This window comes from Hemicordylus capensis, chromosome 4 (genome assembly GCF_027244095.1).
Source record: "Hemicordylus capensis ecotype Gifberg chromosome 4, rHemCap1.1.pri, whole genome shotgun sequence".
Classification (NCBI taxonomy): Eukaryota; Metazoa; Chordata; class Lepidosauria; order Squamata; family Cordylidae; genus Hemicordylus; species Hemicordylus capensis.
Window position 1 is genome coordinate 21,610,285 of NC_069660.1, and position 144,179 is coordinate 21,754,463.

The following is a 144,179-nucleotide window of genomic DNA, read 5'->3' on the forward strand; positions in this document are numbered from 1 at the left end:
GGCAGGATTCCTCCCTGTCTTAAGGAGGTAATCATTAGACAGTTTTTGAAGAAGCCTGCCTTGGATCCCTCAGAGTTAAGCAACTACAGGCCTGTCTCCAACCTTCCAAGGCTGGGCAAGGTGATTGAGAAGGTGGTGGCGTCCCTGCTCCAAGAGGTCTTGAAGGAAACTGATCATCTAGACCCATTTCAAACTGGCTTTCAGGCAGGTTATGGGGTGGAGACTGCCTCGGTCAGCCTGATGGATCTCAGCCAACTGGGAATTGACAGAGGGAGTGTGACTGTGTTGGTCCTTTTGAATCTCTCGGTAGCCTCCGATACTATTGACCATAGTATCCTTCTGGAACATCTGAGGGGATTGGGGGTGGGAGGCACTGCCTGCAGTGGTTCTGCTCCTACCTCATGGGCAGATTCCAGATGGTGTCTCTTAGAGACTGTTGTTCTTCAAAATCTGAACTTTCCTATGGTGTCCCTCAGAGCTCCATATTGTCTCCAACATTGTTTAACATCTACATGAAACCGCTGAGAGAGATCATCAGATTTGGTGCAGGGAGTTATCAATATGCTGATGACACCCAAACTTATTTCTCCATGTCAACATCACTGGGAGAAGGCATAACCTCCCTAAATGCCTGCCTGGAGGCAGTAATGGGCTGGATAAGGATAACAAACTGAGGCTGAATCCAGATAAGACAGAGGTACTCATTGTGTGGGGTCAGAACTTGGGAGACGATTTTAATTTGCCATTTCTGGATGGGGTCACGCTCCCCCAGAAGCAACAGGTATGCAGTCTGGGGGTGCTTCTGGATATGAACCTCTCCCTGGTGTCAGGTCGAGGCGGTGGCCAGAGGTGCTTTCTATCAGCTTCGGCTGATACGCCAGCTGCGTCTATTTCTGGAGATGAACGATCTTAGAACATATGCTGGTAACCTCCAGTACATATGCTGGTAACCTCCAGGCTAGACTACTGCAATGTGCTCTATGTGGGGCTGCCCTTGTACTTAGTCCAGAAACTGCAGTTGGTACAGAATGTGGTGGACAGATTGGTCTCTGGGTCATCTAGGAGAAACCATATTACTCCTGTGTTGAAAGAGCTACACTAGCTGCCAATAAGTTTCTGGGCAAAATACAAGGTGCTGGTTATTACCTACAAAGTCCTAAACAGCTTGGGCCCTGGGTATTTAAGAGAACATCTTATTCACCATGAGCCGCATCACTGCTAAGATCGTCTGGAGAGGTTCGTCTGCAGTTGCCACCAACTCGTCTGGTGGCTACTCAGGGAAAGGCCTTCTCTGATGCTGCCCCAAGGTTTTGGAATGCACTCCCTTTTGAAATAAGAACCTCGCCATCTCTGGCAACTTTTAAAAAGGCACCCAGGCTTTTAATTAGATTTATAGTTTTAATATGCTGAAGGTTGGGCTTTAACTGATTTTAATGTTTAAATGATTTTAATTGTAAACCACCCAGAGACGCCAATTTTGGGTGGTGCAGAAATAGGTTAAATAAATAAATAAACAAATAAATAAATAATCTACAGAATTCTCTCCCACGGGACGTGGTCATTGCCATTAGCTTGGATTACTTTAAAAGGGGCTTGGACAAATTCATAGAGGACAGGTCTATCAATGGCTACTGGTCTATAGGCCACTTCCAGCCTCGGATGGGCCACTGTTTGAAACAGGAAGATGGATTAGGTAGGCCTTGGGCCTGATCCAGCAGGGCTGTTCTTATGTGGGATCTTATCAGGTGGTCACACCCCCAATGCCCATGTGCCCAATGGCCACACCCCAAATATCCATGTGTGGATATTCCCTTCACATTTGTGAAGGGAATATGCCTGAATGGCTGTGTACATATAAGGATCCTCCATGCAGTTGGAAACCCTGATCATCCCACCTTTTCTAGCTGCACCGAGGAGCCCTACTCCCATACAGGAGTGTGTATGTGGAGCCCCTCCACACTGTGATTAAATGTATGGACAGTGGGAAGTGTGGTCAGAAGCTATGGTGACCTCGTGCTGGAACTGAAATTTCTCCAGAGTGGAATTCAAAAATTTGAAGACTATTTCAGGGTCTCCCCCAAGCAAAAATATTTTGCACAATTTCTCAGATGGCTTCTTCACATCCCATAATCCTGCTTCCCATGACACACTCCCTGTACGCACACTCAGTCATAAATCCTATTAATATTGGACACGAAGGATCTTGCATATAAAAGCTCATTTTATTACTTTAGAGTTTAACATGAACTTCCTAACATCACAGAGTCATAATCTATACAAAATTAAAGGCACACAGAAAATATTCCTTAGCAAACAGGCACTGCAACAACCGTGGCCAGCTGCAGGCTTCATCTTTCCAAACAAGTTCTTTTTTAAAAGTTCTAAACACATCCTTACAGCTAACTACTTTCTTTGCTGCTTCTTTAAGTGTTGCTGTGTGGGTTCTCCTACAATGACCTGGCTCACTGGTCTTTAATGGAGATATATGAAAACAAACATCTGCAAATCTCACTCCGAGACTGTACATGTAGATAAAGCACAGTTGGTGTGACTTATACAGATGCACACTGCTCAAAGTTGCATGCATGCTGTAATGGAACATGCATGCAGTTGCTCAGGTGCACTCCTGCATGGATGCAAAAATGGTGTAAAGATACTTCCACAATGCAGGTGGCCCTTGTTATTCATGGCAGTTCCGTTCTTGTCTATAGGTGCGAATACAGAAACTGTGAATAACAAAACCTTGAGTCAATGGGAATTGTGGTGGAGGGCTAGGTTCCTAAGCAAGGGGGGCTGAAATAATCGGAGGACAATATCTTATTCTCCAGCAATGCTCCCCCTCCACCCGCAAAAATGGTCAAATATTCACTTTTTTTTTTAAAGCCACAAAATTATGCTCTGCAGGAAAATAGCGGCTGGAAATGACACTGGAAGTCATTCCCAGCCATTCAAAACTGTGGACTGGTGGATTTGCCTCTTTTTCTACTCATGGATAATGAAACTGGGTCTCTAAGACCCAGTCTGCAGATAATAACGGCCACCTGTAGTATGGCTGTTATTTCCAATGGCCGCACTGCCGCGCAACTCAGCTGGCGAAATTTTTGTGCTTGTGCCAGAACGCCCTTGCGCAACTGTATCCATGTTACATTACAACGCGTGCAGAACTTTGCGCAGTATCTCAGCCAATGACCAACAGCACAGGGCCAAACTACGTATTACACCCAAATGTGTACACACAGCTGTGAAAGCCATACAGAGAGATGTATGAAAAGGTGCTTTAGAGGATGGTAAACTAGAAGTGGTGGTGAGTGGTTCTTTATCCATCCCTTGATTGCCAGCAGCTGTGCAGTAGCCCTGCTTGCTGCATCAGCAGTTAATGGGAATGAATGAATGAAGGAAGGGAGGGAGAGTGATACACTCACACCTCCAAGAATATTAGCAAGATTACATGAGGACTGTAGCTATTCGGAGACAGCTTTTCTTGTGACTGTAGTACTTATCAGTGGCAGCAAGCTTATCAAGTAATAAGCCTGATTGGCTTGATAACCTCTGCTTCAATAGCTTATCAAGCAATGTCTGAGCAGTGTAAGTATTACTGTGTCAGCTGGCCTTCAGAAGTGATCGCTCCGGCCATAACTCTCTGCCTGCTATTTTTGTGCTTCCAGACAGGGGAACTAGTAGAGAGAGTGCTTCTTTCATGTTTTGTCAAGGCGTGGAGTTATGTAACAGTTTGATCAGTTATAGCTGCTTTATTCTCTGCTCCAGTGCAAGAACTTCCCTTTCCATTTCATAGGGGAGGTCAGCATTCACTTGCTCTTCAAAATACTTCTTGATTTCTTCCACCTCCTTCTCCCAGAAATCTTTGCAAACATCACACAGTTCCTGCATGCTGATGCCTTCCAAGCCTTTCAAGTCCAAGCCCGTGTCATCTGGGACGTAGCCAATGGCAGTGAGCCGTGCACAGCCCGCTCCCTGGATCCGGTTGAACATCCATTCCAACACGCGGGAGTTCTCGCCATAGCCAGGCCATAAGAATCTTCCTTGCTTGTCCTTCCGGAACCAGTTGACATGAAAGATCTTGGGCAGCTTTGCTGCAGGTCGATGTGCCATGCTAAGCCAGTGGGAGAGATACTGGCCAAAGTTGTAGCCAAAGAAAGGCCTCATAGCAAAGGGGTCGTGCATAATGATTTTGCCTGTACAAAGAACATGCACATAGCATCAGTGAGTCACTGAACTCGGGTAAGTGGGTAGCAAATCTTTTCTACCCTCTGGATCATACAGCCTTTTCACTGACCCTACTTACTGGAACACAGGAAACTGTCTTATTCTGAGTCAGACCACTGGTCCATCTCGCTCAGAACGGTCTACACCAGGGTTTCTTAACCTTGGGCCCCCAGATGTTGTTGGACTACAACTCCCATCATCCTCAGCCACAAAGGCCATGTCTGGGGTTGATGGGAGTTGTAGTCCAACAACGTCTGGGGGCCCAAGGTTAAGAAACCCTGGTCTATACTGACAGGCAACAGCTCTCCAAGGCAGGAGTCTTTCCCAGTGCACCTGGGACCTTCTGCATGCAAAAAGATGCTCAGCCACGGAGCTGCAGCCCCACGGCAAGGGGGATACCTCACAGCAGACAGCCTTCATATCTATGTAAGTCGCCCAGCCAAATGCAAATCAGACCAGACTCTGCATAGCAAAGGGAATGATTCATGCTCAGCACGGCAGTTTTCCTTCCCCAAAGACCAGCTCTGTTTCCCAAAGTCCACATAGGAAGCTTCCTAGTTGACTTCCTCCGTGCCTTATACAGAGTCAGGCCATTGGTCCATGTAGCTCAGTACTGTCTACACCAGGGATTCTCAACGTTGGGTCCCCGGATGTTATTGGACTTCAACTCCCATAATCCTCAGCCCCAGTGGCCTTTGGTTGGGGATTATGGGAGGAAGTCCAATAACATCTGGAGACCCAATGTTGAGAATCCCTGGTCTACATTGACTTGTCAGCCTTTCCTGGAGATGCTGCCAGGGACTGAATCTGGGATTCTCTACCACTTAGCTATGGCCCCATCCTGAAAGCAACAGGTAGTGGTGACACCACCATAAATATATTTATACTATGAAAGGGGGGGAAATAATGCCAGCAATTTAGTGTCCGCAAGTTGCAGGTGAGAATAATAAGATGTGAGACTTGCATGTGGAGGCATCCTTGTATTTAGACTTACCTTTGTGTTCAGCAGCAGCTGTTGCTTCTGATCGCATCGTTGCACCTATGAACACCCCATGCTGCCAGTTAAGGGCTTCGTAGACCAGAGGGACACCTGGAGAGAACAGGACAGCTGCATTATTTAAAGGGGGATGGTGCTGGGTACATAGGAAGCTGCCATATACGGAGTCAGACCACTGGTCCATCTAGCTCAATAAATGTCTACCCAGACTGGCAGCGGTTTCTCCAAGGTAGCAGGCAGGAATCTCTCTCAGCCCTATCTTGGAGATGCCAGGGAGGGAACTTGGAACCTAGACGCTCTTCCCAGAGTGGCTCCATCCCCTGAAGGGAATATCTTACAGTGCTCACACATCAAGTTTCCCATTCATATGCAACCAGGGCAGACCCTGCTTAGCTAAGGGGACAAGTCATGCTTGCTACCACAAGACCAGCTCTCCTCAATGCTTTTAAAGGGTCTGCTGCTTTAAAAAAAAACACCATAGCACACATACAGCCAGCACTGGCAAGTCTAGGATTTTAAGCACATCCCTTATTTCCTGCAGTTTATCTAATCTATTCAGGCTGTACACAGTTCAATAAAGAGGCTACTCTATTTTCATGGGCAAGGAGTAAAGGGAGGAGATTTACATTAGGAAAGGTTCATGTTTAGTGCTGCAGCTGGGAGGAACGTTTTCAACCTTTTAAAAACACGCTTGCTTTAAAAAGAAAGATTCCAAATAAACATTTATTTGGATAAGCATGCCAAGTACCTGGACTTAAAAACACCAACACCAACAAAAACAAAGCATGGTAGGAGGAGCAAAATTAGTGCTAGATTCAGAACCAGGTAGGGGTGTTACTAGAGGAGGAAAGGGGTATTTCCAGACTGTATTATTTTCTTGTCACTTAGGGTGCAATTTCACACTCTTGCCACATTCACAGCAGGGTCCTAGTGCGATTTTCTCAACGCAACGTGCTGACCAGCAATTGCATTCCACAAAGAACCACTATTTGCCAGAAAACGTATTACTCAGTTCTTTATGGAATACAAGAGCTGGTCAGCAGGTGGAGCTGAGAAAATTGTGCTAGGACTCTGCTGTGTATGTGGCTAGAATGTGAAATGGCACTTTAATTATGAAAGAATATGGAAGTGTATAGAAAGAGAGTAAAACTGTGCTTGGAACAGAGCTTGCTTCTTATTTTAGTCCGAAATGTGCGGGAGTAGAGGCAGAGCTCATCCCACAGCAGGAAAAACCCCACACTTTAGGGCTACTGTTTCATTGGGCTTGTTGTTAAATGTCCCTACAATAAAGGTAAAGGTAAATTGTGCCGTTTAGTCAGTGTCGACTCCTGGCAACCACAGAGGCCTGTGGTTGTCTTTGGTAGAATACAGGAGAGGTTTACCATTGCCTTCTCCCGTGCAGTATAAGATTATGCCTTTCAGCATCTTCCTATATCACTGCTGCCCAATATAGGTGTTTCCCATAGTTTGGGAAACATACCAGCAGGGATTCAAACCGGCAACCTCCGACTTGCTAGTGAAGCCATTTCCCTGCTGCGCCATTATGGGCTTTAAAATCTTTCATCCATCTGGCTGTGGCCCCGTGTGAAAGTTTGGCTGTTTCATCCTACCTAACAAGGGGCAGAAATAAAATTCTAATTTTATTTCCAAGCTGATTCCCAACATATTTCGAATGTAATAGCTCATCTCCTGGAGAAAAAATTAAAAATGTAATGTCCATTGGCTTTAGGTTCCATCAAAGCAGGTAAACTTGTTTTAGTAAAAGGAACACGTGAGAAGAGAATTCTAATTTGAACTGCTATGCAAAGTGGCTACCTCGAAACTTGGCTGATGCACCCCATCTGCTCCTGTTGATTTCTGTCCCTTGTATGGACATATAAAGCTTCTTTATACTGAGTCAAACCACTGGTACACCTAGTCTAGTCTCATCGACTCTGACTCACAGCAGCTCCCCAGGGTCTCAGTCAGAAATGGGCTTTCCCACCCCTGCTGCCTGACACATGGATCTGAAAATGCTAAGGATTGAACTTGGGACTTTCTTTATGCAAAATGTATGTTCAACTAATAAACTATGGCCTCTCCTCATCTTTCTGCTGTGTGATGCAGCTCACCATTGTTTTGCAATCATCCTTATTTGCACAAGATAAATTGACCTGGGGTTCCTCCAGAGAGCAATAAGATGGACTACGTGAGAAGCTTGTGTGCAAGATCTAAGCACACGTTTACACGCCCTCCAGACACTAGTGCTAAATTAGTTATCAGTTCTTCTTGGAAAGCAAGAGCTGGCCAGCAGGTGGCGCTGCAAAAATCATGCAAGCACCCTGCTCTGCATCTGAGCACAGAATCAATTCGAGACAGGAAGGAAGACAGAAACCAGCACTAGCATATGAAGGGTGAATAAACTCATGCTTAGATCGTGCACTCAGGATTCTCACACAGCACACCTTTGCCATCTGGAAGGACCCTTGGTGCTTTCCCTGCCTTTTAAGTCAAAGAAATCATGTGAACACGATTCCATTTTCAACCATCTCAAAGTTATATCGAACACACGCTCTGCTTTGGATCGGTAGATGAATCCCTTTTGAAACTCTTACCTTCAGGTCTTCGGCCTCCAAATATGATACCCTCAATTGGCACGCCTTTTGGACTCTCCCAAGCAGGATCAATAATTGGGCATTGGTTGGCAGGGGTGCAGAATCGGGAATTGGGGTGAGCACAAGGCTCCTCTGTACAAATACAACATTGATAAGTATTTCACAATTGGGTCTGTATCCTAAAATACAATTAAAATAAAGGGAAGAGGGAGAGAAGCCTTCACAGCGATCATTCGTACCATTCTTAGCAGTCCATTCCTTGTTTTTCCATGAAGTGAGTGTGATGCCTGGTGCAAGCTGTTTATCAATGCCTTCCCAGTATATGCCCCCATCACTGGTTTCTCCTACGTTGGTGAAGATGGTGTTCTTCTGTATGGTCTTCATAGCATTGGGATTTGTCTTCACGGATGTTCCAGGAGCAACTCCGAAGAAGCCATTCTCTGGGTTGATAGCTCTTAAGTTACCTATGGGATTGTACATGTCATGAGTGTTTCCGATATCCAGTGTTTGATAGCTGGGATTCTGCAAGTGAGAAGGGCCCCCGCTGTCCCACACCCAACACAATATCACCCCTTTGCATGCAGTCCTTCCCCATGCTTGCTCCATTGCTCCATGCACCTGCATAGATTACTGAACACCAACAATTACCTGGAGATGCTGGCAGTTCCTACTTACTGCCAAAATCACACAAGCATTTTAAAGAGCTTTAAATATCAATATTCTCCCACTTCAGATAATGTACATTGCCACTGCCCACAAGACATGCTTTCCCCACTTTAAAAGTTATCACACCCCCACCAGTGAGTGCAGGAGAAGATGCATCTCCCATCTTCCTGTTCCAGATGCAATCCCATGAGTATCCTCCTAGCCTGCCCTTCTGCCATTTCCTTCACTCCCCCACCCTCCAGAAAAACTAACAAAGTTGGAGAAAAGCTTTATCTTGCATTCATGCCTTGTCATTTGCTTTTTCTGAAAATAAAACATTAAAGCATCATTGTGCTTATGTATTATGCACACATGGCACACATGGAAGCCCACTTAACAATGAAACGGAAGGTCTGCCATAGTGAAATCAGATTAATTTCAACAACAAGGACCTACCCAGTACTGGAAGGCACCAGGAAACTGCCCCGATTATCTAGTATTTAGCACTGGCCATAAATTACTACCAGATGGATCCAAGAACCATTAAAATCAGTGTAGTGTAGTGGTTAGAGAGTTGGGCTAGCAGCAGAGAGACCTGGGTTCAATGCCCACTTAGCCATTAAGCTTGCTGAGTCAACTTGGTCCAGTTATCTCTCATAGGGTAATTGTGAAGCTAAAGAGTGTGTGTGTGTGTCGGGGGGGCGACCTGGTGGGATAGACTTGTAACTCCTAATAATAAAGCCAGACAGCTCTGAGATGCTGCATCTCCAATTGCACTCTAAAGTGGTTACCTTGTTCATCAAATTTCATCCAAGCAATATCATCCCCAACGCACTCAATTTTCCATCCTGGCAGAGTTGGATTCATCATGGCCAAATTCGTTTTCCCACATGCACTGGGGAAAGCGGCAGCAAAGTATTTCTTTACACCTTCTGGATTTGTGATACCCAAGATCTGTAGGGAGGAAACACCAAACATTTCCCCCCCGCATTGTTAAAGAATGCCATCCTGCAAACAGTATCAACACTGAGAGATCTGAAGTGCTAATAATTACATAGCAATCAACTTAGGTCTCACTGGTACTCTTCCAAAATGAGAAATGCAGCTACCATTGCAATTATATAATTGCAATTATTACTTAATTATAAATTGCAACATAATTGCAATTATGTAATAGCATGAGGAAATAGAAACTTGAAATCTAGAATGCATCAAAACTGAGTATAGATTTTACTCTCTGCAGATTATGATTCTGCCAAACTAATCAATTAGCCACCTTCATTGCATTTTTAGCCTAGCCTTCCTCTAAAAAACTTGAGGTGGAACACATGGTCCCCCGATATGATCCTCAAGCAACCCTGGCAGTTAGGTTATGCTGAAAGAGTGACTGGCCCAAGATCACCTAATGCCAAGATCACTCAAATCCCAGGTCTAAGGCGGAGATGAGATTTGAACCCAGGTCTGCCCGATCGTAGTCCAGTAGCATAGCCACTACAGGGCACTTCACTGGCTTTCTGCTTCTGAATAAGATATAATAATCACGACATTAAACGGGCCTTCTCTATAGTCGCTCCTAGGCTGGGGAACGCACTCCCCATAGACATTCGTGGTTTAACATCTTTACCAGCCTTTAAAAGATCCCTTAAGACACTTTTTTTTAGCCTGGCTTTTAGTCATCTTTGAATGTTTTAAATTTTTGTTTTAACAGTTGGTCTAATTTTGCCTTTATTGTATTTATTTTTGTGAACCGCCTAGAGCCAGGAGGAATATATATTAAAGTAAAATAAATAAATAAAATAAATTGATACATAGGCCCCAATCTCTTCCCAATGGGTGCAGGACCCCCATACAGAGGATTATAATAAGATTCAATAGAGCCGAGCCAACCGCCCCCCCCCCCCCCCGCCCAAGTTCAGCATGCTCTGGCACATGAGCTGGTTGGTGGGGGGCAGGGGCAGTCCCGGGAAAAACCTGGACTCTGCTGAGCCCTACGGGGATTCTCTGTGTGTGGACACTGCAACTATCCTGGAACTGAATTAGTGCCTTAGTTCTATGGCACTTTCATAGTGCTTTAGTTCTATGGCACTTTCATAAAGGGTCCTTATAGGACACAATGGACTACATACATTCTTGCAACAACCCTTTAAGGTTGGCCACTATGAGTACTGCCAAATGACAGGCAGAGGGGCGAAGAATGAGCAAGAAGAGCATAAGATGGCCAAATGAATGACTTCATCGTTGAACTAGCACTTTTGACTTGGGAATTTTCAACTCAGTGGCTTACCCACTATGCTAACCTTGATTTTTTTAAAGAGCATTTTGTTTAGGTTCCTACTTTATAGAGAAAAGGATGCTCCTGCTGTTTCTTAAACTGCAAGATTTAATAAAGTTGATAGCCAAGATCCAAAGAACTCTGTGGCTAATTCTGTGAGCCCAAGAGGGCTTTGTATGTATAATCCTAGAACTTCAGCTAAGGGTTAAACACCCCCTTCCCTCTGCTGCTTCTCCATTTCATACTGTCCATTCCCAAATCTGCTTCTTATGCAGAAAAAGAGGCCATTTGAATGTTTGCTGCATGCATTTCTTTATAACATCTACCCAACCCTTTGCGAAAGTACAAGAAACCATTTTGGAGCACTGCAGTTTGAACCACTATACGGCTACAGTGTGAGCATCCCCTAGGAGTTCACCTTGAGCGTACTGGGATTTAAATAATGTATTTGTTCACACTTTTCCTACCAGCATGTGCTCAGCAAGCCAGCCCTCTTCCTTGGCAATCCTGCTGGCAATCCTGAGAGCAAAGCACTTCTTTCCCAGTAGGGAATTTCCTCCATAACCGCTGCCAAAGGAAATGATCTCTCTGTGATCAGGGATGTGAGCAATCAGAGTCAAATCTGGGTTACACGGCCAGTTATTTACCAGAGGCTCTACAAAATACAAAGCACAACTCCAGTTATATGGTTTTTTTAAAAACCCTGTGATTGTTTTCCTGGATGAAGGTGCAATCTTTACATGCATCCTTTCTAGACTGGAACATATGCATGTTTATTTTCCTTTTGATAAGAATAGGAAAATAAGTTGTAATGCTTGATTTCTGTCTCTAGGGGTCAATGTAGTGCTGTTTGCACAGTTAACTCCAATATAGCAGTTCCTAGTGGTCAACTTCCTTTGAAAATAACTAGTTGGTTATGCATTCTCTATTATAGGGAGGCAAAGAAGAGAGGAAAAGTTCTTTGAGTTCAGACTGTACTTAATTTGCATAAGCAAAAACATATCAAATGTATGAGAGGATCTAAGTTTGTTTTTAAAAAAAGGATTGCTCCAAAGCATTTTTATTGGAGGCATCTTTTGGAATTACTTTCAGGTCCCATGTCTTTCATTGCTGAGCAACACAAACCTAACATTTCTTATTCAAATGAATGCCTAGCAACCCTGGGGGGGAAAGCACCCAGAGTGCAGTGCAGTGTCAACAACATAATCAAGACCATAGACTATGGCATGAGAGTTAGCTGAAGAGAGGGTGCTTACTTTTTAATGGCAGAGGGCACCCAACCGAATGGAGGCATTTTACAAATTCCCCATTGCCAAGGGCTTCAAGGACAGATGTTCCCATCCGAGTCATGATTCTCATGCTGACCACCACATAAGGAGAATCTGTCAGCTCAATCCCAAACTTGGCTAAAGGAGAACCAATGGGCCCCATGCTGAAAGGGATGACATACATGATGCGCCCTGCAAAAGAGGAGCAGAGGAGGGATTTAAAGCAAGCACGCAAACACTGTAAAGTTATGCTGAAAATTTTTGGTAGCAGCAAAAAATTGTGGTAGCATTCTTTATGGAATGCCATCCTGCTTCCTTTGTGAACCTTTAGTGAGGTTTGTATCTGCAGATCTGCTGAGGATGCTTATATTGTTTGTCTTACAAACAAAAGGAGCCCCTGGTGGCACAGTGGTAAAACTGCCGCCATGTAACCAGAAAGTTACAAGTTCGATCCTGACCAGGGGCTCAAGGTTGACTCAGCCCTCCATCCCTCTGAGGTCGGTAAAATGAGTACCCAGAATGTTGGGGGCAATATGCTAAATCATTGTAAACCACTTAGAGAGCTCCAGCTATAGAGCGGTATATAAATGTAAGTGCTATTGCTATTGCTATTGCTATTACATCCATAAAACAGCAATATAACTGACAAAGCACCTCAAAAAGGCATGGCTGTTCCTTTATTCTAAGTCTGTAACTTCTGGTAACTGGGCAAAGAGGCTCTTTCTGTAGTGATGGCTGGCTCTCTTATTTAGCAGGGGGAAAGCAACTGGCCCTATTCAACCCCAGCATCACATCTGCTCCAGTGGCTGTGGTGTCTCTCTTGTGTTTTCCTTCTAGAATGTGAGTCCCTCTGGGATTGGGAATCATTTTCTTTTCCAATGTAAACTGCTTTGATAACTTATTTTTGTTGAAAAGTGGAATATAAACATTCTCAATAACAATAAATAGTGGCCAACATGATGCACAGCCGAGTACCAGCCTTTCCCTTCTGCTGGAGTGCCAGAGCATGTAAAATCTAGCTCCAGCAGCACTGCACAAGAGTGCAGATGTGCAATGTCTTGAAAATTTGTGCCCGCACTTACTTACTTACTTACCTATTTATTTATTTATTTGCCATAGTTCTATACCGCCTGATATATACATCTCTTTGCAGTATACATAATCCAAATTACAATATAAAAACAAAAACAATCAAACACTTTCACAGAATAAAAACAAAAACAATTCACAAAGTGAAACAATGGAGCACAACAGAGCTTCCATTCTTTTTAATGGAAGCTCTGTTGTGCAACTGTAGATGTGCATTTTCAAGCTGCACAACTGTGGAGCTAGATTTTACATGCGCAATAACCCCAGCAGAAAGAAAATGCCAGCATTAGGCCCTGCATTATGCCAGCCAATCTGTCCCCTCCCCCCCCTTTTGCAACTCGCTACAGTTATTTATCCATTTATTTATTTTTACATTTACATCCTGATCTTCTTCCAAAAAGCCCAGAGCACTGTACTAGTTATGGTTATCCTCATAATGACCCTGGGAGGGAGGCTACACTGACAGTTAAGTGACTGGCCGAAAGCCACCCAGTAAGTTTCATGGCTGAGTGGGGATTTGAACTCAGGTCTCCTTGGCCCTAGTCCAACACTCTAATCACTACCCCATGCTGGCAAGTAAATGGACCTTGAATATCTAAGAAGCATAGTAGATCCCATAAACTCAGTCTGTCCATCCCTGCCATAGAGGAAGAAATGATTCTGTTATCTTCTGAAAGTGAAGCTGTGTTTTAATGCTAACAGTGAATACTCTTTCTGGTGTCTTTACCTTTCATGCACCCAGGGAATCTGACGCTGAAAGCTTTCTCAAAATCTTCTTCTGACATCCAGCGCCCCAGCTGGCTTACACCACTTTGGGGGACTGGAATAGTATCTCTCTGCTCCTGCGTGACAATCACAGTTTTGCTCTCAATTCTTGCCACGTCCCTTGGATCTGTGCAAGCCAACCAGCTGTAGAGAAAAGCAGGAAGTTTACACTTTGGATATGAGGGTACAATTCCATCTTACATCAAGGCTGTCTAGCACAGTGTGGCCTTTTACAATGGGAAGAATAACAGTAATTCTGCCAATAAACCATCTACTCCTAACAAAGACTTGCTCATTGAAACAAGATTTCTGCTGGGTAAGGAGTGGAGCCAATTCCTAGGTTCTCAGCAGATCTCTTTTTAGATACTGGCTGACATTCTGACTAATGGTGTGCTTACACAACAAACAACGTAGCACTAGTGCTCAACTTAGGCCCCCCAGCTGTTTTTGGACTACAACTCCCATAATCCCCAGCCACAGTGGCAATAGCCAGGGATTATGGAGTTGTAGGCAGAAGGGCCAATGTTGAGCAGCCCTGCACTAGTGCAATAAGATTATGTAGCAGTGCTAAATCATGGGGTGGGTGGGGGGTTATTGCACAATTGCACAAAAGTTCCCTTTAAAAATATTTGTACCACATGTTGCACCCCTGGTATACAAACACAAACATGTTTGTGCAAGTACAACACTAAGCTGCAACACAAGCTCCAGATTTAGCACAACTAGCTAGCGCAACAGCAACATATTTGCACAAGCACATTGTCAGGATGATTGGCAATAGCTCCCCCCCCCCCCACCAAATGTAATCTACTTTACTGATGAAGTATGCTGGAAATACAGACCAATGTATTGCATGTTCTTTTAATACTTGACAAAAGATAAACAACATGCTCATCTCTGCCTGCTAATTCTCCTTTGTGGCAATGAACCGCCATAGGATGATGCACACACTCTCCTCTGCTTCCTCCCTTCTGTGCTGCTGAGCTGCTAATGAGAAGGAATAAGTAGAAGAGGAAATGAGGAAGGGGCATTAGAGTGCATTTTCCTCTTCCCTCCCCCTTGTCATTAACAGCCCAGCAGCCAGCAAGGGAGGAGGCAGAGGCAGCAAAGAGGAGGAAGTCATAAGAACGTAAGAACAGCCCTGCTGGATCAGGCCCATGGCCCATCTATTCCAGCATCCTGTTTCACACAGTGGCCCACCAGATGCCGCTGGGGAGCCCACAGGCAGGAGGTATGTGCATGCCCTCTCTCCTGCTGTTACTCTCCTGCAACTGGTACTCAGAGGCATCCTGCCTGGAGGTGGCCTATAGCCCTCTGACTAGAAGCCACTGATAGACCTCTCCTCCATGAAGTTATCCAAACCCCTCCCAAAGCCATCCAGGCTGTTGGCAGTCACGTCTTGTGGCAGAGAATTCCATAAGTGGATTATATGTGATTTTTATGGAATTTTATTGTATTTTAACTTTTGTAAACCACCTTGGGGTGCTTTATGAAGGACGGTATAAAAATTGAACAAATTTCCCCACTTTCACCTCACATTATTTTGATTTTAACTGTTAAATTGATTTTAATTGTTTTTATTCGTTGTAAACCGCCTTGAGCCATTTTGGAGGGGTGGTATATAAATCAAATAAGTAAGCAAGCAAGCAAGCAAGCAAGCAAATAAATAAATAAATAAATAAAATTGGTGTTTGGCAGTGGGGCAGGTCATTGGACGATGGGATACATGATATGCATCATGTTCAACTAGCAGCAGCAACAGCTCCACATCTCTTGTAGCATCTAGAGATACATGTTGCAGCAACGTGTGAGCATTTTACAGTTCCTGCACACTCTGGCTCACACAATTTGCATTCTCATGTATTCCACAACTGGAAATACAACATAGCAATCATCGAGTAGTCTGTATGATCACAGTAACTTACTCTGTGAAGGTATGCTCACTTACTAGGGAGCACTTCACATTGCAAACAGTGGGATTTATTTCTGAGTAAACAGGCTTAGAAGGAGTATCACACACATATTTGCTTTTTCAAGTTTTAAAGAACCAGAAATCCAGAATTCCATGGTGTATACAGACATAACATTAATAGTAGTCACCATGGATTTTTCTTTCAGTGGGTGAGCTTAGTTTCCTCTGATCTTCCCACTTCAGATAAACTGTTATTCCCTTCAAAGTACTGTACGGATGCTTATTTATTTAAATGTTCATTTCTTATTTTTCTTTTTTTAAAAAAATAAAAGCACAATCAATGTTTTTGAAGTTGCAAAACCCCATGATTGGAGTAGAAATGGAAAAGTGAGTTTGTGACACCACAAGTGAATGCCAATCAGTACTGTACAGAGCTGTCTTCTGTTGAAAATGTACAGAACCTCCCTTTCACCCCTTGAATTATTTTTATAATTATTGTTTGAAGAAGAAGAAGTTGTTTGGGCAGAATGTAGTGAATGTGATTTGCACATTCTCAACTAACACACCCCCAGATTAATTTTATTTCCATATTTTAATTCCATCCTTTCCATAGATCCAAGGCAGCTTACAAAGTACAAATCTCAAACATTGAGAATATAAATGATAAACAATGCAGTTCTATGTGTGTCTGCTCAGAAGTAAATCTTATTGAGTTCAACAGGACTTACTCCCAGATAAATCTATACAGAATTGCAGCCTGGGGATGAAGAGAATATACATTAGTAAGCACTGGCTGATGACCTAACTAAATTACTCCAGAGTAGTCCTATTGAAACTAAATAGAATGTCAACTATTGAGCAGTTACTCTAGTTACTCTCCTCAGTACTGCTGAGTAATACAGTCTGGATATTGCCACAATACATAAAACCAGAAAAAGATTTACAATTTTTTTTTTAAGAGAAAGGTTTTATACACTCAACAACTACATTGTAGGCAAAAATAATTAGGTGATTTCCCCCCAAAAAATACAGATGCAATGGGAAAACCTTTGGCTGCTAGGTAAAGGCACAGAGCCTCTGTCTATAAAAAGAGTGATACCTGAAATAGCAATGACATGGAAAAGAGAAAAGGAAACTCGCCCCCCCCCACCCCCCCGCCAGAAAGTAGCAAGCAGGAGCATTAAACTGGTGATGCAAACGCATGCCAGGCTTAAGACAGACCAAACATCAGGATTCAGTGGACTGTGAGCCAGGCTTCAGCCATTCACACTACACACCCACTTCCACACCACATACCAGTTCTCATATTTGCCCAGCTTCCGAATCATGCCTTGTTCTACCATGAGCTCCAAGATGTTCCTGTTCTCGTCTTCTGATCCATCACAGATATGGATGGCCTCTGGCTGGCACAGCCTGGCATTGCTTTCTATGAAGTCCCTCACACCTGGCACCAGACTCTTCAGATCCCCTTGGATGATCTTTGGGGTGTTGTTCAGCTGTGTCTGCAGTTCTGGTGGCATCGCTTATTCTTTGTAGGGGATGATGAGGGCCTGGATGAACGGCCGGTGATATGGATTACAAACTGGAAAAGATGATCGCATGCAAAAAATCCCAGATTTTTTTTTTTACCCCAGCCATAAATTGGGCTAAGCATCAATTCAGAAGGAATAACCCAAATTGTCTGTGAAGTGTTCTCAAAGATCTCGCATGGACTTTGACAAAAATCAGGTCGATGTACAAAAACACACACTGCCTTCCAGTGGAGATTAGAGGTAAAAGCCCCTGGAGGTGCCAGGGATTGAAACTGGGACCTTCTACATGCAAAGCAGATGCTCTATCATTGAGCTATGGTCCCATCTCCAATGTTGAAAATTATGAACAGTGTTGAACAATTTTCAATCCCCATGTTGAAAACTAGATATCAGTTGAAATATTGGCTGCCAATGGGGCCAAGAGGCACCTTTTCAAATGATGCTTCCCTTATATTTAGCAGGGAGAGAGCAACTGTCCCTATCCAACCCCAGCATAGCAGTCTATGAATATTAACAACAAACAGCAAAATAATAACAGTCACAACAACAATAATAAAAGCTGTTCAGCTCAGCATAGCATCTCTCTGGTAGCTGTTGCTGGTATCTCCCCCTCTCCACCCCAAGACGGCGAGCCCTTTTGGGACAGGAACTGACATTCAGATTCATGAGTAGTTCTATTGAAATTAAGTAGATGTTTAGAATAGCTCCTGAGCAGTACTATTGAATAATGTAGCCTGGATGTCAACTACGGAACTCTTTTCTCATACATTTTTGCTATATAAACCTCTTTGAGAACTTTTTTGTTGTTGTTAGCCGTATTATAATGTTTTATAGTAATAGTAGCAGTAGTGGTAGTAGTAAAACAACAGCAACACTTGCTCAAAATAATCTTAGTGATTAAAAAGATACATATAAGATGGAGGAACAATAAGACATTGCATTGAGATGAATTTGTTTCTATTAAAAACATTTAAGATGCACTCATATTATATTTACTGTTTTGGTGGTGTCCCCAGATTCAGGGCTGGCCTGGATTTTGCTGGTCCTTTTAGGCAGCACGGTGTTGATCTCTTCCAGGGTCCTCTGGTTTCCAAGGAAGCATCTTCTTTGCTTAAATACTCTTCCTCTCTTATAGCCCATCCCATCAGCCAGAGGAAAAGAGGCTTGTCCCTTATGTCACACCATGAAAACATGTCCCTTGGATCCTTGCCAATAATGGATGTCCTCAGGAACAACTAGCAGTCCCCAAAAGATTACCATATAACTGCCTCGATTAATGAATGTCTGACATAGAGGCTTGTCATCATCGCAATTCCAGTGTTTTCAAATCAGTTACGAAACCTCTTGGCTAGGCCAACCTTTGGCCTAATTCTGTCCTGATGAAACACCACCACCCCTCCCCAACCTTCTGGTTACTTCTCAATACACAAGCGAACGGCTGAGAACCACACTGGATTATTGCAACAGCTGGGACTCTGAGGGCACTTGTACGCAACAGACAGAAAAGCGGGTTTCGTAGTCACAGCAACTGTTTGTTGGCTATGAACTGGAGGCTCGCCCGAGGTGTGTTTACTGGCCTTGGAAATATCCCTTGGCAGGAGGGGAAAGGGCAGGTTTGAATAGCAGTCCAAGGGAGAGCAAGGGAACAACATTTGCATGCAGTACACACATTACGTATGAATGGGAAAGTTTAAATTTGGATGCAGGAAGCCTTGAAAGTTCATTGTTGGGATGTTTCTGTCCTCCAAATACTTGCTTCCACTTTTACTAATACTTTCTCTCCTTTTTTGAAACAGGAGTATAATAGAGGAATGGAAATTGGTCCCTTGTCTTAGGTGGATTCCAGATCGCAGACACTGGCTTACAGCCAGCGTGGCACGCAGCCCATGGAAAAGTGGAGGCCCGTGCTAAGTCCATGTGAGTCCAAACAGCATCCTTGCTTCTACCAAGCTTGCAGAGGCTCTTTCACTACGAAGAATTGTGTCACTGCTCCCTTGGTTGTCAATAGTGGGAGCCTCATCTCTGCAGCGGTGATGCAATCATTAGTAGCGATGGGGGCTCTGCAAGCTTGGTAGAAGTGAGGAGGTGGTTTGAACATGGAGTCAGTGGGTGCACCCCATTCTTCCATGGATGGCATGCTATGTTGTACATAAGTGGCTGATTCAACTCCACTCCTCTATTCCAAGGGTGGCTATGGCTATCCATTTCCATCCCCCTCAATGTTCCCTCTAACAGGGATTCCAAGATGTTGTCAACTACAACTCCCACAACCCCCAAGCAAAAGCCACTGGAGCTGGGGATTCTGGGAATTGTAGTCAACAACATCGGGGAATCCCTTTTAGAGGGAACACTGCTCCCCCTCCCCATCTTTCTATCAGTTTCCAACTACTGTGAAGCTGAATCCCTGTGGAACTGGAACACTGACCACACATGCCGTCTCTGCTCCTGATCTTGATGTGTTCAGCTAAACCTGTGCTTAGATCCTACAGGCTTTCCTACTGAATGGAAAGAGTCCTACTTTAGTACAAGAAACGTGCTTCTGCTCTCTGAAGTATGCAACATACCAAGACATTTGCAACTGTCACTCCTTTTTCAAATTTTATTTGAACAAGGCTAGTGCAGACATAGAGGCTCTACACACGAGCGGTGTGTAGATCCTGGGAGGGTCTGGTGGGGAGAGTGGTCTTACCCCTCTCTCCCCGCAGACGATCACTCGCGGAGCCCTGGGTGGCCGGATAAGCTGCCCACATGACTACCAGCTCCATCACAGAGCCGGTAGGGGCTGTGGGGATTGGGGGCCACCCAGCCCCCAGAAGTCCCAGGATGCTCTGCGAGACTGGGAGGCTTGTTTTAGCCTCCTTGCGGGGGTCTCCTCATGAGTCGCCACACCATGGCGACTCACAAACGCCAAAATGGGGTTCGTGGAGCACTCGCTCCGCTAATCTCATTTAAGGGGAGGGCTACTTTGGCTGGCTAGCCACCAGAGAACCACCACGCTTGCCCACGAGCCCAGTGGTTCTCACGATGGGGGGAAACCAGGCTGGGCTCCCCGTTTCCCCCCCATCGTGAGAATAGCCTCACCATGTGGTACCACAGTTTAGTGCGATGTCCCTGTGTCTCAGGAACGTTTACTCCCTCCTCCCCTGCCTGCACAAGAATTCTACTTTAATTGAGATTAAAAACAAACCAAGATTTGTCACAATCTTGTCTATGTGGGGCTGCCTTTGTACGTAGTCCGGAAACTTCAGTTGGTTCAGAACGCGGCAGCCAGGTCGGTCTCTGGGTCATCTCAGAGAGTCCATGTTACTCCTTTACTGATGGAGTTACACTAGCTGCCAATAGGTTTCCAGACAAAATACAAAGCGCTAGTTATAACTTATAAAGCCCTAAACGGCTTAGGCTCTGGGTATTTAAGAGAGCGTCTTCTTCATTACAAGCCCATTACAAATTTGATAGATAAATAAATAAATAAATAAATAAAGTCTGAACTGACCAATCTTAGTTTATTCTAACCATCTTCCTTGAAATAAACTGAAGTGGGTCTCAGATCTCAATTTATATCAAGAAAGTTGGTTAGAATAAACCACTGTCAGTTGGTTCAGACATTCTGACCAAACTTGGTGTGTTTTTAACTTCAACTGGAAGTGGAATTCTTTTTAAGTGGCCTGGGGAGTGAAAACAGTGTGGTCACAAGGCTCAGAGATGTGGCACAAAACCAAGATTTAACTTTGGTTCTGTGTGACTTCTGTACTGCCAGTCATTGTAATGAAAAACACAATATTAGCATAAAATATTGGATATGGACTATGGGTGTGCATAGACTGCAGTCCGAGCTACAGTTCAAATTTGGACCAGTCTGTGGTCTGGTGAACTGGTCTGGTCCAGCTTGGCTGAACCAAGGGCCCATCAGGAGGTTTGAGGCAGTGCCGATGTGGTGGTGGTGGTGAGAGTTACTCACCTAGCCTCCACGGGCTGCTGGGGGAGTGCTGTCACATCAGGAAGCTGCCTGGAGTGGCAGTCATGTTGGTAAGGACCTGCACCTTTATTTATAAAGGTGCTGCTTGCTGCCACCTCTTCCCGTGCCACCTCGAACCACTGGACTAGTCCATGGTTCAGTCAAACCGGACCTAACTGGCTCACCGGACCAGTCTGAATTTGAACTGCAGCTCAGACCATGGTACGTGCACACCCCTAATATGGACAGCAATGCCCCATTCAGGACCCTTTCTCACAAAATTCCTGCAAACCCTGCTCCAGCACTGATTTGCAAAGAAGCCTCACTCCCCGGCTGAACACACTTACATGCTGAACATGCTTTTAAACCAACAACTTAATTCCTTATTAATCTCCATTGGTCCAGTTGCACAAAACTTAGTTTCCACTACACTTATTTATTTTTCGCACTGAACAAAGTGTGTCCAGCTGCACATTAGAATAAGCCTTAGCTTTCTTGTATTTGTATTTAAAATAACGGTGCATTGCACAACTCGGTTCATGGAGCCCTCACCACTGAGCACTGCTATCCTGTGGCACAGCTCCACTGCAGCTGTTTACATGCATGCTGGGTCACTGCCAGTGGTCCAGTTGCCTGTACCCACAACGTACCCCCTTGCTCAGTATGTAAGCCAGTGTCCTTCCCTGTGGCCGTTGCTGGTGTGTTTTCTTTTTAAGATTGTGAGCCCCTTTGAGAAGGCTATTCTCTCATTCCTTTTATTTATTTATTATTTATTTATTATTAAAACTTTTATACCGCCCTTCCAAAAGGCTCAGGGCGGTTTACATTAAAACACCATTAAAATCAGTTAATAATTAAAACAAAAATTACAAAGCATAAAACAATGATTAACAATTAATCATTGTTAATTGATTAACAACGATTAACAATTTTGCTATGTAAAAGTTTTTAGAACTTTTTTTTTTTTGGAAGATGAACAGTGGTTGATAAATATTCTAGATCAGTGATTCCCAACCTGTGGTTCTCAGACCACTAGTGGGCCACAAGAGTACTGCAGGTGGTCAATGAGGTGGGGAAAAATAATGATAATGTAATAATAATATAATCCCACATACTTCTTATGTATCATTTTTGATTTCATATCAATAATAATAATAATAATAATAATAATAATAATAATATAAAAATATTATGGGACTTCCGACTACAAACAGACAAATATCTGCCACACAATACACCAGATATAACTGTAGTCGAGAAGAAAGAAAAACAAGTTAAAATAATCGACACAGCAATACCAAAACCGCCTTGGGATTGTTTTAATGAAAGGCAGTATATAAATTTAACAATAAATAAAAATAAATAAAAAATACCAGGGGATAGCAGAATAGAATAAAAAGAAATAGAAAAAATCACCAAATACAAAGATCTACAAATTGAAATTGAAAGGCTGTGGCAGAAAAAGACCCAAATAATCCCAGTGGGAATTGGCGCCCTGGGTGCAGTTCCAAAAGACCTTGAAGAGCACCTCAACACCATAGGGGCCACAGAAATCACCATCAGCCAATCACAAAAAGCAGCTTTACTGGGAACAGCCTATATTCTGCGACAATATCTATAACAGCAACAAAATTGACAATAAAATCCAGCCATCCCAGGCCCTTGGGAAGGACTCGATGTCTGGATAAAACGAACCAGTCAATAACACCTGTCTGACTGTGTAAATAAATAATAATAATAATTCAATTTCTATACCCTCCCCTTCCAAAAATGGTTCAGGGCAGTTTACACAGAGAAATAATAAATAAATAAGATGGATCCCTGTCCCCAAAGGTCTCACAATCTAAAAAGAAACACAAGATAGACACCAGCAACAGTCACTGGAGGTCCTGTGCTGGGGGTGGAGAGGGCCAGTTACTCTCCCCCTGCTAAATAAAGAGAATCACCACACTAAAAGGTGCCTTTTTGCCAAGTTAGCAGTTCACAATTTGCCAAGCTAGCAGTTAACAATGTAATCCACTATGTTTGTGAGTGAGCATAATATATTAGAAATAGCTGCATTTTTAAAATACTCCTTGATATACAAGTTTGACTCCCATCGGCCATGGGCTATGTTAAAAATGATTAAAATGGCTTGCTTACGTGATGGTCTGCTTCAGTTTTTGATGACGATGCAGTGGTCTGCATAAAGGGAAAGGTTGGGAACTGCTGTTCTAGATACAATAACCATCTCTGGGAAGCACACTGTGCTGGGATGAATAGGGGCAGTTGCTCTCCCCCTGTAAAATAAGAGAGACCCACCACTTTAAAAGGAGCTTGTTTACCCAGTAAGCAGGGGTAATACAGAAGCAAGAGACTCCCTTCTAAACAGACCTTATAGAACAATCCTTATGATACTGCTTGGCTTTGTTAATGAGAACATCACCCAGGGAACACATGCCGGGTGAGTGATCAGGCAGTGCCTGCATCTATTTAACAGAAGCACACCAATCTGGATCAATCTGTCACCTCCATCCACCCAACTGGCATGTGCTTTCTGCTTGGCTTGCACATCATGGCACGTTTCCTGGGTGACAGGGACGTCCAGTAATTCAAGAGCAGGTGGACATCCTGGTGTGGGCCCCCTCCCCAGCGCTCCATTTTTTTTAATGGAACTGAGAGCTAAGAATATAAGAAGGCTGTTCTCATGATCAGCCGCCTAATCTAGGCTAGGGCAGCCCAGCCTGGGTTAGGCTGCTCGCATGGAACAGCGGGATCCATGTGGTTCCCAGCACTCCTGCCCAGCCTAACCCTCCTCTGAAGCTCAGCTCTTAGACGAGGTTATGGGTGTGATGCGTCTCCGCAGGCTGCACGCAGAGCACAGCGCCTAGAGCAGCCCTCTTGATGGGGGAATACTTCTGTATCACATTCCTCGCGTGGTGCATTGTGGGATTCCTCGGGAAAGCCCCGCAGCTTTCCTGGAGCGCCGAACCAGTTCGATCAGCCAGGATTCAAACCAGTTCGAAGGGTGGGGGGGATGCTTTAAGGGACAGGGAAGCTGCTGCCTATCTGTCAGCCCCCCCCCCCCCCCGCTGGCTCTTGCCGAAACAGTGGGCATGCTGGGCTGCAGTGTCCCTGCTTGCACCCTGATCAGCACTGCCACACTCATGGCCGATGCATGTGCATGTGTGTGCTGTGCATGTGCATGTCGGCCATGAGCGGAGCGGTGCAATGCTGATCAGGGCACAAGCAGGAATGCTGCAGCCCAGCACACCCACTGTTTTGGAGGGGGGAAAGCGGCGGCGGGGGGAAGGCGGGGCAGGTGCTGCAGGTAGGCAGCGCCTTCCCTGTCCGTTAAAGCACCCCCCCCCGGCAGTGCATCAACCCCCCCCCCCGCTCCCTACCACTCATGTATGTGGCCAAGCCATGGGACAAGGACGCAGCAGGGAGGGAATGGATATCATCTACGGGGAAGGTAAGTTCAGCCTTCCCCCACCCGCCCAGCCTTCCAGTCGTTTGAATATAGGCTCAAGGTCTCATTTCCCAAGGGGTGGAGATGAGTTTACATTAATGGCATTGCAGCACTTTCCTCAATAGATAGTGCTATAACATTGCTATGTATATATACCACATAAATTCATGCATTAAAAACCATTTAAAGTGCTTGACTTCGAGCCATCTTCCCCGAGACAGACCAAAGTACATCGTATTTAAAGCATGGTAGTTGTAGTGTGTACCGGAGGATAATTGACTGAATGCTTGATCATAACAGCATACTGAACTGCCATAAAAGGTCAATGTTCCAGATTGGGCTGGAACACCGTGCAGGAAGGAATGCGATCACTCCACTCAGCACTGGTGAAGATCAGCAGGGGCGACTCCCACATGGGGCAAGGTGAGATAGTGGCCTCGGGTGGCGAGTGTGCCCTGGGGCAGCAAACTGGGGCACCCTGCTCTTGGTGTCACCCCATCTGCCTGCTGCCCCGCCTCACCTCTACTGACACCTCCCAATCCCTTGCTTTTTTACCACCAGCACCTCTACCCCCTTGCTGCCCCCCCTTTCCTCACTGGCCCCATCCTCCACCGGACTGGCCCCAGTGCCACGCCTCTTCCCCCTTGCTGGGCCATGGGTGTGTCCAGCAAGGGGGGACAGGAGTGCCCACCAGCCCTTCCAGGGGATGCCACAGTTGGTGCTTGATGTTGTAGGTCAGTGACAAGGTAGTGTGCACAGAGCTAGCACAGTAGCCATGATGAGGAAAGGTAAGGAGAGACTGCTTCACTACCGGCCGACACCACCAAGCAGCTGCGGTGCTCGGTCTAGAAGGTGACGCCAGCCTGGTCACAGGAACAGCGGCAGCACCAGGGGATGAGGCAGAATGGAGCCAGCAAGGGGGCAGGGCAGCATCAGGGGCAGACCAGCAAGACGGGACAGGTACAGTAAGGGGGTAGAGGTGAGGGGCGTGTTGCCTTTAGCATCAAACAGCAAAAGGCAACAACTGAAGATCAGACTGCATCCATTCTGCAAGTCTATCCAAACAAGAATGCATAATTTGTAGAAGTTACTGAATACAACAGTGCTCGTTGAATATTTTGTTTTACTTTGGTGCAGAATTTTGATTGGTTTTTTTTAAAGCTCAATGTAGATAGAGCCCTAGGTAAGCCCTCATTAAGAGGACGGCATTTAGTTTTCAGCACCATATTTTAATGATCAAGAAACTGGAAAGTATTCAGAGGGCAGATTTCTATCAAGGAAACATATTTCAGTATGTTCTTATTTGACAGCAGCTCTGTATAAGACGTCCTGAGATATCCAACACCTTGCAAGACTAAATAGAATCTTTAGAATAGATGTTTATTAGTATTGCAAATGTTAACACTCAGTCTGCAGATTTCGGTCACGGTTTTTTGAAGCTATCTGCTGGTTCAAAAATATCAGAATCAAATGGTTAACCCTACATCACATGTTAGGGGTAAAGCTGGACTTGGATATGCTAACAATTAATTTTAAATTATTCTGATAGTGATGCTTAGGGATCTATTAAGGGATTGCCACATAATTTGTTGGTGGCAGCAAGACATTGTTTGAGCAAGATAATGGAAATCTGCTTCATATCCTATGGTCTTAAGAAAAGCCCTGCTGGACCACCCCAAAGGTCCATCTTGCCCAGTTTCCCCCTACCACAGTGACCAATCAGATGCCTCCAGGAAGCCCACAGAAAGGCAAAAAGGAAGTAGCCTCTCCCAGTGTTTGCCTCATAGGAACACAGGAAGCTATCTTATATTGAGTCAAACCATTAGTCCATCTAGCTCAGTATTGTCCAGACTGACTAGCAGCGGCTTTTCCAAGGTTAAGAACGTAAGAACAGCCCTGCTGGATTAGGCCCAAGGCCCATCTAGTCCAGCATCCTGTTTCACACAGTGCCCCACAAGATGCCGCTGGAAGCCTACAGGCAGGAGTGGAGGGCATGCCCTCTCTCTTGCTGCTACTCCCTTGCAACTGGTATTCAGGTACTCAGAGGCATCCTGCCTGGAGCTGGCCTATAGCCCTCCGACTAGTAGCTGTTGATAGACCTCTCCTCCATGAGGTTATCCAAACCCCTCTTAAAGCCATCCAGGTTGTTGGCTGTCACCACATCTTGTGGCAGAGAATTCCACAAATTGATTGTGCATTATGTGAAAAAGTACTTCCATTGGTTGGCCCTAAATTTCCTGGCAATCAATTCTATGGGATGTCTAGTGTTATGGTTCGTTATGGTCCTGGTTCTAGTGTTATGTGAGAGGGAGAAGAATTTCTCTCTATCCACTTTCTCCACACCATGCATGATTTTATAGACTTCCATCATGTCTCCCTGCAGTCGTCTTGTTTCTACAGGCAGTAGTCTCTCTCAGCCCTACCTGGAGATGCCTCACAGTGAACCTGAGACCTTCTGCATGCGAAGACCCCTGCTAACTTGGCAAAGACGCACCTTTTAGCATGGTGATTCTCTTTATTTAGCAGGGGGAGAGTAACTGGCCCTATCCATCCCCAGCACAGTACCTCCAGTGACTGTTGCTGGTGTGTCTCTCATGTTTCTTTTTAAATTGTGAGCCCTTTGGGGACAGGGATCCATCTTATTTATTTATTATTTCTCTGTGTAAACCACCCTGAGACATTTTTGGTATAGAAATTGAATTATTATTATTAATTTATTATTATTATTATTAACAATAATAATAATAAAGCAGATGCTCTACTACTGAGCTATGGCCTCATCCCCTAAGGAGGATTATCTTACAGTTTTCACATGTGGTTACCCATCTAAATGTAAACCAAGGTGGACCCTACTTAGTAAAGGGGACACGCTCGCTACCACAAAATCAGGTCTCCTCCTCCAGCAACTAGTATTTAGAGGTATACTGCCTCTGAAGCTGGAGGTTCGATATAGCTGAGTATTCCTTTCCAAAGCTATCTAAGATATTGGACTCTATTTTGTGACAGGGAATTCCATACATCAGTTATGTGTTGTGTAAATAGGCACTTTCTTTTGACTGTCCTGAATCAACTGCCAAACAATTTCATTGGAGAACCACAAGCTCTAGTATTAACCTCTGCTAACTGGGCAGAGTTGCCTATTTAAGGTGGTAGCTTTCGTATTTAGCAGGGGAGAGCAACTGGCCCTACTCTAGCCAGCACAGCATCCCTCCCAGTAAGTGTTGCTGATGTCTCCCATGTGTTTCTTTCTAGATTGTGTGCCCTTTTAAGACAGAAAACCATTGTATCATTCCTTTCCCCTAATCTATTTTGCTATATTAACTGGTGTGTGAATTTCTTTGCTGAAAAGTGGCATACAACTAGTCATAGTTTTACTAGAAGAGAAGGAGGAAAACTTTGGCCTAGTTCACACAATCATTTGAATCTAGGTTCAATGTGGGTTACTTACATTAATGTGATGTTTAATTTCTATACTGCCTTTCATTAAAACAATCTCAAAGTGGTTCACACAAAAGGTAAAAAAAAACCCCACTAATTTTTATTATTATTATTATTTCTTGTTTACACAGTCAGACAGGTGTTATTGACTGGTTTGTTTTATCCAGACATCGAGTCCTTCCCAAGGACCTGGGATGGCTGAAGTTTATCATCAATACTGTTGGTTATTATAGATATCGTAGCAAAATATAGGTTGTTCCCAGTAAAGCTGCTTTTTGTAATTGGCTGATGGTGATTTCTGTGGCCCCTATGGTGTTGAGGTGCTCTTCAAGGTCTTTTGGAACTGCACCCAGGGCACCAATTACCACTGGGATTATTTTGGTCTTTTTCTGCCACAGCCTTTCCATTTCAATTTGTAGATCTTTGTATTTGGTGATTTTTTCTATTTCTTTGTCTTCTATTCTGCTATTCCCTGGTATTGCTATGTTGATTATTTTCACTTGTTTTTCTTTTTTCTCGACTACAGTTATATGTGGTGTATTGTGTGGCAGATGTTTGTCTGTTTGTAGTCGGAAGTCCTATAATATTTTTACATCTTCATTTTCTACAACTTTTTCAATTTTATGGTCCCACCAATTTTTGGCTACAGGTAGCTTGTATTTTTTGCAGATGTTCCAGTGTATCATCCCTGCTACCTTGTCATGCCTTTGTTTGTAGTCAGTCTGTGTGATCTTTTTACAACAGCTGATTAGGTGGTCCACGGTTTCATCTGCTTCTTTACAAAGGCGGCACTTGCTGTTTGTTGTGGATTTTTTGACTTTTGCTCTTATTGCATTTGTTCTTAGTGCCTGTTCTTGCGCAGCCAGTATTAGCAACCATTCTTAAGCCATTGCCAGGTCTTGGTGATGTCTGATTTTCCACTTATATTGTGCAAATATTGACCATGCAGGGGCTTATTTTTCCATTTTTCTGCTCGGTTCTTGACTTGTTCTTTCTTGTAGGCCTGCTTTCTTTCATTGGTGTTGAATAGTTTTGCGTTATTGACCATTTGAAGTGCATCTTCTTCACTGTCCTTGATATATTCTTCAAGGCCTCTTTTCTCCTCCTCTACTGTTTGATGGACTTGCAGCATTCCTCTTCCACCTGAGCTGCGAGGGAGGTATAGCCTATCGACATCACTGCGGGGGTGCAGAGCATGATTGATGGTCATGATTTTCCTGGTCTTACGATCTAGCGTCTCTAGCTCTGCCTGGGTCCAGTTTATTATTCCTGCAGTGTATCTGATAACAGGTATAGCCCAGGTGTTTGTGGCTTGTATGGTGTTCCCGCCATTGAGTTTGGACTTGAGGATTTTTCTAACTCTCCTGATGTATTCACTTCCCATTTTTCTTTTCACTTCAGTGTGTGCGATCTTATCAGCCTGGAGAATGCCCAAGTATTTGTAAGGTTCTTTCTCTTCCAGGTTCTTGATCTTGCTTCCATTGGGCAGTTCTATTCCTTCTGTTTTTCTTAATTTCCCTCTGTTCATTATTAATGCAGCACACTTGTCTAGTCCAAACTCCATTGCTATATCGCTACTGAATATACGGACAGTGTTTAGCAGTGATTGGATTTCTGACTGGGACTTTCCATACAACTTCAGATTGTCCATGTACAGCAGATGGTTGATTTGACTTGATGTTTTAGATGTTTGGTATCCAAGGCCTGTTTTGTTTAGTATTTGTGAAAGTGGGGTCATGGCGATTACAAACAACAGAGGGGATAGTGAGTCCCCTTGGAAAATGCCTCTTCTAATGCTAACCTGTCCAAGTTTCTCGCCATTGATTGTTAACTGTGCACTCCACATGCTCATTGCTTTTTTTATAAATATCTGAATGTTTTTGCTGACACCAGTTGTTTCTAAACATTTTAGTATCCATGTGTGAGGCAACGAATCAAAGGCTTTCTTGTAGTCAATCCATGCAACACTTAGATTGGTTTTTCTTCTCTTGCAGTTTTCTAAAATCATTTTGTCAATCAGCAGCTGGTCTTTTGTGCCTCTGGTGTTCGGACAATTTCCTTTCTGTTCAACTGGAAGCTGTTTGTTAGTTAATAAGTGTTGCATCACTTCATCTGCTATTATTCCAGTTAATCATTTCAACATGGTTGGCAGGCAGGTGATCGGTCTATAATTACTTGGAACTGCACCTTTTGCTGGGTCCTTCATGATGAGATGAGTTTTCCCAGTTGTTAGCCGTTGTTCAACATCACCGCCTTGCAAAATGTGATTGAACTGTTTTGATAGTTGTTTATGAAGGCTTGTTAGGTGTTTAAGCCAAAAGCCATGCAGTTCATCGTCGCCTGGAGCAGTCCAATTTTTAATTTTCTTTGCTCTTTCACTTATTAATTCTGGTGTTATTATTAGATCTTGCATTTGTTGGTTACATTTTTTGACCTCTTTCATCCAGCCTGCTTTTTTATTATAATCTATTGGATTGTCCCATAATTTCCCCCAGAATTGCACTGTTTCTTCTTTATTTGGTGTTTCTACGTTTCTTGCAGTTTCTCCTTCTATACTTTGGTAGAAACATCTCTGATTTGACTGGAATTGGAGATTCTGTCTGTGTTGTGTAATTCTGGCTTCATACCTGCTAATCTTCTTTGACACAGCTGTTATTTGCTGCTTTATTATTTCCAGGACTTCTCTAATTTTCCTTGAATCTAGGTGGTATTATTATTATTATTAATTCGATTTCTATACCACCCTTCCAAAAATGGCTCAGGGCGGTTAATACAGAGAAATAATAAATAAATAAGATGGACCCTTGTCCCCAAAGGGCACACAATCTAAAAGATACATAAGATAGACACCTGCAACAGTCACTGGAGGTACTGTGCTGGGGGTGGATAGGGGGTGGACGTTAACCCACATTAAACCTAGATTTTATCAGTTGTGTGAACCAGACATCTGTCCATCCACTTTCTTCACACCCTATGTAATTTTAAAAAAACTTTTGTCATCCTTTTTCTATACTGGAAAGCCCTAAACCCCCTCAACTTCTCTCAAAGGGCAGATATGCTCCCAATTCCCAACTTTTTCAGTTGGCAATGGTTATTAAAAGTTCCCCAGATGGCCAAAATAGATAAATTCAATGAACAAAATCTGCCAAAAAAATATTGTTTTGTCTGTGTGATTTATTGCATGCTAGAATGTGTGTTGCAGTATTACAAGGCTTGATAGATATATTGCATCTAATATTGTTGAAAAATAGGGATGTGCAATTCAATTCGCCCATGAATAAATTTGGGCCAAATTGGGAATGATTCAATTATTCTACCACAAATCAAATTACCCTGAAAACAAAGGGCCAGATTCAGGGTAGAAGAGAATCACCCCCGATTCAATCTGAATTGATTTGGGCATTTTGAGGCCCCTTTTGCTGGAACAGGTCAAAGTGGGGGTGATTTGTTGAAGCAGCTGGCCAAGCCAGTTGCTTTCAACAAATCAATTCAGGGGTCTGCAATTTGATTCGAGGTTGAATCAAATCAAATCGCAGATTCTGATTCATATACACCCCTACTGAAAATCAAAGTCATCGAAAAATGCAGACCTTAACTCTTCAGTGTACTGTTTTGTGAGCAAGAATTCCAGCTGCTGCACGAGCTTCCAAATATCCCAGGAGCAGAGCTTTTTGTTGCTTTTAACCAAAGATTAGTGACTTCCTAATCTCAGAAGTGTGTTTTTGCCTTCTTTTTAAAGTCTTTCATTATATTTTCAAAAGTTAAGGATGAAAACAGTCAAGCAATTTGGAACGTCCTTGATGACACCGAGGCCAAGCAGTGCTTGATAAAACGCAAACCGCATGAAGCATGAAGGCTAGAAGAAATTGCAGGTTGCTCAAAGAGATTATTTGCACTCAAAAAAGGTCACAGCAAAGGCAACGGAGTGCCAGGCTTCCCACACTTTGGACCTACATGCATAACACAGCAGAATGCAAAACAAAACCTCTGTTTGCACTATTGGAGAGATGTCCTAACCATTTTGGAGAACTCCTTTCCTGTCTTGTAGACTTAAAGATTAACAGGATTTTCTTTGAGAAAACAGAGTTAAATAGTTCTCCTCAAAAAGCTGTCTACAAAACAATTTGCAAAAAGTAATTGGATTTAATGGCTGGCTCTGTCTAGCCAATATGGCCAATGGTTGATAGTCCTTATAAGAAGTTGCTTTGCAGCAAGTCAGGCCATTGGACCACCTACCTCAGTATTGCCTGCAGTGACCGACTCTGGCTCTTCCCCCCACCCCTAAATAACTTTTTATTCAATTTTTCACAACATAAGATCCACACACGCACACACACTCTTCAGGCTTCAGAGAGGAGTATTTCCCAGACCTAACTTAAGCTGCCAGGGATTGAATCTGGGACCTGCACACAAAGCAAATGTTATTCCATTGAGTTCTAGTCCTTCCCCGAAGGACCTTATTTGCCATAATCTTGTCAAATCCCCTTCTAAAGCCATCTAAGCCAATGGCCGCCACCACATTCTGGCAGGAAATTTCATAAACATAAATTGTGTGAAGAACTACTTTCTTCTTTCCCTGGTAGCTTTAGGTAGGGCTGAGAAAGACTCCTGTCTAAAGCCCTGAAGAGCCGCTGCTGGTCACTGCAGACAATACTGAACTAAATGGTCTGACTTTCTTTTGACTCTCCTGAATCTGTTGCCAGTTTCATCTGATGACCTACTGAGTATTGTGAAAGGGAAAGAAAAATGTTTCTATCCACTTTCTCTGCATGATCTTCAATATGTGGGGCAGCCTATGTATGTGGTTCGGAAACTTCTGTTGGTCCAAAATACGGCGGCTAGACTGGTCAGGAATTATTTCTCAGAGAGATCATATTATGCCTGTTTTAAAGCAATTGTATTGGTTACCAAAAGGTTTCAGGGGGAAACACAAGGTGCTGGTAATTACCTTTAAAGCCCTAAATGGCTTAGGACCGAGTTACCTGGGTAGAGCGCCTTCTTCTGCATGATCCCCACCACACACTGAGGTCACACAGAGAGGTTTTTCTCTGGATGCCGCCACGAAAAGACTGTTTCAAAGGTGACTATTGCTGGGAAGGGGCCTTCCGTGGTTGATAAAGTGACCACTTGGCAGTTCTCTATAGTTTGCTAGCCGGTGAAGCATATGACATGGAGTGCGCTGTGCTCCTCACCTTCTGAACCTTCTGGAGCGTATCATCAGTCTGCTCTGAGAAGAGGCTAGAGGCCTCAAAGGGCAGGTCCTTGACCCTTGCCTGGGCCTCATAATGCAGTCCCGATGAACACAGCCAAGTATGTCATCTGAGCACCACTGATGTAGCCATCACCTTAGCCACACACATTCCACTGAATGTCAGGCCAAATAAAGTTCCTGTTTTGCCACCTTAATGGTCTCATGGAAAAATGCTTTTGCTGGATCCCTCTTGTCCTGTGGGAGGAGATGCAGAAAGGGACCCACCTTTTCCCACAAAAAGTGGTTACATCAGGCATTATAAGCCTGATAATTGGCTACCCTTAAGTGGAGGGCCGAGGCTGAATAGCCTCCTCCCGAAGGAGTCCAATTTCCTGCCTTCTTTGTCACTCGGTGCCGACTGGCTGTGACCTCTAGTCCTCTGCAAGGACATCTCCACGACAACAGAATTCAGTGTGGGGTGATTTTTCAAAAAGGTCGTATCATCCTGTAGTTGCACCCGGAAGAAATATTCCAAATGCCTGCTTGGTTGAGAAAGCGCCGCCAGCTTCTTCCAGTGAGCCCACATAACCTTTAACAACGCTGAGTTCAGGGGCAAGGTGGCCGGTACCTTGGTCTCAAAATTGATAAGGCTGAACAACGGGTCCAGGTCTCCCTTCTGCTGGTTACCGAGGCTCATGCCCAAGGCTGAAGCCATCTGGGCTACATAAGCAGAATATAGCTTGAGGTCCTCTGATGGGGAGACAGGTTTTGAGTCAGATTGTATGTCGAGTGGGGATGAGCCCAAGGAAATGACTTCAGAATCCTGGGAGCTAGCATTGCTCTCATATTTGGGCTCCTGGGAAGCCAAAGGGTCTTGAGCCACGGGTGCTGAACCCAAAGGGGAGCCTGGTTTGCTGCCCGGATTGTCCAATATTGAAGTGGAAAGTTCTTGGACAGGCACGGTTGCCTGATGCACCACTGGAACCAAAGGGGGTGTTCACGACACTTGTTTCAATCCCCAGAGGAGCATTGCGATGAGCGGGAATGCGGCCTCCCTTCAGAGTGTGAGGGGTTCACGCCAACTCATCATCATTACTGGTTTTCCATACATGGGACCTTCTGAAAAACGGGACCCATAGCGGGGTTGAACATAGTCCAAATAGTCAGACTGATAGCCAATTGGTATCAATTGCACGATCCAGACTCCCAGCGCCATGCGCCATAAGAAGGCTCACTGTCAACCAAGAGAGAGTGATATTCTGGTGCCCGGTATCGATCTGGATACGATTGATCAGGATGGTCCCAGGAACGATCCTGCCTGTAAGTCTAGGAGCATTCTTCTGAGCCCCAGTGGGCGCCATGGTCTCTAAGAGGGACACTCTTGGTGTTTTCGAAGGGGCAACCGGCGCCTAGGCAGCCACGATGCATCTTCTGCGGGCTTGGAGAATAGGCCTCTTCTTCTGATGAAGCATAACCTGGTTCATCCAACGCCACCGAACGTTCCCTACTCAATCTAGCCTGATTGTGGGCCAAGTCCAATGACTCAGCAGCCACAGGCGAGCTAGGCCTTGTTGACACTGATGACTTCTGCCCAGGATGATCCGAGGCCACTTTAGTATTCTTGGCCACAGGGGCCTCCGACATGGGAACCTCCACTGTTCTCTTTTTCTTGGGTATAGGAGGAAGGAGTCGACCTGCCAGCAAGTCACCCTGCAACTTCACCTTCTTCTTCATCTTCAGTACTGATCCCGAGGAATTCGGGGAGGACTTCGGTACCACAGGTGCTTGATGTTGAGGGAGGTCTTCCGAGCACACCGGCTCACTCGACGCCGTCAAATGCCAAGCGGTAGAGGACACCAATACTGGTACCAGAGTCGGGTTTTCAGCCTCCACAGGAGCAGACACCACATGCTCCGATTGTACCAATGAAGCAATTTTTACGGACTGCTCCAATGATAAGGCTTCCGAGGAATGGAGAGCCAGATCCCACAGGGCTGTGCGAAGGTGAGAAGTCCTATTTTTGCGAGCCTGCTTCGTGAACTTCTGGTAGTGGACAGGTCTCAACAATGTGGGATTCCCCCAAGCACAAGAGACACTCGGTATGAGTATCGAGGAAAGGGATCTTAGATCCGTATCAAGTACATTTTTTAAAGTTCATCGTGCCCGGCATAAACGCCGAAGGCCAGCCGACCACTATACTCCGTCCCGGCTGGAATCAGAACTCCAAGGAAGGGAAAAACCCGCAATAACCAAAACGCCAAGGGAAAAATGCTACTACGTGAAAGAATAAAGAAAGAAAGGAAGGAAGAAACAAAATTTTGTAAAGAAGCAGGGAGAAAAACAACAAGGGGACAGCAAGATCCTGCTCATTGCTGAGCTGCAAACTCCACGATGTTCACTGAAGTGCGGACAAAGAAAGATTGAGGGGATGAGGAGTGGCGCAGCCGCATATAGCAAGAAAATTGAGCTTGTTAGATTCCGATGAGGTCTCTGCACAAGTGCATAGCCCATTTGTGTAGAAGTCAAAGACCACATCGAAGAAAGCTAATTCCATGCTAGGAATCATGAGGAGGGAGTTTGATAATAAAACTGCTAATATTTTAATGCCCTTATTCAAATCTATGGTGAGGCCACATCTGGAGTACTGCGTACAGCTTTGGTTACTGTTATCTTAAGAAGGATATTGTTGCAGAACTGGGAAAGGTGCAGAAGAGAGTAACCAAAATGATCAAGGGCCTGGAGCACCTTCCTTATGAGGCTAGGCTACAACATGTGGGGCTCTTTACCTTGGAAAAGAGGCAACTAAGGGGAGACATGATCCAAGTGTATAAAATTATGCATGGAGTGGAGAGGGTAGACAGAGAGAAATTTTTGTCTCACAACACTAGAACCAGGGGTCACCCCATAAAACTGAAGGTTGGGAAATTTAGGACCGACAAGCAGAAGTACTTTTTCACACAGTGCATAATTAATCTAGGGAATTCCTTGCCATGGGATATGGTGATGGCCACCAGCTTGGATTGCTTTAAAAAGGGTTTAGACAGATTCTTGGAGGGCAGGTCTATCAGTGGCTACTAGTCTGATGGCTGTGGGCCATCTTCAGCCTCAGAGGCAGAATGCCTCTGAGTACCACTTGCAGTGGAGCAACAGCAGGAGAGAGGGCATGCACATACCTCTTGCCTGTGGGCCTCCCAGAGTCATCTGCCTGGCCACCTTAGAAAACAGGATGCTGGACTAGATAGGCCTTGGGCCTGATACAGCAGAGCTCCTGCTATGTTCTAAACTAAATATTGCACAGTCACCATAAGCCTCCCATGATCTTTCCTCCAAGGGAAGCCAGAAACTGAGTAGCTCTGTACCCCTGGAACTTCTCATTGCTTGGAAAAGGACATGTAGCAATATTTCAAGTGAGCTATCCACCTCAAGCCACAGCTAGTTTAGGCTCCATCAATAGCCTGATTCAGATTTTATGAAAATGCCCCGCTGTAGCCATGTACAATGGGAGGAAGGGAGAGGAAGTCCAACCCCTACCGCATCATGAGCCCCACTGCTCACACTTACAGTGGGATCCGTCTGAAGAAGGCAGAGCCTACCTGTGATGGTACAAGGGTGGATTGTTCCAGTCTTGCAGGCACAGGAGCACCCACCATCATGGGTAGGGCTGTGCCCTCTTCAGACAAGCCTCACTGTAAGCGTGAGTGGAGGAGCATGAGGGCAACTGACTGTGACGGGGGTGGGACTTCCTCTCCATTTGTCTTGTACATAGCTACAGCAGGACATTTTTATAACCTCTGAAGGGCTCAAGTAGATGTGAAATTAGGATTTTTTTTTGTCCCAACAATCATCACTTTGCACTTACACTAAATCTCACTCACCGTTTTCTTGCCCATTCAATTTGGAAAGATCTCTTGGAACCTCTTCACAGTTTGCTTGACATACCTGACATTATTTTCAATAATGTCAGGCAGTGCCATCTAGAGGACCAAGAAAACTCTGCCATGTGGAGGCTCAAAGACAGCCTTCCTGTTGAAACGTACACCAACACCATATTTGATTTGCTAGTGGACTGAAGAGCTCCTTGATATAACCCAAAGCAATGCTGCAGATCTATCACCTCATCTAAGTTTATGACTATCAACATTTGGTTTAGGAAGCGTATTTGCATTGCTTTCGCCTATAGTCTGATGCTTGGCTTGCTTCCTTATCCTTATCCAAACACATGCACTTCTCAGAACATGTAGTCTGAAACCCAAGATGAAATGTGGAGTGGAGAACTTCAGGAGCATCGAAGCTTTGGTTGTCCAGAGCTTAGATATTGCTAAAGTTCTGCATTCTTGACAAGCATCAGCAATCAAGTTTGTCCTTTGGCATGCCAACGCAATTCAGTGTCAACAGCCCTTCCTGTTATCTGCACCTGATTACCCAGCTGGCTTGCGTCCCCAGGGATGAGGAACTAATCTGATCCCTTTGATGATATTGTGTACTACTTCCAGCTGATTAAAAAAACTAGAAAGTAGTAAACAGATCAAAAGGGAGCTCTGACCCTTTGGGCCAAGAGGAAAACACCATGTTTGCTAAGTGCAAAGAAACAGAAGTCCAAAGAAAAGGGTTTGTGCAATTGTATCTTGTTTACTTGAAGAGCAAAGAGCATCTGCGTACTTTCCAAATTAAACCCTACAAGAGTGTCACTAAAGATCTGCTAAGTGTGCTTCCGTACTTAGGGTGTTGTTGTGACACCACAGTCCCTACGCTAACAGCAAGGAGCCAGTCACATTTCCAGTGCCTTCTTTTGGAATTTATCTTTACATTACAGTGCTACAACGTTGCAAGTCAATTGAAGAAAAATAGCTGTATTTTCCCATTGTAGGAGTTTGACATTCTGGGGGTTGTTTTCAATATGATTCTGCCAAGCCGATGCATTTTACCCGTTGTAGTGTGTAATCTGGAAAGCGCCTAGGTCATGTTTGATCAGGGAGCATTAAGTGTAGGGGTGTGCAATTTGGGTTTTCGGTGATTTGGTTCGGGACCCGAACCAAATCACCCCCGTTCTGTTCTGTGCCAGAATCTGGGCTACCCGAATCACCCCTGATTCGGTTCGGATTCGGATTAAATCCGAATCTGAATCGATTTGGGTATGAAAAACGGGTCCCAGGGGCAAAATAGTGGGGTGTGGTGGTAGTGCCCAATGGTTGGAGGCTACCACCCAAATTTCAGGGGGATGGGGCAAAGGGCTGATTTTTGGGGAATTTTTGAAGTTTTAGTGTCTTTGGGGCAGATCGGGGGCATAGCGTGGGATCTGGGCAAAAAGAGTGGGGTGGGGTGGTAGTGCCTAATGGGTGGAGGCTACCACCCCAATTTCAGAGTGATTGGGTAGAGGGCTGATTTTTGGGGAATTGTTGGAGTTTACGCGTCTTTAAGGTTTTTCCCCATAGAGAAGCATTGAGGTGTCAGCAAATGTATAGCTTCACGCGGGGAGCAAAGGGGTGGCCTAGAGCAGTGTGGGGTTGGTGGTAGTGCCAGGTAGGGGCAAGGAAGCTACCTGAATTTTTTCAAAGGATTTGGGCAGAGGGCTGATTTTTTGGGAATTGTTAAAGTTTACGCGTCTTTAAGGTTTTTCCTCATAGGGTATGCATGGAGCTTTCAGCAGCCCCATAAGTGCACTTGGGGGGTGCTGGGGTGGCCCAGAGCGAGTGGTAGTGTAGTGCACATAGGGTGCCAACCACCCCCATGGGTTTCTAACCCATGGGGTACAGGGTTCTGTTGTTTCAGAGGTATTCTGAGTGTGGATTCTATGATAGCTAATGATATTTTCAATGAAACACCATGAATCCACTCTAATTTGCTGCATATTAGCTCCTTTTTTATTTAATTTCTATGTGAATGACTTAATCCAGCGACTACAAGTTACGGATATACATGCTCCCAAATTGGCTGATAAATATCTATCGATTCTTATGTACGCCGATGATGCAGTGATCCTGTCCCAAACCAGAATAGGTTTAAAGAAAGCTTTGGGAGTGTTGGCCGATTACTGTAAAGTACAGATAGCAATAAATTACACCAAAACAAAGATTCTTCGTTTCAGCACAAGAAATCGTAGCTTCAACTGGTCAATTGATGGCCGTAGGATAGACCAGGTAAAGCAATTCAAATATCTAGGGGTAGTTTTCCAGTTTAATGGCCATAAAACTGCCCATATGAGATCTGCTGTAGATAAGGCCAAACGAAGTATCACAGCTATACTAAGATTTTATCGGTCTCAAGGGGGTCATTACATTCCAGCTGCTATCAAACTTTACATGGCTAAAGTAGTCCCCCAACTTCTTTATGGAACACAATTGGGGTAATATTCCAATTTTGACGAACTCGAGAAAATCCAAACAGGCTTTCTGAGAACGCTATTTGGCGTACCCAATTGTGTGCCCAACGTGGCAGTTCGCCGGGAGGCGGGTCTACTCAAATTGGAATCCAGGGCATGGCTAGTAAGAATATTTTATTGGATTAAACTCCACCTTTATCCAATGGGACTAATCCCTAAATTCTTATCAGCTGAGGTACAATCATCCTGGAGTAGGGACATAACAGATAAACTTAGTCAAAGCGGACTATCTCCCGTCCTGTTGCTGGAGGCCGGTGAAAATACAGCCCGCAGACTGGTGAGACAGAGACTGATAGATATAGAAATACAAACTGAGAAGGCCAATTTACCGTTTTTCTACAAATCAATTTATGCTAAGGCGGACCTTACTCCTGCAATATATTTATTCAAAATCACCTTAAGAAAATTTAGATGGGCCTTCTCTAGGGCCAGGTTTAATGTTTTCCCATCGGCTTTACTCTATGGGAAATATGCAAAACTACCTTATGAAGAAAGGAAATGTCCTTGTGATCAAGCGGTTGAAACATTGGCTCATATTTTATTGAAATGCCCTATATATCAGGACATAAGGCACCAACTAATTGGCCCATTACTAAAAGACCTGAATGGAAAAGATGATGACCAGACGGTAACGTTTCTACTAAATGACAAGGATACAGCAACCTCAGCCGCAGTAGCTAAGTTTTGCTATGTGGCCTTAAGATTACGGCCCTTAAAGAAATAGAGTTTTTGAGGCTTTGGAGAAGCTATAATATATATATATAAGTACTCCATTAGAAATGATTAATTGGTTTTATATTTTAATGTTTTATATTTGCTGAAAGTGTGTTTTAGTTTTTCATGTAAATGTATTGTACTATTTGGTCAAAAACCGTAAATAAATAAATTCAATTCATATATGCAGCCTAAGTCTGCAGCAGCTCTTTTTTCAAGGGAAACCAGAATCCAAGGCGTGCTGCAAATTGCAACTCCTAGAACTTCTCACCATTTGGGGAAGCAGATCAACCAAAGCAGTGTAACAATATCAAGCTGTTTTACTGAGGCAGATCACAAGTTCATCCAGCCCTGAACAGTCCAGTGTGCCTTGAAAGAGAACTGTATGTATGAATGCCCAGAGATCACACAAGACGCGATTCACATGGTTCACTTAATCCTGACATACAGTTGTCAGGTTTGTTTGTTTGTTTGTTTGTTTGTTTGATTTCTATAACGCCCTTCTCAAAAATGGATCAGGGCGGTTTACACAGATAAATAACAAATAAATAAGATGGATCCCTGTTCCTAAAGGGCTCACAATCTAAAAAGGAACATAAGCTAGACATTAGCCACAGTCACTGGAGGTACTGTGCTGGGGGTGGAGAGGGCCAGTTACTCTCCCGCTGCTAAATAAAGAGAATCACCACATTAAAAGGTGCCTCTTTGCCAAGTTAGCAGGGGTTCAAAAAGTTACTGTAGACACAAATGTCTGAAGCAAGGCTATGACAGTCCAGACCAGGATGTGCCACAAGCCAAAACACGGAGTGAAGACGATGCAGGTTTCCAAGATACCGAGCACAAAATTATGGATGGTTCAAGCTACTAAGCCAAGCTACATGTTACAGGAGGAGATTTCTGAGCTCTACAGCCTTCCTCCTCTAATGAGGAACACCTCCTGCTGAGCACTGATCAAGCAGAAATTATTTGATCCCTCTAGTTAGCTTCAAGTGCAGGAGTTCTTGCTTGAACAATTCACTAGAGACAGTGGGCAACATCCAGATTAGTTAGTTATGACTAAGCACCACGGACACCAATGAGACAAGGCAGTCATGACTAACAACCATCATGACTAGCTTAATTTAGATGTTGCCCAGTATGCTGCAGTAGTTAGAAGATTGGATTAATACTGGCAAGACCCAAATTCAGAGCCTCACTCAGCCATGAAGCTCACTGGCAATGTTCCCTGTGGCAGGGATTTTGAGACATTGTTGACTATAATTCCCAGAATCCTCAGCCAAAGGCCATTGCAGCTGGAAATTCTGGGAGCTGTAGTCAACATCTGGAAATCCCTGTTAGAGGGAACACTGCTCAATGATGACCTTGGCTCAGTCACTCTCTTTCAGCCTCACACAGTTTTGAAGATAAAAGGAGGAGAACTATGTGCTCCGAGGAGGAAGGGCAGAATATAAATGTAATAAATAATAAACATCCACTAATTAGGGGGTAACTGCACTAGGTTGCAACTATCCCAGTATAAATTTTGCAAACCATAAATGTCCTGACTGAGCATGGGAGATATGCTTGCCAACTGTGCCAACTCACACAGCAGGGTGTGCATTATCATTTGCAGAACAATGCCCAACTAGATTAAGAATGTAGGAACAGGCTTGCTGTATGCCCAAGGCCTACCTAGTCCAGCATCCTGTCTCCCAGTGGCCCACCAGATGCCTCTGGGAAGCCCAAAGGCAAGAAATGAAAGCGTGCCCTTTCTCCTGCTGTTGATCTCTTGAAAATGGTATTCAGAGGCATCCTGTCTCTGAGACTGGAAGTAGCCATTAAACTGGAGGCAGCCATTAAATTGGGCAGATCCTGATTCCACTAAACTATCTGGATATGTCTTTTTATGCAGGTGGGGGAATATGTATTTCCACTTAGGACAATGCTTTGCATATAACTAGAACTGAATTATCCACCCACCTTAAGTGGCACAGCAGGGAAATGCTCGACTAACAAGCAGGAGGTTGCCGGTTCAAATCCCCGCTGGTACTATATTGGGCAGTAGCAATATAGGAAGATGCTGAAAGGTATCATCTCATACTGTGTGGGAGGAGGCAATGGTAAACCCCTCCTGTATTCTACCAAAGAAAACTACAGGGCTCTCTGGGTGCCGGGAGTCGAAATCGACTCATAAGAACATAAGAACAGCCCTGCTGGATCAGGCCCAAGTCCAGCACCCTGTTTCGCACAGTGGCCCACCAGATGCTGCTGGAAGCCACAGGCAGGAGTTGAGGGCATGCCCTCTCTCCTGCTGTTACTCCCCTGCAACTGGTACTCAGATGTACACACTTTACCACAGAACTGAATTGATTGGATATTTTCTGAAGCTCCCAAGAGCCAAATATGAATTCTTATTCTAAGCCACTCTATGGAAACCTCTGGCCTATTTTTGTTGGGGAGGTCACTGTTTGGAGTGGGGTGCCACAGTGAAGCTGTTTGGGGGTCAGTGGCCCTGAGTGCACGGATCCTTCAGTCGTGTTTAAGAATTGAGCCCTTTAGACTATGGCAGAGTTCCAAAGTAAACTTCCTCTTTTGTTTCCCTTCCTATGCAGTTTTGGCTAAAGAGAAGACTGAATTCCAGGGATTTATTCTGACAGACAACATCACTCTTAATAGGAAGAAAAAGAGAACCCAGAGAGTTTTCAAATTTAAATGCATTTTTGCTGCAAATTTATTCCCAGTTCTAAACTTTCTGGAGTATTAATGGGATTATAATGCATTACATTTAGCAGGCTGAATGCAAATCCCAATTTGGTGTGTGCAGGGGGGCTCATCTTCTCCATCTTTCTTTCTGACACTTGAATGCGGTGCTCATCAGGTGTCGTCTTGGAAGCTGTCAAATTATTTAAATGAGTGTGAATTTGACTTTTTTTTTTTTTTAGAAGCGAGTGTTCAATAAGCACCTTAAAAGGCATGTTTTCAAGGCTCCTGCTTTGATGGACACTATTCAAGTTTTCCAAAATAAAGGTTTTGAGTGCTTCAATTTAGAAGTTGATTTGCCTCAACTCAATACAGGAGGGGAGAAAATGTAGATGTGCTTTCGTTAAATGAGAAAGGGGGAAGAAAAGGCAAGGAGAAACTGTCAGAAAAAAAGAACTTCTAGACTTCATTACCACAGGAATGAGAACAACAAAGCATCTCATGACATCTGAAAGCCGCTGATGGTCGATGATGACTTATTTCTCACACACTGTTCTTCATTGTTCTCTGTGGTTCTAAATATCCCAGGCATAGTCATTTAAGAAAAGGAATGAGTTATGTGACACCACTTCTTTTGTTTTAAGAGGAAAGGTGGCCTTAAAACTATTTTTATTTTCTAGATGGGGCTACTAGCTACATAACATTTTTCTCCACAAACTTTTGTTGTTACCAATCATGATGGCAGTTGGTGGCCCATGAATTTGACAGGCCCACAGATCTAGGCACTGTATAAACAAATGAGGAAATATCATTCCTGCTCCCTATATGTGTTCAGTGTGAGTGGGCATACACATTATGATTGCCACGCAATCAGTATGTTACAAACTGAACCAGTAAAGCAATAGCCCTGTATGATGAATGTGCGAGAGAAGACTGGGGTTGCGCAGGCTGGACTAACAAGACTAACCCCCAGTGTTGACATGCCCATGGGTCATGCCTCTCACGTCCACAAGTCCCTTTGTGAGGAGTAGGGCAGGTGTGGGCAGACTTAAGGCACTTTTTTTGGTCAGAACCCTTCTCCCTCTGCATTAAATAGTGGCTTGGAAAGGCGAAGCTAGTCACAAAATGGCGGTGTGTACAAAAATGTACATTGACACAATAAGGAATTTTAACAACAAAACTGCTGAATTGCAGCAAGATTTTGCTGCAGGGGAGGAGGGGAGTAAGATAGGCTGCTTTGTGTGTGTGGTGGGGGGGGAACTGGGAGAATTAATGGGAGATAAAGTAAAAACAACCCTGAGCACTCAGAGAGAGAAAGATTAAAAATGGCAAGGCTATGGTCCCACTCAGCCAGCCAATCACATTTGCAGTATAGGCAGGAAGGGGTGGGAGGAAGAAGAAAGCCCAAAGACCTGGAAAGCTAACTTCAGGTATGTCTGGAAGCTACCAGCAGCCCTCGAGGTACCTAATGAAGATATTCACAGGATCGCTCAAAAGCGAGCTGGGCTCCCTTAGCCAAGTTCCGAGCAATCGTGAGAACTAGGGGTGTGCATGGAACTGCCAACTGCGGCACTGGGGTGGGGGTACCTTTAAGAGCAGCAGGAGGGTTTACTTACCCCTCCCGCCGCTTTCCCGCTTGGCGCCGTAAACATAAGAGTAATTGGGGCGGCAGGATACCTCCCTGCCGCCCCTTCCCTGACGTGCACGCGTGCAATGCACTCCTGGGAGGTTTTGCAAGTAACGGCGCCAAGTGGGAAAGCGGCAGGAGGGGTAAGTAAACCCTCCCGCCGCTCTTAAAGGTACCCCCCACCCCAAACCGAACCACCCAGGTCCAGACCGGTCCGGAGGCCATTTCAATGGCCTCCGGACCAGTCCGGGCCCATCCCTAGTAAGAACCACCGGGCACGCAGGTAAACCCGGTGGTTCTCTGGCAGCTAGCCCACCTAACTGCCCCTCACCCTAAACGGGGTTAATGGAGCAAGCACTCTGTTAACCTTATTTGTTGGATTGTGTGTCAGCCGAGGCTGCTTGCAACAGCGGCTAACACACTGGGGTGCAGGGGAGAGGGGACCCCAGGAAGGCACCGCGCACTTGCACGGTGCCTTCAAGCGGTTCACGGCGCCAGGGCACTGCGCGACAGCACTCCCCCTTCCCCTGAAGCTCGTAACGGAGCTGTGGCCAGGCACAGGAGAGCCCGAGCAGAGCAGCCGCTTCTCTGGGCGGCCGATCCGGCTGCCCAGCAACAAGCGGCTGCTTGTGTGTGGGGAGAGTGGGCTAAGCCCGCTCTCCCTACACAGACCCCGTCCGGCGCTTCACACCAATCATGTGAAGTGCCTCATTGACTACCTTAGCTCTCTACCATCTCATTTTGTTGCATGCATAGCCCAGCCTTCTATGTGCCATTTTCATTTTTGGTTGGTTGGTTTTAATGGACTCCAGCACAATTTTGACTTTTTGCCATCACTGCTGTCATGCTAAAGTTCTCATTTTCCTCAGTGGTAGCTCGGTGAACACCAACTACATAGGAACATAGGTAGCTGCCTTATACCGAATCAGACAATTGGTCCATGTAGCTCAGTATTGTCTTCACAGATTGGCAGCGGCTTCTCCAAGGTTGCAGGCAGGAATCTCTCTCAGCCCTGTCTTGGAGATGCTGCCAGGGAGGGAACTTGGAACCTTCTGCATGCAATCATACAACAGATGCTCTTCCCAGAGTAGCCCCATCCCCTAAGGGGAATATTTTACTGTGCTCACACATGTAGTCTCCCATTCAAATACAAACCAGGGCAGACCCTGCTTAGCAAAGAGGGCAATTCATGCTTGTTATCACAAGACCAGATCTCCTCCAATCGCCATAGCTGCCATAGTTTTTGAATTATTCATTAGACCTATACATACATTATGTTGGAGCTACATTCAGACAGTATGTTGTCCCGAGTGTACAGGTGTGTGTACACAGGCACATGTGTGTGTCTGAATGACTGTACCTGTGTTCATTTTAAAAGTGAACCTGGGTACAGGCCCCTCAAATGCATGGTACAGAAGGAAATGTACTGCTGGACAGATATCCCACAATGCACCACGTGACGAGCACAGTGCATTGGGGGAATCCCCCAAGATATAAAGGCAAACAGCCCGAGCACACACATGACCCTGGCAGTCAGGTTAAGGGAGTGCACATGCCCTTAACCTGAGCTACAGGCTGGGCTACAAAGTGGGGTCAGGCTGGGTGGGAGCGCCAGGATCAGGAGTGATCCTAGCACTCCATACGATAGACAGTACTCATGCTGGTCTGCCCTAGCCTGGGTTAGGCTGCTCGGGAGAACAGCCTTTATGTGTGGATAGGGTTTATGCTGTACTTACATACAGATCTCTACATGTGCACATGTTGTTGTGTGAATGACAGTATATGGGGCTGGTTCAAACAATATTAGCCTCAGCACATATGAAGAAGGAGGGGCTGAGTGGAGAATGTGTCCACTGACATGTCCTCCACAGATGTCCTGACACCCTCCCAGTGTCCCTTAATCACATGTGTTCATCCAAATGGTGCCTAAACATGAGCTCCAAATACTTGTTTAAATAAGTATTCAGACTATTTGTTTAGGGGCCAACTGGATGAACACTCCCAGCCATGATCAAGAGCTGCGCCAGGAAGGCTTTCTAGATGTCTGGGGAAGACAAGCTGATGGGCACATTCTTGGCGTCGCGACCCCTGCTTCTTCACATGTGCTGGGGCTGGTATTATTTGAACCAGTCCCATATGTGTTCACTTCAAAAGAAAACCTGAGTACAGACCCCTTCAAATTTATTTATTTGTTCAGTTTTTGTACCGCCTTTCATAAGACATCCCAAGGTGGTTTACAAAAGTTAAAATACAGTAAAACTCCCTAAAAATCACATTTAAAACCTTAAAATCAGTTAAACAATAAAAACCATAAAAACCGAAAAACAACCACCATAAAAAAAAGAAAACAGAAGCAGGGGAGCCCCTAAGGGGTAAAAGCCTGAACGAATTAAAAAAAATTAGTTGTTTTTTAAAAGCAGCCAAAGAGCGGACATTCACTGGGAGAGCATTCCAGAGCCTGGGGGCAACAAAGAAGAAGGCCCTGTCATGCATGCACAACAATTTAGCTTCTCTCTCTGAGCAAATACCCCTCTGACAACCCTGTTGGGCAGGCAGAATCCCAAGTACAGATAGGAGGTGTATTATTGCACATGCATTGATTGTAATGTGTGAATAGTTTTATATGCATACAGGTATACAACAGAGTTGCATGTGCATACAGTATATGTACGTGCATATACTGTGTGCAGTTTGTACATACATGCATTGAACATAATGTGTGAATAGGACTTTTATTTTTACTTCCAAGAAGCTGTAGAGAGTTGCTAATTTGATAAGGTAATGGGTATGGGTGTGTGTGTGTGTGTGTGTGTGAATACCTTCCCTGCACAGTTTCACAGATCAAAATTGCCTTCCTAAGGGGATAGCTCTACTGGGCAAACAGATAAGTGCACAATGGGTACAATATAATTACCTCCACATTTTAAAAATAATAATCTTGCATATAGACAGCAAGCATGTCAGGCCTAAGGCTGGGCTAGCTTTTAAATGTACGTAGGATTTAACGGTCATGTGAAAACTAGTACTGTACCTCCTAAAACGGGCACTAAGATACCTCGATCCCAAATGTGACCGTTCCTGATGCTCCTCCAGAGAAAGTGGGTGACAAAAAATTCAGTTCATATGTGGGTAACCTTTTGTAATGTCCTGATTTGGGTCAAACCTGTCCTGGAGAGCTGAACCCGGCCAAGCTAAACCGGATAGAGGGTATCTGATCTTCATTAGATTAGTGTAGCATAAAAGTTCTTGGGTTTACTGGAAACATGAGTCATATTTTTAGTTCTTTCAAAGTTTAACCTTTTCTTTCAAAATAAAAAGCTTTTTTTCAAAACATTTTAATGTTCTTGGGTTTGTTAAGCAAGTTGCTCATCAATGTCAAAGAGCAGAGGGAGAAAGAGCTGCGTGTTGAAAACATAAAAATGCCAATGGGCAGTTTCGACAAGCAAGGCAGAAGCGACTTCAAATGGAACCACTTACAAAACAGAGGCAAAGGTTAAAAAAAATTGTGACATGTTCTTGCCGAAACATTGACTAATGGAGAATGATTCAAGGCTTTCACAAATAAAAGGGAAAAGGCTAGAAAGCTCATCTATTGTGAATATCATGAACATATAAAATAGAACAAGAAAAGGGGTCCTTACAGTGAGTAAGTTGCACACTGGGTGGAATGATGTAACAGGAAAGCACAGGTTGCGCCGCACACGGCCCTCTGACTTTGCAGGTGATCAGCTAACGGCATGTGGGTGGATGCCTCCCCCATCAGCATTGGTGGTCTTTCATGGCCGCACCAAATTATTAAAAGTTTGTCCACCATTTCACTTGTAATGAAAGGAACAATGCAATTCAAGCTGTGACAGAGGATATGCTACCCTATTTATTATTAACTTATTATTATTAATATTATTAATTACTTTTGAAAAATGAAGCTGCTTTTACAAATTTCTCAAGAACGTTTTACATTAGCAAAAGAAGAGAGACGGTGGTTTCTTGTCCCAAAAGAAGTTCCAATGGAAAAAGAAACACAAGAGAGACACCAGCAGTAGCCAGTGGGAAGGATGCTGGAACAATTGCTATCCACCTGGTAAATATAAAAGAGGCAGGGCTTTAAAAAGTGCCGCTTTGCCCAGTTATTGTGAGTTCAATATTTCCCCTCTGTTTTGTATCTTGCATGTCTAATAAGTAATAATAACATAATAATATTATTATTATATATACTGTACTGCTTTTCAGCAAAAAAGAATCTCAATGAGGTTTACATAGAAAAATATTTACATGGGTGTAATACATAAAAATGTATGTAAAGATATGCCTGCGTGTATAGGCTGCACAAGACATAAGCCCTTAGTGCAAATAGCTACCAACTTAACTTTTTAAAAATTACATTTATATCCCACTTTTCTTCCATGGTGGAATTGAAGCCAGAATACATCAAGTTTCCAGGCAGACTCCCATTCAGGAACTGACCAGACTCAGGTGAAGCTTCGACAGAATGCCTGCACCGTGTGTCCTCAGGCCATACCCATTTTATGAAGACTGGTCTGGATGATGGGTTCAGTTCATGCAGCAAAATGCACCTCTGGTTCCCAGATTCCCATCTAGTGAACAGAGTTGTTATCCACTCCTGTCTTAAGCATTCTTGAACTGCAATTTTTAAGTAACAAGCACATGCACATGTGCAGCAGCCATTTGAGTAGTCAACTATGCACGGAAGCCATGTACATGCTGGTGTCATTCAGGGAAGCTGGGGGAAAGCACCACTGGCATGTGAAGACAGCTGGGGGGAGGGGGAGCGCCACCAGTACCGGAATTGTATTGGTGCTCTCCTTTGGCGAGCAGCAGAGGAGCAAGTATGTAGCTGCTCTCCTCCGTTTTAAAGGTACCAGGGATGTGCTGTGAATCACTCTTCGAATCGCAATTCGTGCACAGCCCTAGTGAGAAGGCCAATTCCATGCTTGGAATCATTAGGGGACTGAAAATAAAACTGCTAATATCATAATGCTCTTATACAAATATAAGGTGCGGCCACATTTGGAGTAAGTACTGTGTACAATTCTAGTCACCATAACTCAGAAAGTACATTATAGAACTGGAAAATGTGCAGAAGAGGGCAACCAAGATGATCAGGGGTCTAGAGCACCCTCCTTATGAGGCAAGGCTACAACACCTGGAGCTTTTTAGTTTAGAAAAAAGATGACTGAGGGGTGACATTATAGCGGCCTATAAAATTATGCATGGTGTGGAGAGTGGATAGGGAGAAAATTTTCTCCCCCTCGTATAACTCTAGAACCAGGGGTCATCCCATGAAACTGATTGCCAAGAAAGGACCAACAAAAGGAAGTACTTTTTCACACAATGCATAATTAACCAATGGAATTCTCTGTAGTGTAGTGACAGCCATCAGCCTTGATGACATTAAGAAGAGCTTAGACAAATTCACAGAGGTCTATCAATGGCTGCTTGTCTGGTGGCTATAGGCTACCTCCAGCCTCAGAGGCAAGATGCCTCTAAATACCAGTTGCAGGGGAGCAACAGCAGGAGAGAGGGCATGCACATACCTCTTGCCTGTGGGCTTCCTAGAGGCATCTGGTGGGCCACTGTGTGGAAGAGGATGCTGGGCTAGGCCTTGGGCCTGATCCAGCAGGGCTGTTCTTATGTTCTTTACACAATGTAGACGCCTGGGGCTGCATGTGTGCAGGGGATCAATAAAGCAGCTCACCCCCCTGGAAACGTTTTTGTTTCATCTTGGAACTTTCAAGATAAAAATGCAGACACTGAGCAGGTAACTACTAGTGCTAGGTTCCTCACTGGCATTAGGGGGCGGGCAACTATCGGGGTAAAAACAACAACGAAAAGCTCCCAGGAAGGGTTGCTTGTTGCACCTCAACATTTATTTATTTTTATTTATTTATTTATTTATTTAAGTGTGGTGTAATGGAAACAAGCATTGCTTGCAAAGCCTGCTGGGCTTATCTCACTGTGGGCGAGCCACGCGGTCCTTCCTTACCTGCTCCAAAATGGGGTGATCGTCGTAGCTGAATCTGATGGAGCAATCCGTGGGGTGCAAAGCGTTACTCAAGCGAAAGATCGGCATAGAAATGTGCTTCAGGTTCCATTTTAGAAAGAAGGGTACAGAAAAGAGCGAGCTAGTCCATGGAAAGCGCCCGCGCGAAACCTCCTTTGCAAAGAGTTCTGAGTGGCCAGAACCTAAGGGGTATACTCGTAGGTCAAATGGGCCGTACGCCAGAATTTGGCTTTTAAAAAACCAAATCTGGCCACCTAGCTGTGCATACTAACCCGTTAAGCACTCAGGATCAGATTGCGCGGCTGTGGCGGGCACGCTTGTTTTGAGTAGATGGCCATAATGAAACACAGTAGGGTTTATTCACGAGTAAACGCGTCTAGAGGGGACTGCAATTAGATGATGCCACCCCAAATCCCGTCTCCCTTCCACCCCTTCCAGGTCTAAGCATGCTTATCCAGACATTGCTCCATTAACCCAATGGGAATTACTCCCAAGTAGCCATTTTCAGCGGCCGGAGCCTGACCGCGCGTACTTGGAAGTAAATGCCGCGGATGCGAGGTTTATGTCCACTGAGAAGACCTGCAGCCGACCAGCGCCATCCTATGAATGTTTCTATACATTTGCAGCTGAGCAGCGGCGCGATCCTAAATTTACTATGGAACTTATTCCCAATTCAGCCTACTGAGGATTGCAGAGTGAGAGCGGGAGGCTATGTGCACCCTTACTGTGGCAAGCAAGTACGCCCGCGCCGAATTCAAAGGGAGCGACACTGACTCCCCAGCACGTATGCACAGTCAGTGCAGCCCGCAGCGCGATCCTAGAGCTGTCTGACTCATGAGAACTGGCGTCATTCTGTTCAGTGAAGGAAGCCCCCGCGCATTCAAAAGGGCTGATTCCCACGTAAGGGCAAGAGAGTTGCACGTCCGGGCTCCTCTACCGCCCGGTGGTGCAACATTTGCCACGCCCACGCAGCCAGGGTGGGCGCGCAGTCCGCCCTGCTGGCTGGAGGCGGGAGCAGGCTGGTGAGAGAAAGGCCCCCCCTGCAGGCCTGATGGGGCAGGGCGGGGCGGGGGGGTCCATAGAGGGTCATCTTGCGTGGGGTGGGAATAGCAAGAGGGGCTGGGGAGGGGAGAATTGGAAGCTGAAATGGGGGTAATTCAGGAGAGGGAAGCAAAACAGGGGTAGCAAAACGGAGTAATTCAGGATGGAGCCCTAAGGGAGGAGACCCAGTTTTTTGCAGGAGAAATCTTAATCTGGAAGTCCAGAATCAGTTAGGAGGGATTTTTTACATACAGGGTGTGAAGGTAGAGGTGGGACACGGGAGCAGATCCTAGGTGTGTTTACTCGAAAGTAAATGTAGTATTAGCATGGGTGGAATTTTACCGAGTTTATTCCCAAGTACACATGCATAGGATCAGATTGCTAGATTCCTATGCATGCTTTCCTGGGAGTAGTATGTCCCACTGAAACCAATGGGAAACAGGTACCGTATAGGGTTTGAAAAGGACTGTCCTAAAGGCATTAGATCATGATGCCCCACCCTAAACCTTTTATGTGGGAATAAATTCCATTGATTCCAAGAAGAATGAATTTTGAGCAACTCGATTGGACATTTTTAAGAATTAAGGATTCAGGGCTGCTTTGTATGTTAGAAAATGATGACTACACAGAACAAAAGTTCCCTAACTACTAGCTGTACCAGGAACTCATGGAGCATGTAATTCCCCCACCACCAAAATAAAAATAAAGCCCTTTAGGTGCTTTTGAACAGGTGGTCATGCATGGTGATTGTGCAGAGAGCAAAAATAAAAATATATGCATGTGTAATTCTTGCAAGTTGCAATCTATGACAGATCTCATTATTTCTGCAATGTGAAGTGTCAATACTTGAAGCCATAAGTAAAGAACATGTGCTTCAAACTGGGACACAATATTTAGAATTACAAATTGGCTAAAATGATTTAGGTTTCAGGAAAAATAGAATTGGAAATGAAGTAGAGAAATACCAGAAATAAAATATGGCAAGAATTAGAAAGATTTTAAAAAGGAAAGTTGGAATGAGGATGAGATGTGGTATTATCAAACTTTGAGAAACTATCAAGAGAGGTTCCAAACTGGCTGTGAATTTAGAAGGTTTCAAAAATAACCTGAAGAGATTCCAAGAACTGAAGGGGGAACATTGTTAAAGAGAGGGAAATTAGGTTTGGGTTAAGAAATTAGAGAAACCTTGCAACTTAATATGCACGTTTCTAGCCCACTGTATTTTCCTACCTCATCTGTCCTCACAGACCTTTGTTAGGACAATGATGTTTTAAAAAGAAGATGGGATGGGGAGAGCCATCTCTTGTAATTTACAAAAATGTTTATGTTTCTGCCTTCTTCCCTGGGAGAAATTCTTATTTGTCACAGGCAACCAGGCATGTTATCTGGGTTATTGATGCAATCTGGACTATAATTTGATGTTGGAAACATTTGGGGAAAATATGAGAAATAAATTAAGGGCGGGGGGTCCCCCAAGCCAAAGAAATTGAGTTGTGGGGCTTTTGGAAATGGCTGCAATTAAAGACTTACTATTAAAATGTGAGACTTGGACACATACTTGCACACACCCATGATAATATGGATTACAGCGCCTGAGAGAGAAAAAGATTATTGCGGGAAGAGTAAAAGGTTTTTTTCTGATCACTTGTTCTGTGTTATTGGGAGAAACATGCCTAATTAAATCCCTGTGTGTCATTCACAATTGATTTGACAGGACTGTGCATTTATTTTCCCTGTTTAAATTCTGGTGCTCTTCGTACCCAAGAGCAAAATACAAAGCGCAGATCACCTCTAAAAATACCTTCTAAACGTAGTACGTAACTTATGAATGTTCTCAATGCAGGATAGGGAACAGGAAAGCATCCTTTTAAAAACAGTACATTCTAGCCAGTTTTAGATTTCATTTTTGAGTTACTGATGCAGGGGATGAAACAAACACAACCTAAGACATAGGTCAGAGTTGGCAGTGGGTTGGTTTAAATAAAACTCTGGTCAGCCACTGCTTTTGACTAAGGGACTGTTTGAGGAGAGGATGAAAAATGGTGAGCTGGAGAGCCACCCCACCCCTGGGCTTGCCCGAAGGTCCTGATGTCACAAGGACCACTCTTTCCAAAGACCAGCTGTGGAGAAGGGACAGATTTGGCCTTGGGGCTTGAAGTGGCTGACTCCTAACCTCCACACTTTGTTTCCAAGTAGCTCTCTGCTCTCCTTTTGAATAAGTTCAGTAGAATAATGGATAGCCAGAGCACAGGACATGGTGAGCCATCCACCAAAGTCAAAGAGGCTGAAGGAGGCTGGGACAAAGCACGAGAAGCTGAAGGAGAAGACGGCGTATCCTGGGAGAAAACGAGGAGCTGTGGTTATGGTGAAGAGGCCCCAAACCTACATCCGACCTTGCTTGGTAGACTGTCAGAAGGAGGAAGAGAACTTCAGCCTTCCCAGTCCTCCGGAGAAAAACACCTTATATTGCTGAAGACAGTGCATCTGAAGATGGAGGGAGATGATTTCCAAGGGATTTGTCCTACCCTTCAGCAGGATGGGCTTCATTCCATCATCCAGCAAGAGACGAGCATCTTGCAGCCTTTAGAGGTGATGCCGCTGAGTGAAGGCGTTCAGGAGAACCCAGAGGAAGACTTGACAATAAGTTTGCTAGAAGGCATTTATACAATCCGTGAAATGGAAGTGATGCACGTTAATGGTCTGAAGGAAGCACAAGTGCTTAATGAGGATAAAAGGTCAACCGAGAAGGCCCTGGATGTCGTCTGGATTAAGGTAGCTGTGCCTCTTGATTAAGGTAGCTGTGTAATTGGTAAGGCAGCTGTGCTTGAAGATTCATTAAGTTGGCTGTTTGTGTATTTGGACAGAAATCACTTTACCTTTTTGAAGTCAATAGGATTATAGTGGCTTTCTTTGGCTTAACTGAGCTGCAGATGTGTCTCAGTTACAGATCTGTCCTTGGGGTGCAAGGAATATGCTAAGTCGATTGTCCTTGCTGTGCAATAAGAAAGTTACCATTAAAAATTGCAAAATGAAACTTCTAAGAGAGATGTCTGGGTAAGAATCATGCATAACTGTTGTTCATGGTATGAATCCTTTTTGAGATTTCAGAATCGGGGCGGGGGGCAGGTATTGCTTAACATAGAAGCAGATTACGCCAATAAATCCAAAGCCTAGTTCTTGCAGCTGTGAAGCAGATGTTAAACATTTCTACAGTCCACACATCACCCCACCAGCAAAACAAATAATTGGTGGTTTATTATTATTGTTGTTGTTGTTGTTAACAACAACAACACCATAGGGGCCACAGAAATCACCATCAGCCAGTTACAAAAAGCAGCTTTACTGGGAACAGCCTATATTCTGCGACGATATCTATAACAACAGCAACAACATTGACAATAAAATTCTGGCATCCCAGGTCCTTGGGAAGGACTCGATGTCTGGATAAAACAAACCAGTCAATAACACCTGTCTGACTGTGTAAAATAATAATAATAGTAGTAGTAGATTTAAATTCAAAATAAATATTGATCCTGTTTCCCACAGTTGAGCCAGATTCAGGAGTCCTCATGCAGAGACAGGTTCCTGCAGGTAGGACAACTATACTAAGTGCATACGATGCTTTTCCTGCTTACCTTCAGACTCCCAGCATGAGTGATAGGTTCAGGTAACCTGCAGCCAACGGTACACGGACACCACCTTCTCCTGACGGTTCTTTGAACTATAGGTCTGCATGCACCACTTGATGGAGAGTTGGGCTTGGATCAGGATGATCAGCAAAAATAATGAAATGAAATTGGAGTTTAAATCCTAAATCCTATGCTGGGAACTTAGGTTTATTTATTTAATTATTGAATTTATGTCCCGCTTTTTCACCAGTTTGCCCTCAAAATGGCAACTTAATTTAGTCATGAATTTAATGCAATCATGTACGGTTATGCATGATTCTTACCCAGATATATCTCTTAGGAAGTTCCTTTTAAAAAGTTAGACCATCTTTTTGTTTTTGTTTAAAAACAGCCAAGGTGGTGTAGCAGTAATGAGATCACATAAAACAATATAAGCAACCTCACAACCAATAAGTTCAGAAAATGCAGCCAGGAGACAGTACCATTATATCCTACAGTGCTTTTAACTGATTGATTGATTATCTGATGAGTTGCTTTCCTGCTAATGTAAGTTGTCAAGGCAATTTACAAGATAAAGTTAAAACTCCAATAAAACACCATAAAAATGACTTTTAAAACCATAACAATACAACTCAAGCTGCAACATTTGAACCAGAACAGCAGCAATACTGATTATTTATTGCTAGCCAAGAAAAGCTCATCTACAGAGGAATGTTTTCACCTGACAACAGAAATAAGGCAAGGAAGTGGCTTTAAGGGGACTGTCTAGGCAGGGGTTTCTAGAATGTAGGTGTCACCATGCAGAAAACCCTGCTTAGTGTCCCAAGAGTCCTTATCACATCTAAGAAAGGACACTGAGCAAGGCCTCTGATCCTTTTGGTCGGAGTGAGGGAATAGGTGGGAGGAGGCATTCTCCTAGACTGTTTGAGGCTTTGATGGTCATAAACATCACCTTGCATTGGGATCACCAAGAATGGTCTCGAAACAAAACACCTAAACAGGTGGAGATAGTAAGAGTGGTGGAGCCAGCTCCATTGCTGCTTCGAGTTTTTTCTTGTGGAGGAAGGTATGAGCTGTGGGATAAATAAACCAGTTCTGCAGATTTTCAGGGAGATTCAGTGGAAAAGCTGGCTGTGGTTCAGTGGCTGTGAAGCCCTCAACACACCTGCCTCCCCCATTCCCTGGAGCCATTTTGTATCTTGTTTTTTTAAACGTTGGGGAGTAAAGAATGCATGTGTATGCAAATAGACATAAAAATACGAACAGCCTTCCTAGTGCACAAATGGAGAATGAGATTGAAATAAACTTAATATGAACACAAGCTGCCCGTTACCAAATGAGACCATTGGACCATCTAGCTTATATTGTCTATACCAGGGGTTCCCAATCAGATGTTGCTGAACTACAACTCCCAGCATCCCCAGCCACACTAAATTGTAGCTGGGGATGATGGGAGTTGTAGTTTAGCAACATCTGGAGTACCTCTTGTGGGAACTCCTGGTAGCAAGGGAAGGCAACCTTTGGCACTCCACCTATTGTTGGACTACAACTCCCAACATCCCCAGCCACAATTTATTATGACTGGGGATGATGGGAGTTGCAGTTTGACAGCAGCTGAAATGCCAAGGGTTGCCTACCCTTGGTTTATACTGACTGGCAGTGGTTTTCTAGGGTTGCAGACAGAGAGGTCTTTCCCAGCCATACCTGGAGATGCCAGGAACTGAACATGAGACCACCTACATGAAGAGTATGTCCTCTACCACTGCTCTACAGACTTTCCTCTAAATAAATGGATAAAACAGATTAGCTGGTAAAAACAAATTGATTTGTCTCTACTCTAAGCATATAGGCTCAATGGTAAATGATGCTATGAAAAATGGAAAGGAATATGATTGTGAATAGAGTGGATACAATATGGTGTGGAAGTTAAGAAGGGTGCTTTAACTTTATTGCAATGTTCATGCTTTTTAGAACACCATTGAAAACTAAAAACATATTTCTTAATGCTTATCTTAAACCCACTGCATAGTGTATTATAGATCTGGAATGCACTTGTGACTACGTCTGAACCATGCTGGGTTCGTCTCATTTTATGTTTGTTTGTTCTCGTGTTTTCTCTCTCTCTCTCTCTCTCTTGAAAAGCAGATAGATCGCAGTAGAGATATAGTTGCAGATGGAGGTAAGGACCAGGAGCTACTTGTAGCAGAAGAGGAAAGACAAAACCATTCCTCGGTGGCTGAGGCAGCAAAGACTCTGAGCAGCAGAATGAAAGGTGATCCCTTACTGCTGCAGAGTTCTGAAAATAAAGACCAAAGCACTGAATTTCTGTCACAACATCCTGGTGGAACAAGCACTGATGTTACTTCAAGGGCCCATCAGAACACAGTCCAAAGGAGAGAAGGTATAAAGTCATCTGTACAACTTTGTATTTTAATGCGTAAGCACAGGTGATCATAATGGAGGACTTCCTGTTCTTTGATGAAGGCTGATCAGGACGCAGAATGTCAGAGGAAATGGACCTTGGGCCTGATCAAGCAGGGCAATTCTTACTATGTTCTGGCACCCGTTGTGCGGGATGTCATTACCGTGTTATTCATTTCTGCATAGTTACTCATTTATACATAGCATTTAGAGGTGTGCTTTTGAAAATTGGTCAAAGCATGTCCCAAGTTAATTTTAGCCTATGTAGGAAAGTCCTAAAATGGACTGAACGTCGTGTGATGGTAATTAATGATTAGATTTTTAACCTGCCCTTCTTCCAAGAAACTCAGAGTTGCATATGTGGCTCTCCTTCCTTCTCCACAATGCTGTGCGGTAGTTTAGGCTGAAAGATAATGGCTGACGTGTTGACTAACGCTGCACTTACACAAGGATGTTGTGCTAGCTCAAGGCTGTGGCTCTAGTGTAAGGCTGTGGTGCTAGTTAGTTGTGCTAAGCCATCAAACTAGTAGCCATTGATAGACCTATCTTCCATGACTTTGTCTAAGCCTTTTAAAGCTATCCAAGCTAGTGGCCATCAACACACCTCTCTGTTTAGTAGGGAGAGAGTAACTGGCCCTATCCACCCCCAGCACAGTACCTCCAGTGACTGTAGCTGGTGTCTTTCTTATGTTTATTTTAGATTGTGAGCCCTTTGGGGACAGGGATCCATCTTATTTATTTATTATTTCTCTTGTAAACTGCCCTGAGCCATTTTTGGAAGGGCGGTGTAGAAATCGAATAAATAATCCTCTATAATAAAAGACTACAGCGTGATCCCGTGGCATTTCTCGGCCTGTGTCTTTCTCGGCCATTCTGGCCATGCGCGGAGCGCATGCCCAGAACAACCGTGAAAGATACGGCCTCCCAGACACGGGCGGCCATGTTGGCTCCCGGACCGGGAGCAGGGAAATGCGGCAGCGGCGGCAGAAAGGACTGGCCCTGCTGGCGGCCGCGGCGAGGTAGATCACTCCCCAGAGTCCCCCAATCCTCCAAGTCCAATGGCTCTCTATCCACTACGCCACATGGCTTCTCGCGGGCGCCGCCTCATTACCAGGGAGAGCACTTTATAGGCGTTGGGGTCCTTGCCTTTGCCTCGGGGCGCCGCTTGGTCCGGCTCCTCCGCCACCTCCATACCCGACAGCATGGGCATTGTGGCGGTAGCCAGCTGCTCGCCACAGAGGCTTTTCTCCTGACAGTCCCCCGCGGGCGGGCTGCCCTTGGCTTGGTTCTAATTCACGCTGCCGCTCTCCATTGTGCCTGGGGTGTGACTGACTCCCCTCCTCCGGCAGCCTCTGCTAATAAGGCAGCCAGGTCCCCTGCCCCGCCCCTGCTTGGCGGGCTTCCCTCAGGCGGCCAAGATGGGGGAATGAATAACTCAACGCCTATAAAGTGCTCTCCCTGGTAATGAGGCGGCACCCGCGAGAAACCGTGTGGCATAGTGGATAGAGAGCCATTGGACTCGGAGGATTGGGGGACTCTGGGGAGTGATCTACCTCGCCGCCGCGGGGGACTGGGCCTGCTGGCGGCCGAAGGTGAGGATTGGGCTTCGGAATACGCAAGAGCAGCACCCCCCCCACTAGAGCCTGTTATTTAAATGGGCTTAAAAATACTAGTAATAATAATAAACCCCTTCATTATCTGTTTGCAAACTCCTGTTAGGAAAGCTCATGGGAGCAAAGCTCCTCTGCTCTGAGCTTTGTATTCAACACCAGCAGTCAAACTGATTCAGCTCAGGAATGTGGGGCTTCCCACAAGCTGAGGCCCTCACCTGGAATGAATCCCCCACTCAGGCTTCTCCTCTGGCAAAGACACACACACACTGCTAGCCTAGCCAGCCAGAAATCCAGCCCTAGGAGATTTCCCGCCCTAGCAGACCTAGCTTCTCCTTCCCCTCTTATTTTCTTGGTGATTTATTCATTTTATTTCCTTGCTGTGTTCCCTTGCTTGATATCTTCTTTAGGAGAGACATGCAAGCTCGCACACAACAATAGAATCAGGGGTCATCCCATGAAACTGAAGGCCAGGAAATGTAGGACCGACAAAAGGAAGTACTTTTCCAAACAGCGCATAATTAACTTATGGAGTTCTCGGCCACGGGGTGTGTTGATGGCCACTAGCTTGGGTGGCTTTAAAAGGCTTAGACAAAGTCATGGAAGATAGGTCTATCAATGGCTACTAGTTTGATGGCTATAGGCTGCCTCCAGCTTCAGAGGCACGATGCCTCTAAATCTCAGTTACAGGAGAGTAACAGCAGGAGAGAGGGCATGCTATCACCTTCTGCCAGTGGGCTTCTCAGAGGCACCTGGTGGGCCACTGTGGGGAACAGGATGCTAAGATAGTCCTTGGGCCTGATCCAGCAGGGCTGTTCTTATGTTCTTAACCCCTGCACTAGCACAAACCTGTTTGCACTTGAACAACAAGATGTGCACCCTGTGGAACATCTTATGTTTTTCAGGGAACTTCTGCACAAGAGCGCAATTCTGAAAATCCTCCTGATGCAGCCTAGCTCTGTGATCTTCTTGCACTAGGCCAGCTTGTTTCACTTTGCAAGGACAGGATTAGTCAGAATGTCAGCCACTGACTGTCCCAAGGACACCAAATTAGTTTTGTAGCCAAGGGAGGATTTGAACTTGAATCCCTGACACTCTTATCACTGCATATCCCTTCTGTCATTCAGTGTAAACCAGTCCCATAAATGGCTGGTTGTAAAGAGGTCCCAGTTCACCCCAAAGGCCAAGTGTGCCTATGCCACTGTTCCCTTTGCTGTTGCAGCACTGGCGTCTACTGAATGTTCCCCTTATGCATGTCTTGTTCTTATAGGAACATAGGGAGCTGCCCCCTCTACCGAGTCAGACCATTGGTCCATCCAGCTCAGTATTTTCTACATAGACTGGCAGTGGCTTCTCCAAGGTTACAGGCAGGACTCGGGAGTTTCGCTCAGCCCAGTTTTGGAGATGCCAGAGAGGGAACTGAAATTCTCCCCCCCCCCTTTAAGTCTTATGAAATACTGGAGAATAGGAAAGTCTGGTTCACTTGATGGCCTACACCTTTGATTGAGACATCACAGATCAAACATCACAGATGGCACTTCCCTGTCATGTCAAATGCAATGAGTTTCACTGGAGGTCAATCACACATTCAGCTGTAAATCATATAGTTAAGAGAAACCATGTGCTGTATTTGCATGTATGAATAGATTGTATATCAAGGGGTAGGCAGGGCAGGCAGTATACAATTAAAGTGTCCACTTCTTTTAAAAAGGTACTTCTGAATGCCTGGCTTGACCTAAAATCAATTGTGTTCTCCTAGGAGACAAACAGCGCTGCAGCATGTGCACGTTCACCTCTTACAGTACATCGGGCCTTAATCGACACTTGAAAAAACACTCTGATGAAAAGCCACACATGTGCCATCTCTGTCTTAAGTCTTTCCGTACAGTTTCCCTCTTGCGTAACCATGTGAACACTCATACAGGTATGTGTAATGTATAGAAATGCACATTTGTTTGACTGCATGCTTCCCAATTTAACCAACAACCAGAACATCTTGTCTAGAGTAGATTGTCAGTACCACGTTTATGAGCTGAAAGAAACATGAATCTCTTGGTTTTCCTTTTTCAGGAGATTAGTATAGGAACATAGGAAGCTGCCTTCTCCCGAGTCAGACCATTGGTCCATCAAATTGGAGCATTCTGCATGCAGATGCTCTTCCCAGAGCAGCCCCCTCCCCTAAGGGGAATATCTTACTGTGCTCACGTTCAGTCTCCCATTAAAATGTGAACCAGGTTGGACCCTGCTTAACAAAGGGGACAATTCATGCTTGCTACCATATGGCACAGTGGGGAAATGACTTGATTATCAAGCCAGAGGTTGCTGGTTTGAATCCCCGCTGGTATGTTTCCCAGACTATAGGAAATACCTATATCGGGCAGCAGCGATATAGGAAGATTCTGAAAGGCATCATCTCATACTGTGCAGGAGGAGGCAATGGTAAAACCCTACCAAAGACAACCACAGGACTCTGTGGTCACCAGGAGTCGAAACCGACTCGATGACACACTTTACCTTTGCCACAAGACCAGCTCTCCTCTCATAAGATCAGCTCTCTTATGGGAGATGATGCTTTTATGAATAGTTCAATATGATGACCTGACACAAGTTGAAAAACAACCGAAACATGGGTTGAAACATGCCATGACGAGGTCTTGACTGCGCTGAATCATTTGTAAGACTATGGACTCAGTATAAAGCCCGTTCATAGGACCTGGTACCCTATCTAAAGGAGAATTGGTCCTTTGGCCAGGAGTAAGTAACCTTGGCTCTTCAGCTGTTGTTGATGAGCTGGTCTTGTGGTAGCAAGCATGAATTGTCCCCTTTGCTAAGCAGTGTCCACCCTGGTTTGCATTTGAATTGGAGACTACATGTGAACACTGGAAAATATTCCCCTGAGGGGATGGAGCTGCTCTGGGAAGAGCACCTGCATCTTGCATGCAGAAGGTTCCAAGTTACCCTCCCTGGCAACTCCAAGATAGGGCTGAGAGAGGCTCCTGCCTGCAACCTAGCAGAAGCCAGCTGCTGCCAGTCTGTGTAGACAATACTGAGCTAGATGGACCAATGGTCTGACTCGGTAGAAGGCAGCTTTCTATGTTCCTATGGACTACAACTCCCATCGTCCCAAGCCACAATTTATAATGACTGGAGCAGATGGGAGTTGTAGTTCAACAACATCCAGAGGGCCAAGCTTGGGAGTTGTGAAGCAGCTGTGATGTTTTGCACACTTGAAAATAAGTCATATTGAACAAAGTGGAACAGAGTCCAAGTAAACAAGCACAGGATAAGGCCGTATGTGTGTTCTTGTTTTGTTTCTTCCCTAAATGTCTCAAGGTGCTGATTGCCTCTGATGGGAGAGTTGTGGCCATAATTCTGAAAATACTTTTGATTAGCTTTGATTTGATGTCCTAAATATTAGTTTGGACTTCAGCGCCATGTTTGCCTTATCTTGTAGACTCAGCTATGGCTGATGAGTTGGGCCATATGAACCAATCTATGCCTGCCAGTACCTACTGAAAGCCCACTGGTGGATTTTCCAGTCAGGGATGGTTCAAAGCACATGCTTTGTTCTCTGAGCCTTGCTTTCCTCACATAATAATCAAGTAAAGGTGAAGCAAAATCAGTGATGTATAATGACTTTGTGATCTATCTCTTAAGACAGGGGTTCCCAGCCTTGGGTCCCCAGATGTTGTTGGACTACAAATCCCATCATTCCCCGCCATGACTGGGAGGGTTGGGTGTTACAGTCCAACAACATCTGAGGACCCAGGATTGGAAACCACTGTCTTAAGTGTTTGATGGGCCATTTTGCCTGCTAGTTAAGCAAAGAGGCACCTCTTAGTGGTGATTCTCTTATATTTAGCAGGCTTAGGGACAGCGGGAGAGCAGTTGGCCCTATCCATCCCCAGCACAGCATCCCTCCAGTGGCTGTTGCTGGTGTCTACCTTATGTTTTTTTTGGTCTTTTAGATTGTGAGCCCTTTTGGGACGGGGAACCGTCATGTTTATTTTTTATGTACAATAATCAATATTATGCTATGCTAAGCTATGCTATTTATTTATTTATTTAGCATATTTGTATACCTCCCACTACTGAAGTCACTAGGTGGTTTACACCCCTAAGATTTTCTATATGCTATATAAATAATGAAATCAACAATATTCGTAGGAGGAGGAGTTCTAAAGATAGGTAGATATAAAACCAGCAGGTTAACATCATAATAAATGCAAAGATAAGGAAAATAAAGTTTGCCAACATTTTCATTTAACGAGAGTGGTCCTTAACCCATCTGGCATTTACCGAATTTACCTGAATCCAAGACAAGTTTTTCCCCAAGTTGTTTGATGTTAGTGATAGGGGGAGGATCTTAAATTCAGAGTCCTGTTCCATTTGGGTAAATAGGCATAAGCTTTATTGAACCTCTGTTTTTGAGGGGGGTCATTTTAAATTTAAAGTTTTCTTCTGTTCGTGTAACATAGGAAGCTGCCATATACTGAGTCAGACCATTGGTCTATCTAGCTCAGTATTGTCTTCACAGACTGGCAGCGGCTTCTCCAAGGTTGCAGGCAGGAGTCTCTCTCAGCCCTATCTTGGAGAAGCCAGGGAGGGAACTTGAAACCTTCTGCTCTTCCCAGAGTGGCTTCATCCCCTGAGGGGAGTATCTTCCAGTGCTCACACATCAAGTCTCCCATTCAGATGCAACCAAGGCAGACCCTGCTTAGCTATGGGGACAAGTCATGCTTGCTACCACAAGACCAGCTCGCTTCAAATATGGTGAAATGTAATGTCTGTCTCTTCTTTCAGGGACTAAGCCATACAAGTGTGGTGAATGCAATATGGCTTTTGTGACCAGTGGCGAGCTTTCACGGCACAGGCGGTATAAGCATACTCTTGAGAAACCCTTTAAGTGCTCCTTCTGTAACTATTGTAGTGTCGAGGTGAGTACATCACTGGTAGCGCAATTGCTTTAGTGCTCCAAGATGGCTCTCTGCACGTGACGGAGACTGGTTTTTCCCAGAGAGCCAAAGGTACTTTGAAAGAGGCACCCCTGCTCATGGTGTCTACCCGCATCCTGCTTTTGCCTCTGGTCAGCAGGTTTCAGTGAGTTTTGTATAGCTATAATTAAAACACCCTGGCCAAAATGCTCTCCTCCCATTTTGCCACCTTATTTATTCTCCAGCGGCAAAAACAAGGGGACATTTATTTATTTATCTGTTGTTTGTTTATTGCATTTGTATACCACCCCATATAAAATCTCTGGGTGGCTTACAAATGAAAACACAGCAACAATTAAAACCTTAAATCATACAAAACAAATTCAAATAACCGACAATAAAACTTTAAATGGGCGCATATTGGTTGTAATGGTAGCAGCAATTATCTTCCTGGGGGCTGCCACCCACCCCCTCAAACACTTCTGGGCCAGTTTGGACAAAAGAGGCAGTTATGATAGCGAAGAACCCAGAATGCATCTGTTGAGATGCCCCATCATGTCCCTTTGTCCGGGGGCAGGGGATGCTGCTCATCCGAATGGCCCTTATGCACAAATCCAAGTACTTGTTTGAACTGTTAACACCTGAACCCTTTGCAGACATTCATAGGAAGATAGGAAGCTGCCATATACCGTGTCAGACCTTTGGTCCACCTACCTCAGTATTGTCAACACAGACTGGCAGCAGCTTCTCCAAGGTTGCAGGCCTGAGTCTCCCTCAGCCCTATCTTGGAGATGCCAGGGAGGGAACTTGGAACCTTCTGCATCTAGGCATACAGATGCACTTCCCAGAGCGGTCCCATGCCCTAAGGGGAATGTCTTACAGCGGTCACATGTAGTCTCCCATTCAAATGCAAACCAGGGCAGACCCTACTTAGCAAATCTGGCAATTCATGCTTGTTATCACAAGACCTGCAGACTGTACCATTCAAGTAGGTACACTGTGCAGCGGGGGATGGGAGTGTGTCAGTTACCTAGTTTCCCTCGGTTCTGTGTTTGCCTGTGCAGATAAAGTGCTGAATGTGGGTAGGGCAAGGAGTGTGACTGTGGCGCATATCCCCCTGTACCTGGGTACATTTTACACAGTTAAATAATGTCTGCATAAAGCCTAGGATATCCAGTGAAAGCACCGGATTAAGGGGCACTCGTCCCCAAGCTAAAAACGTGCTCGTTTAGGGACTTGTAATCCCATCTAGAACAGACTGTAAATCCTCTCTTAAAGGTAAAATTGTGCCGTCGAGTCAGTGTCGACTCCTGGCGACCACAGAGCCCTGTGGTTGTCTTTGGTAGAAAACAGGAGGGGTCTACCATTGCCTCCTCCCACGCAGTATGAGATTATTCCTTTCTGCATCTTTCCTGTATCACTGCTGCCCGATATAGGCGTTTCCCATAGTCTGGGGAACATACCAGCGAGGATTCGAACCGGCAACCTCTGGCTTGCTAGTTACGTCATTTCCCCACTGCGCCATAGTGTACCATCCAGCTGTTTCCTCGGTTGTTGTGTAGGTGTATATGGCATTAACACGGGTGAGGGGGCAGGATAAATGTTTTTGAAGGGATGACGAAGGGAAGGTTCAGCCATTTGGCCAGGGCTGCTGTGGAATGACTTAAAGCAGTGGACAAGGGCAGTCAGAGAATGAAACAAACAATAAAGAGGGGAAAGGGGAAATCCCAGCATGACTACAAAACAAAAAAATGCAGATAATAATGACCAAACACTGAAAATATAAATAAACACTAGAAATATATATTCAGAAATAATGTCAGGAATAAATGATCCATAACATTAATAAACAATACACAAATTGCCTTCTCACAATGCAGAATACATAAACAAAAACATGTGCAACAACAGTCAAAAGTTAAGGAAGGAGGTGTAACTGAGCCAGGCAAAAATTGGACTGCAGGATGAAATAGGCAAAGTCAAGTATCAAAATCAAAATGGAAGTGGCAGATGACAAAAGCACTGCGTCAGACGTGGTCTCACAAAGAGGTGTGGACATCCTCAATGGCGAAATGCTCAATACCGTCCGCACAGAAGTGAAGATGTAAAATCACAAACGTGCTGATAGCAGAGAACCCGTTGAGCATGCTTCCATAAATAAGCTGACCTGGATCAGAGATAAAGCCCACTGCATGTCCTTGTGGAGAAAAACAAACTTCATGAATTTACCAACCATTGGGATGTTTATCAAGTTCCTTATCTAGATACCTGGGATTTCCCCTTTCCCCTCTTTATTTTTTGTGGAATGACTTAAAAGCAGTGGTGTAGTTGCCAATTCAGAAGTGTAGACACTCCGAGAAGCACCAGTGCTCCATCCCTGCATGTCCCAACTCCACGACACCCCTGCTTAAAAGCATTTCCAGGCACCCACGCAGCCCTCCTTTCATTGTTTCCAGTGGAAGGAACACTGCGCATGAATGGTCTTAAGTCATTCCACAACAACCCTGTGGCACTACACTATCGGGGCTGCCTTTCAAGTTGCACGGAAGCCCTCGCGGGTTCCTGCCATCAACGGATGGCTGCCTGTCAAGTCGGCCACTATTTTTACCTCACTCTTCAGCCGACAAGGTACCCAACGGGGCCTACATAAAATCAGCATAAGCAGTCATTTAAATAGCAAGTGGCACATTTGGTCTGTAGGTATCTTATTTACATAGTTGGTGTTGATGACATTTTGCATTGCTGGTTTCCTCTGGCCACATCCCTGTCATGATTTCAATTTCATTTCTCTTTGTTTGAAATGATAGGCGAGCAAATTGAAGCGTCATATCCGCTCACATACAGGAGAGCGCCCTTACCAATGTACTCTCTGTGCCTATGCTAGCAGAGACACATACAAGCTGAAAAGGCATATGGTAACTCACTCGGGTAAGTATTAGGAAATGAGGAAAAAATTCATGGCTGTTTTAAGGTTCTGTTTTGCTGTGTTTCTTAAGGCAAAATGCCAGTGCACCATTTGGAGGATGCACATATTCTGCGTTCAACTCCTTGGTGTAAGCTTGGGATAAAAATAAAATACATACATAATTGTGCTTTAAAAAGGAACATAAGCAAGAGATGGTCAGTCTGTCCCCTCCCTCAGTTCTGGATAGGAAATAGAGGCAAAGGCTATCAGGGATTACATAGAAAGTTACCTTGTACTGACTCAGACCCTTGGTCCATTGACTGGTTGATTCATTTTTATATCGCCTTTCATTAAAACAATCTCAAAGCGGTTTACAAAACATTTGAAACAATGTAAGACTATAAAACAGTTACACAATAAAAATATTACGTTGGAATAGAAAAATACAAATCTAATTAAAATTTTAAACAATATACACAATAGGACCATAAAACACAGAGCAGCAACAACAAAAACAACACTCATATAAAAGCCTTGGTAAAAAGCCAAGATTTCACTTGCTTTCTAAGAAGTGTGATGGAGACTGAGGAGCTGATGCCTACCGGGAGGGCATTCCAAAGTCTGGGGGCAATAACTGAGAAGGCCCTGTCCCATGTGCATGACAGCCAAGCCTCTTTCATCATCGGCACATGCAGCAGAGCCCCCTCCAGTGACCTCATTAAGTGGGCAGAAACCCTTGGGAGCAGGTGGTCCCTCAGGTATCCAGGAACCAAAGTGTTAAGGGCTTTAAAGTGTCATCCACTCTGGCTGGCAGCAGCTCCTAGGTTTCAGAAAGGTATTTCCTAGTACTACCTGGAGATAGCAGAGATTTTACCTGGAACCTTCCACATACAAAGCAGGTGCTCTTCATCTGCGGTATGGCCCTTCCCCAAGAATGTGAATGTCAACAAATGCAGCGATATGTTTTTAAGTGTCACGTCTGGATCAGGGGCAATCTCAGGCTGGGGGTAGAGTTAAAACCACCCTCCTACACATTGTGGTCTTGGTCTTGGATCAGAGCCTCGTGGAACTGCTAATTGTGTTTGAAAAATCAAACATGCAGGCCTGAATACTGACATTTACAAGAGTAGTGAAATCAAGGGTGGAAAAAGTAGTACATGTAAACAGCCCCACAATTTGAAGCCATGACCGTTCAGTTTCAGATTTACAGCTTTGTCTTATTCTTCTAGGTGAAAAGCCCTTTGAGTGTCTGATTTGTAAGGCCAGGTTTACACAGGCAGGAAGTCTGAAGTTCCATGTATTGCACAAACACAGGAAAAATGTGCCAAAATACGAGTGTCCGCACTGCAATACGACAGTTGCCAGGAAGGGTGATTTAAGTAAGTTTCGCTAACATTTCCCCCCCCCCCAAGTGTTCTGTGATAAATGAAAAAGCTAGAATTGGTGGCTCATGTTCTGCGCAAGGCAATACGGGTGGTTAAGCACCACTTGCCATGCTGCGTCTGTGTGATGGTGCTGAGCAACAGTTGATGGTGCTGCGCAACAATTGATGGTGCTGCGCAATAGTGCTGTTGCACAAGCGCAGTTGCACAGTGTGATGCCCATTGGAAATAATGGGTGCTGCATTACACAATTGCATTTGCGCAACAAGGAGAAGAACAGTGCTGTTACGCAACACTGTCGATGGTGGTTACATGGACGCAGCAGTGCAGGTACTGCCTCAGTTGCCTGCATTGCCTTGCACAACATGTAAGCCTGTATCCTCATGATCTAATTCTGACTTTAGAATACTTTTAGGAACATAGGAAGCTGCCTTATACCGAGTCAGACCATTGGACCATCTAGCTCAATATTGTCTACACTGACTGGCACTGGCTCTCCAAGGTTTCAGGCAGGAGTCTCTCCCAGTGTTACCTGGAGATGCTGCCAGGGATTGAACCTGGGACCTTCTGCATGTTAAGCAGGTGCTCTTCCTACAACCCCATCCCCTAAGGCAGGGCTGCACAACAACAGCCCTCCAGCTGTTCTTGGACTACAGATCCCCTCATTCCCAATCTCAGTGGCCAGTAGTCATGGATTATGGGAGTTGTAGTCCAAGGGCTGCCCCTGCTCTAAGAGGAATATCTTACAGTGCTCATACGCAGTCTCCCATCCAAATGAAAACCACAGTGGACACTGCTTAGCAAGGGGGACAATTAATGCTCATGACCTCCTCAAACCTTTGGGACAGCAGTTTCTTATCTGGCTTGTTCTAAAGCAACAACTTGAAGTCTTAGCAGAGAATAAACCATGATTTCTCCAGTGCAACCAGTGCAGAAGGATTTCTGATGCTGCTCGTAAACTTTATATTGGTGCTCCATACCAATCTGTTGAATTTGAAATACTTACCACATTCTCCCCATTCAGATTTCTTCCTGTAGTTCTGAATTGCTTGAAAGCTTCCAGAATGATGCTGATGTTTTAGCAAAACTTCTATTCTATATTTCATTCAGGCGGCTGTGCATTATTCAGTTCACATCTTTCTCTTTCTCTTACAGGTTACCAGTGTGCACCAGCACATATGCAGACTGATTTTTTTTTTTTTAAATCACAGCGCGAAAAGGAATTGTGATGTGATCATGCAATTGCATTGAGATTCCTTTTTGCACTGTGATCCCATGTATGTGCTGATGGGTCTGTGCGAACCCACAACCCTGAGATTAAGACCTGGGGATCGGTAACCCATGAGAAACAAAAGAAATGAACTGAGAGAAGCAGCAGACTTGAGCTGTATTCACATGTTATTCAATGCACATAAATCTGCATCCAGATTTGAATGCATGTACAGTTATTTAGGTATGTGCCGGAATCACGATTTGAAGAGTGAATCACAACACATCCCTGGCACTTTTAAAAAGGAGGTGAGCAGGTCCATACTTGCTCCTCCTCTGCTAGCCCGCAGCTTCCTGTTTGGGCAGTGCGTCCGCCCAACTTCCATAGCATGGTGGCAGCACTCTCTCCAGCTGCCCTCACGTGACGGCCACATGCACATGGCCTCCGTGCATGCACAGCAGACCACACAAATGGCTGCTGCACATGTGTGGTGGCCATGTGTGTTCCTCTGTCTTGTGAGGGCAGCTGTGGAGAGCACCACCACCGCGCTATGTGTCATGCCCTTACCTTCTGATAGTGAAGAGGAAGAGGAAGGTGGCAACCCTCCAACAGGAGGAGAGTCCATCTGTCAGGCCACAGGAAGAAACTGAGGCAGGCCTAGTTGAGGCTGCAGCTCCCGGGGGGCCATCAGAAGCTGCACAGGAGAAGGGGGGTGCAGAGCCAAGCCCAGAGCCAGAGAGCATGCAAACAATAACACCCCAACAACAGAGATATGAGCATCACCGGTGACAGTTGGAAACACTCAGACGGAGCAAACGGCTGCTTAACAAGCAAGATAAATGCTGAATCGTTGGCAGCTGATCGGAGGAGGAACCCAATTAGTCAAAGCACTATAAATCAAGGCCAGCAGGCAGTGAACGCTGCTGGAAGCAAAAAGTCTTTTTGTGCCTGCTACAGCTGAGCCTCCGACTCAGACCAGGGAGGACTTCAAGGAGCTGCCTCTGACCTTGACAGCAACCTTGATTTGGACACTGGATGGACAGGCTCCTAACACTATGGTGGCTGGGGAGCATACCGCCCAAACGGGAAGTTGCATGCGAGCAGCAGAGAAGCAGGTATGGACCTGCTCCCCTCTCTTTTAAAGGTGCCAGGTATGTGTTGTGAAATGCTCTTCGGATCACAATTCATGTACATCACTACAGTTATTCACATGTTGGGCTTGTTCAGAGGACAATTCCCTGGCCACATGATCAAAAGTGCCAAGAGTACACGCATCCTGACATCTTTCATGGGCGTCCTGACTTTCTCCCAGTTCCTTTATCACTTTGGGTGGGGGCAGTTCATCCAAATTGCCACTCTGCACATAGTTTTGGGGTCCATTGTAGACGTGCATAAAGTAGTACACTTTGTATCTTTACCTTGCATTGGAGGAAGCCTGCACCCAAGTTTACTTCTAAAATGAATGCATACAGTACAGTGACGAGTGCACTATGTTTGTGAGTGAGCATAGTGATAGCTGTGTGTGTGTGTGTGTGTGTATATATATGTGTGTGTGTGTGTGTGTGTGTGTGTGTATATATATATATATATATATATATTTGACTCGCGTCAACCATAAGCCATGTTAAAATGTTGAAAAACAGCCTGCTTATGTGGTGGTCTGCAAAAGTTTCTAATGATGATGTAGTGATCAAGATAAAGGAAAAGGTTGGGGAGAGCTGGTCTTGTGGTAGAGCAAGCATGAATTGTCCTCCTTGCTAAGCAGGGTCTACCCTGGCTTGCATTTGAATGGGAAACTACATGTGTGAGCACTTTAAGTTATCCCGTTAGGGGATGGGCCACTCTGGAAGAGCAAGAGGGTTCCAAGTTCCCTCCCTGGCATCTCCAGAGAGGGCTGAGAGAGATTCCTGCCTGCAATCTTGCAGAAGCCACTGCTGGAGCTGGACGGACCAAAGGTCTGCCTCAGTATAAGGCAGCTTCCTATGTTCCCAGCCAAAGAGCTTAAAACAAGAACATGCTGCATGAAAAGTTTGTGTGAATGAATTGGCTTTCAAAACCCCACGAGAGGGGAGGGAGCACATGGAATCTCTCCAGGGAGAGTGTCCCAAAGTTGGAGCGCCAGCATCAGAAAGGTCCTGTCCCTAGCATCCACCCTTTGTATTTCCAGTGCTCAGGCAGGTGAGGTGAGTGTGGGAGACCAGGAGAGAACCACTTTGTTCCTCCTCAAGGGAGAAATTATGAAAGGCCTTAGAAGCCATCCTCTAAGCACTGCAGCTGAGCAGCCTTGTTTACTTTAAGGGAGCTTGTGCAAGAGCTCTGATAAGCCCACAGAAATTAATGGAGGCTGTGCAGCAGGCGGGTTTGATGCATTTGTCAGTAAGCCTTTTGCTGGATTCCGTTTTGCCACTGGGGAGAATATGCGAGCGCCTGAGTTTCGTTTGGTGCTGAAGTGAACTGGTGCCACCTTGTGGCTCTTATGAATTAATGAACTCATGGTGGGCCGCAGTGTATGTAAAAATATTTTTAACACAGATGTGCAAAACCTCCCCGAGAAAGTGCTCTGGCTTTGTCAAGAGCCGGTGTGGTGCTTCGACTAGGACCTGGGTTCAATTCCCCTGCAGCTACCAAGTGGGTGACCTTAAGCCAGTCATTCTTTTTCAGCCAAATCTGTTCATGGGGTGGTTATGGCAGGGGAGAAGTTGGCTGCGGCGGCAAAGTGTCACGTAGGCCTCCCTAAAGGGTGAAGTGCCAAGTTGATACATCAACTTAAAAAATCCAAAAAACCAAAACTAATTCAGCTTCTTTCAAAAATCCTCAGATGTTTTTGCTGCTGGTGTAGTGTCCACATCTCCTTCAAAATGGGGATTTTTTATTTATTTACATTTTATATCCTGCTCTTTCTCTGAGGAGCCCAGAGCGGTGTGCTACATACTTAAGTTTCTCCTCACAACAACCCTGTGAAGTAGGTTAGGCTGAGAGAGAAGTGACTGGCCCAGAGTCACCCAGCAAGTATGATGGCTGAATGGGGATTTGAACTCGGGACTCCCCGGTCCTAGTCCAGCACTAACCACTAGACCACAATTCAGTGGTAGATCATCCACTTGCATGCAGAAGGTCCCAGGTTCAATCCCTGGGATATCCAGGCTGGAAAAGACTCCTGTCTGAAACTTTGGATAAGTCACTGGCAGTCAGTGTAGACAACAGTGAGCTAGATGGACCAATGGTTTGACTCTGTATAAGGCAACATCCTATGTCCCTGTAAGACTTGAAGGACCACCTGCTCCCATGTAAACCTGCATGCTCAAGTCATCATCTAAGGCAGGCATTCCCAGTCCCCAGATGTTTAGTCATTGTGGCTGGGGATGATGGGAGTTGTAGTCCAACATCTGGGGACCCAAGGTTGGAAACTCCTGATCTAAGGCCTTCTGCTTGTTCTAGCTTTATCACTAGGTTTGCTATTGGCAGAAGTATAGCCTTTTTGGTGGTGTCCCCATCAGGTTTTGAAGCTGTCTCCCATAATGGGCTTCATTGGCTTCTGTCTTCTACTTGCAGAAAGATTTTGAGGGTTATTTAGATGAAACTGGCTTTAAGCTTCCTCCCTTCCTTCTTCCTTCTTTTTAATTGCGTTGATGTTTTATTGGTTTTATTGTTTTAAGGTTGCTATGCATTTTTATTCTATTATGAGCTGCCACTTTGGGTGCCCTCTGAACAGAAATGGAGGGCTATAAAGTTTTAAATAGGTATATGACCTCTGCTTGCACAGAGTTCACTGTCTGTATTGGATCTGGACTATTCAGAAGTAGGATCATTAGTGTCCAAATAAGAATTAAAGATATGTATAAACTGCTTTTTAACACAAAGAGTGGTTTGCAAAGAAAATGAGGAAATGGTTCCCGGTCTCGAAAGGGCTCACAAACACACACACACACACGAGACACCAGCAGTAGCCACTGAGATGGATGCTGAGCTGGGCTCCATATGGACAGTGGAAAAGTTTCCTCTCTTCCCAGTTAGCAGGGGTTGCTACAATACCATGAGGCTATTCAGATGTCCATGCAAAACCGGGCGAAGGGAGCCCAGCCCGGTTTTGCACACCTATGTGAAATGCCAGGATAAGCGAGCGCTCCCTTAACCTCATGTTTATGCTCATGTGTCACAGCCATGGCTGGCACACTCGGGGAGGGGAGGGGGGAATCCCATAATGCACTGCACATTTTCACTTTGCATTATTTGAGCTCTGGGGTGCAGGGCAGCACATCCCAGCACCCCGAACCTTGGAGCTTCAGAGAGATCCACCCACCCAGGTGGGTGGAGATCATCTGTGGAGGAGGAGAGGAGATCATCTGTGGGGAAGGTAGGTTAAATCCACCTTCCACGAAGCCCACCTGCGAGCTCTTCTCACAGATCATGAGGCTCCATATTTATCTGAATCCAAGACTAGGTTTCCCCCCAAGTTCCTTTACATTAGAAATCAGGTCATCTTAAATTCAGAGTTCTGTTCCTTTCGAGTATATGGGGATGTAAGCTGTATTTAATCTCTACTTTTAAAGGGGGTCATCTTAAATTCAGAGTTGTCTTCGATTCGGGTAAATATTAGGTCTCAGTTTGGTACTTAAACAGGGTTTCAGAGTGCTACAACAGAAAGGCAGGTGGCGGCAGGAGGGGGGGGAAACCATAGATATTTGGGGAATTTATCTGTAGTCCCTAAATAATATATACCCAAGAAATGATGGTGGTACATCAGAGATTTTGAGGTGTAAATGTGCTGAAAAGGTTTGCTCAGATGCAGAACATAAAAATAGTTGTTTTTCCTTGGACTCTTGCTTGCTTGCAGTTTTATTAATTCTAATTTGGGCCTAGTGCAACTCCAAGGGGAGTTCAAAGAAAATGTAAAATCGCAATGAGAATCAATTCGGAAAAGACCTGATAAGGCTCCTTTGAAGTCGTTGGGAGTACTTTTATTGCAGCATGGGCTTGGCCCAGAGCACACATTAACATCTGAACTTTTATATAGCACACAGTAATTGATTATATGACTCTTGAAACCCTAGCTGCTTTTAAATTTCATTAGGCCAGTATCACAGAATTATTTTTTTGAGTCCTCGAAAGTCATAATATGTAATTTGGGAGAGGGATCTCTAACTTACTGTTTTAATAACCAGGAAGGGTAAGAGAACAACACAGAATATTTCACACTCCTTTTGTTTAATAGTGAAAGACACTCAGCACACCTAATCTGCAGTTCCAGCTCCTACAGGGTGTCACATAGCTGGCTTTATTCACTGCAGTCACTTCTACCATATGTGCCACTCTGAGAGACTTGGAGACTCTTTCTTTTCCCTGGGATCCATCCTCAGTCGAGCAACACTGAGCTCACTTTAGGAGAATGCCACTCCTCTAAGGTAGGCTGCCACCAGTTGAAGAATGGTCCAGAGTCACCAGCCAGACACAGACGCAGCTTCCAACAAACCCTGCTGTCCAGTTTGAGACTTCCTGGTGCACCACAGTCAGAGTCTGTAAGCCCAGTTCTAGACAACAGTATTTTGAGGGTTTATTCAGATAAACTAGGGACAAAATAGAAGGGATAGATTGCTAGGATGTTAGGCAGAATGCTAGGCAGGGGGCACCCTAGATGGAGCTTTTGAGCTAACTGAAACCTGGGATTTGCCACAGGCATGCAGGCAGGAAACTGAGATTGTAGGCAGATACTTAACATAAGAACAGCCTTGCTGGATCAGGCCCAAGGCCTGTCTAATTCTGCATCCTGTTTCCCACAGTAGTCCACCAGATGCTTCTAGGAAGCCCATAAGCAGGAGATGAAGGCATGTCCCCTCTCTGCTGTTGCCACTCTGCAACTAGATACATAGAGGTATCTTGCCTCTGAATCTGGAGGTAGCCTATAGCCATCATGACTAGTAGCCATTGATGTCCTCCATGAATTTTAAAAGAGGCCATGAAAGGCCCCTTCTAAAGCCATCCAGGCTGGTGGCCAGCAGAACATTCCATAGATTAGTGGAAAACAAATACTTCCTTTCATCTTTCCTAAGTTTCCAGGAGGCTTTACACACAGGGCTTCTACTCCTAATCTACTTCAGAGGAGAATGTGTGCGTTCACACACCAGCCAAACTTACCCCAAAGTCCCTTCGAGATTCTTGGACCCACTCCACACACCAATTGGGCTTTGTGATGCAAATTCTAGCTTTTCTCAACGTATTTCCAGATTTTTAAAATGCTGGTTTTAAGCTACTTTTTCTGAAAACGCTGGAGCAAATAGGGAGAGGCATGATGTAGACTCATTACCAAGATAAGAGGGATGTTCTCTTTAGAAATGCAGATATCTCTCTTAAGGAAGCTCTCACTCACTCCCCCCCCCCCGCCGCCATTGGCTAGAAGGAAAACAAGGAGCATGCCATGTGAACTTGTTTCAAAACAAAATCCGAGAGCAGAGGGGAGGGGCTGCTTCTCTCAGTGCCACGAGTGTAGTTTGAAGTGGCTTTGCTCAACATTTACCCTGAAGCATGAAGCCATGTGCGAACATCTCCCAGGCAATCAGTTTCATGGGATGATGACTCCTGGTTCTAGTGTTGTGAGAGAGGAAGAAAAATTTCTCTCGTATCTGCTCTTTCCACATCATGCATGATTCCAGGTTTGCCTAATGTGTAAAACGGCCGCTATGACCATCTTGTGAATTGGTCCTATTTCTGGATCCAATGTGGAACTGTGGAAATGCTGATTTCCAAAGCCACTATTTATTCCATTATCCTGCACCGATATATTCAATCTTCAGTTAGAGCATGTATACGCTGTCCTCCAGGGAGACACATGTACTGTATATTGTAAATTTAGTCAGAACTCTGCATTAGAGAAAATGCATAGAAAGGCTTAAAACTCCTTTGCTCTGGTACTTTTTTCAGGTATCCATTTGCGAAACCTGCATTCCTACATTGAAGTGCCCCTGAAGTGCAGTTACTGTGAGGTTGTCTTTCATGAGCGCTATGCTTTCAGACAGCACAAGAAGACACACAGAAATGAAAAGAGATTCAAATGTGATCAGTGCGGTTATGCATGCAAGCAGGTATTTAAGATAGTTGGGGTCTGATTGCTGGTTTGATGGGATTAGTTTGCAGGGATGCATTTTGCTTTGATCACAGTGCAAATATTTATTGCTGCCATCTGTAGCTAAATTCCCATAGTTATGCAAAGAACATCAAGGTTTGTGGTGCAAATGGCAGAGGGAGGGGGATTACTTATGGTAAGTCTTAAGTAGTGTGATTTGCTTATAAGAGTAGTGATGTACCCCATCATTATGACTGGAGGAGAAACTCTATACCTATCTAAATCCACTTCACTTCTTGCTGCCATATGTCAGAAATAATATTTGAACTGCATGAAAATGAAAATGAGCAAAATTATTTCAATACATTACAAAATAATAATTAATTGATTCCTGCTTTTCAAGGAGCCAGGGAAAAAACGTTATTTTTTCTGAGTGCGTGTACCTCTGGGGGAGAGAGAGCACAGTCAAGCCTATGAATGCTACAACTATCTAGCTGTCATGGCTCCCAGGATAAGTTTAAAAATGAACAGGCCATGTTTAATCTTGAAAAGCGAATGGGGCCCTGACGGATTTCTGCTGGTCTGTGTGGCTGGGGTCTCGGCACCTAGGCGCTCTCCAGACTAGACCCTGCAACGGGGTCACAACACGTCTCTGAAGTTTGCTTCCACTCTTCCTGTGCCGTGACACCGCAGTCCCGACGAAAGCGCCAGGGTGCCGTTCATATGTTGGAGGCCTTGTTTTGAATTTAATCGCTGCGACTTTGTGCTATGATGTCATTTATCCGGCGTAAAAAAGGTGTTTGGGGGTGGTAGTGGGGTTAGTTTACGCGAGACTGCTCCCCCTGCAGGTTTTACATTTTGAAAGTGATTTGCCTGGACTGAGCATTTCGCTGCTTCTGAGCGGCTAGTCTGGAAAGCGCCCTAGTGTCAGCTTAGATTTTACTGGCAAGAGCCAGTGTGGTGTAGTGGTTAGAGTGCTGGACTAGGACCAGGGAGACCCGAGTTCAAATCCCCATTCAGCCATGAAACTAGCTGGGTGACTCTGGGCTAGTCACTTCTCTCTCAGCCTAGCCTACTTCACAGGGTTGTTGTGAAAGAGAAACTCAAGTATGTAGTACACCGCTCTGGGCTCCTTGGAGGAAGAGCGGGTTATAAATGTAACAATAATAATAATTTTTTAATTACCTGTAGCCCCTTTGGGGGGCTTCCTAAAGGCCGTGGGGGGGGGGGGTCTGCAAAGGTTCCCACTCCCCCCACTGGCCTCTAGGGCTTCGCATTTGAGCATGTGCGGTGGCCATTTTTTAAAACAATTTTTTTTTAAAGATGGCCGCTGAAAACAAAATGGATGCCCCACATGGTCAAATGGCCTCTGAGAGGCCTGGCATGGCCTAGTGCCTCACAGAGGCCATTTGAGCATGCGTGGTGGCCATTTTGTTTTTGGCGGCCATTTAAAAAATAATAATTTTAAAAAATGGCGCCCCCACTTCAAGTGGCACCCGGGGCACGTGCCCTGCATGCCCTACCCTAGATATACCCCTGTCTTTCCCATAGTCTGGGAAACATATCAGCAGGGATTCAAACCGGCAACCTCGGGCTTGCTAGTCAAGCCATTTCCCCGCTGTGTCATTAGGTGGCTCACAGTCTGGTTATTGATACGACAGAGGAGGGGAAGGGAAGTGGAGCAGGGATAACAGAGGAAGAGTATGCAGTTGTTGCAGTTGCATGTCGTTAAGCTTTGTTACGGTAGGGTATAGGGACTTGTGCCCAAGGTTTCATAGAAGTTGGGTTTTAAGAAGGGATTTGGAGGAGAGAGGAGGCAGCATGCAGGTGCTCCAAGCAAAAAGGGCAGCTAGGGAGAAAGGCCCAAGTCGTCATGACGACCCGGAAGCTTCCGTTGGTCCAGAACATGGTGGCCCTCTTGCTTATGGGCGCTAGGAGATATGATAGTGTGACACCTCTCTTGCGGTCGCTGCATTGGTTACCTATTTGCTTCCAGGTCCCATTCAGAGTGCTGGTTCTCACCTTTAAAGCCCTTCAGGGCTTAGCACCTGCTTACCTTCACGACTGCCTCTCCCAGCCAGTTCTGTCCCATCCTGTGAGATCTTCTCAGATTGCCCTTCTTTCTGTCCCTGGTCTCAGAGAGGTCCGCAGTAATAGGGCCCCTGGAAGGGCTTTCTCTGTTGCCACCCCTTCGCTTTGGAATTCTCTTCCCCGCCAGATTCGGTCTGCCCCCTCCTTTAAGGTCTTATTGAAGATGTTTCTTTTCCGCCAGGCGTCTGCCCTTTAAATCAATCTCTCGCTCTCACACTCTCTTTGTTTTAGTTTTAAATTTCGGATGCTGTTCTTGTCTGTACACCACCCTGAGTCTGTGGATTGGGTGTTATATTAAATCTCTTAAATAAATAATTAATTGACACGGTTCCACTATAGATCTGCCACCGCCGTGAGGTTGTAATTCCTTGCCCATCCCTTGCAACTGGCCCTACACAGCAAGTTTTGTAATATCCATTCTTTGCTTTGTCTCCATTTTCTCAATTATTATTATGTATTATTTCTGTATTGCTCTCCTTGTACATGGCACTCTGCAAAGCATGAGAGGCTAAGTTCCTGCCCCAAGGGGCCTGCAATGTCAATAGTTATCTTTGCTAACTGAGCAAAGAGGCACCTTTTAAAAGTGGTGATTCTCTAACGTTTAGCAGGGGGAGAGTAACTGGCCCTCTCCGTCCCCAGCACAGCATCCCTCCAGTGGCTGTTGCTGGTGCCTACCTTTTTAGACTGTGAATCATTTGGAACAGGGAATCATCTTATTTATCTACTATTTATTGTTCTGTATAAGCTGCTTTGAGAACTTTTGTTGAAAAGCGGCATATTAAATATTTGCAGTAGTAGTAGTTGTAGATACTGACACAAACAAGGAAGACAAAAGGAAAGAGAGAATTTCCAATTTCTTTATATATTTTCAATATCAATGTTCAATGGCTGACATAAGAAAGATTACTCAAAGTAGTCCCACTGAAATTAAAAGGACAAGTTAGGCAATTTCTAACTTGTCCTTTTAATTTCAATGGGATTACTTTAAGTAATATTCCTCATCATGTCAGTTATTATTTCTATCTTCTTTGCAAACTGGCGTTTTGAACGTCTTCCAGCTTCTGACCTTTTAAGTTCATCCTCTCTGGTCTTGCGGTAGCAAGCATGAATTGTCCCCTTTTCTAAGCAGGTTCTGCCATGGTTTGCATTTGGATGGGAGACTTGGATGTGAGGTTTGTATCTGCAGATCTGCTGAGGATGCTTATATTGTTTGTCTTACAAACTAAAGGAGCCCCTGGTGGCGCAGTGGTAAAACTGCCGCCCTGTAACCAGAAGGTTACAAGTTCAATCCTGACCAGGGGCTCAAAGTTGACTCAGCCTTCCATCCTTCCAAAGTCAGTAAAATGAGTAAATGAGTACCCAGAATGTTGGGGGCAATATGCTAAATCATTGTAAACCGCTTAGAGAGCTCCGGCTATAGAGCGGTATATAAATGTAAGTGCTATTGCTATTGCTACATGTGTGAGTATTACAAGATATTCCCCTTAGGGGATGGAGCCGCTCTGGAAAGAGCACCTGCCTGCTTGCATGCAGAACATTCCAAGTTCCCTGGCATCTCCAAGATAAGGCTGGGAGAGACTCCTGCCTGCAACCTTGGAGAAGCCACTGCCAGTCTGTGTAGACAATACTGAGCTAGATGGACCAATGGTCTGACTCAGTAGAAGGCAGCTTCCTGTGTTCCTCTCTTGGTCTTTCTTTCTTTCTTTCTTTCTTTCTTTCTTTCTTTCTTTCTTTCTTTCTTTCTTTCATTTATAAAACACCCCATACAAAGGCTCTGGGTGGTGTACAACAATTTATTTTTTAAAAAAATGCAATCCTGTCTCCATAAGCCTCAGTCTGATTCCTTATTTTTAAAATAAGTGACAGCTGATAGTCTCTTTGCAGATGATGCACCTTTTCTATTTCTTGGCTTAGGCATATGTAGAAATGATTACATTTCATCTTCTCGGTATGCATTTGCAATAGAGTTTGATTTAAATATTTACATATTTTTGGCCAGTTCTCTGCAATGTGTTTATTATCGTCTTGCCATATTAAGCGATTTCTGCATAAAGCTCGCCCTGTTAAAATCTTAAGCTTGAGCCTGTTCTAGCGTGTTCAGATAGTGAGTTTTGTTGTTGTTGTTGTTGGTTTAAGGGATGGTGTGTTTTTGAAGTTAACTTGAACTGAAGGACAAATCTTTCACAAATGTTCTTTCTACTCTGAGTATTTGGAAACTGGCTGTAGAATAGGGACAGTCAGTTGCCAGCCTAGGGCCTGACTCTGACCCCCTGAGGCTTTTCTGCTCTGCCCCCACCCACAGCAGAGTACTTAGGGACACTCCACACAGACACAGTAATGCACCTTGGCCACTTTCTCCCACATGGAAACCTTGAGCCCCTGGTGGCGCAGTGGTAAAACTGCGGCCCTGTAACCAGAAGGTTACAAGTTTGATCCTGACCAGGGGCTCAAGGTTGACTCAGCCTTCCATCCTTCCGAGGTCGGTAAAATGAGTACCCAGAATGTTGGGGGCAATATGCTAAATCATTGTAAACCGCTTAGAGAGCTTCGGCTATAGAGCGGTATATAAATGTAAGTGCTATTGCTATTGCTATGAGCTGGAACAGGAATAAGTTTGGAGCTCTTGGTAGTTCCTGGGCTTATCTTCAGGCATTTCATCCTGCCACTACCTGAAATCTGATTGGCTGGCTGAGTGGGGGCATGTGACTATGCCATTTTTAATCTCTCTCTCTCTCTTCAGGTGTTCAGGGTGTTGGAGGTGTGACTCCTCAAACATCGGCTCTCTGCACCTGTTTAACTTACTGACCATGAGGGGCTTTAGGGAAATCCCTCTTCTTGATTCCGTTCTTTTATCTCTACTCTGAGCCCGGTAGACTGATATTCTGACAGGTAGACTTGTTGGATATGGAGTTCCAGTGCATCACCATTTTGCAGCAACTGTCCGAATGACCCCTAGGGGCATTGGGAGCAGAGGTAGTGAGTAAGAATCTCCCTAGCTGTTCTACCTGTATGACCCCTGATATTACTCTTCAGGTATTTCCTGTTGAGTCAGAATCCCTCCCTTTCCTCTTAGAGAGCAGATGGAAACACCTCTCTCTCTCCCTACCTATTATTATGTAGTTCTATAAATTAAGGATTAGGTCTTTCGTATCCAAAGTGTACTTCACCAATAATTCTACTTAGTATTTAGTTCTACAAGAATCTCCATGTATCTTCTCTAAATAGCTGCAACAACTAAACTCTGCATTCTACTCTGTAACTGGAATGGGTAGCTTCTTTAGTGCTCTGCTAATTAACTGGGGGATAAAAATTACAACCCCCAACAAGACTAATATTCTCAGGCTACTTCCTTCCTGCTTTCTCCTTCTCTCTCCCCAGCACTAAGAGTTAGCTACATGCAGGGACACAGGCTTTCTCTCCTACGTGTAGTTTTCCTAATAAACCTTTTTTGGACCTTAAGCATCAGTCTCCAGGAAGTTTTTCACACGGGGCTTTTAAAGCCCTTTAATTCGCATCTCCTCCAGAATGGAGAGGGTGTGTTTACATATCGGCCAGATTTACCCCAAAGTCCCTGGGAGTTATCGGGGAGCAGTTCACACATAATTTGGGTTTTTCACTGCACGTTAGAATGTAGCCGGATTTATCTCAGGGTAAAAAAAAATCCACTGTTTGTGTCGGGTTTGGGGGACAACTTTGAATTTGCAGTAAAGTCTCCCTGTAAAGTCGCGGAAAAACCTGCTGTGTGTAAAAGTCCCAGGCACTCTGAATGAGCTGCTCTCTCCTCACACACGCATCCTCTGCTGCATGAAACTCTCCTCTCCAACACAGCTTCGATTTTCTTTTCTCTCCCATTCATTTTCTCTCCATCTTCTCCCCGCCACAAAGCAGCCTCTCTTCCACCCCTCCAGGCCTGCAGCAAAAATTCTCCTGGAATTCAGCAGTTTGGTTGTTAAATTCCTTTCTTTGATGGATGTGCACTTCTATGCAAGCTGCTCTACGCTATCTGTCTTCCCAGGCTGCTGTTTCTTGCTGGTAGCTCCCAAAGTTCTCAAAGTGGGAGGAGGAATAAGGAGTTCCCCGAGACCTTCAGTGTCCCCAGGCCTGAGCGAAACATGGCCAGAGGGCTATGCAGCTGTTCCCACTCCTGAGGGTGGACAGCAACAGAATGAGGCTGTTCACACGGGCAGTCAAGACCAGGCTTAGATAGTCCAGCCCTGGGCTGGGCTGCCCGTGTGCACTGCCAGGATCGAGCCCAATCCTGGTAGTGCCTTGGCCACAAGCCCAGGAATTTACCCCAGGCTTAAACCTGGGTTTAAGGGCGCAAGCGTGCCCTTAACCCCAGGTTCATCATTGTGTGGGTGTCTTTGTGGAGGGGGTGGGCTGTAGGCAATTGGGGGATGCCGGAGGACTTCCTCCTCCTCCAGCTCCCTGCTCTGCCAACTTGCTGTGGCACCACTCAGAGCCTCAGCGGGCAACGTGTGCAGTAAGGCAAGCAGGAGTCTGCCTCTCTGCCAGCCCCCTGCCCTGCCAGCAAAAATGGCCGTGGTACTATATCAGGCAGCAGCGATATAGGAAGGTGCTGAAAGGCATCGTCTCATACTGCACGGGAAGAGGCAATGGCAAACCCCTCCTGTATTCTGCCAAAAGAAAACCACAGGGCTCAGTGGGCGCCAGGAGTCGAGAGTGACTTGATGGCACACTTTCGCTTTTACATGACCCTAATGGGAAGCAACCTGCCTAGAGAGAAGGAGGCTGTTGGTTCGAATCCCCGCTGGTCTTCTGGAGCAGACCAGAGGAGAGCTGGTCTTGTGGTAGCAAGCATGACTTGTCCCCTTAGCTAAGCAGGGTCTGCCCTGGTTGCATATGAATGGGAGACTAGAAGTGTGAGCACTGCAAGATCTTCCCCTCAGGGGATGGAGCCACTCTGGGAAGAGCAGAAGGTTCCAAGTTCCCTCCCTGGCTTCTCCAAGATAGGGCTGAGAGAGATTCCTGCCTGCAACCTTGGAGAAGCCGCTGCCAGTCTGTGAAGACAATACTGAGCTAGATGGACCTATGGTCTGACTCAGTCTATGGCAGCTTCCTATGTTTCCCAGACTATGGGAAACACCTATATCGGGCAGCAGTGATATAGGAAGGTGCTGAAAGGCATCATCTCATACTGCACAGGAGAAGGCAATGGCAAACCACTCCTGTATTCTACCAAGAAAACCACAGGGCTCCGTGGTTGCCAGGAATCGACACTGACTCGACGGCACAACATTTCCTTTTTTTCAACATAAAAGTTCTCAGAGTGGTTTACATAGAAAAAGAGCAGATGGTTCCCTGCCCTAAAAGGGCAAAAAGAGAAGTTAGACACCAGTGACAACCACTGGAGAGAACCTGTGGTGGTGTTGGATAGGGACAGTTGTTCTCACCTTGCTAAAAAGAAAAGAGCCATCACTCTTGTGCATAGAGATGGCAGAGAAGCTTGCTAGGCTAGTGCTTGGAAACTTGGCTCCAAGCAGGGGTGTAGCTATAATTGAGTGGATGGGTTCAAAGCACCCAGGCCCCCAAGTTCCAGAGGGCCCCCCAGCTTCACCTTTCCCGGTTTTCTTCATTATGTCCGTCACTCTGAGGGACTGCTGGGGAGAGGGGCGAACACGGGCCCCTTCTCCCTTAGCTACACCCCTGGCTTCAAGGACTTGTAAAGCCTCAAAGAAAAAGCAAATATCACAGGTAGACTATTCAGGTAGACAGTATGCTTTGTTTTTGTTTTCCAGTTTATCTCCTCAAATATTTGTCTTGTTCTTTTAAAAGAAAGAAGTTTTCATTTTGAACTCCAAAAACTGCTCTGGGGACGTTGGGAAGGTGGCTCTGTGACTGACACAAAACTGTCCGTTTGGCACTCTGTACCGCTCTGCTCCTAGAAGGGAAGGAGTGGCTTCATGATTGACACACAGTCCAGCCAATCACCCTGTGCACATCTGTCTTCTGCTGAAACCAGAAAGTTGTCCTCTGCCTACTCTACAGTGAATATGATTCCACCCCAGACTTGCTGCTAAAGTTATGTACATCCATACATGCCCAGAGACAGGTTACAACTTGATTTTATTTTGTCTGACATGTTTCCCAGGAACGCCACATGGTTATGCACAAGCGGACCCATACTGGTGAGAAACCCTTCGTTTGCAGTTCTTGCAGCAAATGCTTTCGACAGAAGCAGCTCCTCACGGTTCACTTCAAGAAATACCACGACTCCAGTTTTCAGCCAAGAGTCTACACATGCCCTAAATGTGGTAGGGGCTATTCACGCTGGGTATGCTAACTTGCTTTTAAACTTCCCTTTTAACATAAAAGGCGATGCCTGCAGTCAAAAGAATAGATGGCCAGGACTCTGCATGTTCTTTATTTCTGCATAAATAAGTCAAACGCCCATTATCAGCTGCAGACAGGCAAGTTTCTATCCCTCATGGCTGCAGGAATAGGCTTTAAAGTGTGTGGGTGATACATTATGACATCTCGCAAGCCAGAGAGGGGTTCTAGGCTTTAGAGCAGGGCTTCCCAACTCCGACTCCTCAGCTGTTGTTGGGTTGCAACTCCCATCACCACCAGCCACAGTAGCCAATAGCCAGGAATGATGGGAGATGTAGTCCAGCAGCTGGAGGGCTGTAGTTGAGCAACCCTGGTTTAGAGGGTGGGGCTTCAGTACTCTTGGCCCTCCCCATTTCTAGCAGAAGCTGAACAAAAATGGTGCAAGTTAAAGATGTATGCAATCTTTGTGCATACCTCTTTATGTGCATGGAACCGGTTCGGATAAGGACCTCCAAACCGGTTTGAACGGCAGGCGGTTCTGGCAGTTCGAAGGTGGGGGTGGGTGATTAAGGGTGGGGGAGGGTGCACTTACCCCTCCCTCCACTTCCCCCCCCACCAGTGCTCTGTGTTTTAAAGGTCCACCTGCAGAAGTATCCAATGTGCCTGCGCGTGCATGTTGCGCACACGTATCTGGCATGAGCCCGCGCATCGGATACTTCTGGTAAAGGCGGCAACAGGGCGGTAGGGATGTCCGCTACCACTCCGGTGGACTTTTAAAACACAGACCTCCGGCGGGAAAAGTGAAGGGAGCGGTAAGTGCACCCGCCCCGCCACCTTCGAACTGGCGGAACTTCCTGCCATTCAAACTGGTTTGGAGGCCCTTATCCGAACCGGTTCAGTGCACATCCCTAATTGCTGGCTGGGGTTATGCGAATCACAGGCTCGCTTAACCTCAGCTAAACACCAAGGCTGTTCTCACAACCAGCCTGGGGCAGCCCAGCTGGAGTTAGGCTGGTCGTGAAAAGCAGCAAGATCTTCGTGGATCCTTCTGTTCCCCACCCGCCTAATGGAAAGCAGCCTCATCCCTTAAGGGGAATACCTTACAGTGCTCACACATGTGGTCTCCCATTCAGATGCAAACCAGGGTGGACCCTGCTTAGCTAAGGGGACAATTCATGCTTGCTACCACAAGACCAGCTTTCCTGTGACACCAGGGCAGCAAAGCCAGTGAGAGGCAAAAACCCACAAAACCTGGGCCTGTGAAGCTCAATGATGCCTTTGGAAGAAATCCGCCAATGAGTTCAAGAGAGGCAGAGAAAGCAAAGAGATCAGAGGTCAGGGAGGGGATTATAAGAGTGAATAAGCGGAGTCAGAAAAGGTATATAGGAGAGCTCTCCTTTCCTTTTCTACCTTGGTTAAGAGCAGGCTACAAAATCTGGGTTACGTTCCTTTGAGCAACCTGGGTTGTAGAGATTCTTGTGATTTCATGCAGACCAGGGTAGAATGTCTCCTACCCTGATATTGATGATCATGTCAACAGGCCTGTTAGCTCAGAGAAGGAGAGAAGTGTAGGACCAGTGAGTGAAGCTCAACTGCACCCTCTGCCCATGAGCTGTAGACTTGCCAGTGTTTAACTAACAAAAGGTTTTGCAGTAACTCTGCATCTTTTTGCTGCTTCATAAGAACATATGGATGCTTTACATTTTAAGTCTTGTTTTTGATCTTTTATACTGGACAGAATAATATGCGTAAGCATGCTGAACATTGTGGACAGACAAGAGCCAAGAGACCCAACAAAGAAAGCAAGAACAAAAAGAAAGAACCCCTGAGATCAACTCATGATGCTAAACAAGAAGGTAAAAAATTAGCTGTTCTTGTGTGGTATTTAAGAATTAAAGGTCTTTTGGGCATGTCTGGGTCAGCCCTCAGGAGATAATTTTGGGTGGCATGGGGCTCTTCCAAGGAAGGGGGAAATTGGCCAAAATCCCCACCCCACCCCACCCCACCCGCTGCATGATGCTAATTTCAGAACTCCAGAAATTCACTGGATTGGATGCTTCTTCCCACTGCATGGATGCATGGTTAGTCAGAATATCAGCCAATTTGTCTTGATTTAGAATTTCTCCTAATTTATTAAGGCCGTGTCACATTTTAGGTGTTCTTCTTTCTCAGTTGGTGGCAGCTGTAAATTTTGCTGATGTTAATGATATAATTAGTTCTTTTTTCATTGGAAGCTTAAGTGCTCTTAAGTCATATAACAGAACCAGGTTTGATCAGTATCACACTAGTTGGAGAGGAGGCATCGCCACCGTAATGGTGTTCTGTACAGGAAGACCTCAGATTTGGGGCACAACTGGTTCCTGAAACCTGTATCTTAAGTTGATATGTCTGAACTCAGGACCTATTTTCCCATAGGGAGCAATGCCATAAATGATGGTTTGGTTCCTGAACTAAGGCTGGATACCCTGTCCCCCCCACCGGCCCCCTACCCCTGTCAAAGCTGGTGGTGTGTCAGTCACAGATATACAGACATGCAGCAGAGAAGTTGATGGGGCAGAATCAGAAGTTGTTCACCCTTGCCAACTTCCCAGTCCCTTCCTGGCTTTTTATCACTTTTTTTGTGGAAGGAAGGCAGGCAAATTCATTCATTCATTTAATGAATTTGTATACCGCCCACTACCAAAGTCTCTGGGCGGTTTGCAGCATAAAACAAACCCAGAATGTCACAGTGAAAACTTATTTTAAAATCTAATTAAAATATCCATAAAAACACACCAACTAACTAAAAAGCTTGGCTGAAGAGATGTGTCTTCAGTTGTTTCCTAACACCCAACAGGGATGGAGCAGCTCTAATCTCAGCCGGAAGTGAGTTCCACAGTCCTGGGGCAACCACAGAGAAGGCACGCCTTTGAGCTGCCACCAGACGAGCTGGCGCCACCCTCAGACAAACTTGGCAGTTCACCTCCATCTCCTTCTGGACAGCAGTTAGACAGAGAAGGAAGGGAGTGGATGTGGGCTGGGAACAGGCTGGGCTCTCACTTTTCTGCCATCACAGCACAGCCGCTGAGCCTGGAGAAGGAGGAAGAGGAGCGGAAGAGATGACAGGAGTGATTTAGCCCATCCCTCTGCAGCCTCAGATGCTGCAGCCACTGCCATCAGGACTGCCAGTTCCAATGACTATGATGAGTCACCACCACTGTTACAGCCGCTGCCTCCTCTGGCCCATGCCCCAACAGCCTTTTAGCGGAGCCTCCCCTCCTGCAGCGAGTGTTACAAAGTAGAAACAAGGGGACAAATTACAAACATCTTAAGTCCCTTTCGGTTTAACGTAGAAAGATTGTTCACGCCACCAAAGTGGGGAGGGCTTTGGGGAAGGCAGGTATCTACCCGCCTTCCCCCACACAACCAGAGCCTGAACAGGGCTCCACCACCCATGTGCACCCAGATGAGGGCACAGCAATTGGGAGCAGGGAGAAGGAAGCCAGGCTGCTGGGTATCCCACAATGCACTGCGTGGGGACTGGGGTGCACTGTGAAAGTTCCTTGCTCCTTCCCCCTAGCTCTGTGGTAATGATGGCTGCCAGCAGCCCGATGACCCACACGAGCAGAGAGTGAGGTAGGAGGCACACATTTGCTTCCTGCCTCCCTTCCTGCCTGGGTAGTGGATCAGGGCTACCCAGGGGAGGATCTGCGGGATTGGGAGCCACCCCTGGGCTTTGGACTCCCAGTCCTACCTGGGCTAGCCCTGTCCCTCCCTGAAAGGGCTGGTCATGAGAATAACTTTAAGGTGCCTTTAAGTCAAGCACCGCCCCTACTACCATGTCTAAGGTAACATTATATGGACTATTTCCATCCCTTAACAACTTGGAAACATCATTTTCATTCTGCCACATTCCTTATGGGTGAAACTATGGGGGAAACATTTTCCTATACGTGATTAAAATGTGGGAGGGCTGCCGTTGCCAAGGGCGACATAAAATAGCTTCAGGGGCTGGAGCTAGCCCCCAGGGCCACCAGCCTTCCCTGTCTTCGACCACGATGATGATTGTACACAAAACATTACAGCCCCTCAGTAGAAATCACTGCTTGACTTGCATATTTTCTTTTAGCTTCACAGGTATTAGGGGCCACAGAGATGATAGTTTTAAACAATTAGCTTGGAAATTGGCACACCAAGAGAACTTGGCACAGTTTTCTCACATCAACTCCCATTCTCTTGCCAGGATTTCCTGGCCAAGATCACTACAATATTTCTCTGTACAAGAAAGAGAGCTTTCTCCATCTTCACATAACAGACACTCTTTTCTCCCCTCCCTTTTTAATTTAACTGCTGCCAGTAATTGGATCTCAAAGTTAGTTAAAGACCTAACACTTTGTGTATTTATCACTCTGTGTGTTTTTAACGTAGCAGATGGGATTGCAGCTCAGTGGTAGAGCGCCTGCTTTGCATGTGGACCGTCCCAGTTGCAATCTCTGGCTTCTCCGGGTAGGGCCGGGAAAAACTCACCTGAAACTCTGGAGAGCTGCTGCCGGTCAGAGTTGACAGTACTGAACTAGATGGTATAAGGCTTGGTATAAGGCAGCTTCTTATGTACCTGTATCTGGGGAAGGGTTATATTTCCCTGTATTTGGGGAAGGCCTGTGCTGCAGGAACCTCGGGGGTCATTTCCGGGAGCTTTTTTAAAAACGGGGCCAAAAAAAACCCCAACAATTTGGGGCCAGTTTTTTTTACTCTGGGGGAGGCATCTGTGGACATCTGTAAGACAGCGGGGCACTTTATTTGGCCCATTTTGTCCATTAGGGGGGTGATTTGAGGCAGTGCAAGAACCTACCCCCCCAATTTGCATTAACTTTAATGCCCCATTATTCGTGGATATCTGTGGACCCCCCCCCCCACACACACACCATGGAAGGGAACCCGCTGCACATAATGGGGTTCTGTACAGTTCCTGTGTGACCATTGGGTTACATGATGTTTTTTGTGACAATGAGCCAAATCTATCAAACATTTTTTGCTTTTAACTCCCTTTGATTTGCATGGGTGAGTTAAGCAATCAACCAAAGGAAAACATCAAACTGGATGTTCAAAAACCATAATATTAAAAAAGTAAAATAAAATAAATCTGTATTAAAGTTGCAAATGACTATAAATACAAAGTTACCTGTACATACATATGCAACATACATATGATCAGTTTTCCAGATAACAACTTGTCTTGATAATTTATCAAACTTGTAAAAATATTAGTACAAATATAAATGCATCGAATTACTCAAATAAAAAATGTGCATACATAGAGGATAGTGGTTGGTTAGAGTTAAACACATACCATAATGTTTCCATGGAAATCAAGGGGAACCTTTCTTGAAAAGCAGTATATAAATAATCATAATCCTAGAATAAAAAGTGCTTAACTCAGGGGATCATGCTTAATAGCTCCAGACTGGCAGGTTGTTTATTAGCTGGATGAGATTTGAACTGTCAGTGACTGACCAGGAGAGAGATCTTGGGGTCGTGGTAGACAGCTCATTGAAAGTGTCTACTCAATGTGCAACAGCTGTGAAAAAAGGCCAATTCCATGCTAGGGATCATTAGGAAGGGGACTGAAAATAAAACTGATAATATCATAATTCCCTTATACAAAGCTATGGTGCGCCCACACCTGAGAGTACTGCGTACAATTCTGGTCACCATTCCTAAAAAAGAACATTGTAGAACTGGAAAGGGGGCAGAAGAGGGCAACCAAGATGATCAGGGGCCTAGAGCACCTTCCTTATGAGGCAAGACTACAACACCCTAGGTTGTAGGGCTAGAAACCCTAGTACCCTTGGGCATTTTAGGGTTTTTGGGTTTTTTTAGAAAAAAGGCGACAGCAGGGATACATGAAAGAGGTCTATAAAATCATTCATGCGTGGTGTGGAGAAAGTTGATAGAGAGATATTTTTCTTCCTCTCTCGTAACAGTAGAACCAGGGGTCATCCCATGAAATTGATTGCCAAGAAATTTAGGACCAACAAAAGGAAGTACTTTTTCACATAACACGTAGTCAGCTTGTGGAATTCCCTGCCACAAGACATGGTGACAGCCAACAATCTGGATTGTTTTTTGAAGAGTTTGGATAACTTCTTGGAGGAGAGGTCTATCAACGGCTACTAGTTGGAGGGCTATAGGTCACCTCCAGCCCCATAGGCAGGATGCCTCTGAATACCAGTTGCACGGGAGCAACATCAGGAGAGAGGGCATGCCCTCAGCTCCTGCCTGGGGGCTTTCCGGCAACAGCTGGTAGGCCACTGTGTGAAACAAGATGTTGGACTAGATAGGTCTTGGGCCTGATCCAACAAGGCTGTTCTTGCAGTCTTAACAGTAACTCTCACATGAGGAGGCATTAGTAAAAAGCTTGTATCCAATAAACTACAGTGAGAATCTTAATAACAAATCTCTCCTCAAGAGGGATAAATGGATCCTTTTCATTATTTTATATAGAAATGAACTGTTAGGAAGCCACTAATGAAGATGAAGGTTGAAACACATTTGACCAATAAAAGTGACTACATTTTGGGACTTGCAAAGAGTCTTTACTTTAGCCAGTCATTCTGTATTATGAATTTGTGAACTACATTATTAGATTGTATTTTTAAAGATGATTTTGCAAATATTTAGTGAATTCCTACCTATTAAGATTTACAGGAGACTCTTGGTATTCATAGGTTCTCCATCCATGGTTTCATGTATCCGTGGTTAGGTCATAGAGACCCAGTTTCTTTAACTGTGAGGCAAAAATAGGACCATTTTGCCCATCTGTTGTTCCTGATTCGCCGCAAACAACCTCTGATGTTTTTTCCGGCCACTATTTTGCATCATGGAGCCATTTTGTGTCTCTTTTTTTCAACCCCTCCCCCCCAAACTGGGCAAAAATGGGGGGGGGGATTTCTTGAGTGCTGGAGAACACAGTACTGTGCTTATTTCTGCTCTCCCCCACTTTTCCCCCTGTGGATTTTTAACCCATCCTATAGGTTTAAGGTCTCTTTATTTTTGGTATCTAAGGCAATAGGCCAGAGCAGAACCCCCGCAAATAAAGAGGGCCTCCTGTATACATTATAACATTATGAACATCGTTTTTTAGATAATAACATAGTAAGGCTATTCACACCACCTAAACAGCAGGTGGGGGGAAAGCAGAGATAGACCTACCTCCCTAACCCCAGACGATTGCTGATCTCCTCTACGGTGCTCTACCACACGCCCACATGCTGTGTATGCTCCGGCTGCGTGCACACGACCCTGGTGTCAGGGTTAAAGGCCAGGGTTAAGAGTTGGGCTACCTGTGAGTGTAGCACCGGGATTGGGATCAATCTTAGTGGTGCACATGATCAGCCAAACCCGGTCTGGGCTGCCCTAGGGTTTGGATGCTTGTGTGCTAGCGTGGGTTTGGCTGCTCGCCTTAGTATCTGTTTGTATATGATACTCCTGATCTTCCACATGTGTGTCCCTATTTGGATGCAAAATCAAACCCATGCAGACAGAGGCGTATCTAGGGAAAATAGCACCTAGGGCAAGCACTGAAATTGCGCCCCTGTCCAAACATTTGACACCCATCTTTCAGATAACTTCACCATAATATCAGCTGAAAAATACAAGTCAAGCTCATTAGTCTTTTAAATTTCAAAAACGATTTAGCAGTGGACTTAGCCAGACCAAAAAATGCTGGAAAACTACAAATTTCAGTATGCTGGAGCTCATGAAATACCCAAATACTGTGTGGAGGTATACTTGGAAAACTAAACAGAAGTGCCTGTCTAATTCTCTACTATGCATTGTAGCATCACCATTACATAAGTTTTAAAAATAAATGGAGAATTTGACTTTTCCCAGATACTCTGAAAATAATTAAAGGATATACAGAGTAAACGGTGTCACTGCTTGGAATATATTCTAGTATTTCAGAAAGACATTTAAAATGAGAGAAGGAGAGCAAGAAACTCCCAGTGGGTCTTCATAATAAGGATTTCACACTGATTCAAAGATAAACTCACCATTAATAGCCATATTATTAAGAAATCACATTTAACTCACTTATCACAAGCAGAAAAGTAAGAGCAAATGAATACAATCCTAGCTCATAAGCTTCAGCTCAGTATTCACAAGCCCTGATTCTCTGTACATAGTGCCAATCTGAATATGTGTACAGTGACATATTATTTTTTTTTTTTAAAAAAAAAATTTACCTGTAGCCCCTTTGGGGGGCTTCCCAAAGGCCAGGGGGGGTTCTGTAAAGGTTCCCCCTTTGGCCTCCAGGGCCTCACAGGGACCATTTGAGCATATGCGGTGGCCATTTTTAAAAATAATTTTTAAATATAAAATGGCCGCTGAAAACAAAATGGCCACCACACATGCTCAAATGGCCTCTGTGAGTCCTGGCATGGCCTAGGGCCTCACAGAGGCCATTTGAGCATGCGTGGCCATTTTTTTAATTTTAAGAAATGGTGCCCCCCTTCAAGTGACGCCTGGGGCACGTGCCCTGCCTGCCCCATCCTAGATACGCCCCCGCGTGCAGACTATTTCCCATCTTGGTCTAATAGGTGGGGCAGTGCCTGTTGCCCTCCAAGAACTATAATCATTCAGGGGGCTGGGCTGAGTCATTGTTATTATGATAGGTTTATTATAATTATTTGATAGGATTTGTTGTGCACAGGCCCAGCTGCTGTGTGTGTGTACAGTTGGATCAGAGCCAATGTGTTTGCTCCCAGATGCTTCACTTCCTTTCCTTTCTCTTCCCCAAGCAGCTGCTTGTGTGAACTCTCAGTGCTTCGCCCCGTATGGTGTTCCTGTTTCAACATGGGAGAAAGAAGAAGCTATTTTGGATGATGAGCAAGGAGGAATGACTTGTGAGATGATCTTCAGCTTGATGGACAAATAGCACAGAGGATACCTGTTATTTCCGTTTGCAAAGCAGCAGTCTCAGGAATATAGAGGTGCTTAGTGGTGAATGTTTATGATGTGTTCCATCCTGGATAATGCTGGATGGGCTTAAGGTTGCTATAGTTGCATATCTTTTGGCAGTTCCTGGCTAGTGCCATAAAAGGAAATCCCTTTGTATTTTCAAAATAGTTCCATGCAGGTAATGTGCTTGGAATCATTTCAAATAATGCTGGTTTTCTAGCCAACAGCAAGTCACTCCTGAATTAAAAAGTTGGATTGTAGATTGCTTCCAACTGTCTTCTTCAGTGTTGCAGCTTTGGTTAAAACATATTGGACTAAAAATGAATTTTGCCCAACATATGATTTGAGTTGATTCCTAAATTGCATTGATCCAGCTCTCTCAAGTGACCATGGCTGGAGACAACTTTAAAAAAAAAAAATCTAGTGGTGTGTACGGAACTTTGCCTCCGCGGTCCAGCGCTGGGGTGGTGGTGGTGGTTCTTTAAGGGCAAGGGGTGCACTTACCCCTCCCACTGCTTTTTCCCCGCCGGCGCTACTTTTTAAAAAAACTTATTGGGGCAGCAGCGTACCTCCCTGCTGCCCCTCCCCCCGTTTTAGGCTGGAAGTACCGTGCGTGCACCCGCACATCCAACGCGCACATGCGCACGGTACTTCTGACCACTTCCAGCCGAAAACGGGGGCAAGGGCAGCAGGGAGGTATGCTGCCGCCCCAAGCAGGAGGGGTAAGTGCGCCACCGCCCAGCGCCGAAACTTCGAACTGCGCCACATTCAAACCGGTTCAGAGGCCTCTACAATGGCCTCCAGACCAGTTTGTGCACATCCCTAATTTTATCCCCGAGAATTGACAGCAATATGAGAGAGGCATCATTGCCTGTGATGTGTACACTCATCCTGTTGTTGTCTCTGGTCAAACCAGTTTCGCAGGTTTTTTAATGCTTCAACAACTTGGCCAGAGATTACAGTTGGGCAAGAAGAAGGGAGTGTGTACCCCACAAGAAATGATAAATATAAGAGACCAGTGTGGTGTCTGACATCCTAAATAATGTTATATGTGTGCAAGCAAAAGAAGCACGCCTGACATTGTCATGCAGTCCAGCAATAGCAGCACAACTGCCCACACCAAGCACTTCCCTGGGAAGGGGGGAACTGCGAAAATCGCCCTCCCCACCACCACCACACACACACCATTGAAAGCAGCAGAAAGCATTGCTAAAGCAGCAGCAGCGCAACCATGGGGAAGAGCTTCTTTTGCTTGCCCATGCTCAGCATTAGCTAAGATGTTGGGTGGTCTTTCTCCAGCCTTTGCCATGTAACTGGGAAGACCTTATGCAGCCAGATGGAAATCAGTATATTTATGCAAGATTCCAATGCATTCTGCTTCTTTGGACCAGCCATTTTCAGACTGCCTATCTCTAATCTGCCTTGCTGAAAACAGTACATTTTAAAATCTATACTATGGAACCATTATAATCTGTAAACTCATTTGCTTATTGTATATTTCCATGTAATACAAAAGCATGAATAACTGGAAGAGAAGCTTTTTTTTCTGTTGTGAAAACTACTCCTGGCAGTATTGACAATGTTAGTCATGCTCTCTCTCTTTCTTGATCATCCTGTTGTCACTTGGAAAAACACACACACACACACACACACACACACACACACACACACTTCAAACAACATTTTCTTCTCCCAGCTCCATAAATCTTGCTGGCCTAAAGTTCACTTTGAGAGAATTTATGCAATTAGTTTTTACATGGAAATGTCACCACAAGGTGACATGCCTTTCTAGTTACACCTTCTTATAAGCATCAATCTGTATCTAGCACCTGTGAGTGTGGGTAAGAAAAGAGTGACACCATGCATTTTTACAGAGCCAATTACCTGGTTATGGGAAGTGGGAGTGGCTTATTCCAGATAGCCCCTCCCTCCCAGCTGGTGGTAGGTACTGTCCAGAATGGCAGCCTCAACCATCAGTGCAGCAGCAAAAATATATCTACACAGATGCTACAATAAGTGGAATGTTGGATTGGCTTCAAAATGCTTTTACTAAAATACGAATGGATAATTAGTTCAAAATCGTTGGAACATTATGAGCCTCAATAACAATAGCTGATACTGGCTGGCATGATATACAGCCCACTGACTCTGTAATGGTCCATCTTGGGGCTGCTGCAGACTTCAAAGGCAGCCCCGATACTAATGTGAGGCAGCAGTTGTGGAAACTGCATTTCCACACATTTTGCCATTGTCATGAATGGGGAAACCTCCAGAAGTGCAACTTCTACAATCGCAGCTAAAAACAGCATCAGAGCTACCTTTGAAATCTGCAATAGCAGGGAAACATGGAAGTGGTTTGGCTACACATCATGTCAGCCACTGTACTTTTCATTTTATTGCAATAAAGTTTGCTGTGGTGCTTTGCAATGCATCTTTTGTGACAGTTGCTCTACTTTTAACGTTTACTCATTTTTAAGGATGAAAAACCAATATAATTAGTGCCGGTGACTTGATTTGCCTATATAAAAATGTGTTATTACAGCAGTTTTGAAGCAAACAGTGCGAAGCATTACTGAAATGTTGGTGTTTTGTTGTGTGGCAATCAAAACGAATAAATTGCTTTTTGTTTAAATAAAGAATGTGTGAACAATGTCGTCCTTCAGCTGATCTTTTTAGTAGCTGCGTGCCTGTGTGATGAGATGAGGTTTTACGTAGGTTTAAAGAATGCTTAGTGCTATATATGGTTGTTTGGGCTTGGAATGTTATCTGGGCAAGAAGGGGTTAAAGCCCACACTAAGAGTCCAGCAGAGAAAGCCCTGCAGCCAAAACTGGGAAACACCTAGTGGAGTGAGAGAGGGGCCCTTTAAAAATGATCAGTTAGAAAAGCAGTTGGGCAGTTAAGAGTTCAGTTGTTTGAAGTGAGCCGTTGGAACTGAAGGTTCACTGTGCAAAGGTGTCTGAGGGAAAAGGCGGGGGGGGGGAGAGATCAAAGTATTGTCCCATATAACAAATGTTCAAAGGAGACCACCACCTGTAAGTGCTGGGCAGAGAAAGAGTTTAAAAAGCAAGATTCTTCTAACTTGTAAATGCTTTGAAGGGTAATATATTGAAATATTGAGGCTGTTCACACAAGCAAAAACTGGGCAGGACAAGTGTCCTACCCAGGTTTAGGAGCTGTGCACACTCCCAATTTCTGGTTGTGTGGGAACATACTACTAGCTAGGCGGAGGGAGAAGTGATGGTGTGGGAGGCAGGAGCCGGGTAGGACAGTGCCGTCCTACCCAGCTTTCATGCACAGCATTTGACCAAGGTAGGAGGAAAAGCTGGCCTACCCAGCTCCTGCCTCCTACACAATCACTTCTCCTTCCTCCTACCTATTAGTTTGTTTCAACAAAAACTACGCACACAGATCCCAAACCTGGGTAGGACACTTGTCTTTTTCTGTGCCTCCTTCTTTTCCTGGTATATTTAGTATAACACACAACATGGGAAATCATGACATAGTTGGGCTGTGAGTTTCTCACATCATTAGTTGTTGGGGAAAACGTAAAGAAAGATGATGGCACATCCAGGGGTGGAGCTTCAGTATGGCAGACGGGTCCCAAGAACCCGTGCCACCCAGCTTTCCAGAGCCACCTGGCCCTGAGAAGCGTCCCCTCACTCACCTCCCTAACCCTGTTGCCTGGTGTGGCAACAGCACTGCTCAACACCAGCACTCCGCCTGCTGTCACGTCTCCGCCCCAGCCACAGTGGGAGTGCGGCCATGCATCCAGGGTTGGGAAGGGAGCAAAGTGGCCAGAAAATGAGTGGCACATGGCACTCCACCACCAGCATTGTGCATGGTGCTCCTGCCCCCTGCTGCCATTTCCCAAGCCCAGCTACTCACCTGGCTGGATTGCTGGCAGGAGCTGGAGCCAGCTGGAGCGCGGGCATGTCTCTGCTGTGCTGTCGTTGGACGGGAGGGGGAGAAAATGGGCAGCAGAGAGAGTGAAAGGGTGGCAGGGTGCATTAAAGTTTGTACGCAGGCCACTTTCAGCCTCACAACACCACTGGGCACATCACATGTTGCATTGCACTAGAAATTATCGGAGGGGGTGGGATAAGATATGGGATAGAGGCAGCTTCATTTTATGACCTGGTTCACACAATCATTTGAATCTGGCTTTAGTGTGGGCTACTGGCATTAGTGTGATTGTGTGAATCCATGCAATTGCAGGAATCTCAGATTCATCTCAGGCCTTAAACCACCTTGGTGTGGGTTCACACAATCACCCTCATGTTGGTAATCCATCTCAAACTTAGATTCAAATGATTGTGCGAACCAGGCTTACACCTTGATAAAAATCTGGTTGCATCCTATTCCTGGTTAAAAATAGCAGGTCATATAATGTAGAGATACGGAGGTGTAGCTTCTGCACTACAGGGCAGTTGTGGACTTCATAGGGAGCATCGGGGCTGCTAAGATGGGATGGCTGTACAACCAGTGTTTCTACAGGTTTCCCCATTTGGGATAATGGGGAAACTTCTCTCATTCCTAGAGAAACTTCCAGAAAAGTTGCCCTTTCTGGGTAGACCTGGAGGCTTTACACACAGGGCTTCTACCACGAATCTCCTTCAGAAGAGAGTGTGTGAGTTCACACACCAGCCAGACTTACCCCAAAGTCCTTTTTTGATTCTTGGACCAACTCCACACACAAATCAGGCATTGTGATGTGAATTCTAGCTTATCTCAACGTATTTCTGGATTTTTAAAATGCTGGTTTTAAGCTACTTTTTCTGAAAATGCCAGAGCAAATAGGTAGAGGCACTGACGTACAATCATTAGCATGATAAGAGGGCTGCTCTCTTTAGAAATGCAGATGTTGTTCTCTAGGAAGCTCCCCCACCCCATTGGCTAGAAGGAAAACATGGACGCATGCCATGTGAACTTGTTTCAAAACAAAACCCGAGAGCAGAGGGGAGGGGCTGCTTCCCTCAATGCCACGAGTGTAGTTTGAAGTGGCTTTGCTCAACATTTACCCCGAAGCATGAAGCCATGTGCCAATAGCTCCCTGATGCTCCCTTCCAAATCTACAACAGCCCCGTGGCAGTAAGCATGCTCCCTACCTCAGTGTTTTTAGAACACAATTTAAAACATCTTTTTAGAGAAACTTTTAAAATATTTTATCCACTGCTTATATCTGGTAGATATTTTAGTTCTTAGCTTTTGGATTTTTACTTACAAATTTTAAAAGTTTCAGATGAAAAGTTATAACTTTTAAATGTGGCTTTTAGCTTGGTCTTTTAACTTGCTTAATTTTATTAAGCTTATTAAAAATAATTGATTAAACAATAAATTTATTAATTTATTGTTTATATTGTATCTGTTTTATTAATGCTGTGTGCCGCCCCAAGCAGTAGTGTACTGGAGGGGCGGGATATAAATATTTTAAATACATAATCTGTAACGCATAATTTTAAAATGTTTGTTTTGTTTTTATCTTATGAGATTGTTTTTACTTTATTTTGTGAAATTTTAATTGTTTTTACTCTGTTTTATATTGTGTTTTAAATGTTGTACACTACTTAGAGATGTACATAGGCAGTATAAAATATGATAGATAAGTAGATCAATAAATCAGTCATCACCTGGTTACTGTTCAAGGGTCTGGAATGCATTCCAGCACAGTTGGAAACAATACAAAGCAGGCCAAAATTTGTAGCTGCTATGAAACAAGATAATTATTTTGAATATGGCTACAAAAACCTTTGGGGCAGCAGAGGGAGCTGCTTCATTTTTGCCATAAACAAAGGCCTTTTAAAGTCCCTGCTACCTATTGATATTTGTGTGACCGTAATTACTACAGACTGCCTCAAGATGGCGATATACTTTCAATTCTGTATTTAAAGAATTTGCTTAAGAAACATTTGTTGTCCGGTTGATTCCGGAAAAGTGGGATGCTTTCTGCAACAGATGAGATGACTCTCTAGCAGAGTGTTCCTACTACTAATTTTATTTGTTTGCTTGTTTATTTTGTGCATTTATTAGTCATTCTTCCTGGGATAAAGTTCTCAGTGCAACTTACACCAAAAAATGGGGTGGTGTTTTTGTTTTTTGTTTTTAAATGCATGTATTACTTGTACATCAATTAATTAACAGGAGCTGACATTATTGCTCTCGCCAGTCCCAGATGGAATGGGACTGGCTGTAAAATATCCAGGGAGACCCTTCTTTCCTGGTTTCCCTGGAAAACAGTAGAACTCAGGAGGCCTCTCCAGTCCCTTCACTAGCCTCGGGTGGAATAGCTGACTGTTCTCCGGTGTCTCTCTGGTTCCTCTGAAAGATAATCGAACTCATTTTCATCTGCACAGTACAGCTGTAGGCAACTTAGATGTGTTCTAGTTAACACTCTCAGGTCAAGCAGGGCAACAGCAAGACTCCACATGCCTGGCCATTGCCCCCACACAAACTGAATATGCATCCTAGAACATACCCCAGAATCCTCGGCAAAGAATGTGACTTCCCTCATTTCCTTTAATGCTGAAGTTCCATAGCAGACAAATTGGTGAGGAAAGGGTTCCTTGGAGGTATGATTAAAAAAAACAACAAACCTGACTATCATTCAGACTGATGTTGCACACACCATATAACATATTGCATTTGCAATAGGCAAATGATGATTTTCATTTATTATTATTATTTTATTTTATTTTTACATTTATATCCCGCTCTTCCTCCAAGGAGCCCAGAGTGGTGTACTACATACTTGAGTTTCTCTTTCACAACAACCCTGTGAAGTAGGTTAGGCTGAGAGAGAAGTGACTGGCCCAGAGTCACCCAGCTAGTTTCATGGCTGAATGGGGATTTGAACTCGGGTCTCCCCGGTCCGAGTCCAGCACTCTAGCCACTACACCACGCTGGCTTCTCTCTTTTCCTCTGAAGCCCACTCTGCCTCCCAGAAATATGCCTCTGAGAGTCTCAGAATCCTTAGAGACATATTTTTGGGTGGAACAATGGGATGCAAAAGGAAGAGCCAGCATAGTGGCTAGAGTGTTGGACCTGAGTTTGAATCCACATTCAACCATAAACTCACTGGGTGACTCTGGGCCAGTCATGTATTTCTCAGCCTAAACTACCTCACAGGGTTTTTGTGAGGATAAAAATAAACATGTACACTGCTCTGAGCTCCTCGGAGGAAGAGGGGGATATAAGTGTAAAAATAAAATATAAAATACATTAATAAAGAGGAAATTGATTAAAATCCCCTCTTGTATGCAAAATGCATGTAAAACATGCTTAGGTTTTCAGCTTCTCAGTTTTGTTTTATTTATTTTATTTATTTCATTTCATTTCATTTCTATACCACCCTTCCAAAAATGGCTCAAGGTGGTTTACATCAAAACAAAACAATTAAAATCAATTAACAGTTAAAAACAGAAACTATAAAACACCACAAAACAATTAACAGTTAACATTCAAAACAGTTTAAAAACCCTGGAAAACCAGGTTACAAGAAGCTAAAAACATTTACAACAATTTAAAAGCCCTGGAAGGCCAGGCCAAACAGAAGGCCAATAATGAATTCAAATCATGGATTTCTGCCAGGAGTGCATTCCAGAGCCCAGGAACAGTTACAGAGAAGGCCCTCCTCTGAGTTGCCACCAGTCGTACCAGTGGTAACTGGAGACGGACCTCCTCAGATGACCTTAACGTGAGGTGGGGATCATGCAGAAGGAGGTGCTCTCTAAGGTAACCTGGACATAAGCCTTTCAGCGCTTTAAAGGAAATAACCAGCACTTTGTATTTATTTATTTTATTATTTATTTATCATATTTTGATACCGCCTGATATGTATATCTCTAGGCGGTGTACAAAATTTAAAATATTTAAAAGTCACAAATTAAAATACATGGCAATAAAAACAATAGAATAAAATATTAAAACTAGGTTTTTTTTAAATTATTAAAATTAATTCTAATTAAAAGCCTGAGAGAACAGGAGGTTCTTGAGGTTCTTCCTGAAAACAAACAGAGAAGGAGATGCTCTTATTTCAGCAGGAAGCTTATTCCAAAGCCCTGGGGCAGCCACAGAGAAAGCCCGTACCTGGGTCGCCACCAAACAAGCCAGTGGCACCCGTAACCAGACCTCTCCAGAAGATCGTAACAGGCGGCAGGGATTATGACAAAGGAGGCGCTCTCTTAAACAGCATGGACCCAAGCCGTTAAGGGCTTTATAGGTAAGAACCAGCACTCCGTATTTCACCCAGAAACATTTTGGCAGTCAGTGCAGTTCTTTCAGAATCAGTGTTATATGGTCCCTTCGTATTGTCACAGAGACCAATTTGGCTGCCAATGGTAGTTTCTGCGCTACGTACAAAGGCAGCTCCACATAGAGCGCATTACAGTAGTCAAGCCTGGAGGTTACCAGCATATGTACAGTACCACTGTTTTAAGTTCATTTACCTCTAGAAATGGACATAGCTGACGTATCATCTGAAGCTGATAAAAAGTGCTCCTGGCCACTGCCTCAACCTGAGAAACCAGGGAGAGCTTTGGGTCCAAAAACACTCCCAAGCTATGTACCTGATCTTGCAGGATGAGTGTAACCCCATCCAGAACAGGCAGATCTAAACCATCTCTCGGGTCCTGGCCCCCCACAGTCAATAAGCAAAGTGTGCCGTCAAGTCAATTTCAACTCCTGGCGCCCACAGAGCCCTGTGGTTTTCTTTGGTAGAATACAGAAGGGGTTTACTCCTCCCGCGCAGTATAAGATGATGCCTTCCAGCATCTTCCTATATAGCTGCTGCCCAATATAGTACCAGCAGAGATTCAAACTGACAAACTTCAGCTTGTTAGTCAAACATCTCCCCGCTGTGCCACTTAAGGTGGTCCACAGTCAGTACCTCCGTCTCATTTGGATTCAACCTCAGTTTGTTATCCCTCATGCAGCTCATTACTGCTTCCAGACAGGCATTTAGGGAAGTTTGCCATTTCCTAATGAGGTCAGCATGGAGAAGTAAATCTGGGTGTCATCAGCATATTGTTAACACCCAGCACCAAGCCTCCTGATGATCTCTCCCAGCAGTTTCATGTAGATGTTAAAAAGCATTGGAGACAGTATGCAGCCTTGTGGGACTCCACACTTCAGTTCTCGCTTTGTACAACAACAGTCTCCAGGCAGCACCATCTGGAAACTACCAGAGAAGTAGGAGCAGAATCATTGTAAAACAGTGCTACCCAATCCCACCTCCCTCAGGGGATCCAGAAGGATACCATGGTCGATGGTATCGAAAGCCGCAGAGAGTTCCAAAAGGATCAGCAGAGTCACACTCCTTCTGTCAATAGCCAGCTGGAGATCATCCATCAGGCCGACCAAGGCAGTCTTGATCCCATAGCCCACATGAAAGCCAGTTTGAAATGGGTCTTGATAATCTGCATCGTCCAAAACATCCTGGAGCTGAGATGCCACCACCTGCTCAACCACCTTGCCCAACCATGGAAGATTAGAAACAGGTCTGTAATTAGCTAACTCTGAGGGATCCAGTCTAGCTTTCTTCAAAAGTGGTCAAATAATAGCCTCCTTAAGACAAGGAGGCATCCTGCCCTCCCTCAGCAAAGCATTTACAATACTAACCAGACCATCTCTGATAATATGATTATCAGATGCGATAAGCCAAATTGGGCAAGGGTCAAGAGAACAGGTTGTAGGACCGACAATCTGAAGCAGTTTGTCCACTTCCTCACAAACCAAAAATTATCCAATCTAATCCCATAAGAGGAGTTGTTGGACACCTCCACAGTAGACTCTGCAGTAACTGTGGAATCCAGCTCGGCCTGAATCTGAAAGATTTTATCCACAAAAAAGTCATTAAAGATGTCACAGCGAGAGCCCCAGAGACCAATCTGGATGCCACATTTTGAACTAACTGAAGTTTCCAAACTACATACAAAGGCAGCCCCACGTAGAATATATTCCAATAGTCAAGCCTGGAGATTACCAGCTGAGGCACCACTGTTCTGAGGTTGTCCTCTTCAAGGAATGGACGCAGCTGTCCAATCAGCCGAAGCTGATAGAAAGCACTCCAGGCCATAGCCGCCACCCGAGATACCAGGGTGAGGCCTGGGTCCAGGAGTACTCCTAAGCTATGTACCTGCTCCTTCCAGGGGAGTGTAACCCCATCCAGCACAGGAAGATCTAACTCATCTCTCAAATTTTTGAGGGTTTTGAGGTTCTCACTGAGCTTCTCAGGCTTGGAGGCTAAAGAACTGGGCCAATTTGAGGTGACAAGAGAGGATGTTCTAAACTCTCTTGAAAAACTATAAGTTAACAAATTACCAGGGCCAGATGGCATCCACCCAAGAGTTCTGAAGGAACTCAAATGTGAAATTGCTAACCGCCTAGCAAAAATATGTAACTTGTCTGTACAATCAGGCTCTGTATCAGAGGACTGGAAAGTACTAATGTAACTCCAGTTTTCAAAAAGGGGTCCAGGGGGGATCTAAAAAACTACAGGCCAGTTAGCTTAACTTCTGTGCCAGATAAATTGATGGAAAGCACACTTAAGGACAAAATTGTTAAACATATAGAGGAACAGGCCTTGCTGAAAGAAAACCGGCATGGCTTCTGCAAGGGCAAGTTCTGCCTCACTAAACTTTTGGAGTTCTTTGAGAGTGTCAACAGGCATGTGGATAAAGGTGATCTGGTTGACATGGGACTTCCAAAAAGCTTTTGACAAAGTCCCCTACCAAAGGCTCTTGAGTAAACTTAGCAGTCCTGGGATAAGGGGACAGGTTCATATGTGGATTGGTAACTGGTTGAAGGACACAAAACGGAGGGGTAGGAATAAATGGACAGTTTTCACAATGAAGGGAAGTAAGACGTGGGGTCCCCCAGGGATCTGTACTGGGACTAGTGCTCTTTAATTTATGCATTAATTTATGTACTGGGACTAGTGTTCTTTAATGCATAAATGGTTGGTGTAGGCAGCGAAGTGGCCAAATTTACAAATGACATTAAATTATTTAGGGTAGTGAAATCCAAAAGATTGTGAGGAGCTCCAAAAGGATCTCTCCAAACAGGGTGAGTGAGCAACAAAATGGCAAATGTGGTTTAATATAAGCAAGTGAACAGTGATGCATATTGGGGCAAACTCCACCCCTCACCCCATGTCGCTCCAACTTCACATATACACTGATGGGGTCTGAGCTGCCGGTGACTGACCAGGAGAGAGATCTTGGGGTGGTGGACAGCTCATTGAAAGTGTCAACTCAGTGCATGGCAGCTGTGAAAAAGGCAAATTCCATGCGATGGATCATTAGGAAGGGGATTGAAAATAAAATTGCTAATATTATAAAGCCCATACAAAACTATGGTGCGGCAACATGTGGAGTACTGTTTACAGTTATGGTCACCGTACCTTAAGAAGGACATGGTAGAACTGGAAAAGGTGCAGAAGATGGCAACCAAGCTGATCAGGGGTCTTGAGCACCTTCCTTATGAGGTTAGGCTACAGCATCTGGGGCTCTTTACCTTAGAAAAGAGGCAACTAAAGGGAGACATGATCAAGGTATATAAAATTATGCATGGAGTAGAGAGAGTGGACAGGGAGAAAATTTTCTCCCTCTCTCACAACAGTAGAACCAGGAGTCATCACATGAAACTGATGGCCAGGTCATTTAGGACCAAGAAAAGTAATTATTTTTTCATATAGCATATAATTAATCTCTGGAATTCTCTGCCATGGGATGTGGTGATGGCCACTAGCTTGGGTGGCTTTAAAAGTGGCTTGGATAAATTCATGGAGGTCTATCAATGGCTAGTAGTTTGGTGGCTGTGGGCCACCTCCAGCCTCAGAGGCAAGATGCCTCTAAATACCAGTTGCAGGGGAGCAACAGCAAGAGAGAGGGCATGCCTTCATCTCTTGCCTGTGGGCTTCTCAGAGGCATCTGGTGGGCCACTGTGTGAAACAGGATGCTGTACTAGACAGGCCTTGAGCCTGATCCAGAAGGGCTGTACTTATGTGGTCAGCTACTATTCTGAATGCTGAATTACAAACAGCAATATCCACTATATTCTATACTTGCAGAGCTGTTCACAGAAATTTGGCACTGGGTGCAAGTTTCATTTGGTTCATGGCAGGTTTCTTGATGGATGGTGGTTTAAAATGACTCCAGTTGTTAGGCCCAGTACAGCCACCACAGACTTCTCTGCTTGAATAGTGTAACATCTTTTAGGCGATTTTGCTGTTGTGTACCAGGCAATCAAACTGACATTGGAAAGCTGTTTAATGAAGCAGTAATTCCCAGCAAATGGCACTAGTCCCTTCTGGGGTTTTCCAATAGCTCATTATTGTTTGAGGTCACCCACTGAAACAGTTGAACTCTGTCTAGCACTGGAGTGTGTGGCAATAATAAAACGGTAACGAATGTTGTAACTGTTTCTGAGCCAATTGTTTAATGTGACTTTTTTAAAAAAAAATTGTTCAACAGAATTTTGAGTTGTTCTTCCATTGTCAAACACTGGTTACTCCTTTTAATTACCTTTTGGTGGTTAGCTTTGTCCTCTGTGGCTCCTCTGCCATTCATTTTTTTGCCAGCTGGGCATGTAGAAGCATTTTCTAGAAGTGGCTGAAAGTGCAGTGAGATCTTCATTTTGTTTCTGATTTGGGATTAAAACAAATGACTTTAACAAAAATGGCTCAATCCAGGTAGAGCTATATACACAAGCAGAAGCAGGTTTTCATGTATATTTTCCTAGCCACAATGAAGGATAGGTATGCTCACATTTCTCACACCTGAAATACTCCATTCAAGAACGAAGGCTGCATACACACAGTCCTAGCCCAATTGTCAATTGTCACCAAACACTTGCTTAGGTGGAAGGAGAAATCAATTTAATTTAGCTCTTCCCTTTTGTGTTCCTGCACAGGTGATCAGGTCTTCCCTTTTGTGTTCCTGCACAGGTGATCAGCCCTATACCTCACAATAGCTCCTGGATGAAATTTTTCAGCCAGGGAGAATCTGTGCACATATATCTGGATAGCGGCCTTTGGCCCTTTAGGGTCACACTATACAGTACTTTAAGCATAGGCTACTGCAGTTGGATGCTTGATTTTTCAGAATAAAATAATGTATATACAGAGGCCCAATCCAGATCAAGACCATGGCAGGGGGAAAGGGGCTTAAACCCTTTCCCCCTACCACTGTCCTGATGTGGATTAACCCACCAGCCGTATGCATGCTTTTTTAACCGGAGGGGAAAGCTCCCAGTGGAAGCTTCTTTCCCTGGGAGTTATTTGCACATGGCTTCATGCTGCGGGGTAAATGTTGAGCAAAGCCACATCACGGCATTGAGGGAAGCAGCCCCTCCCGTCTGCTCTCGGTTTTTATTTTTACTAAAAGAACCAACAGAGTTACACTCCCTCTGCTGATTCCCCAGTAAAGGTCATCCATCAGGCCGACCAAGGCAGACTCAACCCCATAGCCAGCTCTAAAGGCAGTTTGAAATGGGTCTAGAAAACCAGTTTCCTCCAAAACCACCTGGAGCTGGTTAGCCACCACTCTCTCATTCACCCCTTGCCCAACCATGGGAGATTGGAGACTGGCCTATAACTATGCATCCCTGAGGGATCTAGGGAAGGCTTCTTAAGAAGTGGTCTAATCATTGCCTCCTTCAAGCAAGGAGGCATCCTACCCTCCCTCAGCAATGAGTTAATGATATTAACTAAGCCATCCCCAACAATCTCCTTGCTAGACAGAAGCAGTCAAGTTGGGCAAGGATCCAGAGAACAAGTGGTAGGCCGCACTGCCCCAAGCAGCCCCAAGCAGATTCACCCAGAATTCAACTTTCATCTTCTTCTTCTTCTTTAAGCTAAGCTCTAGCCCTTGTAGAAGCAGAGTTATGGAGCAAAATGTGCAGTCACCATTCTGCTCAAAAATTATTCTAAAGCCAATTTACATAATATGCAAATTAGGTACCCAGATTTGGAAAGCCAGAATATGGCAACCCTACCCCCCCCCAAAGAAAACAGCCATGGTGACCCCTCAATTCAGAGTGGCAATGTTTAACCCCCTGTGCTATTTTCTTCTGAAAACCCATCCCTCAAATTGCTATTTGACCCCCCAGACTGCTCTTTGTTGATATTTTTCAACTCCAGTTTAGACTGAGGAGTCTGCAGTGGCTTTTTGTAAACACTCACTCACATATACGCACACACCTGTGGGGCATCCCCAAACATGGAATTCACCCATGCTTTGACCAAGAGATGCTCCATCCTAAGAAGCATCACATGTGGTCCGAAACATAGGCAGGACAGACCTCCCGTCCCTGTCCTCTCTAAGTAGGGCGCCCTCTGCATATAGTTGAACAGGGCTTTCTTCTCCATGTCGGTATTTTATTAAGCTTTTTCATTATCTATAACAATAATAATAAATAGTAGCAGAAATAACAGAGATATATTATATTTACAATGCCAAATACAATGTGTAACACACACACACACACACACTTAGAAGTTTGAAAAACAGGTTTGTTGTCATTAAGTATGCTGCTAAACCACTATCGGGATGCCAAAACGCTATCATTTGCTCTTTCTTAACAAGTTGTATACTTTGTTCCCTCGTTGTTGTTTTGTCCGTTTGGTTTTTTTAATTTTCTGTTGGTATTCCTTCTCTGTGGATATTTACAAATTATTTTGGTTGTTTTGCTTTTTGTCATTTCCACATTTATTTACTATAAAAGATTTTTTTAAAAAAAACACAATAAGGGGGAAAATAGACTTCTATGAATTGCTTTTTGTCCCGTTAGTTGCAGTGCTGGGCTTCTGAGGAACGACTGTAAATCCCTCCTGTTTTCAATCAGATAAGTAGGAGGACAGAAGAAGATAAAAGGGAAGCCAGAAGCAGGCTAGAGGGAATGGGAGAGTGGCTTTGGTTGTGCCAAGTGGTTAAGGAGTCAGAGTAAAAGGCCACAGCATTTGCTGTTTAGGCGCAATAAACAATCACTAAGCAAATCATGTTGAATTATATATATTTATCACAATTTTATGCCTATCTTCTAGGAGCTCAAGGGCCAACATCCTAATGTGAAGTTCTCGGCCAGTACGGAAATGTGGAGCACCTACTAGTCTGAGGGCTACAGGCCACCTCCAGCCTCAAAAGCAGGATGCTTCTGAGTACCAGTTGCAGGGGAGCAACAGCAGGAGAGAGGGCATGCCCTCAGCTCCTGCCTGTGGCTTCCAGCGGCATCTGGTGGGCCACTGTGCGAAACAGGATGGTGGACTAGATGGGCCTCCCTGGGCCTGATCCAGCAGGGCTGCTGTTATGTTCTTATAGTTTGGCCTCGGAGATAGAGGAGAGTGGAATGGAAGCAAGCATGGATTGCCCCCTCTGTCAAGCAGGGTTTGACCCAGTTTGCATTTGAAGGGGAGGCTAGATGTGTGAGCATGGTAAGAAACTCCCCTTAGGGGGTGGGGTGGGGCCTCTCTGGGAAGAGCACCTGCCTGCTTGCATGCAGATGGTTCCACGCTCCCTCCCTGGTATCTCCAAGATGTCTACAGGGAGAAGGCGCTGCCAGTCCATGTAGACAATACTGAGCTAGACGGACCAGTAGTCTGACTTGGTAGAAGGCACTCCATCTTCCTGTGTTCCTGTGTTCACCTCCATTGCCCAATATCAGCTTGCCTAGTCTATGAGTCACAGGGCTGGCTGGCAATCATAAGCCTTCTTCCTCTCCCAGCCCCTCATCATCCAGCCAAACCAAACTTACATAGGGCCTCACATCCTGGACATCTTCCCTGAGAGGTGGAGCTCCTGTCTCACAAGAGTCCACAGTCTTGAGGAGGGAGCAGAGGTTGTTTTCCCCCATGGAAAGATGGCAGCCAGCAAGCAGCCTGGGCTTCCCCAACCCTGATGTCATCAATGATCACCCATTGATGTCACATCGGGACACACAGCTGGAGTTCGGTGCATCTGCTTGTGCACAGCTGTTGTGCTTGTGCACAGATATTGTGCACAAAGATGTTGCACTAGCTAATTGAACTACGTGTGGAACTTGCATTCCCAACTAGCATTTCCCCACCGTAAACATGGTTTTGCTTTCACAACGAGGTGTGCCTGAGGCATGCCTCAGACATTTTGCAGAGAACTTTGCACAAGCATGCATGAGCACCGTTTGAAAATCCCCAGGACTATACGACATACTGCAGCTACCCAGTCTTCTTGCACCAGTGTAACTTTGTCCATGGTGAAAGTGCAGCATTGGTCAGGATGCCAACCAGGGAAGGTATGTCTGCTCCCCACTGCCACATTTTGCAGTAAGGCAGGGGGCGGAGTTGTGCATCTGGCACCATCGAGGGGCCCGGGGGCCGCCATTTTGTTCCCCACAACACGTGATGGTGGCTGGCCAATTAGAGTGGGGAAGTGGCTGCATAAGTGGCCTACTCCCTTTGCCAGTGCTCAGTTGCTCTGGGGCAAGGCACCCACCCTCCCATTCCGTTTCAGTGAGGTTCATCCAGCTACCTTGGGGGGGGGCCAATTAAGAATTTTTCAGGTCACCCCCAATTGGCTTTGGGAGGGTGGCCTTTTTTGCCTATTTCTCACTGAATCTCCTGGTAGGGTTTCAGTGTTTAGGGTGTTGGGTCACTTTGCAGGTGAGTGCGCGTTGGGGTGGGTTGTCTCATATTGGTATTTGACTAGAGGACCAATTAAGGTGAGCAGTTAGTCGAGGAACAGCCCTTGCAGGTAGGGATGTGCACGAACTGGTTTTTTAAATTCAATTTGTGCCCAAATCGAATCACCCCTGATTTGTTTTGTGTCCAAATCTGTCCCCCCCAAATCACCCCAGATTCAATTTAGATTTGATTTGATTCAGATTTGGATCAATTTGGACCACTTATAAAGGTCCTAGGGGCACCAAATTTGGGTGGTAGGTCCCTATGGGTGCCACCTACCACCCAAATTTCAAGGCAGTGGCGCACTTGGTTGATTTTTAATGATTTCATTTAGTTTTTACTGATTTTTTTAAATATTTCTGCCATAGGGAATAATGGGGATTCAAAGTCGCCCTCTCCTAACCCTAACATGGATCCCCAGCTTTAATTTTTTTAAAAAAGAAAAAGCCTAGCTCTAGCCCTTGTAGAAGTGGAGTTATGGAGCAAAATGTGCAGTCACTATTTTTCAAGTTTTGATGCATAATAACTATTATACATTTTGTATTTTGACTATTTTGATGTATAATAACCTTTCCCCATAATGAATCCCTATGAGGATTTATTATACGCCTTCATTTCTTCTGTTCATTTTGACTGTCTTTGGACAGTGACAACTACCCCCCACCCCCCGCAAGGCAGTGGGCGTACTCAGGGTATTTTTTAGGAATTTTTGAAGTGTTTAGATTCTTTGGTGTCTTCATTACACACTTTCATTTCATCTGTTCATTTTGACATCACTGCTTTGCGGCTGGGGGTGGGGAATTAGTGGCATCCCATGTGCCAACTAGCCCCCCCCCCCCGCAACCCGCAAGCCACTGGATACTCAGTTTATATTTTGGGAATTTTTGAGGTGTTTAGACTCTTTAGTGTTTAATGAATCCTCATAGGGATTCATTATGAGGAAGGGTTATTAGACACCAAAGAGTCTAAACACTTGAAAAAATTCCTAGAACGTAAATTGATAAGTACCCCACTGCCTTGTGGGTGGGAGGGGGGTTACAGCTGGCACATGGCAGTTGACAGTTGGCATTGCCCAAAGACAGTAAAAATGAATAAAAGAAATGAAGGTGTGTAATGAATCCTCATAGGGAATTTCTATTCTATTTGGACCCAAATTGAGGAAAAGTTATTATACACCAAAGAACCCAAACACTTGGAAAATAGTGACCACGCATTTTGCTCCATAATTCCACTTCTACAAGCGCTAGAGCTTAGCTTTTTAAAAAAATTTTTTTTAAATGAAAGCTGGGGATCTGGGAGGATTAATTGGAGCAATCCAAATCTTGAATTGATTTGAATCAAATCTGGCGTGATTCTATTTGGACCCAAATCTAGCCAATAGACCACAGGGTTGATTTGGTCTGTCTCCAAACCACCCAAATCAGCTAGATTTGGGTACAATTTGGTTTGTACCAGAATCAATTTGCACATCCCTACTTGTGGGTTTTGCAGCTCTTGGGCTGGGATTTGCCCCTACTCAGAAGTTTGCTGGGCCCATGACTCCGTGTTTTGTGGCCTGGGTGGGATGGGGCAGGCTGGCTTCCCCTCAGTGGGGATAAAACCTCACGATGGTAATGATGTCTGGACCTGGGGCTGGGCTGAATCAACACCCAGTCCTTTGCTCTGCTGTGGGCAGTTCTCCTTATGAGACGGACCCACATTGGTGGTACCCACACTCTATTTAGTTTATTCCTCATTGCAGGTTTTTTGTAAATTGAATTAATAAAATGGTCCTAATTCCTCCAGTCATACATTTTGTGTCGTTATTGGGGCCTGGGTGTACAACATGGCTCTTCCCACTCCCCACCAACCCTGTGAGCTAATTAATTAATTAAATTAACAATAACAGCATTATTATTTGTTATCCACCCCACAACAAATTGTTCTCTGGGTGGCTTAAAAGGATTAAAACATACAATAAAAACACATAACACATTAAATCATAACAGACAAAAAGGGGAGAAGAAAATAAAAAAAATACAATACAAAGCAGTTAAAAACTCATTTTAAAATTAGTTAAAAAATCAAATCAATTCAAATCTGAAAACCAGAATTTAAACGGCCTGAGTGATCAAAAATGTCTTTGCCTGGAGTCTAAAAGAACAAAGTGATGAAGCCAGGCGAACCTCACTGGGGAGGCTATTCCATAAATAGGGTGCAACCATGGAAAAGGCCCTCTTCATGGTAGCCACACACCTCATCTCATTTGGCAGGGTCACCCAGGGCCGGACTGGGGGTACTGAGAGGGCGCTGGAATCTATGTGGGGAGGGTGCCGAGTTTTGATCAGAATAGGCAATTAAGGGTGGGGGTTGGGGCGTTGGGGCACTGTGTGGATGGAGCGCACCAGGAATATGCCCTGTTGCCCTGTGGGCAGTCCGAGCCTGGGGACACACAGAGGAGGGCCTCCGAAAAAGGTCTAGGTTGGGACATATGGGGTAAGTCACTCTCTCAGGTAACCTGCTTCCAAGCCATTTCGCGTTTTAAAGGATAAAACCAGCACTTTGTATTGGACCTGGGAATGTACAAGGGGGTTAGGCTGAGAGCTATGGACTGGCAAGCTGAAATGGCTTGCCCTCTTTTATTTTCACAGCAATGCCTCTGAGCTTGATGATGATGATGATGATGATGATGATGATGATGATGATGAAGACTAATTCGATTTCTATACCACCCTTCCAAAAATGGCTCAGAGCGGTTTACACAGAGAAATAATAAATAAATAAGATGACTCACAGTCTAAAAAGAAACATCAGATAGACACCAGCAACAGTCACTGGAGGTACTGTGCTGAGATTAAGCAGAGAGAGAGCCTAGCTGGCCTAAGGTCACACAAGCAAGCTTCACACCTGAGTGGGGATCTGAGCCCAGGTCCCCTTGCTCCTAGTCCAACATTCTAACCACAACAACACACTTTCCCTTTAAATCTCTTTGTTCTTTAAACTACTCAATGGGGCTCTAATTGCAGGTGGGCAGGCATGTTGTAGTCCAAGCCTGATCTGTATACTAAATATGCTCATTAGCTAGCATACAAAATTAGGCCTGTCTCATCAGTGTCACCAAGTGACCAAGTTCTTTTACTGTATATAGTGACCATGTAGGATCTGGGCGCAAGGAAGAAAGGAGATCAAACCAATCCTAAATGATTCAATGGGCTTTATTGAGTATAAAAGAATAACAACATCAATCTAGCTGAGCTGAAAGCAGAACATTCTATCAATATTACTAACAGTATTTCAACCCTAGCCATTACCAATATTCCCCCAGTGTTCCTAACTAGCATATGTGTGTGTATTAAATCTTCCTAGAGCCTAATACAATTCAGATATAGATGGAAAATGGGGGGGGGGAGGTAAGGAAGGCTGAGGGCTGCCATAGTTTGGGGAGATCAGGAATTAGTAGAGGGACGAGGGGAAAGGAGAAGAAGGGGAAAGGATGGAGGGATCCAAGGCTTGTGGAGGCAACATATTACCAGGATCAGAGGCTTGAGAACGGTGGATCTTTCAGCTGAAGGAGAGAGGCTTTTGGCTGGAGACAGGAGCTTTTAGATCAAGCATGCAGTTTGCTCAGAGCACGGCTGAGAGTCAGAGCACCATGGCTGGGGAAGTCTTGACTTCTCACTGAGCAGTGGAAGTCACAGACAGTTCCTGTCCATGGACAGAGTTCCTGCCTCTAGCCCCACAGCTTGGGCAGCAAACTCTTGGATTACTCATGAGCAAGTCTTGCTTGTAGGCATAAGATTGCGTGTAGGCACAAGACTGCTAGTTCTCTGTCCAGTAAGCCTCACTCTTTATATTTGTATTTTCCTTTGATCTCTCATGGAGTCTATTCAAATCTCCTCATCTTTTCCTGGGTCCCCAAAAGGGTGACAATGCTGTTACCTTCTGGATAATGTCTTTTAATTAGTCAGGATATTAGCCAGTCCAGAGAGATCTGAATCTCATCTTCTGTTAGCTGCTATCTTGAGAAGGGGACCTTGCCCCAGGCAAATCTGCATCTCTGAGCTGCAAATGGGCATCTTCTCTTGTCCCAGATTTGCCAGCCTGATCCCAAAAGGTGTTAAAGTGTTAGTAAAGTAAGAATTAAAGTCTATAGGTGTTTTCTTTGTGTGCATTTACCTATGTTGAATTTCTATAGAGAGCAATTGAGTATAGCAGAGCAATCATTGACAAAGATTAACATAGATTTCTTGCAACAGGAAAGGGGAGATCAGCCTCTGGCCTCTTCCACAGACATTATCTGATAGTGAGTCACATTTTAGCATTTGGATTGTTCTGGCCTGGCTTTTGTGCTTCCTTGAGTACCCATTTCACAATACAATGCTGGATCACCTCTTCCCTCACAGACCAGTTGAGATCTGGGGTGTCAATTCACCCTGAGTCCAGGCATTAATTCATTTCTTAATATAAAATGAAATCAGACACAGGCCTGAATTCCATATACTTCTGAGTTGGTACCTCTGGGTCTAATATGTTGGGGGGGGGGGTATCCCCAACAGGCACTGGACATGCAGCCCAGGTCCTCCCCACCCACCGCCCTCCAAGAACTGCAGGTCCACCCTGGTGCTATGCAATATTCAGTGTTCCATGCTTCCCTTTGGAAAGATGCAGCCGTGTTCACTGAGCTTGCTGGTTGGGAGCAGGAGAGCAGCCTTGGCAGCTAGACTATATGCTTGGTTCCTTGCCATCCCATCTGGCAGATGGCTGCTCACTCCAGGAGGTCATGCACACACAGCCAGGCAGACTGTCCTGCCACCAATGGTTGCTCCCTCGCAGCAGCAGGCGAACGAGTCAGAACAATACGTTGCTCTCACGGCCTGATGATGAGGGGTGACAGGTTGCGGGGACGAGGCAAAGGTTATTGATGAGAAGATCCGTCCAGATAATTGCTATAATTATATCCTGGGGATTCTGCACCTATCAGATGCATTTATGTTGTAACGCTGATGATGAATATGGATCTAACCGTGGACTTCCATACTTGGCCTTCGAAACAGAAGCATTCCCCTTTTATACAAAGAAAGGAAGAGGCTTGCAGTATTTGCTTTTTGCAAAGCCGAGTTCCTTTTTCTTTCAGCAAATGCAAAAGAGCCATTGCACTTTCTGAGAAAAGCTGGACATGGGCCAACGGTTGATACTATGAAAATAAAAATCCTTTGGAATCTTCATGGGCATGATACCTGATCAATGTTTAACAGCAGCATGAACTTAATTATACATGTAATGGACCTATTTCCTCCCTGCAACAATCCTCTTTTTTGAAGCACATGAGATTATTCGTCTCCAGTTGATGAATCGATACCCACAGCTGGGTCACAGCCTAAGCTCAGAGGGCCCACACACCAGCATCACCACAATCTTATATAGAGGAGGCAATTTTTATTATTATTTTTATTTTTAGGAAAAAAAGGTTCCTAGCAGGTGTCTGGGCCTGGGGTCAGAAATGAACTGGATGGCGTTTAATAAATTGAAACATAATCCAAATTAGACAGAGGTGCTGTCACTGGGTGGTCTGATCACAGAGGTGGTCCAGCTGCATCTCCGCTCGAGGATCAAACTTACAGCTTGGGCTGCTCTTAGATTAGACCAAGCTATTATGTTAGATCAGCAATTCCCAATTGATGTCTGCTGCTGGATACTGGCTGGTGTATGTGCTGACTCATTCTGAGTCAGCTCCAAAAGCAGGAAGTTGAAACTCCTCACTTCTGGAACATTTATATCCTGCTCTCCCCCAGCCCCCATTGGCTCCATCACGGAGCCGACAATCGTGTGGGTGGCCGATCTAGCTGCCCAGGGCTCCCGCCCTGCTCATGCAACATAAAAGGCTACTAGATAGAATACAACATGCAGATGCTTTTCCCAAAGCGGCCCCATCTTCTAAGGGGAATATCTTACAGTACTCACATGTAGTCTCCCATTCAAATGCAAACCAGAGCAAACCCTGCTTAGCAAGGGGTACAATTCATGCTTGCTACCACAAGACCGCATACCATTGTGCAGTATATGAGCAGGTGTGTCTGTATGGGGGGGGATTGTGCCCCCCCTTCAATGTGAGTGTGTCCCAGGATGAAAAGGGTTGGGAAATACAGATTTAGAGGCTCAGATAGCATTTGTGGCACAAAGGACTATTTACTAACTAGGGCTGACATACTAGTAGAAGCACCTTCTGGACAGAGAATGTGATTCCTCCCCTGGGCGTTTTCCAGACTACGAGATTTTCAATGGGTAAAGTGTTGAAAAGTGTGACAGAATAGTGCAACCATTTAAAACTGAGAGTAAAGCTTTATTCAATGCTTCATTGTAGGCTGGTGGCCATTCATATTTTCTGTCCATTGCAACGTGTTTTCAAGGCAGGACTGTCCATATTCTCCTTGAAACACGTTTATCTGCCCCTCCTCCGACTCCATTTGGGCCAATGGAGTTGCAGGGTATGATGTGAATTGTTTTAAAACTTCTTGGCTGCCTTGCGCTAATCTGCCAGCAGGGGGAAGCCCCATTCCAAAACAAAAATCTAAATTTGTTGTGCATCATTCCAGTTTTGCGCAAACAATAACCACGGAAAAATAAAGAAGTGTGCTTCCTTCACTTGGGTGGAGGCGGGGAGGAGGAAGGTGCTGAGCTCGCCACTGCCTGCATAGTCAGCGGTGGGCTTTTAGAGGTTAAAAAGAGGGGCACTCACTCTCCCCTCCTCACCCCCCCCCACTGCAGCCAGCCACCGCCACCGTGCCCCATCCCGCCGGCGGTAGCAGCAATCTTTTAGGAGGCAAAGGCGGGGGGACTTTCCCCTCACCTAGTCACCCCCCTTCCTTGCAGCAGCTACTGCCACTGCTGCCTCAGCTTTTAAAAAATTAAAGTAAAAGGGCATCTCCTCACACACCCCACTCCCCCTCTTTTTAAAAAAATAAAATAAAAATGATGGCCCCATCCCACTTCCAGCAGTGGTGATCTTTTAGGGGGCAGAAGGGGAAACTATCCCCTCTCCCAGTTGTCCCCACTCCCTGCAGCAGCCACTGCCACCGCCGTGGGTCTGTTACCTTCTCTGCTACCTTCTCCCCCCACCCCATGGGAAGTCAACCAAAAAATTATGATGAAAACAACTGTCCACGCTGCAACACGCTGCAATGCATAAACAGTGGGGTAAGCCTCCCTACAATGCAAAAACAAAGCAACTTTCCTGCAACACTATTACCTCGCTATAGGGCCATAACACATCATTAAAATTTGAAACAAAGCATCGTAATATGGACGGCACACTGCTGACAGCGCAGCGTGTGTGATCTCAAAACACTGGCAATATGGAGGGGCACTTATGGGATATGTGGCAGCTTGTAATCTGGAAAATGCCCAGGTAACTTTCCTGAACCCAGCATTTCTGTTGGGTAGTTAATCTTTTTCAGCACTCATACTACAGCATTTGGTCACTGGGAATATAGCAATAGCAATAGCAATAGCACTTGCATTTATATACCGCTCTATAGCCGGAGCTCTCTAAGCGGTTTACAATGATTTAGCATATTGCCCCCAACATTTCTGGGTACTCATTTTACCTACCTCGGAAGGATGGAAGGCTGAGTCAACCTTGAGCCCCTGGTCAGGATCGAACTTGTAACCTTCTGGTTACAGGGCGGCAGTTTTACCACTGCGCCACCAGGGGCTCTTGGGTTAATAAGACACAATTAATAAGAATATGGGTTAATAAGACACAATTCAGGATAGTTTGTGCCAACTTGAGCTCTTTGATCTTCAGCCGTTCAAGCGCATCCAAGCTTGTGCCGGATTGTGGCTTTAATGTAGGACACCAAGACCAGCAAGTCTAACCTTTATTAACAGACTTTTCTTCATGTGGAGAAATGGAAACTCCTTCCATTCTGTAGAATATTTTGTTTTGGTTACCAGAGAACAGCAGAGAAAGCTGTACTTGTGTAACCTGGCACTGCATTTAACAAGACCTCGTTCCACTCAAATACATGCTGGAATTGTTTGCATGTTCAGACACGTTTCTCTCCTAGGAGAATGATAACAATGATATTCAGAGAACTAGGCATCTCAGAGTGCCATAAACTTCTATTGGAAAATGTGCAGCATTATCCTATGCATGCTTATTCAGAAGTAAACCCCACAATGTAATGAGTAACAGGGTTTACTCCTAGTTGAGTGTGCATATGATCTCAGGCTTAGTTTCCCTACATCAGAAAAAAAAAGTGATTTCTGGAAATATACAAAAAAGATCAGGATACAGGAGGATACAGAATATCTTCTGTATGGACAGCAAAGACGGCTTCAAGGTGTGATTAAAGTTATGTGGCATCCTGATTCAAATTGTGCCCCCCTCCAGATTTGGTATTAGCCACAGAGGGGGAAATATACAGAGGTGGTGCACACGACCATTTTGGGCCAGGGCAGGCGGGCAAGGAGGAAGGCAGGATTTCATCTACCTTCCCCCCAGATGATCTTCTGGCACATCTTCAGTGCGCTACCGTGAGCCCACATGAGCTGCACTGGTCTGTGCAGCATGGATTGCTGGAGGCCAGGATTTATTTTCCCAGCCTCCAGGAATCCTTCAATGCACCATGCAAGAAGCACAGTGCACCACTGGGGGATTCCTCCAGGAGTTGGGCACTCTAGGCACCGAAAAATGTGTATGCTCGGGCTGAATGCAGCCCGAGCATACACATGACCCCAGTGCCGGGATTAAGGGCATGCTCACACCCTTAACACTCGCTAAAGGCCGGGTTAAAAGGTAGGGTTAGGCGATGTGGCAGCACCAAGAATGGCCTCAATCTCAGCGCTGCCCTAGCCTGGGTTATAGGGGTGAACACAGAACCAGCTGGCCTGGTCCGGTTCGGGTGCCCGGGCCAGTTCGTTCTGACACCCCCCCGAATCCCCCCTAGTTCGGTTCGGGCCAGGGGGAGGTTGCAATTTTTTAAAAAATCTTTTTTTTTTTAGGCCTAGGGCCTCACAGAGGCCATTTGAGCATGCATGGTGGCCATTTTGTTTTCAGTGACCTTTTTTTTTTTTAATTATTATTTTTTAAATGGTCACTGCACATGCTCAAATGGTTCCTGTGAGGCCCTAGGCCTTGCCAGGCCTCACAGAGGCCATTTGAGCATGCACAGCGGCCTCCAAAATGGGGGAGGATCAATCAGGACCAAAATTGCGGAGGGGGGTTCAGTTCAGTCTGGCTGGACCCGGCGGGGGGGGGGGGTGCAGTTCATTTTTTAAAAAATAGTGTACTATGGACCACCTGATGCTGGGAAATAATTTGCATATTGTTAACCACAAGTACCCTGATGATGGGGCATAGTAAATCTCTCTTGCATCTGGGTCTGGGAGGAGAGCTGGCCTTGTGGTAGTGAGCATGAATTTTCCCCTTTGTTAAGCAGGCTCCACCTTGGTTTGTACTTGGATGGGATGGGTGACTGCATGTGAGCGCTGTAAGGGGATGGGGCCATAGCTCAGTGGAAGAGCATCCACTTGAATGCAGAAGGTCCCAGGTCCAATCCCTTTTATCTCCAAGTAGGGCTGGGAAAGACTCCTGCCTGAAACCTTGGAGAGCCACTGCCAGTCAGTGTCAACAATGATGAGCTAGATGGACTACTGCCTCGACTCGGTATAAGGCAGCTTCCTATGTCCCTTATAGAAAGAACGGGGCAAATGATAAAAAGTGAGAAAAAACATCTCAAAAAAAAGAAAAAAACTAGATGCAAACAAGATCGGGAGAGATGAGGGTGGAAATGGGTAAGCACAGCAAAAGGCAAAGAAGGGAAAGCCGGGATGGAGGCAAAAGTCACATGATGGAACACAGTCTTGCTATTTTTAATGCAAGCATATCCTGTAAACCACAAATAGGGTCAAATTAACTGGGATATGGAAAGTTCACTCGAGGACACTGGCTGAAAAAGTTTTGCCTGGGAAGAGAAGAGCCGTACAATGACAAGACATTCCACTGCTCCTATCGCGGTAACTTATCCCCCCCCCCCTTAATAACCAAAAGCCTGTGTAGATTAAGTTGTCCCTGGTTTTGTTTTGAAATGGCTTATTCAAATGCTTTAGGGGTTTAATCTGATCCTCTAACTATATACTGTCATAGTCCCCGAGGATTTAAGCGGATGTATTGTTAACCAACGGTAGACCTTGGCAAGCTTGTTTCTGCCTGGCCTTGAGCAGTACTTTTTTCATTAGGTCCATTTGTGACTTATGTACATTTGTGGGACAGGCCTGGCAAAAAGGTTGTTTTGAAGCAGGAAAGCTGGGTGCGAATGTGAAGCTATTCCACTTATTCCTTGTACTGAGGAAACACATCTCCTCTGAAAACCTGCCCTATAAGAGGTGGTCTTGTGGTAGCAAGCATGAATTGTCCCCTTTGCTAAACAGGGCCCACCCTGGTTTGCATTTGAATGGGAGATTATGAGGCTATTCCCACGATCCCTGGAAAGTGGTCTAAGAGAGCTTAGCCCACTTTCCAGGGATCGTGGGAACCACCGGGCTCGCAGGTGAATCTGGTGCTCCCAAGGTGGCTAGCCCCCCTAATTCCCCCTCCCCTTAAATGAGGTTAACGGAGCTAGTGCTCCGTTAACCTCATTTTCTTTTGCTTGTGTGTCTCTGCGGCGCATGGCGACACACAAGTAGACCCTTGACTGGGAGGCTGCAAGCAGCCTCCCGGGCTCTGGGGTCTCTCCAGGATGCCCCGTGCACTTGTACGGGGCATCCTGGAACTTCTGGAGGCCCCGATCGCCACATCCCCCACTGGATCTGTGACGGAGCTGGCAGCCGTGTGTGGCTAAGCCCGCTCTCACTGCAAGCCCAACAGTAGCTCTTCGCACTGATTGTGAGAAGAGTTTCAATATGTGAGTATTGTAAGCTATTCCCTTTAGGGGGTGAGGCCACTCTGGAAAGAGCATCTGCATGCTTGCATGCAGAAGGTTCCAAGTTCTCTCTCCCTAGCATCTCCAAGATAGAGCCTCCTACCTGTAACCTCAGAGATGTTGCTGCCAATCTGTGTAGACAATACTGAGCTCGATGGACCAATGGTCTGACTCAGTAAAAGGCAGCTTCCTGTGTTCCTGTGACCTCAGTCAGATTCTAGCCCTATTCACATGTGGTAGTCAACACTTGTACAATCTATTCAGACATTAGCCGGGTTCACATATAGCATGGAACCAGTGGTTTGACTGAGCTGCCACAGCCCTGGACGCACATGTGCGCCCTACTTGGTCTCGGGTTTGGGAGCTGTGTGCTCCCAGTTTTCAGTTGTGAGGAATCAAGATAGGAGGAAAACCTGGGAAGCACAAGCATGCAGGGCATGCTGGAGAGAACCCTGAGCCAGGAGGCTGCTTTTCAGCCTCCCGGTCGGGGGTCTACTTTTGAGTTGCCGCTGAGTGGAACCGCACCCGGGCACCTCATGATCAGAAAGCCCAGGTTAGCAGAGCACTCACTCTGCTAACCTAAGCTTAGGGGAGGGCTACTTAAGCGGGTGACCCACTTTGACTGAACCAGGCTCGGCTGCGAGCCCGGTGAGTCTCACGATCGGTGGGAAGCGGGCTAAGCACCCTTAGCCCACTTTCCAATGATCTTCAGAATAGCTTCAATGCCTGAATAATGCATAACATTTGCCCTTCCCTCCCACACTACAGTTAACATCAGACAGTCTATGATGCAAAGCAGATTGTTCTTTTTCTGTGATTGGTTTACAGCTGCTTGTAAAGAAGGAATAAATCTGCCCTATTACTTTCACTGCTTATACTTCCATTACACCAATAATGTTCTGTCCAAAACACAGAATCACCACTTTTTTCAGCAGCCCAGACAAGAGAAAGTAAGGTAAGCTGATGGAGATTTGATATCAGCTATTACAATGGGTTATCATTTGCTCTCCATTTGGAGGAGAGCTGGTCTTGTGGTAGCAAGTATGACTTGTCCTCTTAGCTAAGCAGGGCCCACCCTGGTTGCATATGAATGGGAGACTTAATGTGTGAGCACTGTAAGATATTCTCCTTAAGGCAGGGAGCCTCAACGTTGGGCCCCCAGATGTTCTTGGACTTCAACTCCCATAATCCCCAGCCAAAGGCCACTGGGCCTGGGAATTATGGGAGTTGAAGTCCAAGAACATCTGGGGGCCCAATGTTGAGGATCCCTGCTTTAAGGGATGGAGCCGCTCTGGGAAGTGCATCTAGGCTCCAAGTTCCTTCCCTGGCTTCTCCAAGATAGGGCTGAGAGAGACTCCTGCCTGCAACCTTGGAGAAGCCGCTGCCAGTCTGTGAAGACAATACTGAGCTAGATAGACCAATGGTCTGACTCAGTTTATGGCAGCTTCCTATGTTCCTATGTACACCCCCACAGTAAGGGCAAATGGAAGTCCTGCAAAGTAGGTGATGCAATCATGCCTTCTCTCTTTGCACAGGGACTAAAACAATGTCCCTATGTGTGGTCAGAGGTGAAGTCTCTCTCCTTCCCCCTTTCCTCCCTCCATCTTGAGTGCATTGATACTATGAAACACATTCCAAAAGTTGTGTGTTGCTCCAAGTCATTTCACTCCCTGCTCAGGCAGCCAAGGGTTAAAGCGGTCCTTGCTTCCATCTTCAGTGAAGTGCCCTGTTTGAAGCAGCATTAATTATAGAGAGCACAAGCCCTGAGGATATGGTGCCGCTAACATATCTGACTGGTACTTAACACCCAAGACACTTTAATAACTGGTTGGGTTTGATGATTCTTAATAAATTACTGTGTTTGGATGGTGAAATTCAGTCTGAGAGTCAGATGGGGGCTGGCAGCCGATGTTTTAAAAATAAATACTTTTAAATTGCAGGAAATTACTGTGAGCCGCTCTTTGGAGTGTGCGCCACAGAACATTATGTGCCTTGCTAAGTTCGGTCGTCCCTTTGTCTCTTGCTTCCCTCTTTTTCAGGCATGATGTCAAACGTGCAGGTGCAAAAATGAGGAGGATCCAATGAAGAAACAGAAGAGCATCAAACTTGGGCGTCTGTTGTGTGCAGCTAGCCAGTGGTAAAATATACAATGGCAAACCTTCAGTTTCTGAAAGCTTTATCACCAACTTTTCAGATATGTTTGGACGTGTCCAATGTGTGCCCAAGCTCAGTGTTTAGTTAAAGGGCTCATCGACCCATACAAAACAAATCTACATGGCATGAATTTGACATGGATAAATGGTGAGTGGATCATGGTTTGGTTTATATCTCAGCATACACAGCTCCTGTGCAACTCCCACATATGTTGAAGCCTTCTGTTTTTTGAAAATGAGATATAGACTTGTTATCTCTCTATATAATTCTCTAAGGTGTACCCATGGCTAATCCTATGTGTGGCAGCTCTCGCGAGAGTTCGCAAGTAGAAGCTAGGGGTGTGTCTGAACTGGTCTGGAGGCCATTCTAAAGGCCTCCGAACTTCCAGACCGGTTCGGACTTGGCCGGTCCGGGTCCGGGTGGGGGGGTCTTCCTTTAAGGGCGGGAGGGCTTGCTTACCCCTCCCACCTCTTTGCCCCCTCCAGCGCCCGTATTCTATTGTATAATTGGGGCGCTGGAAACCAGCCGCCCCAGCCGCCTCCGCCGCCCCCCCCCCGCAAGCGGATTAGGGGCAAAGGAAAGCTACTCCCACCCTCCCGCACCCCTCCCTCCCTCCCGCCGCCCCCCCGAGTGCTCACCACGTTTGCCAAAAAAAGAGAGGAGCTCGCGAACAGAGCTCCTCTCTTGCCAAAGTCTCCGGCCCAACTGGGGCCTTGGGCGCGCACGCGCACGCGCGATAGGACTCCTCAGCTAATGGAACTTTCGCTGGAGGCCCGGTCTACCCGCCAGGAAGAAGCCGGGTAGACCGGGCCTCCGATCGCCCGGTCAAATATTGCTCCGTCTAGATGTGCAAGGTTGATAGAGAAGTATCCCAACAGACTCAAGGCTGTTATTAAAGCAAAAGGTGGTTCAACACAATATTGACATGGGGGGGGGGGTTGATCCTTTTTCAATCTCAGTAATTCTTGTGTTTTTTTTCCTGACACTTTTTCTGGACTGTAATTGTGATGTTTTTCAGTTGGATGTTATAGGTTTCATTGGATAAGTACAGCTGGTGAAGGGAATTTTCTTTGTGTTTTCATTTCAGGATGTAAGGGAACCAGAGTTTAAGGTCTATCAAAGGGGGTGATTCTTTCCAATATCCACTGTAAGTGCAAGCAACATCCAGTTACTGAAAAAAAAATTTGCTTGGAAAATATTTGGGTGTGTAGGCCAGTCCTAGCCCACCCAAAGGTTACGGGTCTGATGGCAAGCCAGGAGGGAGAATGGGACTTGAGTATTATATTGTATCTATTTTATTAATGTTGTGAGTCGCCCCGAGCAGCAGTGTACTGGAGGGGCAGGGTATAAATATTTTAAATAAAATGATAAATACAAGATTCACATCCTGTATCATATATGAACAACACTATTTGGGAGGTATCATCTGAACCAAGGATTCTCAACGTTGGGTCCCCAGATGTTATTGGACTTCATTTCCCATAATCCCCAACCAAAGGCCACTGGGGCTGGGCATTATGGGAGTTGAAGTCCAATAACATCTGGGGCCCCAACGTTGAGAATCCCTGATCTGAACTGACCTCTTTTTCTGGCAATAGCAGGGTGGGGAGAGACAGCGGGAGGGAATAGTCACCATCATTAACTGGAACAGCATCTGAAGTTATACTGACTGACATACCACGCAACACTTTACGCATGCCAAGCACAATACGGATGCCGCTGCAGCGTCCCAGTGCAAATTGTGGAAGCGCAACATGCACAAATGCCTCAATTGTGCATGGAGACTTGTGCGCAGGGGCGTAGCTGGGGAAAGGGGGCCCGTGTTCATCCCTCTTTCTGGCGGCCCCCCAGAGTGAGGGAGATAATTAAGAAAATAGGGAGGGATGGAGCTGGAGGGCCCTCAGGAGCTGGGGGCCCGTGTTCTTTTAACCCTTTCGCTCAATTACAGCTACGCCTCTGCTTGTGCGATTGCACGGCCATTGGAAATCATGGCTGTGTGGTCACACAAGTCCCTTGTACAATTCTGGCATTCGCGTAAATGTGCACTTTCAGAATTTGCACTAGGAAGACGCAGTGGTGCCCTCTTTGCACTAAATGCACACACAGCATTCTGCAGTATTCATCACTGAATTTAAGGTCCCTTATTTGCATTTGGTCCTGGCTCTGATCAGGCACGTTATGTAGGAGTCAGACCACTGGTCCATTGAGTTTAATATTGTCTACATGGACCGGTAGCGGCTCTCCGAGATTACAAGCAGGAGTCTCTCCAAGCTGTACGTGGAGATGCCAGGGATTGAATCTGGGACCTTCTGCATGCAAAGTAGATGTTCTGCCCCTGACCTACAGCCCCATTCCCAATGGTGTGTGCCCCACTGTTTATGCAATTCTGGGGACATTCTGAGGACAGACATTGGGGTTTGGAGGGACGGACCGCTGCTTGCTCTTGCTTGCTTGTCTTGCTTGCTCTGCTCATGCCCTCCGTTGGGGACGGACCTCTGTTCATGCAGTGAAGACGTTCTGGGGATGGATGCTGGGGTTTGTGTTACATTCACAACTGATTTCAACAACCCTCAACCTCGGCATGGACAACCAAGAAAACAAACAAATGGATCATAGAACAAATCGATCCAGAATTTTCACTCAAGGCACAAATGACCAGGCTCAAACTGTCATACTTCAGACACATTGTGCAAAAACCCAGCTCCCTTGAGAAGTCCATAATGCTGAGAAATGTTGAAGGAAAGAGAAGAGAATGGCCAGCAGCAAGGTGGATGGACTCAATCACGACAGCAATGAATGCAGCACTGAGAGACCTTAAAGGCCAAGTTGAAGACAGATCACCCAGGAAAGAATCTATCTATGTGGTCGCTAAGAGTAGACTCAACACCGACGTGACAGCACTCAATCAATCAATCAATCAATCAATCAACCAACCCTGGCTAAAGGCTGGGGTTATAAGTAGGGTTAGGCGGTGTGGAAGCACCAGAATCAGAAGTGATCCCAGCACTTCACACAAGCAGCCTAACCCAGACTGGGCTGCCCTAGGCAGGGTTGGGCTGCTCGTGAGAATTGCCTCAATGTGTGAATAGGGCTTGAATCAAGCCCAGTTAGGGAGGGGCTGTAGCTCAGTGGTAGAGAGTACAGTCAATTTATTGTGTTTCTTTCCAGCATTTACCCATTTAATTGGGGAAGGGGCCACTGCAATAGAACACTTGCTTTCCATGCAGAAGGTTGCAGGTTCATTCCCTGGCATCTTCAGGTGAGACTGAGAAAGACCCATCTGATACCCTGGAGAACCTCTGCCAGTTGGTATAGTGAGCCAGATGGACCAACATGGGCAGTTTCCAGTGTTCAGTCAGATGTCCTTTGAGTTGCAAGCAAAACTCTTACTTGCATGTATGCTCCAGGTGGAACACTTATTACCCTCAGTGTTTGAGTCATCTGGTGAAGAGCTTCACATAGAGGTTAGAGGGTTGGACTAGAACAGGGAAGACCCAGGTTCAAATCCCCATTCAACCATGAAACTCACTGGGTGACTCTGGGCCAGTCAGGTATCTCTCAGCCTAACCTACAGTACTTCACAGGGTTGTTGTGAGGATAAATATAACCATATACACTGCTCTGGGCTCCTTAGAGGAAAAACAGGATATACAGTAAATGTAGAAATAAATAAAAAATAAATGCATATGTGAACCACTCAGAGATATGCAGTCTGAACATGAAAGTTGTGCAATTGACTATCACTCACCAGATCCTCTTTCTTTATACAGTGGGCAGGATATAGGCTGTGTTAGTGATGACTGATTCCCATTGGAATTAATGGGAAGCAAGTCATTCATTTCTCATTTATTTCAATGCTACTTAATCTCCTCTAACTCTGTGTGGATCTTGACCAATGTAAGGAAGCCAAACAACACAGCTTTCAGTTTGGTAGCCTTCTACCCACTTTCCAACAAAAAATGTACTAACATTTTGCACATGTATGTGCACTTATATTCACATGTATGGCTTGTTGGAGGAGGGTATGTGTGAAAATGTAGCACCACTGGGCTTTGGGCTTCAATTTACTTACTTCACATTAATCAGTGGTTGACATGCTGCACAATGCTCTGTGGGCATTTAACACAACACAGGCCCTGCTGTGTCTTCTTAAGGCAAGTTGTAAAAGCTGAACTTGTTCAAATGCTGAGATTGTTCAAGAAGACTTGTGCAATTGTGCAGTCATTAGAAATAAAGACTAGTTCCTGGCAGTGTTCCTTCTAACAGGGATTCCCAGGTGTTGTTGACTACAGCTCCCAGAATCCCCAGCTGCAATGGCATTTGCTTGGGGATTATGGGAGCTGTAGTCAACAAGATCTGGGAATCCCTGTTAGAGGGAACACTGGTCCCTTGCACAATTCTGGAATCTGCACAAGCCAGTGCTGCACTATATGTACATACTGTATATATGCCAGTGCAATGTGCTCTATATGGAGATGCCCTTGAAGACAGTTTGAAAACTTCAGCTGGTCCAGAATGCAGTTGCAAGGATGCTCATGGGTGCAAGTCGCTTCATGAGTGTCACACCCATCCTGCACTGGTCATCAGTCCACTTCCAGACTAGATTCAAGGTGCTGGTCTTGACCTTTGAAGCTCTACATGGCTTGGGGCTAGGGTACCTTTCGGACTGCATTCGCCCATATGAACCTGCCAGGGTCCTCCACTCATCATCTCAGGCCCTGCTCATGGCTCCGCCACAAACAGAGATCCAGTTGATGGGGACTAACGACAGGGCCCTTTCGGTTGTGGCCCCTTGGGTTTGGAGCACCCTCCCCGAAAAGCTTCACCATGCTCCCTCCCTCAGTGTTTTTTAAAAAGAAATGAAAAACATATCTTTTAAAAGAGGCTTTTTAATGCTCCGTCTTTGGTTATATCTGGTAGGTTCTTTAGTTTTAAGTTTTTAAAATTCTCATTTTTAGCTTGTAAAATAACTTTTAATTTGAAACTTAATTCTGATTGTGGTTTAAGCCTGACTTTTAACTTGTTTACTTAATTGTATTAGGTGTATTTTCCCCATTCTATCTATTTTATTGTTGTGAGCCACCCAGGCAGTAGTGTACTGGAGGGGCGGGGTATAAATATATGTATATATAAATATAAATATTTTTACAAATACAAATAGTGGCAGAATGTCTGCTTTGCATGCAGAAGGTTCCAGGTAGACTTGTAAAAGAATATCCTCCTGCATTATTTAGCATAGGAGAGAAGATTTCAGAGAATTATTCAACCCATTCTATTAAATGTATTGGAGAATATTCTTTTGCAAATCTATTTCCAGGTTCAATCCCTGGCATCTCCAGGTAGGGCTGGGAAAGACTCCTGCCTGAAACCTTGGGGAGCTCCTGCCAGTCAGTGCAGATAATTCTGAGCTAGATGGACCTATGGTCTGACTCAGTATAAAGCAGTCTCTTACGTTCCTATGTACCTCAGGGCCATTGCTGAAAAGTAGGTTAGGCGGACCAAATAATTCATGGCATAAGCGAACTAGTTTTCCCCACTTGGAGCACTTCCAGCTGCTACCTGAAGAGGGCACCATTGCTCCAGTGGAGCCCCATGACAGAGCCATCAACAGAGAGAAGCAAAGGCAGATGCACTTTCTTTCACTGCTGACTAACTTACCAGAAGGCAACACAGAAACTTATCTTAGTAGTTTGACCTCAGTGGAACTGCTGAGTGAGTTTCACTCAAGCTGGTCTTCATTACCACAAACTGTCCCAAGTCAGATGCTTGCAACAGCGCTCTCCTTGAACAAGATAACAGGGCTGAAAAAAGAGGGCAGCTATGTACCCCTTAGAGCTCAGACCGGACACTGTGCAAAAATAAAAGAAGAGGTGTGTTGCAAATAACCAGACTAATTATCCTTTCACTCTCTGGACGGCACAAGATTGAGGCATCCATTCAGTTTTGATTGGATGCTGACTGAGCAAAGAGGCACACACATGAGTCCCTTGTATTTAGCAGGGGGAGAGCAACTGGCCCTATCCAGCCCCAGCACAGCATCCCTCCATTGGTTGTTGCTGGTATCTGCCTTATGTTTCTTTTTAGATTGTGTGCCCCCTTTGGGAACAGGGGGCCATCTTATTTATGTATTATTCATTTTTCTATGTAAACCACTTTGTGAAATTTGGCTGAAGAAACGTATATAAATATTATCAGTGGTAGTAGACTGTGAACCCTTTGAGGACAGGGAACCTTTCTCTCTCTTTCTTTCTTTCTTTCTTTCTTTCTTTCTTTCATCATTTATTCATTTATTTAAAATAATTTATTTATATCAACGTAAACTGCTTTGGGAACTTTTGTTGAAAAGCGGTATATAAATATTTGTCATATTTGTATTCATATCCGTCGTATTCTATTAAGACCTCAGCACGCACAAAGCTGGAAACCAAATGCTGCTTGTCCTCTTATACAAATATGATGAATATTTATATACCACTTTTCAATGCAAGTTACCATAGCAGTTTAGATAGATACAATTAATTAAATAAATAAAATTGCTCCATATCCCTAAAGGGCTCATAATTCTGTACACTTGTATATCTGTTGTTGTTGGTGGTGGTGGTGATGATGATGATGATGATGATGATGATGATGATGATCTTAATTTTCTTCTTCTTCTTCTTCTTCTTCTTTGGAGCAGCAAGAGGCTTTTTTGCCACCCTGCTGGCACTCCAATAACCTGCTGCTTAAGGTGACCACCTCACTTTGCCTCATGAAAGGTCCGCCCCTGCAAAACATCACTCCTCAGTGGTTGTTGAACTACAACTCCTGTCATCCCCAGTCAGAATGGCCAGTCGCTAGGAATGATGGGAGTTGTAAGCCAACATATGCAGGAAGGCTGCAGTTTGAGGGTCCTGGACTGGATGGACCTTTCCAACAGGACTCTTCTGTAAGCTAAGCAATCAGAAGTGAGCAACAACCGGCACTGCTTCTCTGTGTACACTCCAATCATTTGATGGGCATTTTGCTAGCAAATAAATAAATAAATAAATAAATAAATAATAGATTTTTAAAAGTTTGGTTACATGCACATATCACCATATCACCAGTGTTTGTATAGCCAGAAGGGGGCCAGAAGGGGTCTAACCCCTTTACCTTTTGCAGTGGTGCCCTTAGCTAATGGTTTTAGGAGATAATGGGTAGGGGATATTTAGTTAAAATTGGGAGAAGTCAAGAGCTGGAGTAACAGCAGGAGAGAGGGCATGCCCTCAACTCCTGCCTGCAGGCTTCCAGAGGCATCTGGTGGGCCACTGTGCGAAACAGGACGCTGGACTAGATGGGCCTTGGGCCTGATCCAGCAGGGCTGTTCTTATGTTCTTATGTTATGTTCTTATATTTATCTCATTAAGGGCCTTTCCTATCTTTCCCTCCATAATTCAGCCACTGACACTCACACTTCCCCACCCCCCTCCAATTACTCTTGTTTGGCCAAAGATTATTTAAAAATATATAAAACCTATATGCCTTACTAGGTATTCACACCACCACAGAGAAACTTTCCCTCCTTGCCCCATGATACAAACCAGTTTCGTTCTGTCTGTCTCTCCTTTCACGCCTCCCTTCCTGTCTCTTTGCGTTATTATTAGTTCGTAGCCAGGCAAGAATCGCTCAAGCAAAAGGTACGCCATGGAGGGCCCTTCCTAAAAATACTCCGGAAGGCCAGCGAGTGTCAGATGGAAGGCAGGGTTTGTTCTGGGCACCGGCATTTGGGAATGGCAGCTCATTGTTTAGTGTTCATCGGGCATAATCTAAACAGCCAGCGCATATTTCTGAACATGCACTGCACAAGCTGGAATCCAACAATGTTTCATAAGCATCAGCTCCTAGCCTGGCGAGGTGGAGCTGGGCTTCTCTCTCTCTGCTCATCCTTTATTTACAGGCCTTGCAAACGAATGTGTGTTTGAGAGAGGGAAAAGGGGAGGCAGGAGAGAAAAGTCAGTAGATTCAAAATGTGTCTACCAGGGGCATAGCTATAATAGGGCAAGGGGAGACAGTTGTCTGGGAGCCCACTGCCTTGAGGGGCTCCCCAGAGGCAAGTCACAGGACTGACTCCCCCAGCTGCACACCCGCCCGGGCTTCCTTCAGTTGGTTTCATCCTCCCAAATTGTTGAGAGTGTTAAGACCTGGAGCTACCAGAACAGCAGGTCTTTCTCTAGTACCATTAAATGACTTGCCTTGTCCACAATTTACAAAATCTTTAAAAAAAAAATTAGGATTATGTTCTATTATGGCACATAGGAGATAGATATAGATATAGATATAGATATAGATATAGATATAGATATATAAATTTTACTATGCTTTTTGTTACCACTCTTCAGCCTCATTTAAGATGTCTTTACTTCATGAGCTGAGCTTCAGTGAGGGTGGAGGGGCATTTTAAAATCTTGTCTCTGGGCCCACTCCAGCCTTGCTATGCCCCTGGTGTCTACATTGCCATTTGTATATCACAGTAAACAGGAACCCACAAATTTAGGCTTCGCTCATTAGCAAGTCATTATTTGTGGTCACCCCAAATCCTCTCTCTTCTCAAAATCCTTTCGGGCACACAGGCAGAGGACTTAAGAGAGGCATGGGTCTTTTGGATATGGAGAGGCCCTCTCCTATTGCTCAGAAGGAATTCCTACAGCTTTTTACCTTCTCAAAAGTGGCAGTGGAAATGACACCTCTGATGAGGAGACATGAATGGTCCTGGGTGTCCTGTTTACCAGAGGGCTGGGGGCATTTGCCACTGGCAAACTGGCATGTGGATTTGTAGATGCCTGGCAGTGACCCATTTGCATTTTAACTAATTAACTGGTAGAAAGAAATTTTATCTCATCTTTCTAACATGTGGTGCGCAAGGTAGTTTACAATGGACCACAAAGGCCCCAGCATCATAAAAACAACCACCCAAACAAAATCCAGTACTATAAAACAAACATAGCAGTGGAGGGCATCCAAAATACCATCCAGATCCAAACAAAAACTTCTGGGATCCAGAAGCACAAATTCCGACAGCCAACACTCCACTAGGTTAGAGTGTTGAACTAGGGCTGGGGAGAGCTGATTTTAAAATGCGCCCCCCCCCCCCACTGAAGCTCAGCTCATGAAGTAAAGAACTCTTAAATGAGGCTGAATAGTGGTAACAAAAAGCATAGTAAAATTTATTTTTTTTATATAACACCTATGTGCCACAATAGAACATCATCCTAAATTATTTTTTAAAAGGTTTTGTAAATTGTGGACGATGTAAATCATTTAATGGTACTAGAGAAAGACCTGCTGTTCTGGTAGTTCCAGGTCTTAACACTCACATCAGTTTCGGAGGATGAAACCAACTGAAGGAAGCCCAGGCGGGTGCGCGGCTGGGGGAGTCAGCCATGTGACTTGTCGCTGGGCCCTCCCTCAAGGCAGTGGACCCCCAGACAACTGTCTCCCCTTGCCCTATTATAGTTGCGCCCCTGGATGTGCACAAAACCAGGTTGCCCTTTTTGGTTTGAGTCTTGACTAGACTTGAACTGGACTGGGCATGTTCAGTTTTGTGTACCTGAATCCCCCTCGGTTCAGGTTCGGTGGGTTCGTGAGTTTGTTTTTTTAATAGTTTTTAGGTTTTAGTTTTCAGAAATAGAACTCATCATCACTGCTCTGGGGGCTTCTCCAAGGCCACGGGGTGGGGTCCCCCCTCCCCCACCAGCCTCCATTATTTCCCCATGCATAGGCCCATTGGGCATGCATGGCAGATTCCAAAATGGCCACTGCCATGGGGGTGAGGCCCAGAAGAGGCCAAAGACTGCCCAAACCAGGCAATTTGGAAAATAATGGAAGCCAGCGAGGGGAGGGGGAACTTGGAGAAACCCCCGGAGCAGCAGCGATAAGTCCTATTTCTCTAAAAATAATTTTTTAAAAAAATTTTTCCTTGCGAACCCCCAGAACAGGTTTAGGCTCAACATCGAACCGAACCTAAGGGGTTCAGTCCAAAATCGAACCATTGAACCAAACCGGTTCAATGTCGAACAGGTTCATTTCCAAACCTGTTCACACAGCCCTACAGTCATTCACAGTCAAACACATGTACATGTGTACAAACATCTGGATGCAGGTATAACATCTTGGGCCTGTTCACATGACCTTCAGCATGAAGGTAGGTGGCCTTGTACCCTGGTTTGCATGTGTGTGTGATTGCACAAAAATCCCTCCAACCCAGGTGGCTGAAAACAGGGTAGCTCAACTTCTATACCCTGCTCTTAGCCCAGGTTGGAGAAAAAGAGAAAACTCCTACCTTGCTATTTTGGTCATGTGGGTCAATTTACCTTTTCTAGCAGCTACTGGGAACTAGCAGGCCTGGAAACAATAGAAAGCTGTGGCTATAGGGGCTGCCATCTGTGAATGTGCCACTCTGCAAACCACACTCTATCATCCTATGCTTACAGATGCTTCAGCAGGGCTGAGCCCGCTTCCTACCTCTTTGTGGCCAATCAGAAGACAGCACCTGATGTAATGAGTCCTGTTAGTCTACTGGCAGCACAAAGCATGCTGGGAAGCCTTTCTTGGCCCTTGGAGGCCCCCCTATTGTTCCATCTCCCGGTTTCAGCAATAGAGTCTTCCACTGTCTTACTCGTGTGTGTAAGAGTTATATGTTCAACCTTCCGGGAGATCTTTTCAGGTGGCACAGAAGGCTTCCTGGGGAAGGGGAGAGTGTCACAAATTGCCAATTCCCCACTGCACTGGTGCAGTTAGTTGGAAAGTTTTGCTAGGCTGCTCTTGCTGCCCTGGTGCATCCTTTCTCTATATGTCAGCCATTTAAACAGACCAGAACCAGCTCTAGGTTTCACAGAGTCCTTGTCAAACGGCTCTCCATGGGTTCCCTCTACCAGGGCAGGCCACCATGGTAACTGTTAAAAACCGGGCCTGAATGAATACCTTCTGGGAAGTATTCCCTGCATCCCTGGGATAGGGATGAAGCTGGCACTCAGCCGCCAAACAGGAAGTTTTAATTTATCATGCATTTGTTTTATTGTTCCCCTCCCCCTGTGTTAAATTTTAAATGGTAAGCTCATTGGGCCAGGTACCTTCCTCGTGTGTTTTTTAAAGCACTGTTCACATGGATGGTGCTATATAAGCAGTGTATAATCATAACAAATGTGGTTACTTGCCTCAGGCTCTTGAGAAAAGGTGGAAGAGAAATGGATCAGTGGAACAGAATAATTCCACTGGTGTTGTTGCTCTTCTTGTGTATCCAGAGCCTTTGGATGGGGCGGTTTATAAATGTAATAAATAAATAAAATAAATAATAAATAAATATGAGAGGCACAACAGAGAGATTCTATGAAAACCCAGCTCCTTCTGTCCCAAGAGTTCAGTGTTGGAGGAAGAGACCTTATTCCTGGTATACAGTGATCAAAGGCACAGATGTTCTGCATAGAGCCAGGTGCTTGTAACCCCAGCTTGCCCAAAATACAGTATGGCAAACATCAATGGCACAGGTGGTGTTCAGGTGCCACCATCAGAAGCAGTTGCAAAATTGTTTAAAAAACAAGCAGAGCTATTTGCTTATCTTTCTCTATTGTTACTTAAGGGGAAGATTGGTATAAAGTAGCAAGTTCCCTATTATTTGAATGGCAGTTGCAACCCACTGAAGTTAACATTATGATGTGCAATTACTAAAATCAGCCAAGCATATGCAAATGCCTCTTCTCCTCTCTCTTAGACTGTAACGCCTTATTAGGCGTTTGCTATTTCCAGAATGGTCTTGGTGTTGCATGTGGCGGGGCATTGGGGGGAGTTCAACTGAATGTTGTATCTCCACTAGCACAGATCCACAGCTCTATCATGCATCTGATACATGCTAGACCCAAGATGTCTCTTGAACTTCATGCTCATTTCCCTGTGTACAGATTGTACATGCCTTGAACATAACTGGGTGGTTCAAATGATGATAACTGCATCTACCTAAATAGAAGATGACCCCAATTTTAAGATGACCCCTTTTTAAAATATGGGTTAAATATAGGTTATACTATATTTACCCCAAAGGAAGAGGACCCTGAATTGAAGGACCCCCTCCCCATTTCTAACATCAAAGAACTTGGAAAAAACCTATTCTTGGACTCAGGTAAATATAGCACAGGAGATGCCTCTTACCCTATTTCGGGAGCTGTGCGTGCTCCCAATATTTGATCGTCTGTGAGGGTCGTCAATATTTGATTGTCTGTGAAGGTTTGAGGCTCCTTCCGTGATTGAGTGGTGAGCGGCAGCTGGGTCAAAGAGCTTTCTCCTACCCAGCAGCTGTACTCAGCTGCTGAATGAGCTGGAAGGAAAACCCCTCCATCTCAGCTGCTGCTTTCCACACGATCACAGAAGGAGCTTTCAATCTTACTTTCCCCTCACTGACGAGCAAATATCAGGAGTGGACACAGCTCCTGAGCTAGGGTAGGAGGCGTTCCCTACCCTATTCACGATTGTGTGCACTGCCCGAATCTGTGACTAGGGCTATTGGGTTTGTCCTGAATCTTCTGCCAATCCATTTCATTGTCCTCAGTGTTTAGTAATATGGGGGAGAGGGAGAGAGAGAGAGAGAGAGAGAGAGAGAGATCTCCACTTTCTCCACATCATGTATAATTTTATAAACGTCTACCATGCTCTCTCCGCCTCGCCTGAGTCATCCTTTTTCTAAACTAAAGAGCCCCACATGCTTCAGCCTTCCCTCATAGGGAAGGCGCTCCAGAAACCAGCATTTTGGTAGCTCTTTTCCGCAGCTTTTTCATCTCAAGTATACATGGCATCATCAAGTCTTTTTGGAAGGTCAACCCCATGGCTCTCCACTTCAGTGTGGTCTTTTGTCCATGACACCAGGCCAAAGAATGTTCTTCTTACAGTGTGAGGGCTCCTTGACGATTAACATTTTCTGGGGTGCTGGCAATGAAAGACTCTCACATGTGTGAAGAAATGTTTTCTACATTCCTGTATTTCACCACAGGACGAAAGTGTTGAGATAAAATTTGAGAGAGTGAGAGAGAAGGAAGTGGTAAAGGAACAAGCTGGCTTCCTCCAAATTATTCATGTGTGACAAGAGTTGAGGCATACCAAACCAGCCACCTAGGACACCATTGGCAATTTTAAAAGAACGGATGTGGGCAACCAGGAAATTTGTTAACATTTTAGCTTTCACTTTTTCATGGTGTTCAGAGTGCAGAATGATAGAATCCCATACCACGGAATTGCCCCTGGCCTAATTTTTCACCTTATTCCAGGTGTTCTCAAACTTGGGGTGCCCAGATGTTGGACTACAACTCCCATCAACCCCAGCCACAAAGACTGGGGATGATGGGAGTTGTAGCTCAACAATATCTGGGGACCCAGTTTGAGAACCCCTGCACTGTGGGCACTCATTAACAGAATTGCTTGAAGGAGCACCTTTGTCATCTGACAGATTATTTTTTTTAATCAATGAAACTATTCAGTTTCATAGCAGAAAGCAGTGTTAATTGCACATCATGTCTAAATTTCATAAACTACAAAATGTTTTGAATTTTTTGAAAGCAGAAAACAAATTACCCAAATGATAAAAATAATTGTGGAATTTATCAATTAAGTCCATGTTGATTTCATGCAGACATCTTGGTTCTGCATGGGCCCTAAAGCAGCAGATGTTTTTCATTTCCTGTTATGTCCCTGAGGGACTTTGGTGTAATCTGAAACTCCACTAACATGGCCTATTCATATCTGACAAGTGTCTGCTCCAAATCACACCCTCCAGTCTGGGACTGAAGTCTGCAGATGTGAGTTAGCTGGGTAGGCACCATGACCTACTACAGGCGCTATAACTTTCTCTTCTGTATTCAGTTTGAGGAAGAGTTCTGTATGACTCCAAAGCTTGCATCCTGCATTATAGATGGTCAAATTAAAATCAACTTTCTTTTTCTTTATAACCGGGATACTGAGAGCTGGATTAGATTACACTTCTTCTGCAATCCAGGCCATTATGTGGAAGGGGAGCCGAATATGCCCACCCTCCCCATGCAACTGGCAGTGCTACCCCACTGCCAGCATCCCTGCACATCTATGTGCAGACATAATATTCAAATATGGCATATGAAATCCATTATAGGTAGGTCAAACACATCATGTGGTCAATTCCCTGGATAAAATCCAGAACTTGACAGCATGGTTTTGGCCTACATACATTGGATGTTAAGTGTGTAGGCCATAATTAAATATTACTATCCCCATGTAGAGGTGAGGCATTCATGCCAGGGTGCATGAGGGAGGGCAGAATGCTCTTCACACAATGGACTGAATTAGAGAAGCGGTGTCATCCAATACAGCCCTACTCTAAGCCCTCATTTAAACTATAATCCACAAAAGTAGAACTATCAATAGTTAATTCAAGACAGTATTGCCTACATGCACATGTCCGCTGTCCTAACGAGGAAGCTGCCTTCTACCAAGTCAGACCATCGGTCCATCTAGCTCTATATTGCCTACACTAACTGGCAGTGGTTTCTCGAAGGTTTCAGGCAGGAGTCTTTCCCAGCCCGACCTGGAGATGTCAGGGGTTGGACTTAGAACCGTCTGCATGCAAAGCAGGTGCTCTACCACTGAGCCACACCCCCATCCTGTAATTGCAGGATTGGAATACTGGACAAATGACGGGGCATTTTGTATTGGCTGACTGTACAGGCCAACTCTAACTCTCCCACAAACCAGTACAAGTATAGAAGAGAAGAAGGAATTCATGGGATATTGGCTGTAGACAAGGACAGGAGGGTAGGGACCAGTGTTCCCTGTAACAGGGATTCCCAGATGTTGTTGACTACAACTCCCATAATCCTCAGCCAAAGACATTGCAGCTGGGGATGCTGGGAGTTGTAGTCAACAGCATCTTGGAGTTCCTATTACAGGGAACGCTGGCAGGGACTGGTGTGTGTGTGTGTGTGTGTGTGTGTGTGTGTGTGTGTGTGTGTAAAACCATAGTTTGCAGTCAGCATTCTTCCTACAAACTATTCCTTGCCTCATGCTTGCCTTGCATTTGTCATCTTCCCATTGACAGCCGTTGAGTTTTCATGCTTAATTTAAGAAGCCACCTAATGGCACAGTGGGGAAATGACTTGACTAGCAAGCCAGAGGTTGCCGGTTCAAATTCCCGCTGGTATGTTTCTGAGACTATGGGAAACACCTATATCGGGCAGTAGCAATATAGGAAGATGCTGAAAGGCATCATCTCATACTGTGTGGGAGGAGGCAATGGTAAACCCTTCCTGTATTCTATCAAAGACAACCACAGGGCTCTGTGGTCGTCAGGAGTCGAAACTGACTTGACGGCACACTTTATTTTATTCTTCCATCTAAAGACTATCAAGGCCTGGAACCATCATACCTTAGAGTGCAATTCTCCCCATATAATTCCACATGATTTTAAAGGTTTGTTTTGTTTGTTTGTTTGTTTGTTTGTTTGTTTGTTTGTTTGTTTGATATCTATAGTGCCCTTCCAAAAATGGCTCAGGCCAGGTTACACAGAGAAAGAATAAATAAATAATATGGATCCCTGTCCCCAAAGAGCTCACAATCTAAAAAGAAACATAAGATAGACACCAGCAACAGTCACTGGAGGTCCTCTGCTGGGGGTGGAGAGGGCCAGTTATTTCCCCCCTGCTAAATAAAGAGAATCACCACGTTAAAAGGTGCCTCTTTGCCAAGTTATCAGGGATAACTTAAAGGTATCTTTGAGAGCCCTGCTCTGAGTATCTTCCATTCAGGGGCTGGATCCCTCTCTGGAGGTTCCTCCTTTCTGGTTTTTAGCTGCCTCTTTAAGGCGCATTTGTTCCATAAGGCATTTGACTAGATCAGGGTGGTGAACCTGTGGCTGGGGATGATGGGAGTTTTCAATGACTGCAGGAGAGTCTCAGGTTGGCCACCTCTGGGCTAAAGAGAGCACGCCCTCATCTCCTGCCTATGGCTTCCAGCAGCATCTGGTGGGCCACTGTGTGAAACAGGATGCTGGACTAGATGGGCCTTCTTGGGCCTGATCCAGCAGGGCTGTTCTTATGTTCTTAAACTTTGTTCTCGTTTCTGGCTTTGCTGCTGTTTAGGTTGTTGTTGTTGTTGTTGTTCTGTCTCCTGCTTTATCCCACTTCCCTGCTCAGGGGAAGTTCCAGGGGTTCAAAGCACACCTTGGATCTTGTTTCCCTTGGAAGGAGAGTCATGCAGACTTATGCTGGTTTTGCAGTGTTTAGTTTATTTACATTAGCATGCAGGCTGAATGGTGGATGTAGTTGGAAATAGCAGAACATCCCCAAAATTCAGCAATAGATTACATCAGAGAATGGAAACAGCATCCTAAGATCCTAAGGTACTTGACTTGTGCATCTTCTAGCCTCCTTCAGTCAACTTCTGCTAGAAACTATAAGAGTGAATTTGAATCAATGCCTTATTTAGCAGAGAAAACCAGATTTGATGAGAACAGCTTAAAGAGACATTTGCTTAAGGGCTAAAGTAAAGGTTTATTTGTAGTTACAAAATTAGGCCGTCTTCAGACGTAACATGGAACTGCGGGTCCAATAAGACCCACGGTTCCACACCCCGCTCCCTCCACTCTCTCATCCACATTTGGATGTACTGGAGAGTGTCCTCTCTGCAGTCAATGAGACTGCAGGAGCGAGGGGGGCGCTTCCTCCCTCAACTCCAGTTTGGTAGAAGACTAACAGCAGTGCCAGCATTCAGATGTAACACTGGCAACACTAAACCAGTGGTAGAGGTAGCGAAACACTGAGAGAACTGAAGGTACAATTCTCTGTTTGAGGAGGGAAACCGCGGGTCCATATTTACTTTTAACTGCAGTTGTCCACATTCGGACATTCAGCTTGAGAAACCGGAGGTTAAGGGACCTCCAGTTTCATGTTACGTGCGAATGCAGACTCTGATAGAAAAGCCTGCACCCTGTACCAGTTATCTCATGGTGAAAGGAAGAAAAGAACAGAGCAAGCATAGAAGAAGGGAGTGTCCTAAGAGCATCAGTCTACCAATTAGAAGAGTTAGAGCAGAGATATGGAAACCAGAGAGAACAAGGAGGCAGTTCTATACTCTCTATCTCCACTCCCCGTCCCCTGGGAATCTGACACTGATCATATGAATGTTAGTCTATTAATCAATCAGTTGACTTTGCTATCTGTAGATGTATAAATAGTTCAGAAACACAAAGCCTGCTCTCTCTCTCTCTCTCTCTTTTAGAAGTTGCAGGCATGTGTCACTGTAACCATCATAATAGAAGACTCATTCCTCTTTTGTGTGACAGAAGACGGAAATTCTATCTGCAATAAGTGCTTGTATTAATTTTTTTTTAAAAAGTCTGCTGCCGAATTAATTGGAGGCACTACTTTAGTAGATTAAAATATTTTCTATCATGTGCACTTACCTGTGACTAAGCCCCACTGGATATAGCAAGGCTTACTTCTGAGTAAGCACACATAGATAATTAATTGATTAGATGCTGCAGCCCTATTAAGAACATATGGCTTACTAGACACCATTGGACTAAAGTTCCATTTACCTAGAACATAAGAACAGCCCTGTTGGATCACGCCCAAGGCCTATCTAGTGCAGCAGCCTGTTTCCCACAGTAGCCCACCAGATGCCTCTGGGAAGCCCATAGGCAAGAGGTGAGGGCATGCCCTCTCTCTGGCTGTTGCTCCCAGGCAAATGGTATTGCGAGGCATTATGCTTCTGAGGCTTTAGGTGGCCTATAACCACTAGACTAGTAGCCACTGATAACTCGAAGCCAACTGGGAATGCTATGAGGCTCTACACACGATCCATGTGTAGAGCCTTTCTGGGTTCTACAGGGAGAGCGGTAGCCCGCTCTCCCCGCAGACGATCCTCAGGCTAGCCCTGGGTGGTCGGATCAGCCACCCACATGACTACTGGCTCCGTCACAAAGCCAGTAGGGGCAGCGGGGATCGGGGCCTGCTCAGCCCCCAGAAGTCCCAGCATGCCATGTCTGTTAATAGACAGACTTCTGCATGTAAAAATGGAAATAAAGGGAAGAAAGTTGTGGATAACAGAAAGGTTATTCTGTACTGCAAGATAAATTATTTGCAGAATTAATACAAACCAGAGCAAAAATAAGATATTTGTAGACAGTGAAGCAACTTCACATTTCTTTAACAATCTACACGATTTCCCAGGCATTGAGATGGACTATAAAGTTGAAGCATTCTTGGCAAATGGTCAATTTCTGCAAAACAAAAAAGCACAGTTCTTCTAAAATGTAATGTTGGAGCAAGTGAAATAAATGAAGTATGTGCCATGTTTGCAGAATAGTTTACTGAGTGTGAAAACAGCTAACAAAGGGGGCTGCAGAATTATTTTTAGAAGAAATTGTTTTGTGTTCAAAGAAGGGGAGTCATTACTTAGAGAGCTATGTTAAAAGAAGACGAGCTTTACAAGGTTGATTATTTTATTATTTTATTTATTTTTACACTTATATCCTGCTCTTCGTCTGAGGAGCTCAGAGCTCATGGTTATTTTTATCCTCACAACAATCCTGTGAGGTTGGTTAGGCTGACTCTGAGAGATATGTGACTGGCCCAGAGTCACCCAGTGAGTTTCATGGTTGAATGGGGATTCAAATGTAGCAAGTCACTGTGTACAGGTACATTGAGTGTGTTAAAGCGAATGCTATCAGAAATACTAAATTCAGTCTAGTGAAGTTTTGGACTTAATCCATAGTGGTTTGTGGTCCCTTCCCAATGAAAACACCAGAGAGAAATTTGTATTTTCTTACTTTTATTGATGACCTTTCTTGGTGTGTGTGTGTGTGTGTGTGTGTATTTGCTGAAGGAGAAAAGTGAAGTATTGGTGAAACTCAGAGAGTATGTGAGCAGTCACTAACAGATTTGGGAAGAAACCTAAGACTTTGCATCCTGACAATGGTGGTGACTATTGTGGAAATGACATTGAGTAGTCATTCCCTATACACCAGAACAAAATGGAGTATCTGGGAGAAAATATAGGACTTTACTTGAAATGTTCAGAACTTGAAACAGGACTGGGGAATAAGTACTGGGGTGAAGCTATTAAGACAGCAACTTATATACAAAATAGATTGCCGGCTAAAACCAAAGATTTTACTCCTTTTGAATTGTGGAATGGAAGAAATCCCAGTTTGAAGCACACCAAACTGTTCGGAAGTAAAGCATACATGTACATCCCCAAGGAGCAGAGGGGGAAATTGGGCCATAGAAGTGAGGAAGGAATTTTTGTGGGATATGAATTGGGCAGTAAAAAATATTGAATACTCAATCCTGCTACATATACTATCAAGTTGCACAGTGTTACTTGCTTTGGTGAGAAATAGAAATCTAATGTCAATACAGTGTCTAATTGTGACTTAATTTTTCCAGCAGGTGAAGAAGCTGAACAGAAACTACATCAAAATAAAGAAATAATCATCAATCTTGATGTTGCAGAGAGATCTGATCAAGAAGGGGTGACTGAACCACAATTAGAGGTGAGATGTTCAAATAGGATTACTAAAGGGATTCTACCTAAAAGATTTTCTTTTGAGGCAAAAGAGGAGAAAATACTTGAATCCATAGATTGGCATAAAATAAAAGGAATACCTGATTCAGATACACATAAGTGGATACAGGCTGCTAAGGAAGAGATTCACTTCATAAGAATAAGACATGGACACTTGTAAAGTTTCCAGAAAACAGAAAGGCTATAGGATGCAAATGGGTGTTTACCACTAAGTGAGATGAAAAAGGAGACATTCAAAGATATAAAGCCAGGTTGGTTGCTGAGGAGTATGCACAGAAATATGGTGAGGACTATGAAGAGACCTTTGGACCAGTAGTTAAGGGCACATTATTTTATTTATTCAATTACTATACTGCCCTTCCAAAAATGGCTCAGGGTGGTTTACAGCGAGAAATAATAAATAAATAAGATGAATCCTGTCCCCAAAGGGCCCACAATCTAAAAAGAAACACAAGACAGACACCAGCAACAGTCACTGGAGGTACTGTGCTGGGGGTGGATAGGGCCAGTTACTCTCCCCCTACTAAATAAAGAGAATCACCACATTAAAAGATGCCTCTTTGCCAAGTTAGCAGTGGTTGAACTGTTATTTATAATTGCTGCATCTAAGGGAATGTATGTGCATCAACTAGATGAAAACACTGCATTTTTAT

At 44.9% G+C, this 144,179-nt stretch overlaps 2 protein-coding genes and 1 long non-coding RNA gene across 8 annotated transcripts in view; 2 read left to right on the forward strand and 1 right to left on the reverse strand.

The window, feature by feature from the left end:
- Nucleotides 1–2,203: 2,203 nt before the first annotated feature.
- PCK1 (phosphoenolpyruvate carboxykinase 1) lies at nt 2,204–51,651 on the reverse strand. Of its 3 annotated transcripts, XM_053244544.1 has the most exons (11): nt 50,737–51,651; nt 23,396–23,532; nt 17,063–17,316; nt 13,817–13,998; nt 11,989–12,192; nt 11,200–11,387; nt 9,252–9,414; nt 8,055–8,279; nt 7,816–7,947; nt 5,219–5,314; nt 2,204–4,193 (listed from the first exon to the last, which is right to left on the reverse strand). In XM_053244544.1, the coding sequence occupies exons 3-11, from the start codon at nt 17,284–17,286 to the stop codon at nt 3,739–3,741; spliced, it is 1,869 nt and encodes a 622-aa protein (XP_053100519.1). In that variant the 5' UTR covers nt 17,287–17,316; nt 23,396–23,532; nt 50,737–51,651; the 3' UTR covers nt 2,204–3,738. The 3 variants fall into 3 exon arrangements, with proteins under 3 accessions (XP_053100519.1, XP_053100518.1, XP_053100517.1); XM_053244543.1 differs by lacking the exons at nt 23,396–23,532; nt 50,737–51,651 and adding an exon at nt 18,295–18,668 and having other exon boundaries at nt 17,063–17,348; XM_053244542.1 differs by lacking the exons at nt 23,396–23,532; nt 50,737–51,651 and adding an exon at nt 18,295–18,666.
- On the forward strand, nt 50,418–96,919 carry CTCFL (CCCTC-binding factor like). Of its 4 annotated transcripts, none has more exons than XM_053244541.1 (11): nt 50,418–50,511; nt 53,992–54,567; nt 57,567–57,825; nt 61,215–61,379; nt 64,259–64,392; nt 67,197–67,317; nt 68,524–68,673; nt 76,802–76,962; nt 85,147–85,329; nt 87,064–87,181; nt 94,106–96,919. In XM_053244541.1, the coding sequence occupies exons 2-11, from the start codon at nt 54,028–54,030 to the stop codon at nt 94,240–94,242; spliced, it is 1,968 nt and encodes a 655-aa protein (XP_053100516.1). In that variant the 5' UTR covers nt 50,418–50,511; nt 53,992–54,027; the 3' UTR covers nt 94,243–96,919. The 4 variants fall into 4 exon arrangements, with proteins under 4 accessions (XP_053100516.1, XP_053100515.1, XP_053100513.1 ...); XM_053244540.1 differs by lacking the exon at nt 50,418–50,511 and adding an exon at nt 51,626–51,776; XM_053244538.1 differs by lacking the exon at nt 50,418–50,511 and having other exon boundaries at nt 94,109–96,919.
- A 46,493-nt stretch (nt 96,920–143,412) lies between these two features.
- LOC128325358 (uncharacterized) overlaps nt 143,413–144,179 on the forward strand; it is a 3,048-nt gene continuing 2,281 nt past the window's right edge. Inside the window, exon 1 of the long non-coding RNA XR_008307400.1 lies at nt 143,413–143,494. This is a non-coding gene — a long non-coding RNA (uncharacterized LOC128325358). The remainder of the gene's footprint in view (nt 143,495–144,179) is intronic.

Coding starts and splice junctions, on each gene's coding strand:
- PCK1 (XM_053244544.1), bottom strand. CDS start 17,286: ATGCCACCAGAACTGCAGACACAGCTGAACAACACCCCAAAGATCATC. Junction 13,999..17,062: donor CTGGGCAAATATGAGAACTG/GTATGTGGTGTG, acceptor TTTTCTCTACAG/CTGGTTGGCTTGCACAGATC. Junction 12,193..13,816: donor ATTCCCTGGGTGCATGAAAG/GTAAAGACACCA, acceptor CCTCTTTTGCAG/GGCGCATCATGTATGTCATC.
- CTCFL (XM_053244541.1), top strand. CDS start 54,028: ATGGATAGCCAGAGCACAGGACATGGTGAGCCATCCACCAAAGTCAAA. Junction 61,380..64,258: donor CCATGTGAACACTCATACAG/GTATGTGTAATG, acceptor CTCTTCTTTCAG/GGACTAAGCCATACAAGTGT. Junction 87,182..94,105: donor TCATGATGCTAAACAAGAAG/GTAAAAAATTAG, acceptor CTCTTCCCCAAG/CAGCTGCTTGTGTGAACTCT.